The following is a 144,179-nucleotide window of genomic DNA, read 5'->3' on the forward strand; positions in this document are numbered from 1 at the left end:
CAGAGCATAGGAACTTTACCAGCCTAGAAATGGAGCCTGTGAGAGCCCTTTCTGCGGGGTGGTGCACTGAGTTGCTCCCAGAACCACAGGCAAAGCCTGGCCCCACCTGCATGCTACTCCTGTAGATATGAGAGATTCATTTAATCTCTACAGGGTTCTTAGCGGGTAGTTTATGGCACAGATTAGTGAAGTGCAAGAAAACTGGATTCTAAGATGTAACCTATAAGGAACTAATTCCAATGTTTGTATTTTTGGAAGAGAGGGTTAAACTCATCTGCCAAGTAAATAAGGTGCTGCCACCTTTGAAAAGCCTCATTATCCAGTCTAGAGCTGTCTGCCATTAGTGTGACATGTGTTTGTAAAATGATAAAACTGTGGCAATTAGCTATAATTTTAGTCCATGCACATTATATCTGCTTCCAACTAGAGTTGGTTTAAAGTACATGTCATGTTTGAGACCAGTCTGGCAAAAACAGCAGAAGCTTAATAACACAGAGGTTCACTTGCTTATTTATTAATTTATTTATTTGCTTGCTACTGTGTCTGCATCACATTTGTAAAAAGGCCTGCACAGCATCCTCCTTTACTGGAAATGTATTAAGGCTAAATTACGCACTTCATCTTTACCAGTAGAGATAGAATATCATAGGAATCAGAGAAACTGTCAGCTGTACCACCTAGTCAGTTTAAATACAGAGAACCCTTTAAACAAAGTATTTAAGCAACAAAATATCTTGCTTATTATTAATGATACCCTGAACATGAGGAAGCTTATCACCCCAGTTCTGTGCAGCCTTGGTTATGCTGCATAATTGTATAATAATCAGCCACATAGTCAATGCCTGTCCAATAAACATTTTAATTTTATTCTATCATAGAAGAATACACAGCTGCTAAACTGATTAATTAAAAACAAATATGATGACTCAATACCATCTTTAATCATGAGACTCTACAACAAAAAAAAAGGGGTTTTTTTTGGAAATAAGAAATGTGTGCTTACCAGCATTTGAGATTTTAAATTTATATTTTCCAGAAACACCATGGGGTAAATACTTAAAATACCTTAGTTACCTCAAAATCATGACTCATCTGAAATCAATGGAATGACATGAGTAACCATGTAAAGGCAGCATACTCTCAAGCGCCGAGTTAGGATATCAAATTTCCCAGTCCATCAATTAAAGCCACTTACACACTAGAATCACTATATCTGGAATATCAAGTACATTCTGCACTGAAGAAAGAAGTTTGGCCAGACTCAAACCTTCACCTCTGATCCTGTCTTCCTCTGATGTTTAGCTCCCTTCAATCACTGACCACAACTGTCAGCAATCCAGTTTCCCATTTTTGGTTTCAGATTCCTTCAGTGTCATGTATGATGCACAGAGACTTAAGAGGAGGCCGACTTTATCTTGAAATGGTTGGCAGCATTACAAAAGATCACCCTGTTCTGAAATCAGGGAAAAACCAGACATCACTAAACTCCCATATCTACTTTAAATAAACATGATTCTGTCTTCTAGGCCTAAAATAAGACTGCATACTATGAAGTATTTGAAAGACTAATTAATCCTAAATGTGCTGAAATATTGATATTAAAGATATTACATAAAGCCATCTGACTGTTCATTTTTGCAAATGTAAAAAAAACACATTTCACAGGACAACAAAACAGTAAGAAAAGCCCAAGATAGCACAAGATAAATCCAGGAATTTCAAAACACTCATTCACCCAAACCCACCAAATCAAACAAAAATTCCAACATGTTTTGGGAAAGCTAGAAGTGTAAAAGTTTTATTTTGATCCAAAGAGACCTACACTTTTGAAACCAACAACTCTCTTTTTGCTGTTGCAAAGAAACTGGAGTTGTCAAATTTAGTTATCAGGTTCATCCTTATTTTCAGAAAACCAGGAAGGAAATGAAATGCCAAGTAATTAAAAGAGTATGAGTACTGAACTATAACCATTTTGCACAACAAAGATTACAGCTGGACATACAATTAAAATGGTAAAAAAGCACATGTTTTAGCAATTAGTTATCAAACTACTGCTTTTCAAATCCCAAATCAAATCAAATTGTTCTTGGCAAGGTGAAACAAGGACTAAATAGGAGATAGTCTGCTCTTCTCCCAGGTCATTCCTCTACCAATAAATGTCTTTTTTAATGCTTCAAAAAAAGTCTCTTTTTAAGTCCTCAGTAATGAATACCCTTGAGGGAAGCATCCAAGTCTCCTGTTGTGAAAAAATGTTCTGTCATATTTGTGCAGTTTTTCCAGTTATTCGGAGGTGCTACACAGACCAGACTTGAGTGCACTAACATTGGATCAAGAGACAGCAGTAGGAAATACCTGCTGCATGAATCCAAAAACTGGATCTTCTTTACTACTGCAGATGTCCCTTGTCTTTTATGCCAATAGAGCCATTATGGTGATTTTTCCCCTCTCCTTCACCACAGTGACAAATGCCAGCACAAAGAACATTTGGAAATTTTTCATGTGAAAAACACAAACAGAAGAGTGCTAACCTAACCAGCTGTGCTATGCTGTGAGGAAAAAAACAGCCAGGCAGACCAACCTGCTTATGAAAGAATGATACCACGTGCATCATGGTAACATGACAAATATCTGTAATGAATTTCATACTATGTAAGAAAAAAAACAGGGATTTCCATACTGAATATGCTGTACCATGCTGCAGGTCTTCGCTCTCTGCATTTCAGAATGACACCATTGGTTTGTCCTTTACTGTGAGTTTAATTACAGTGTCACTTTAATGCTGCCAGTAATAAGGAACTATTAGTACTGCTCTTAAAGAGGGAAAAAAACCTTATTGCAAAGAGTTAGGAATGCTCTTAAAATAATAAAGGGCAGTCAAGCAACAACATTTGCTCTGCCAAGAGCTTTTAAGATGTAACCCAGAGGATTGAAGTTTCATTACCAAAACATTTTTCCCGTTGCCACTTGAAAAAATTTTACCGAATTTAATGACTAAAATGTAGGTAATAAAACTGCAACGATAATTGCATGCTTAAGCATGAAGAAACAAAGTAGTTCTACTTTCACTGAAGAGGTGACTTTTAGGACTGGCACTATTTTGGATCCTAAAAGTACAAGGATCAATGTCAGTGAAGACAGAGATTTTTATGACCCCAAGACTGTGGATACAAGGGTTCATCTGAGAATTCAAATTTCAAAGAGCAACACACCAATATCAGGATATGTGTTTCTGTATAGAACATATTAGTGTTTAAAGAAACAACATTCCACAAGATAGGCTCTGAAGATTCCTTAATGAAAAGTGCCCAATTTCTCTGTCTTTTCTATCCATTACTAGTGCCTAAAGCAGCTGGAAATGCTGCTGTGCTTCTAAACCATGCAGACAGAAAGTGGTAGTCAACATGGGATCTGTGGCAAGCCAGCTTTTAAAAAAAATTATATTTAGACAATACTTCAGGTTACATCAGTCTGCCTTCTTCTTCTTGAATTGAGAGGTCAAAAATGCTAGAGGCTTGTTTGTTTTCCATGGCTGCACAGTACAAGGATCTACACAGTGTATAAAACATTAAATATTCTCCAAGTTTTCCAACACCTTCAGAATCACTGATATGAAGCAGAATGGAAAGGGTCAGAGGTCACCAGTACAAAGATGGCAACTAGAAGAGCAATTCCATTAGGCAGAGGAACACTTACACTAAGGCAGCCAAGAAGACATTCCAGTCTGGGTCTGGCATTGCAATAAGACACAAATACTTTCATTTTCAATTTAGAAACTTTCAGTCAAAATAAATTTTTTAAAAAGTGACTGGAAGTTCTTGGCATTAACATTAAATCAGTACTTTAGCTGTGGAAGCTGGTTCACTCCTACTGTCTTTTTAATTGATCGTGTTTGAGGATTAACCATCTTCGGGTTTCCTAGAACACTGTGTCTTCCTCTGAAATAAAATGGGTGAAGTTAGTCAGCAAATGTCACATTGCCTGTATGTTTTAACAGCTAAAAATGTGCATGCTTTCTATATTTGCATATATGATTACTACTGTGAATTAATAAACCTGAGAAAGGAAAAAACAAGTATATTTCTAGGCTCGCAGGTTAGCAGAGAATCTAATTATTCTGCAAACGCAATCTTCATCTCATGATTCCCGTTACCTAAGTAATGTCATTTGGAGAACATGAGCAGAATACTAAATATTGGCACTAGGAGAGTGATGACTGGCTACAGAGACATTTTCATCAGTTAAAGAATTCCCACCAGAAAAGGGGAAAACACTTCTTGTAGATGTAGTTACAGCTCTCTGCAGGTATTCCACTCTGGAAAGTCAGGCTCTTGAACCCATGATCACCAGAAATGCCTGCAGGAGATGCTGCCAGCAGACTTTTGAAGTGGTACTCCTCGTGGATACATACACCATCTACATGAAACCAGCTAGAGCTTCATCTTGATCATCTAAGAAATCTGTGGGAATGTAAAGAAATCTCTAAAGAAAGAATGGTGCTTTCTCAAGCTGGAATGGTCATTCTCCTGAATAAGAAGCCTGCCTTTCTGCTCCTATGCAATGTCCCTTTGCTTCTCTTCCTGTTCATTACTGCAGAGGAAAGAGCACTAACAATATACAGAGCTTCAGTGTCTTTCTCAAGCAAAGGCATTTTGAAGGAAAACACATCATAACATCACACTGTCATAGTACCCAGGTATGCGATAGAAGCTACTATGATGGTGTCTGTGCAAGTTTCAAATTTGTGGGGAAAGAGACAACAAAGTCAAACCTAGGGCTCACTAGTCTTCTTGGGATTGACACATCCTTTGTTCCAGCTCTTACAAGCCGTCTTGGTCTTGGAGTGAGAACTGGGCCCATACAGATATGGAGGTACTGCTACTGAGAGTTGGAAGATCACAATCTAAGGCCCCGTTGTGCTTGATAATCAATTATTCAAATTCAAATCAGTTGATTATTTAAAATCAATTGATTAAACTGCAGACCACTGTACAGCTGAACAAAGCAGAAAATGCCTGTGTGGATTTCTGCAGGCAGCAAAACCTCTTCCACTCAAAACCAGCTAGACTTACAGACTTAGAAGCCAGGTAATTGTAGCAGAGCAGTGTTGAAATTCAGCTAATAAGCCCTAACATAAATCTCAGTGTAACAGCAGGGGTCAGAATGACAATAAATTGGCTGCTCAAATTGTATCAGAGATATGAGCCATCAAGACATCCATGTTCTTCTCAGCTGTCAGCTAGCCTATCTTCTTGTCCTGTAATAACCACAAAAAGGACCTCTGCTGAACTTGCTTCTGTTTTGGATGGCCAGGAAACTGAATGCATCAACAATTAGTCGCTGGAACTCTGGTTCCTGAGAATTTTAGACTTTCTATGCTGACAGGCACTGATCTCTATACCATCTCACACATTAAATCCCAACCTTAGCAAAAAAAAAGAAAAGAATCCCCATTAGTGTTCACAACTACTACAGAAAAATGTTTTCAGTACTCGTTTAATACACAGGTTGGGCTTTCTGTACCTGTTTGTATAGCTAAAACAAGCATTAAGCAGTTTCTTAGTATGGTTTGAATTCCAAGGCAGGTATTTTGTAAAAGGGCAACAATGGTGAGATAAGAACTCTAGAAAGAAAATGTTCACATTACTCTCAAGAACATGCACATCTTCTCTTATTTTAATGAAATTATTTCTCATTAACATCAACTTGAACAAACAACCCCCAGGCAATAAATCAAAACATAGCTAAAAAGAAATAATATAACAATGGGTGTAGTTAGCTTGTGATGTTCATGAGGTGCATAATTATATTCTAGTATTTTCTTAAAACACAAACTATGCCAAATCCCCACTCTTACATCCATGTTGTCAGCAAACACTGAAGTTTGTCCTGAAAGTTCTAAGTCACTGGCTATAACAGTCAATCATCTGAAAACTAAGTTGTTATATACTAAGGGCAATTTAAAGGATGAAAAATTATCTTCATGTGTTTAAAGAACATTGAAAAGTAAAAAAAAGTCCTCTTAGGGAAAATGGATTCAAACAGGATATTTTGTTATACCACACATCTTCTGAGACCAGCAGTTACAGGACACTTTATTTTCTTTTACACTTTATTTTCTTTCGTTTGATATAAACAGAAACCCACTGTCATATAATGGCAGGGTAATTAATGGTCTATTAAAACAGATTGTAAAAAACCCCACCATAATCACAGATCAGTGCTAACCCTCAGCAAACCTCCATATCTGGCTGATGATATTTAATTTCACTGCAGAGGCAGTGAATCCTCCTGGTTCTAGCTTTCTGACCTTCTCCATTGGAACCATGTTAAATATCACTGGGGTCAAAAGTGGCATATGGGGCACTTCAAACCCACACAGTGCTTTTTATGTATTGAGAAACTTCAGTTATAGAACCGAATTCATATTGTACTGTATTAATTCATATTCTACTAATATACTCTCCTGGAACATGAAGATTCACTATTCCAATTTATGAAATCCTGTGATTCCGTGCTTACACAGAATGAAAGGAGAAGGTAAGCAAATAGGTCTACAACAATATCATGTTTATAATTTGCTCATTACATTTTTAAATTATTCCACTTTATATTGTGTATGCTCATTTTAATGATATAGGTAAGTGGGTTTGTGGAAGAGTTTTCACTGTGAGACACTAAATACATAGAAACCATACTATCTTAGGAACCATACTTTCCAAATATAAATTATTTGAGATAGTTTCAAAATTAAGTATTATATCTGCTTGCTTCCACACTTTTTAAACATCTGTTTATGGCCACTGGAGGCAGGTGATTGAGTCCAACAAATTTTTAATATATGCTCCCTATATTCTTCACACTTTATATTCTTAACGTATTCAATTCAGTTAAAAAATAAATCTCCTCAAATTTCAAGCTTGTCCACAAGTATTGCAATCAGAAATTAATTTTATTTCTATGTATCTCAGAGCAGGTGGACTTTTTTCAAATTTATATTTCTAAACCATATAACTAAACAGAAGTCTGTTTAACAATGATTTAAACATATCTATTTTCAACATTTGCAATAAATAAAATTGATGAAAAGCAATATAAAAAATTATCTTGAGTAATACTTTGTCAGTGGGCTTATGCTGTGATATTTATAATGAACAGAAAGTTGCATTGTTCAAAACAGTACTTAGCAAAAAACAATCAACCAGTAAATAGGAATATAAAGGAAATTTACCTCAGTATCTGTTTTTCTCCCTTGCCAGTCAGAGCAACTGGTTTTTTCCTTTCAAAAATTTTAGGTTTTGCTGAGGTCTGCAATAGCCAAATTTTTTACAAAACAAGTTAAATCCTTACCCAAATAACAGTTACAGACATAAATGGTATTTGAACGGATTTACTTTATTGAAGGCAAGAAAATTTTGTAATTGAGAAACTCCAGTATTAAAGATGATGGCTAGTATAATTTATCATATTATCATATCTGAGCAGATGTGATTATGTGACACATGAGGCAAGAGCAAGGCCAAGGCTGCCTTCACTGTTTTTGTAATTTATATGAATACAGAGTGCCAGTATATATGATTATTATCCAAAACACTATTTTTGCTGGTACAGTTTACTCCAGGCCTATCCCAACTAAAATTAGCCAATGTTGTACAAGCAGCTTTCCAGCTGTAGCAATCTATAATCTTGGGCCTTTTCTGCAAAGAAATCCCAGTCACAAGACAGATGCCACTCTGCTAGCAACAGGTTGTGGCAAAAATCTGGCCTGAAAGAATGGCCTTTTAAAAGAACCACTATAGCTCTTCTTTGCTTGGCTCTCAAACTGATTTCTGAACACCACCAGAGAGTGCCTTTAAGATCTATGGACTCCAAATCCTAAACCAGTGCTTTGCCAGACTGAAAACAAAACAAAAAAAGCAAACAAGAATACGGCAGAAAATACACCAGAAACCATTGCCTCTAGCATGAGCTCTCAAGATTGTGAAATTTTTAATTTATTTTAAAACTATCATTTAAAACTGACTGCATCCTTATGGGCCAGATAAGACAAACATCAAAAGCACTCCAAAGATAAATATATTCTGTCAATAAGTTAAAAAAAATCAGAAAAGCACTCAGTAATAAAAAGATAGATAAAAGAAATGGCTTCTCAGAAACATCTTTGTCTTCTGCTTCTGCCTCAGGCTTCAGGAGGGATCCAAAACAAAGCAGGAAAAACGTGCTGGTTTTTCACCACCTGGAATTTTTAATACCTACCAGTAAAAAACTTCTATTCTATGATTTTTTTTTCTTACTGTCAGCTATAAAAAAATTACAAACATAATGAGATAAAACAAAGGCTTAAAAGAACTCTGAATCTATTCTCTGCAAATAAGAGAGTATCACTAGGATACACTGTTGTCACAGGACAGCAATACCTTGTGGTATATTTACTGTGCAAAGTAAGGATATTGTTAGCCTATGGGTAAATCTTTCTACCTCAACAGCAGCCAATATTACTGCGCAATATTACTCTAGAACATTGATATTTTAGTACAGTTGAAAGAGTCTGTACTGAATTTACCTCTACTTCTGCCTCTATTGTTAAAGTGAAGGCAGATTTTAACACATACAAATTTTAAAATAATATAAAATTCAAATTAAAGTCATGGTAGAAAAAGTCCTGAAGGGAACAGATAAACCACTGATCCATTTGAAATCAACAGTAAACCACAGAATCATGGAATATCTCAAGTTTGGAAGGGACTCATAAAGATTGTAAATTCCAACTTTCTGCTCCTTGCAGGACTACCTAAAATTAAACAATGTCATCCAGTTGCTCCTTGAAGTCTTAGTGCTATAACGAATTCCCTGGGGACCATGATCCAGTGATTGACCACCCTTTCAATGAAGACCCTTTTCCTAACATTCAATCTGCTCTTCCCCTGATGCAGCTTCATTTCCTTTCCTCTTGTGCTATCACTGATCACCACGGAGAGGAGATCAGCACCTTTCCCTCCTCTGATCCCCTGGAGGAAGGTGTAGCGTGGGATGAGGTCACTGCTCAGCAATATGGTCACCCCTCAGCCTTCTCTCATCACAGCTGAAACAATCCAGTGACCTCAGCTGCTTCTCATAAATCTTGCCCTTGAGGCCAGACCACACTGCTCACCCTCCCTGGGACACACTCACATAGTTCTTAGACGGAGGTGCTCAAAACTGCACACAGCAGCTGGGATGTGGGTGTGACTGCCCTGCTCAGATCAGCAAGGCACAAGGTAGATGTTTAATCTAAACTACTCACTTACATTCTGCTTAGAGCTCAGGAGGAGGGACAGAAAAGTCCCCAGGGAAATTAATTTCATCTTGACCTAAAACAGATGTGATACTTTGTGCATGATTCTTTCTTCATGGATTACAGAGGATTCCTCTACAACTATTTTTGAATGGCTATTTGATGTTTAGAGAACTAAAGATATGAATGTTAATCGGAGGATGACTATTTTGCTCTCATATGATACTGAAATCATGAGAGCAAATAATTAACTGCTGTAAATATAATGTACTAACTACCTTGAGTGTTGATGGCAAAATCCTAGATCCCAATGCCTCACTAAGCAACGTGCCAGTGCATATACCTCACTTCAAATGGTGTCTTACACATATTTAAGTGTTTTTATAGGGAGCTGAATATAGGCACTCCTCTTGCTAGCATGTTCAGTAATAAAATCTGCTTTTATTTCCTTTTTTCCTCCAGAAGTTCTCAGTTTCACTGCTAATGTAAAAATATTAACAGTTATCATGAGCATTTCCCAGGCTTTTTCTTGGTTTCATGCTGGAAAGTTCATTTAAGCAATTATTTTAGATTTCCCAAAGTAGCAATGAACCATGTAAGGGAATCAGTTGCCCACTGTGCAAACACATGCTAATTACAGGCTTTTACCCCAGTTAGCTATGAAAGGGACTCAGTGGCAGCAGTTCTTGAATATCACACTAAGCTATTACTTTTACATTATTTAGGAATTTAGAGCTTTTCTAGAATAATAAGTACTATCAATCTTTACAGATTTCTTTACAGGTTTCTCCAGTTTGTAGTATAAAATTTCATGTATTACATAATTTGCATCAATAAAATTTAACCTGTGATTTCACCAAAGCAAGGTTTTTTATCCCTGCTTTATAAAGTCAATGGAAATATATGTTGTATTTAATTCTGAACTGGTTGGATAGTTTATCTTTAAAAGAAAAAAGGAGACATATGAAAAGGAGGAATTACTACTTAAAGTGGCTGTCACTACTGCTGACAATTCACTTCTCTTCTGTTCAACTGCATAGCAGTCTTGTGACTAATGGATGGCCAAGCATCAGAAAATTGCTTCAGTTTCCTCAGTTATGGGCACTTTACTATGCTGGGGAACACTGAAACTCCAATCGATACAAAAGCAAAAAAAAGTATTTAAAATAAATAAACTGCATGAGCTTTCAATTTATGGCTCTTAAAATTTTTCAAAATCAGCTTTTGTAAGATATTTGGTATACAAATGAAGTAATAAAATAACCTGATCTAATGGCATTGCAGATACTGTTGTGATATTAAGAAAGCATTAAAGTTACTGAGTCACACGTTTCTTACCTGTAAGATCTCTGAGAGGTACAAGTGCCGCTCATCATTAACTTTGTGGTAAGCCTACAGTTAAAATGAGATATAGGCTATCATTAAGCACAAATTTTAAAATCTGAATCATACAGAAGATTCAGATATACAGCAGAGCCTTTTTTCAGTGGCACATTTTTTTGGAACTATTCTATAGTGTGTTCCACAGACAATCTGTTGGCCACACGACAACAGCTTTTACAGTCTAGAGGGATAGAGTGATTACAAACCTTTGCTTCTCGTTCCAGTCTAAGGTCATAGTCCTTTAGCTGGTTCTGGAGACTTCTCTTCTTCTAGCTGTTTAAGAACCTCCTTTAAGGAATCCTGTGGTTGTGGCAAATAAAACAGTGTTTTACATCTATTTCCATTCTCTATAAAGATGTCATCACCATAGTCCTTATTCTTCAAGCATTATGATATCTGTCATTCTCTTTGGTTCCTGTGCATTTTTTTGTTTTCATGGTTCTAGCCGGCACACTGCAGAGGCAAAAGCAATTAACCACATGCTACAATTGCTAGTTATGCATTACACATTTCCACTGCGTTAAAATGATGCAGGTACATATTCCACACTGCTGCTCCTTGGCATCTGACTGGTCACCACAAGCAAATTCACCTTGTGGTGACCAGTCAGAATTGCTCCTTTGCTCTAAGTAAAATTCCCTTGATGGTTCTTTTTTTGTAGGAAGAAGATTCCATACCTTAACAGCACATTCATTTTTATGCTACTTTCTGAGAGAGCTGCTGGGCTGGTTGAAGAACCACATGGGACAGCAAAGGTAACTCATACCAATTTGGCTAGAAAGCAATACTTTGTGGGGAGATTGTCTTAGGCATGCAGCCATCTACGTTGTCTGCAATAGGAATGAGCAACATCAGTAGAGTTCATTTTTAACCAAAAACTGGCACTGGCCAAATCTTTGCTCGTTTTGTAATGGAATTAAAACACACGCCCTCACTTGGGAGGACCCAAGCAGGTCCTCTTCTACTACTAACACAAGGAATTGCTTTTCATAATCCCATTCATAATTTGATCAATTCCATCCAGTAGAGACATAATTGTATGAGTTTCGTCCTCCAAATTCAGGAACACTGTATTACAATAAAGAAGAATTTGGGCAAACATGCCAGGAGGCCTGTGTGGATGAATAAGTAGCTCCTGAACAAATTCCATCACACAGAGGAAGCCTAGAGAAAGCCTAGAGAGCCTAGAGGAAGCCTAGAAATGTAGACTGGTAGCCTGGGAGGAATACAGGGATTGTTTGAACAGTCAGGGATCAGTTTAGGAAAGCTACAGCCCTGACAGAATTAAACACAGCCAGAGGTGTCAAGGGCAACAAGTAAAGTTTCTATAGGTATGTTAGTGATAATAGAAAGTCTAGGGTGAACGTGCATCCTTTCTTGAGAATGGATTGAGAGCGGTCTTTAGAAGGAGGACTTGGGATGTTGGTAGATGAAAATCTTGGCATGATCTGGCAATGTGGTTTGCAGTCCAGAAAGGCAGCAGTTTCCTGGGCTCATTAAAATTGTGGCAAATAGGCCGAGGGAAGTGATTTCCCTCCTCTGCTCTGCTCTCTTGAGACCCCACCTGGAGTACTCCATCTAACTCTGCGGTCCCCAAGATAAGGATCTGGACTTGTTGCAGCAGAGAAGGACCAAAGAAGGACCACAAAAATCACAGGCCTGGAGCACCTCTCCTCTGAAGACAGGCTGAGATACTTGGGGTTGTTCAGCCTGGACAAGAGAAGGGTCTGGGGAGACCTTACAGCACCTTCCAGTACCTGAAGAGGGCCTATAAGAGAGCCAGAGAGGAACTTTTTATGAAGGTATGTAGAGACAGGACAAGGGTTAATGGCTTTAAACTGCAAGAGAACAGGTTTAGATTAGCTATTAGGATGACATTTTTTACTGCAAGGGTGGTGAGGCACAGGTACAGGTTGCCCAGAGAAGTGTATGCCCCATCCCTGGAGGTCTTCAGGGTTGGATGGGACTCTGAGCAAGACAATCTAGTGTAAGGTGTCCCTGTCCATGGCATGGGGATTGGAACTAATAGGTCTTTAATGTCCCTTCCAACTGAAATCATTCCCTTAGTCTATTATTATTCAAGGTTGGTTTACACCTGTTTGTTCTTGCACTTAAATGTGTTTTAAATAACTGTTCTTCTTCCTCCCTTCTGTTTCTCCCCAGCATGTACAGATTGAAGACATGAGCATCTTTTTTCCACATTCATTTTACTAGGATGATTGAGCCGAACTTGCAGAAATTATTCTTCACACACTAGGCTGTCCTTTCATCCTAGTAATCCCCTTGTACACCAGGCTGGAGCTCAGCCTTCTTATGGCTAGAGAACAGAACTGGCCTACATTTTACAGTACTCCAAAAGCCATCTCACTGCCTTGAACAATCAGTGATACTTCTTTACCTATATAAATTTTAGGATTGCATTTTCCTTTTGCACAGCTGCACAATATTGGCTCACAGTCTACAAGGCATCAGCTAGAATACCCAGATGCTCCTCTGCAGTTCTATCAGTTCTAAATTCATAACATAATTTCTTTTCTCTTTACTAAATCCTTTGGTCTACACTATTAAATTTTACTCACATTTTTAATAATCTAGTCTTCACTGTCTTTCTTTTTCTAAACCACATCCAGATCCCAATTATATTATATAATTGGTTTCAGGAGAGAGATATCACTATCTAATTCTACTGTATGTATCAAGGTCATGCATTAAATATTAAGGTTCATCTTAAACCTGGTCCTGGAAGACCTCTGCTTGTACTCTCCCAGCAGACTCCTTCACTAATCACTGCTATCATGTTCCATTTGCCAGCTCTTTACTCCTCTAACAAATCTATTCATTTTCATTTTCTCCAAATTAATCAGTCACTTCCCATGCGACATGATATCTTTATCAGAGGTCACAGTGAACAAGATTACTATATTTATTGTGACAACAAATATATTGCTTTATCACAGAATGTCAACAGGTTTTCCCAACATGAGCCCCTTTTAATAAATCCATACTTCAATTTCATTTTACAACAACTATTCCTCTCTTAACCTGAAAAAAAGTACTTTTCTCCAGTGCACACAATGTGCACATTTATTAGAACCACTTGCTATCATATCAGTGATGTGACAAGCCAGTTCTTTCAGAATCCTGAGATATGGATTGCCCATTTCCCTCATTTTAAGCATATCCAGCTCTTTGAGTTTTTCTTAGGATTTAGTTATTGTCATTTCTTCTTCCAAGCACTTGCTGACATTACCTATTTTTTCCTTTCCTGCATTTTATTGTTTCTGCCTTTACTTAAAATTTAAGCAATATGTACATGTTTAGTTTAAAGTGAATGAATTCATGATCACTTGATCTGACAGGTTTTTTTGACTGGCTTTTCTGCAATGTTCTGGTAGATCTTAAAAATCTAAAATAGCATTGTGTCCCTTTTATCTATTATTTTCTGATAAAAGGTGCTAATTATCCATTGAGTTTTGTGCCTCATCATTATTAGTTTTTGGTCTTTATTTACAATAAAGTTGGTTTTTGGTTTTTGGTCTTTTTTTACAATACATACAATAACATACAATACAATTTCTATCAGTAGTCTAATAATATTATAACCATATTCATCCATCCAAATAATATATTTATATGTATACTTGACTGGATGGATTCAGTCTGAGGTGAGGTATCTACATTTGAGTGTGCAAATGTGAACTGAACTCCCACTAAGAGTCAGAGTGAAGACCATCAATGATGTGCAGTGATTCATTCAGCTCAGTTCTATCTGAATTGTTCCGTCTGAATAGAGTCCAAGACATTCATGTGTTGCAGATATGACACATGGGTTACACAAGACATATCCTCCTGGAGCAGTAACGGGCTACTGTGCACTGAAACATCTTCAAGACTCTTTGCTCACACAATTATTCTACTGAAGATGCCAACCAAATAAATCTAGATGCAAATCTCTTTTCTTAGCTGACTGTATTAATAAGACCTGTAACTGCAAATAGTAGGAATTAAAAGATCTAGCAAAGAGGTAGGCAGCTACATATAGAAAAGCAAAGTATTTTTTTAATTACCATAAAAGTATTTGTCTCCTAATATTTAAGAGAGTCATATTGTTCAATGCTCATTCCAGTATTACTTCCCAGTACTGTTGTGACTAAACTTTGTTTTGCAATCCGTCCTCAAGATTAATTCATCCAAACAGCTGATGAAGAAAGAATCAACAACATTATTGTCAAAGTCACTCACATCTGTTACATACCACATCTATCTCTGTTTTGTTCTTTCCTGGCAAGTGTATACCTTTAATACTTGTTATCCCTTCATGCTTTTGCTATCAATGCTATTACATTCCTAGTCAGTCGGGTTCTTCCATTTGTTTGCTCAGATCCCCTGTGTAAAATAAGTATCTGGTTTCGAAATTTTTTTAAATTTTTTTTTTATTTCTAACACAAGCACCTCCTTAGTCAAAATAGATGAATCCTTTCCTTTCTATACTGATTACTTGACCATTCCCTTAATAATAATTTATTTCCTCCCATGATCTTAACACTTTGCTAGACCTTTGTGTACCAGATTTTTCTGGTAAACACTGAAACAAGATAACAATTCTCAAAATATTTTCCCTTCTTTTTCCATAAATTTTTCCCTTTTTATGATGCTAGTCTCAGATCCAGAAGGCCAGTATCCATAAATGGTTTATTTCTCAGAGAGTTTATGAATGTTTGCTGCTGGTAAAAAAATTACATCTGCCTGTTTTAAGTCTCCAGTCTTTTCTAGCATCCGCAGATTATTGCAAGTTTTATTCTTTTGCATAATTTTCTGCATAACATGTTACTTTTTGGCTCCGAATTTTATTTTTCATTTAAAAAATTCTGGGTTCCCTGAAGATTTCCCTAGGGATAATTTCTATTAAAATCAAGATTTTGCAGGAGCATGGTGAAAGGCACAGTACTTTTAAAACACGTTTCAAGAGAGAATAACCCCTCCCATTGTTCAAAAGAAAAAAAAGAGATACAGAAGAGTTGTATCTTTGAGGAGTATTTTGCCCCTGATTCAACCATTATTAACTTTAATCTGCTACAACAGGCATACTGGAGACATGAAAAGAATTGAGGAGTAGTTGCAGGTTTTTTTCCTAATTAAAGCAGAAGTGCCTTGGATGCAGATAAAATCTTTGTCCAAATACAGAAGGCTCCTACAGTCAATTCAGGCAATGTTGGCCAATTCAAGGAGAAAAAGTAAGCTGCAGATTAAAGAGAAGATTTGGCTTAATTCCACTAGGGTCATGTGCTATTTCATTTCAAACATCAGTGTATCTACAGAATTAAACAAGACAGAGTAGATCTCAGCACTGCTGAACTAGGAAACTAATTTTTTTTGCCTTCTTGACCTTAGTGCACATTAAAGATTATAACCATGTGACAGAATAATTTGTACAAAATCTTTTGTACCCCCCTACTACATATTTTGTATCACCACAGTAAGCTCAAATACAGTAAATACAAAAGTTCATGCTTCTCTCCAGATTTGTTCTATGTAAATCCACAACACACTATTTATTTCTTTACTAGATTGTCCATCATTGTTATATAAGACAGCAAGACTTGGTGTTGCAGCTGTTACTTACAACAGAGCAATTTGGTATCTCCTCAGTGATGGCACTCATCTAATTTCTTTGAGTTCTTTCACTTACAAAGTAAACTACTTTTAGATCTTTTTTCATTAGTCCTTTCAGAAGCACTGTCTATTTTTTGCTGCCAATGCAGCTGGTCCACTGCAGATGCCTGGGCATTCATTCAGCTCTGGAGCAAGGATGTTATCCAAATGCAAGCAAACAAACTGTGCACTACACTGCTTTTGATGAGCAAGCAGACGGAAATAGGTTGATAATGTGACTAAGAGTACACAGTTACCTCATAAATTGTAATAAAACCACCTCATAAATTGTAATAAATCCACGATTACAAATCCCTTGTGAAATAAGCAAGCCATAAATTATTCAAAATTTACAGATTGCAAAGTGAAGCCCAAAATCAAAGCAGGACTGGAGCTGCAATTGCACTTCAGGCAGAATTTAACATCTTAGTGCTAAAAAAGCAGTCTATGTAATGTCTTACATTCTTCACATCTGCTTTTGTCAAATAACAGGGAAGCATCTGAGCTGTTGCTGTTGTGACTGCCCATATGACCAAGCTGAATCGAGCTGCCTGGTTTGCTGCTGAAAGCCTTCATGAAGTATCAATAAAAGGCTTTCCAGTGGTCATCCCTCTAACAGGGTACAACCTGGCAAGGATGTTCAACACATATTACCTGGGGAAGAAAGCCTCTTCTATCTAACAGCCTAAAATTTAACCCAGAAATAAAGTAGTTGAGTTACATTTTATTCCTCTGATTCCCCAAGAGCTTGAATTCTCATACCTCATAGCCTGAGAATGCCCTTGCCACCATCATACTTTACTAGTGCTGATGCAATTTTTGAAGTCAGGCTGTCAATGAGTCAGAAATACAAATATTTGCATGAAAGCAGATGGAAAAAGTGAAAAAGGCTGAAAGGTCATGTCTATTTCTGAAGTGAAGGCAGGATTTTATGCACACTTCTTGGATTTTTCTTCTATTTCTTCTATTTCTTCTTTTTAACAACTTCCTATTGGTTTTCCATCTCTGATATGTAATCTGTTTGGATCCCAATCTAGCTGCCTTTCTCACAGCTAATACCTATTAAATTTACTCAGCTAACCCAGCCTGAGAACTTCTATTCCTGCATCCAAGAACCTAATTGATGACACAGAGCTCAGTATGGCATACTGAAGTTCTTGTGGAAATCTTGTGACACAGATGTTCCTACTCAACTAAAAGATGTCTCCAAGTCCCCAAAATGCAATTTCAAATCCAGACACGAAGAAACTTTAAAGGATAAAACTTCATAGAGGTTCTAGAGGTCTACTTTAGCCAGGACAGATTGTAAGTTATCTCCCAATCCTACTTTCAAGGCAGTTATTGGGGAACTAGCAGAGTCCTTGTTTATTTGAAGGTTTTAGCTGCTGTACATCAATACAGATCAAGAAGTGAGAAACAACAGCATATCAATGCAGCCAAATCATTAAGAGCTGGATTTGCCTTTCCTGAATTCTGTGGGAAGCCTGCAGAAAGAAACCTCACCAAAACAGATTCAATTCTCTGCTGATCATGGTTGTATAATCAGCTTAGTACTTCATACAGTAAAACAACACTAAAGTTCACAGAAAACAGAACTTAAGGCATACAGTAATAGCGACTTGTAGCAGAGTTCTTACATCGTGAAAAAGTCTGAAAACAAAGAAAGGACCAGTGAGAGCTCAAGAGAACCAGAAGCAGCTTCCAAACTATTCAGATTTCCTCCAGAATGAAAAATTGTCTGCAAAACTCCAGGATGAACCAGTATGATAAGTTCTGGAAAAGCTTTTTAGAAGTAGTTTAATTGAATCCTGATCTTTTTTTTTTAAGATAGATTCATTACAGATTCTTCTAGTAAGTTATGAATAGTGGGACATTGTATGCCTGAAAAGAAGACATAAGCTGACTAAGGCACTTAACCCAAATTTAAGATCCTTAGTTTTCAATACATCATCCATGTCAAACCACTCTGAGCAAGCTAGTAAAAAGCTAAAAGACACACTGAGATTTTAAATGAATACTTCCTTTATATAACAGAATTTTGTGGTGTTTAGCATGATTCACTCTCAGAGCACAGACACATTAATCTTCTGTCTAGCAATGACCAAGTCCAGAGTTTTACAAAGGAAACACCATTCTCCAGTTTCTTTTTTCCCACTGTTTTCCTTTCACTTGCCTGAAGATACACATTTGTCTTTAAATTGCAAGAAAATGAAATTATATGGAAGGATACTGCAAGTGAATTTTAAGGCCACCCACACAAGTTGCTCTCATTCTGGATTCTTCCTTGCCCTGATCTCAGTGGCAACAGAGGTGACAATTTCTAACAATCATTTCACAACAGACAAGGTGAAAAATCCATGGCATCATCAAGCAGCTAAAACTTGTTTTCATCAGAGCTGTGCTCATGCAGACTAATGATCCTTATGGCAATGTGCTTTCTCTTTAATTTTTCTCCATGATTTAGAACAAAAGCAATCTGTCAGTTTTGCTTTAAAAAAAGCAACACAAGCAGCCTTTACATATCATTTCAAACTCATTAGGAGCAAAACCAAATAATACATCTTTAGTTTTACTGAAATGGAAATTGATTTTAGATTGGTATCAATAAGTTCACGAGTCATACATCCGGAAAAAAAACCAAAAACTTATACCTCAAAATTATTTAGCCTAGCATATTTCTCCATGCAACGTGCACTTGGATTCTGTAAAAGCATCAGCACAGGCGGGGAAAGGCTCCTTGCACTTGCCTAAATGCCAAGTGCCCCCTTGTGGTCAGCATCATCCTTAGATTCCAAACCAGACCCAGTGCTCGCAGGGATTATGCGCTGACTTGGGCAGGGGAAGTTAAAACGGAGACCTCCAGCGCTGTGGTTCAGATTGATAGAAAAAGGAACTGAGGAATTCTTGAGAACAGACAAACAGGAATGTCACTTGACTCCAAGATTTTTCTCTGATTGCTTTCTTTGAAACACAAAGTGTATTCTGCCTCTGGGCACACCACAAAGTGATTTGACTAAAACAATCTCCTGGTTGGAGCAAGGCCACCAGGAGGAACAACTAATGACAACTTGACAAGGAAAAGAAAAAAGGTCTCTTGGAGGTATTTGAAATATATATTTGAAGGTCAAATGAAAGGAGTAAGAAGGGGAAGTCTGTGAGGAGGCAGGATAACAGCTTAGGGCGGTCAGACCAGAGACAGACCTTTCTCCAAAATACTTCCAAGTTTCATGAAAAGCTAGGATACCAGATTTCTTCTTTCCATAGAGCTACTCATGGCTTAACCCAGGAAGAGCAACGAGGTTCATTTAAGAGTCACTTGCTAGAAGAATTTGTCAACATTTCCTATGACATTATAAGTGCTGATGTTCCCTACAGGCAGTTATCAACGCCTACTGAAATACAAAGTCTTCACTGCATGTTTTCACAAACCCAAGATTCCCTTCCTGTCATATTGCAATCATGTATGTCTCCAGAGTGACACTGCCACATATTCTGCTTATAGTTTAAAACTGACAGCAAAAACTCCGAGGTGGTTGTGTGAGTCTATCAGCTCTGTGGTCACTGTCCTTATAAAAAGGAAGCTTTGCATAGCAAGTATCTGGCCCTTAATGTCAGAATTTTCTCCTCTGTGGTGCTGGACATTATGAAAAAATGGTGATTTATCCCAGAAGCCCTGGTTCCTGGGCTAATCTTAACTAGAGCGTTGCTAAGGCAATGCTATCAGGAGTGTGCTCTTCTGAACTGATTTCGCAGTGTGCTTTTCAGTATTTGCATACTAAATCTGCTATCTAGGGATTCGTACCTGCAGAAATGGTGAGAGAGAAAGGGATAGTTTTCTTTCTGTTTATATGGGAAATTATGCTTAGCAGAGAACATGTATTTTACCAAAACTCATTTTATGAAAAAATGCAAACAAATGAAAGCAGCATATTTAAAATTCAAGTAAAATTCACATCTTGTTATACTTAAGAGAGAATGCATTCCTTTTGTAATTATTTCTGAAGTACTATATGACATTTGTATTTTTAATTGGGACATAAAGGAAATTACTGATTAAACACTTTTCACTGTTGGAACTCCCTTGTGCTTGTCACTTTTATTTTTAACCTGCCCTCAGTACACAAAAAATATTTTCTAGACTCTGGCAGTAAGAATTTCTGTGTTCAAGGTATTGATTCAGCATTTATTGCTACATGACATCTACATAATTTTTCTGAATCAAAAAAAGAAAAGGATTACCTCATATCAGTATAAGGACTTCAGAATAATAACTGTATATATAAATGGTGTAGGGGTGTTTTTAATAGAAAGAAATTATCCTTCAGTACAATTCTAATTCTAAAGCAAAAATAGTGCAAGCCATCTGCAACAATTACTGCAATTTTTCAACACAGAAAATCCTCTGTGCTTCCTTGTTCATCACTCCAGAATTTGCATTTGTATTCTTCTCTTTCATTCAGGTTTTTATAGCTTGCTGACTGCCAGGTCCCTGATGACTAATATCTTTTTTTTTTTATTTTGCCTGTAGTGCTTTATATTAAGAAAATATTTTACACTACCTATATCTAAAGAGGTTGAATTAGTCTATAAACATGTTTTACTCCCTCTATTCACTATAATAGGACCTTAAATAACTAGCTTGAGTGAGCTAAATCTCTTTAGCATCTTTGAGATAACTCCTCTGTTAAATACAGCTGAAACTGTTTAATAAATTAAGAATTGTTAGAGGTCCTTCTAATATCCCTAACTATAATTCTAAGTTTCTTGGGAAGACAGGTTATAAATACTTGAAAATAATATTCAATTTTCTAAATACACTGTTCAAAACAAAATCTACTGAAAATCTACTGTCTACTGTTGCCACATTGCAGGAATTGTATCACCTTGCTGAATGTACCACTTTTCAGTCTTTCCACAGGGCTTCACACAATCACAAAATCAACTTTTTTGGGATCCTCAAGTCCAACCATGAACCCAGCAGTGCCAAGTCTACCACTAATCCATGTTGCCAAGCACCACAATACTTGTCTCTTAAATATCTGCAGGGATGGTGACTCAACCACTTTCCTGGGCAACCTGTTCCAGTGCTTGACAAGCCTTTCAGTGAAGAAATCTTTCCTATGCAATACACTTAGGAAGTATATTTTCATATAGGAATATATTTCCAATTCATATGCAACTGCTATGTTGAAAGCTGAATATCACAGTGTACTTTTGATTTTACACACACACACACCATGCTTTATATATCCACTCTCAGCATTTCTTCTTTGAACAAATGTATATTGATGACTGGCTGAAAACTCTTGGTTTTTCTACCACTCACATCTGCTCTTTATTCTCATCTGTGAAGAAGCTAAATATTCTCCCTTAATCCACTGAGCAACCCTCAAAAACCCCAAAAGAACTTTAAGAAGCCTAAATGCTCAAACACCACAAAAAATTATCTGTGTATTCTAAACAATGTTTTATCTTCTAAAATTTTATATATAAAGCAGAGCAGCTCTTCATTCTCCAAGAGTATCTGTAAATAAACACTTACTTTTCTAATGGCTTCAGTTTTAAAAAAAAACTAAAACCAAATCAAAAAACAGCAAAGCCTACATAATACCTTAATATTTTTCTGCTCTTTCCATCTCCCAAAATCAAAACAAGAAAAGAAATGAAACATTTCATTGAATCCTTAAAGCACTTCCCTTTCTGATTAGCAAACAGGAGGATTTATTAACTAAGGTGGAAGAATTAAGTAAGGACTTGAAACTGCATGGCCTAGCACATGCGCTCCAGACTTTCCCAGGCTTCACTAAGTGAGCCTAGGACTCCTCAAGCTCTCTTCTAGACTCCTTCTGGCAGGATGAACCTTTCAGTTGGGCTGCCATGCTTCCCTTTATGGGAACAGTAATCAAACCTCTAAGAACCACAGCTCATTGGGGAGCAGGCAATGCAGTGCATAGCAGGGATTAGAAATGTACTGGGTTGGTGGGAAAGGAGATTATCCCTCTGGTAATGCCTCCTGGAGTGCCTGGCAAAGTGTAATTGGATTGGTTAAGAGAGTACTGGCAATTGGACAGAAATAAGTACTTGTGATACTGTAACTATGCATGCCAGTCTGTGCTTTACAGGCTGACAGGAATAATATCATCCAAAGCAGATTCTGCTGTAAATTTTATAGATCAGTGTTCTGTCTTCGAGACTTTTCTTTGAACATAATCCCAGCTGTATTATCAGATGAGCTCAGTGAACCAGGAAAGTGGGATGGGGAAGATTCTGTTCTCTTTTTAATTGGCTGATAAAGAAAAAAATCTTGCCTACCTACAAAGCACCATGGTCTCTAGGACAACACTAAAACTGGCAAAAATGTTGACTGCTTGAAAGCCATGAATCAGATCAGAAAAAGCAGTTTATTATTCACACCCTGTTTACAATAGATGATTATCCTTCCCACTAACAGAGCATGCAGCCTCCTCTAGGGTCACTAAACTCCCAACAATCTTCAGATTCTGAAGTACCAAAAAAGTCAGATGGTAACACTTCTGTAAGTATAAGTAACAAGAATAAAATCACAACAGCCCTGCTTCATAATGTTCATTATCACAATGTGTTCCAAGGCATTATCACATCTTTATCTACCTTCCCTATTTCTAAAAGTGGGTAAGAAACAGAAATGTTATCAAATATTTCAGCAGATAACAGACTATGGGAAAAGCAGGTCTGAATCTACAATGATTAGTTTACTTCATTTACTACCTTAGAAGACAAAATAGCCATAATATTTGCTGGGTTTTTTTCCTTGGCATTTTCTCCTCAAGATTGCAGAAAAAATATTTTATGCTGTGTTGAAATAAAAGATATGAAGTATAAGTGCATTACAGAATAAAATTTAAAAAATGAAAACAGATACTTCCTTCAGTGATGCAAAAACTTAATGCAAAATGAGGACTTTTCCTGTAACTATATTATGCAAAATGTTACTCCAACTATTCACCTAGGTTATCACAGTTAATACAAAACAGGGATTATTGACTGATACAACAGAGGATTGTGTTGCCATGCAGAGGAGCTTCAAGAAGCTGCAGAAACTGGCAGAGAGGAATCATGTGGAGTGTAAATGCAGTCCTGCCCCTGGGGAAGAAATAATCCTAGACACCAGTATATGCTGGAGCTGACTGGCTGGGAAGCAGCCTGGGAGACGATGTCTTTGGGGTCCTGGTGAGCAAGGCCACCCCAAGAAATCAGTGCACTCCTGCTGCAAGGGTGGCCTGTGGCTGCCAGGGCTGCATTAAGAAGATGTCACCAGCAAGTAAAGGAGGAAATCTGACCCTTATCCTTAGCACTCGTGAGATGTAGTGGCAGTGCTGGGTCCAGTTCTTGACTCTTCAGTACAAGAATGATATGGACTTCTTGGAGCAAGTCCAACACAGGGCTATGAAGATGATAAAGAGACCAGAGCACCTGACAGATGAGGAAAGGCTGAGAGATCTGCAACTGTTCAGCCTGGGGATGAGAAGGCCCAGGAGTTCTTATCAATGTGTATAAATTTGTGATGGGAAGGAATGAAGAAGCAGCAGCCAGGCTCTTCTCAACAGTGCCCAGTGATAGGACAAGACTGAAACAGCTGGAACTCCATTTGGTCACAACTGAACACATCTTTTACTTTGAGAGTGGTCAAAGATTAAATGATTCCATGAGGTTTTATGTTTTCCCATTTATTCATAGATCTAGCCCAGCTACTCCATCTTGCAAGCCTTACTGCAGATTCAATTATAAAACCTTCCCTTTTTATAAAGTTTTATAAAACCTTATAAAAATTTCCCTACATAACTCTTCCCAATATTCAGGTTTTATGTATTTCCTACATAAGGATTTTACTCAATATTTTATAAGCAATTGCATATATGAAACAATAAAAACGTAAGCAGAACTGATTGTTTTTTCTTCTAGACCAGACTGCTGCTATTTTTTATCATGAAAAAAAATTACTATATGAGTTTTCCAACTAGACTGTGATTTGTTGTTAAGCCAACTAAATGTCACAGTACTTACCGCAGGCATTTTATCAAAGGTGCAAACAAGGGACAGTTTATCTACAAATAAGCAGAAAATTGTGAGCTGTTGATATAATTTCAACATCTCTAATCATCACTAATTCTATTGAAAAAGTTACAAATACCCATTTCTACCTGCTGGTTTTCCACACAAAAGCTCCACCTTATTTCGAAGAATATTAATTTGCCTTTCCAGCTGTTTGTTCAATTCTACGTGTCTCTCATATCTGGTTTTCCATTCATTATCTTAAAGAACAAATACAGAATTGTTATATTTCCCAGATTAGTTCATGTCATTTTAAGCAAAAGCATTTTTAAATCTGTTCCTTTTAACTAACTGGAGACTGTTAAAGTCTTCACTTAGTAATCCTCATAATAAGCATCTTTGCATATAAAAGAGCTTGAAAATATAAATCAAGGGAAATTTTCACTAGGCTTACTGTGGTCAGAATATTAACCAACTCTGTGAATTTATATTATTCATAGTTTCATTAATAATTAAACAAAAAAAGCTAGTGTGGCCACAAGTACTATTTCTTAATTTCACATCTGAATCACCACAGTTATAATAGTCATGTTTGAAAAACAAAAATTTAAATTTCTAAATAAAAATTTGAGTCCCTGTAGGTCCTTCCTATAATAATTATTTATCTGTGTTTCCCAATCAATTAGAAAGATTGTTGTAATTCACTTACCTTCATTTTCAATACTGTTAAGGCCTTTTTCCAGTTCTGTTACAGTGTTTCTCAGTTCAAATATTGAGCTTTCAAGCATCTGCCTGAGGTATTAAAAGAAGTCAATAAATTGCTACACGAGTCAATAATTGGCTCTTGCACTAGTCCTATTATTGAAATCAGATCAAATATATATTCAGAAAATTGATTCAGAAGATTCAGATCTATTGATCATTTCTATGTAGTTAGACTGTCCATTCTTAAATGTATTGAAAAATGGTTACTACAGTGCTTTTAAAACAATGATGCATTTCTACTTTGCGAATAAAACTACTTCCACAAAAACCCAAGATAGACATTTCCTAAAATATAATAATTTTCTAGCCATCTATCAGAATTTAAAAAATGTAGAGGGGACAGTGACCCTAGATTTTCATCTAAAAGAAGATGCTCAACAAGTATGTTTTTTAAAACAAGAATACACCTGAGAGATGTGCGTTTTGAAATTCTGAATTAGTTCTTCATTTTGACTTACTGCTCAATGATTAATAGTCATTTCCTAAATTGAATCCATATTAAATCCAATCAAAACAAAACGATGTTTTACAACTGTCAGAAAAGAAAGTGAGTAATTAAAGTAAGATGAGTGTTAAAAAAAAATACAGGACCTCAACCCACCATTTTTTTTTGGAAAATATATTTTTGCCCATCCTGTATACTGGTCAACCAGAAAGCTGACAGGTATGATGAAAACCAGGCTCTTTCTGCCTTGGAAGGTATGATCAGAAGCAGAAGGTAGCAGGGGACTTTGACAAGAGTACAACACACCTGGCATGCTTCAGACAAGGTGCTGGGTGACTCTCATCCTTCAAAGTGGCCACATTGTAGTTTAGTGTCTTACAATGTACTCTATGATCTTGATCAAATCAAGAGGACATTACTGATAATTTATTGACCATAATCATGCTAACAGCCTGGTTCTCTGAGGAGGTGTCTATGGAGAAATGCTCCTGCCTGTGAGGTCTCAGGAAATCAGACCACACCAGGATAGGTGCAAGCAAAAAACAAAATGCACAGAAGTGCAGAGGCAATTTGTGGTTTTGTTCTTTAAAGCTAAGTTTGGAAAGCCAACATTTCAAAAAAACAGCCAATGGTTCTTGGGTACCTCAATTTTTCAGTGCCCAAATTAAGATATTCCAAAAGAACCGAGTACACAAACTCTACAAAGAAGGCCCTTTGGGAAATGCTTTAAAATGCCAATATGATGACTGGTGTCTTTGAAACCTTAGCCTAGTTCCTTAAAACATGCAAGAGAGAAAATTATTAGGCTTCTAATATTTGGGGGGGAGGGAGTGTTTAAAGGAGAGCTGCCATTGTCAACACAGATGTTCATTTTCTGAATATGTTCACAAGAAATGGTCTTTAAGAAATAATTATCTAACCTCTGAAAAATCAAATCTCTTGATTACTAAGAAATTGCATCACCTCTTGCACTCTTTGGGCCTACATTCAGTTGGTGACACTTCTTTTTCATAGCTTGAAACAACAGTTTTCAACTGCAAGCTGCAGAAGCAAACCAACTGCTCATAGGGAATTGAATAGGTAAGCTTGGAATAAGGAGGGCTGAAGACCTGAAATTGCAAAGAAATATAAAGAAGAGTAATTTAAGGTAAGCCAAGTTTGTTTTCAGTGAAAGAGACAAACTGGAGAACAGCAGGACAGACATCTTGAATGGCAGGGGAGAGGTGGGGCTTCCAAGCCCTCCTTGCTCATTGCTCTTTTTGTCTTTTCCAACAATTAATTAAGACAGGGGGCACATTGGCAAAAAAATAATTACAGTACTGATAACTTGCTAGACACAAAAAGGATTAGGTGAAACTCAGCCAAAGATAGCCTTGAATCATGACTCAAAAAGCTTTAGATGTAGGAAAACCAAAGGAAATCTGATTGCTGCTGCCTGTTTTCTCCCACTCCAAATAAAAGAGGCAGATGGTTAGGAAGAAGAAAGACAAAATCTTACTGCATTGCTGCTATCATTTTAACACAAATAGATAAGGTTTCTGCAAAGCAGATTTCTATCAACTTCTCAGAGTTTGGAAAAGAGGAAATTATGATGACAGTGAGTGCTAAAATGGGAGTTTTTTAAAGGAAATAACACTGAAAATTAGAAACAGTCAAAGCTGTAACCAGAGCTGAGCTGTATCAAAATGAAATTGTTTTCATTTTCAAAGAAATCTTAACTAAGTGCTCAGATGCAGAGGGAAAACACAGGAAGAATAAGCTCTTTAAATCCAGTGTTTCCAGTTTTCAATTTCTGTTACCGTTCCAAGACTAGATACAAAATTTCTTTCATTAGATTTTATTATTCTTTCTGCACCACTAACAAAACTAGAAGCCAAATTCCAATTACATTTTGTTCTGATATGTACGAAAATGGTAAATTGTCAGGTATCACACTGTAATTGCTACACTGACAGAAAATCTTTATTCCATGTGGCAACAGAAACCAGTTTTTTAAAAAATATAATTGTTATTATTCATTTAATGCATCCAGGGTGAAACCACTCTATTTTAGGCAGTGTATATTCAGTAAAATGCAATCCCTGCCCAGACAGAGAAGGGATGTAGAAATAAATCACTTTGAGCAGCTTGGTAAGTATTGCTGGGGTTTAATGTTAATTTAGCATTTCTGGAGTTATTTCTAACTGTGATAGGAAGTGAAGGTCATGCCATGTATGTGTTTGTGTGAATTTAATGCAGCTGTGTATAGCTGGCTACCTGCCCTAAGACTTGGTCTTTGTTTAGAGGGACTGCATTGCACTTTTTACCTGCAACCCCACATAGACATAAATAGTCTATCCAAGGCCTATAAATCTTCTCCATTTCAATGGACAATTTACAGTCATCACAGAAGAAAGCCTGTAAATCCTGAAACCTCACATTTAAGTTATCATGAGAACCTAACCACATCCTTGCATACTAAGCATAACAAAAAAGCTCTTGTGAAGAAAATGAGAAAAAAATATGCAGTTCAGATAAGAAGACTCTGATTGAAATAACAAAAGAGAAAAAAATGCTACATTTCTTTTTAAGGCTGTCTACAGGTGTTATTTTACTTGACAATGGCAGCCACTTAGGACGAAAACCATTCTCCTGCACGTTTTGCTACCCAGGTCTGGATATCTGGAACATATATCAGGCAAGAGGCTGCCTAAAGTGATTTTCTATAGTGAAGAGGAAAACTCAGGAGAAAAGTCAGGAGAAGCTCAGGGCAAGTCATCAGCTCTAGGGCATCAGCTCTATAACATGGCAGATGTTTACCGAGTCCTGTAGAAGATAAAATGCAGAGATGCCTTCAGAATCTATGAACAGAGCAGAAACAATATTGCACAGTGCAGGGGCACCACATGGAAGAGCACACACAGTATTGAAAGCTCCTGACTCCGGACTCCTGACACTTGCAGGAGTCAGCAGTGTGCTGGGAAAATGCTGCAGCTTTCCTGGCAAGGAAAGCCACAGGAAATGAAATTTCACAAGCCGAAGTAACATACAATTCCATCAACATTACTAAGTAGCTGACATGCATAAATATATGTCTTTAAGACCTCTTTGTCTAATAAGAAGTGCACTGCAGTATTATATGCCTTATCTCTCTCTCTCTCCCAGAAACATTTGCCATGACATTTCCCGATCAAAACGTGCACTGAATCTTGATCACAACAATACAGCGCCAGATGTGAGCTGACTTTCACTACAGTCAGAAAAAAATTCGAAAGATTTCACAGTACTACATCCACAATCTTGGAGAATCAGTAGGTACATTAGGAACAGACCCCTTATGGACATGGATGATTCAATTTACTCTGTGAAGTAGAAATCTCTTCTTCAGGACTGATAAATGAGACTTGTAGGTGGACTGTTAGCAAACTGCCTAATTGGCAAAACAACCAGATATGCCAGTAAAAAGACAAGGGTGAGATGGCAGTGAAAGAATACAGACATCTATCTGCAAGCCACTCATCCTCAGCTTGCTTTCTACCCAAGGGAGAGAAACTGGCACCTCCTAGGGTGTGAGTCATCTCATGCTGGAACAGCCAGGCAAAGTAGGTCAGATGAATCACACCTTCAAAAAGCTTTTCTGTATTCATTGACTACACATGCCACTGGTTTAGATGGAGATGTCTAACAAGCCTGGTCATTGGCAATTAAGCTGAATAAATAGTTCCTGGGGAACAGACAATAATAATATTGTCAATTTGCACACAAAGAAAATAGCTGTAGAACCCACTTGGAGCTGAAAGTCTTTTACTGGCATGCCAGCACCATAAAGGTTTTTATTAAATATGTATTTTGCTTTTATCCATAAGTAAGTCACCACAACTCAACTTTTTACCTGATCATCATTAATATCATGTGTCAGGTAAAAGAACTGGTGCATGCAGAGGATAACTGATTTTTTTACCCTGAGACACTACTAAGTCAGGAGATTTATAAATGGTCATTTGCTTACACATTGGTGCAAATATATCCAAGCTACTTTTTTTGCCATTTTGAATACATAAGGTGACATTTTGACTCTGTTAGTACTGGGTTTTCTTTTTCCATTTATGAATGAACATTTTATAAAGTCCACAACTGCAGGACTAGTTTGAAGAGGTCTGCAGCTCAGACACTGAAAGAAACATTGTTCAAGCGAAAAATCAGTATGAACAGAATGCTTGAAAACAGTATGTAAATGTAAATATCAAGGGTCTGAATTAAGGCAGCACAGGAGCTTCTGACATTTCCTGTTTCCATTTATTAACACTCAAAAGGCAATCATGTTGTTCAACACAGGGAAAAACGTGTTGCTTCCTAAACAAACTGGGGAAAAAATCAATCCCACCAGGCATGAGCATCAACGATTATCACAGCACTGAAACAAGGGGAAACACTGAAACACTGGAACTGCTGCTTTAGGGAGGGGACTGACTGCTAAAAGGAACAGATCCTCATCTCTGCAAACTGCATGCAGAGACACCATACCTCACTTAGAGGTCTCAGAGATATTTACTGATCCTAGAGACATGTGAAATCCAGTTTTCCACATCAACTCAACACTGTAGAAAGAAGTGTGCATAAAAAACATCTCATTCTCCATTTTATTTGTCTTCCCCCAGCCAGGCATGCACTCATGTAAAAGTCTTCTCTGTCTTTCCCCCAAAGTGGCTTCCCAGCCCAGTGCTTGCCTTGGACACATATAATTCACTCCATAGTAGGTGGTATGGGACTATGTTTCAGATTTGTGATGAAAACTGTTGACAGCACAGTGATGTTTTGGTTACCATCGAGTATTGTTTACACTGGGTCAAAGCCTTTTCTGCCCTCCCTTCTGCCCATGACTGAGAGGGCTGGAGGCGCTCAAGGAGTTAGTTGGGACGGGACATGGCCGGGACAGCTGATCCCACTGACCAAAATGATACCCCATACTAAATCATGTCACATTCAGAAATAAAAACTAAGGTGTTGGGACTTGCTGGGACTGCTTTGCCTCGGGAAAGGCATTGTCCCACTGGTGGTGAACACCTGGAGGTTTTGCAGCAATTGCTTTTCTTGGGTTTGTTTCCCTTTTGTTGTTGTTGTTACTTTTTAGTTATTAAAGTGTCTTTGTCTCAACCCGCGATTTTTCTCTCTTTCACCGTTCCTTCCTTCTCTCCCTATCCCACCCTCTGGGTGGAGAGGGAGCGAGCGGCTGCGTGGCGCTAAGCTGCCTACTGCGGTTAACCACGGCAGCCGGCCCTATCTTCCCTTTCGGCTGACATGATTTATCCCGCTTCTTCGTGCTCCCCGTGCCACTCGCATCCCTCGGGCCAGCCCTTCCTGGCGCCCAGCAGAGCGAGCGGCGCTCCCCGCACGGCCGGGCCGCGCTGAGGGGCTCCGGGCACACCGCGGGCCCAGCCCGCTCCCGTACCCGCGGGGGCAGCCGCCATTTTGCCGCAGGGCGGCGGCGGGAGCGCCCCACGGGCGGTGTTGCGGAGCCGCTCCCGGAGCCGCCGCCGTGCCAGGCCTCGCCGCGTCCCCCGCCGGACTCACTGCTTCTGCCTCTCCCGCCCCAGCTCCAGCGCCAAGCGCTCCGGCTCTGCCGCCCGCCGCCTTCCCCCATTGCCGCCGGCGCTCGTCCCGCTCGCATCCCCCGCGTCGCCGGCGTTGCGCGGGGTGACGGCTGCGAGCCCGAGGGAGGGGCGCGCTGAGGCCACCCCAGCCCCGGATCGGGCACCTCCAGTCCCCGCGGCTCTCCCGCTGCCCAGAAAGAGCAGAGAGGGGAGACGGGCTCGGGCGCTACCGCCAGCACCTGCCCCGGCCTCGACGCGCGCCGCCCCATCCCGTCCGCCCGCGTTCGCAGCAGCGCTCGCCCGCCGCTGCTGTGACGGCCCGCGTTTGACGGGCTGTTCTGTCCTCTGTCCCGCGAAATGCCCAGCATGTGGCTCGGCAGCACCAGAAACGGATGGGGGAAATAGGATACAGCTTTGGTCCAGTTAAGAGTTTCGACTGTGTAGGCTGAACTGTGTGCTGAGCTTTTCATGACCTAGGGAAACACAAATGTGTGCAGATTTTTAAAAATGTTTCTTCTGGAGGGGAAATAGCGTGATTTTAAGTAGATGCTGTGACCCACATGTGAAGGCAGGCACAGTGCGGTGGAACCTGGCCTACAGCGTGACCAGCCCATCTTTTAGCACTCTCGGTAATTGTGATCTGTGCTATTTACAAATCAGTGTGTAAGACCCTAACTTGAGACAGGAGAGTCCAGAATAATCTGCTTTAATCATCATCACTGATCAAGTCAATGGTGTTAGTCAGTATATATTGGGAAATACTTTAATTGTCTTACATGGTCTCAATTGAGACCATGTAAGACAATTAAAAATGTTTGATGTTGCATTTTTCAAACAAGGAGTTTCACATCAGTTCATGGGTTTCTCAAGGTAAATCTTTATGGCGTGAGTTAATCAGATTATTGCTGTACAAGTGGTATAACCTCTGTCAGGTTCTTCCTGTCACCTTCTCTGGCTGCTTCAGTGCCAGCTTTTGACATTTGTGCAACTCTACAGTGAGCCAGTACAGCTCCTGAAACATTGAAGACTTACATAAGGGAAAATGTTTAATGTTTACAGTTTCTGCTGGTTGGTGATCCGAAGTGCCTTACCAGCTGCACAGGAAAGCACCAGATTTGATGCAAGGGACAGGGTGAAACTGGGAGCAATTAGTGCACCCGTAGATCAACTCACCATTTCACAAGACTTAATGCTTACTAAAGGAACTATCTGTTCACTTTCCCAGGAAGGGGGTGAACTTCAATTTTCCTTTACTGATATATTATTAGAAAGGGTGTGTTTTTCTCAGTTCAAGTAATTCTGTTGCATGAGTGGCAAGCCAAATGCCATAGCCCTACCACTTGCTGGGTAACAGAGGCACTAATTTAGAAGTTTAAAATATGGGTTACATATTATCATTACTTTGACATAGCATAAACCAGTATTGCCATCCACAAAACAGTCCTGAAATGTTGTGAATCGTAATCCTAAAGTGGGAGTGTGTCACATTGGAATTGCCCAATCTAATGCCTTACCGATACTGCAACAGCAGGGCACTAATCCAGCAGGACCTAATGAATGGGAGTACAACGGTAGGATGGAGAGGGAAGATTGATTCAAAGAGGAAAAAGTAATTTTAATTTCACTTGTCTGATATACAAGACTTCTCCTCTTGAGCAGGAGATGATTTTTGAGTCTCAAGTTATAAATTATGCTGTCGGCTAATCAGTGAATTACCATTTTTGGTGTGGGTTGAATTCAGAATTTTCTGATATAATTTAATCAAGAAACAAATTTAGAAGAGTGCTGCACTGTAACTGCATTTAAATTTAGCTGCTCATTTTGCTTTCATGTATTACTGAATGCTACCTTTTTAAGATTCATATTGAAAACACATTTCATAACAAACCAGTGATTTAAGTAATGACTTGGACCTAGGTTAGCATTCATAACTCACTGACTGTACTGAATATTAACAGCAAAGGTTTTAATCAGTAACCATTTTTCTTGTTACAAGTTTTTGTGAATAACTGCTTCAAGAGTAATGTAACCAGCCTGATGAATTGTTCTCAATGGGTGGGCACATTCAGAAAGCTCAGGAAGAGACCAGGAATCAGAAGTCTAAGAACAGAAGGCGCAGGGGAACTGAGGGCTGTATCCCTGCCCACAGCATACTCTTTCTGACCCAGGAGACTTTAATTTGACCTCCTCTCCAGGATACTTTCAGGTCCCACCCTCACCCAGGGATTACTAGGTGTCTCAACCGTGTAAGCTCTCAGGAACCAGGTCACTGTGCACATAAGGATGAGCACAGACCACACTGGCTGGGTTGGTACAGCACAGCAGGTCTAACTGGGTGCTTCGCCTGATCGTTTGGGAACTGGGGTGAGAGAAAAGGAAAAGTGTCTTGTGGACTGAGGTCTTGTGTGAGTGTCTGTTCTGGGGTGACTTTATAATGCTGAATTGTATCCCCATTCATCTGTTCAACCCAGACATAAGTTTTGCACCTTTAAGACTGGTTCCGAGAGTGAAGCGTGGGAGAGAAGAATGGAACTTGTTATCAGGGACAGCCTTTGCTCCCCCGCATCCTGCTCCTGGACTGTGTTGTCTGCAGCACAGACAGATGGCAGGAGAGAGCTTTCCTGTGGTTTTTAGTTTTTAGCTAGTTGAGGCAGAGGAGTTCCCTGGACTGTGTTTTTTCTTTTTGAAGTTTGAACCTGCTCTGGACTGAAGAGCACTGGGAACTTGCACCTGTGGCCCACCAGGCTGTGCCTGGACCGCAGCATTTCCAGTGCTAGAGACTGATAATAAACTGAGCGAGCCCAGCTACAGCCCACGAAGGGGACTTTCTTCGTTTGTCATCTCTTTGGAGCAGCGAGAGGTTTTATTGTTTAGTATTGTTCATTTTTTGTGCTGGTGAATGCTTTGCCTGTTAAATAAACAGGTTTTTTTCCACTTTTCTCCAAGGAAACCTTCTCCCGAACCAGCTGGGGGAGGAGCCCCAGCTCCTCCAGAATCTGCTTTCTAAAGGAACCCTTTTGGAGGTTTTCTCCCAAATTTGCCCTAAACCAGGACAATGTGTAAAACTTCGAACCTTCAGTATTTTTAACAATCAGAGCAGTAACATAATAACACTTGCAACACTAAAGAATTTTCCTACATTTCTTTATTCCAAATAAATTGGTTAAAATTAGATATATGGATACTGCTAAAGGCATTGTCATTAAGGCTTTTAATGGGTTGAGTTCAAAAATTTTAGTAAGAACAGTTAGAAAACTTGGTCACAACACAATGTGTTCTGAAAACAGAATTTTATACTTAAATATGTATTTATGATATGTAAAGGCATTAAACACCTTAAAAGCAAGGTAGACCAGTTGCTGAAGGCATAAATTAATTTTTACAAAGAAGTTATTTCTGCAGCACCAGTAACTAAGGTATGATGAATGGCTGTGTGGGCAAGGGGAAACTTGTGGATGTAATATATTTTGACTTTACCAAAGACTTTCATGTAGTCTCCCATCGTACTTTTACACCTGAACTGGTGAGTTCTGGATTGGATAACTGGTTCATAAGGCTCCTGGAAAACTGTCTGGGCCATCAGGCTTGAAGTGTGGAGATCAGCAGTATGACTGCTTGACTCTGGGATCAATACCTGAGATTCCTGACTGACAACCTGGAAGACTGAGCACCAACTTAGCAAATTTGATGACAGTGATGAGCTGGGAGGAGCAGTTGGTATGCAGGAGGAAAAGGGCGACCATTCATGGGTAGGTGTACAGCCTGGAGAAACCCAATGAAATTCAACAAAAATCAAGTGCAAAGCCCAGTATCTGGCTTGGATAAAGCCCATGGATCAATAAGGCTGGAGTAGTGTCTAGAATGCAGTGTTGTAGAAGACATAGCCTTCCCGGTAAAGAAGCTGCCATGAGCCAACAGCAGCTTACAGCAAACAAGGCTGAAGGGCTCCTGGGCTGCCGTAGCAAGGGCATGGCCAGGAGCCTGAGGGAGACAGTTCTTCCACTCTGTTCAACACATGCTGAAGTGCTTAGCTTTTGACTCCCAAACAAGTGCCAAGGGCTGCATTAGGTCAGGAACTTGCCTTTGTTCAGGCTGGAGAAGAGATGGCATAAGGAGAGCTTAGTGCTGTAATTAGCTATGTAACAGAAAAGTCTAAATAAGATGGAGAAGCCAAAGTTTCCTCCAGTGTGCATGATGGAAGGATATGCAATAGAATGCACCTGCATTTAAAAATGTTTGGCTCCGTTTAAGGGGAAATATTGAGCAGAGTCAAGTTGGGTAAAAGTTGCCCAGAAGGGCTGTGAAGTCTCCATCCTTGAAGATAATCACAACATGAGCAGAATTGGGGCAGATACTGTGCTCTAGGCTGGACCTGTTTTGAGCAGGAGGAGGATTACAGACCAGGGGCTCCCTTCCAGCCCTCATCATTCTGTCATAAGCTGGTCAGCATGTTTTTTGTAGTTGAAGGTAGGTTTACCAATTCTTTTTAAGGGTTTAGGGATTTATTCAGGGAACATTAAAAATAGCCTATTCCAAGTTGGTTTTAAACCAGCATTAAACAAACCAATCAAACAACCCTTGGAATCTAGAAGTATCCATTCAAATAGAGGGGTTTACATTTGAGATAAGAACCATAGTTTATATCTACACAATGATGAAAATTCCAGAGATGGCCATTGCTTAGAATGACTTAAGGATCATTGAAAGTAATCCTCTCAAGACAAGATTTGAGACCAATATTGTAGCAAAAAAGTCTTTGAATAAATTTGGAAGTAAGAATGCCTTAGGAAATCACATAGCAGCTAATACACTACACGGCTTAGTAAAATTTCTAGGACTTCCATGTATCGAAACATGCTCAAAGAAACAAAACCAAGCTATGAATAGAAAGCCAACCTAAGACAGGAGGTTTTGGGAGCTTAATATATAAAAGGGAGAGCTGAGATAAGGCAGAAAATGTGAGAAGGCTGTCATATATGGTGGAAGAACTGAGGAGAAGCCTATGGAGTTGCTACCCTGGGCCTAAGAAGCGGCAGGTGAAGCGAGGTAAGTTCAAGCATCATACTATCAACTGGGAAAATTAACTAAACTTTGGAACAATGTAAAAGGGAAGATCATGGATATATCACATTACAAACTGTAAAATGGGGTAGGCATCATTCAAAAAATAGTTTTAATCCATTTTGAAAGACATACACATGAAGAGAACAACAGCAGGTTAAGCCGGACACCACTACCTGATACTGATGGCATTTAAATGTTTTTCCTCATTGTACTCCAATGTGGTCTCTTGAAGACTGTAACACCTTGATCTTAACAGTTGTTTTAATGGAACTTTTTGCTTTGATGGTTTATAGATGAAACTGAACAGTATGAGCTATATGCAAAACCTTGAAATGGGAGGGAGAAAGAAGATAAAAATATCTATATCCCTATTGTAAATACAGCTCATAGCAACAAAAAATGCTTTTGCTAGTGTTAAGTCTTCAGCAGACTTTAACTGGTTACACAAGCTGGCAAGTGGCAGACTATAGTAACAAAAATTGTTGCAGTGTACTTTGGATGGAACTTATTAGTTTGAAATATTCAAGCTCTAGTTGATGAGCTTGTTTATACTGTATATATATCCCAATACTGCTATTTTATTACTTCTGAACAAGCCCTAGTTCTTCCACTTATGGATCCATATAGTAGCTTCATATCATAAAAAGGTCAAGCACAGATTTTATCTTTATTTGCATAAATCAAAGTTACACTTCAAGTGGTTAGATCCTTTCACATTTTTCACCTTAAGCACACACCTACAGTAGCTACCACAAAATATGCACCTATTACCATTCTAACAGACTGTAGTTGTTACTGTATTTTTTCAATCTTCTAAAAATATCACTTGCCAACAACAATTTATTTTCTCCACCTACCTGGAGAAAGTTGTTTCTCACCTAAATGGAGATAAGTTGTTAAGTTGTTGGAATTCTGTCTGTTGCAGGTCCAGCCAATATTAGAATGTGCAGTAGCTTTAAAACTCAATAGTAAAGTGTTAAATAAGTAGCAGTGTCAAAGCATCTCAAGGATTTAACATCTTGAGTTATTTTATACTGTGGAACAAATGGGATGACAAATCTACACAGAAGTGTCTATTCTACACAACTCTTCATTAAAAGGGTTTGTGTTCATTGTCTTTTTCAACACTTCACACCCTTGTGCAACTATCAATTTAATGAAATAAAGATGATGACCATTAAAACTATTTGTTCAAACATTAGGAGTCTTCCATTATGAAGTCATGATATATAATCTGAATCTTTCTGGATCAGCTGAAAAGTACAGAATGCATAGAATTTCCCAGTGCCCTCTAATATTTTCACAGAAAAAAACTTTAATTTATGCAAAACCATACTTTTATCCTCTCTACACAAAAAACCTGAATTTCAAAGAATCTTTGTATATTCCTCATGAAGTCAACTGGAAAATGCATTTTTCTAGACCTGAAAATACCCTCTTTTAGAAAAAATACTTGGTATCTTTGGTTTACTTATATGCTGGATGACCAAAAAAAAAAGTTTGAAACAAAATGACTACCTAATTACCTGAGGTTCATCTTTCATTTCTCCTAGCATGAACTTTGTGTAAGATCAGCTTTTTTGTAGGTGAAAAGACAAATTCTCTATGAAACAATGAAACACAATGCTTATATTAGTAGTGCATATTAAATAAGACAAGGCTTGATTAGTAAAACTAATTCTTAAGGATAGTTTTAAAGCCAAAACTGGAAATTTTACTTATTCCAGAATTAGCAATCCTACTCTTTCTGTATCACCACCTTCTTTATAAATATAAAGTGTTACAAAAATATTCACAATAGTATTTCTATAGTAATCTATTACTCCATATATTATTTTGAAAAAGTGCTTAAAGATGCAAGTATATGAACTGCAAACTCATATCCTTCCAGTTGCCTAAAGCCCTGATCCAGTTGTTTAAACCCCTTGTTCTGTACTGAACAAGGAGGTGACAACTTTCATTTTTCCTCTTACAAATGCTCTTCCTACTTTTCATTTGCCTGTCAAATTAAGTAACAGTTGCTTGAAAAGTACAGTGTGACTTATGTTCAATGTCAGATGAGCAGTGTAGTTACTTCTAAATAGGAAGTTTAATCTCTAATGTAAGGCTCTGAGAAGTATTTAATTGCTTTCATTTTTTACCCTTCTTTTCATTATCCAATACTTTATATTCATCTAGCACAGCATGGCCAGTTTCCTTTGCAGTTCTCTTTACAACAGATTTGATACCAATATTTTCAATGTTAAATGCTGTAACACCAACATTGATTGCAGAATTCATAGCGTTGTCTGTAGCATCACCAGCATCTTCTCCATACCTAAGGAAAGACAGCACTTTTGTAGATTTGTATACTTAATATTTTAATCTTCACAGGAATTCTTTTGAGAGGTAAAATTCAGGCATTACCAAGAAAAAATATTAAGCACAGTGCCCAAATATCTAAAGAATAAAATTAAAATTTATGAAGCCATTTGAATAAAGGCTGCTCCTCTATCAGATCAACTGCTCTTTGAAAATACCAATATGCTTCTACTCTTTTTCTTCAAGAATGCTTCCAGTCTTTCTCCCTTTTTTCCCTCTAATTTTGAGAGTAAAAAACCTATTTATAGAACGAAAAGAAGGGAAGGGAGAGCAGTTTTGTGCAATCACTAAAGGTTCTTTTTCACCTTAGTTCTTAGGTTAAATTCCTACACTCTCTATATAGAAAGCCAACTATATCCTGGGCTGCATCCAAAGCAGCATGGCCAGCTGGCGATTCTGCCCCTCTCCTCTTCTCTTCTGAGACCCCCACCTGGAGTGCTGCATCACACAGAACTCCAAAAGGGTCAACAAAACTATCTTGAGGACACAATGAAAATTATGAAGTGATAAAACCCTTTTGTCTCTCCCGTGGGTTTTGAGTCCAGCTTCTTTGTGCTTTAGTGGGCAAGTTGGCAGTCTCGGACTAAGGACTCAATATGCACAGAGAGCACAATGAAGGGAGGACAAGAGTACAGTGAGAGCAGTAACTCCAGCTGTTCTGGGTAGCCAGACATTTCTCCAGAGAGCACTGCAGTCAGACAAACCAGGGCAAAGGGAAGTATTCCTGGCAGCATCAGAATCCCAGCAGTCAGCAGTTACCTTTTCCCTTTGCTTGTTATGACAAGAGGTTCTTTGAGGACCTCAAGATAGAAAGAAGCAAAGAATATCAAAGAATCCAAAAATCTATAACATATCAGTACAGCAGTCAGAGCACGTGGCTGGAACTAACAATGAGACCGAATAAAAAGAATTTGTGGTTTTTGTGTTTAGCATTTAATTCTCTGATAGAGCAACAGCCTTGAATCATCAACATTGGATTTGCAGGTCAGAGAATTAATCTCACAGCAGAAGTACGTGTCAGTTTGATTAGTTTGTCAATTTGATTATTTTCCCATCAGGAACATCATAAGCCAGTATAGCATCAGTAAAATAAGTAACCTCATTTAAAGCAGGATTGTAGCTTGTCCAGTACAGTAAAAGAAACAACTTCCTAATGTCTGATCACTAATTTTTTTAGTTTGCCTGCCTGAAGTACATAACATTTAACTCTTTTTTAAAAAATTGTGCAGATATATACACTGCATTTATTCAAATAGTTTTAAAAAAAGATAGTAGCATGGGACTTTGCAGACACATTCTGAAGCTACTTTTTCCCACCCATTCTAATCAACATGCATATGATAAGCATCTCTAAAATTCCATCCACAAGGATACTGCAGCTAAATTTTAGCCAATTTTTTTTATTTAGAGACACTGATGGTGCTCCTTTAGCTTTGTTTCCATTAAGTGGAATTTAGCGCATTCACTGGTATTTTGAGTGACAGATATCCTTGTCACTGAAATAAAAAAACAGCTTACAGAAGGGAGATTATGTAAAATTTTAATCTAATTATAAGGATAGATTTTAAAGATTCCGTATCAAATATTTTCAATCATATTGCAGTTAGCTGTAACTGGTAGTTACTTATTGTTTTTCACTCTTAGTGTCTGTTGTCTGCTGATCTCCATATTTCCTATATTTGTATCTAAAACAAAAACAGTAATGTGAATTTATGTGAAATGAGTACCAGTACAATTTCTCCTGACATTCCTACTGCAAACAAACATTAGCAATAAACCACAACTGACTAGAACTTTGCTATTTAGTCTCCTATTTGAAATGCGTCACAACACAACCCTGAATGCCAATCTGCTTAATACTGTATGCTGATGTTTATCTTGTTACCATTGGCATGTAGCCTGTATGCACTTTCAGCAATCCTTTTATATATCTCTTTTGCTACACTTATCACCAATTCCATTTAAACTGCTTGCTTCTGCTTACTCTTCACTTTCTGTTAAATCTATTGCCCTTTTTGTGAGGGATGCATTTCATGTTTCACAGTTATTTCAATATATTCCATTATTCTCCACAGCATATTCCAGTGCATGCATACAGCTTTCATCCTTCCATCAATTTAGTATCATCATCTTAATCCCAAATGTTATTGTCCTCTTCCCCCATTAACTTCTTCTAAGAACCTCTTTATTTTGCAAGTGAGGCTGTTCCATTATTACTATATATGCCTTAGATTTCCTTACAAAATTTTATTTTTTTGTACTGCCTTGCTTTAGCCAAACCTGCTGATAGAAAAGGTTCTTTTATTTTTCATACATTTAGCTAAGTTTGCATAAATTCAGGATTAGAGCTTAGAGGTTTAAACCAGTAATTTTTTTTCATAATGGTATTACACAACAGAGCAAAGATATAAATTTGAACATTGTTTGTAAGAGAGCCTGAAGCTGTAATACTTCTAAAAAGAACTAAAAAAATACTTCCTACAATCATTTACTCATTTCAGATTTTTGCATACAAGAGGTGCTCATTACTGTACACCATCTTATCACATGCTACATAAGTACAGCAAAGGAGGCATTTTAGTTAAACTTCCCTGTGCTTTCATAAGCTTTTTTTGCGAGTATTCAGAGGCAATAACAGTGTGCTGTAGATGAAAACAATAAAAACATAACTTACTTGTATTTGACCGTTTTTACAGTCTCCGTTGAAACACTTTTAGCAATGCACTTCGCTGCACTTTCTAAACCTTGCCACACTGTTGAAAACCCTGTAGAAACAATCAGCTTATTTGAGTTCATTCCATTAAAAATATGTCATTAAAAAAAGTGTAAGGAATTTTTATTACCTTGAACTCCACTTGCTGCTACAACCAGAGCACCATCAAAAGTAGATTTGCCATCTTTATCTTTCTTTAGCGATTCTGGAACTAACTTGCTGCCATGCTTCTTCACGTGTGGAGCCAGCTCCTTTCCAACACAGCTCGCTATAGAACACACCCCTTCAACTACCATAAAACAATAGTATGCAGGTTATTTAGTGAGAACATAGAACATCATTCTTTAAAAATCTTTAATCATAATTAACAGGAAGTTTCAGTGAAGTCTTAAGTGATGTTTCTATTTAAATATGCTTATATGAAAGACAGACTTTAATCCACATCTAAGTGCCCAACTGATACAAAACAACTTTATTTTTCAGGTTCTACATAGCTGCAAATCCTAAGAAACATGTAATGTTGGCCTTGTGAATAAACAGTCATATATACACATCTCACACTCAAATTTCAAGAAACTGTTTTCACTGCTTTGTTAGCACTAATTTGTAGACGGAGAACAAGCTGCTGCTTTCCTGACTTGTCTTCTGTAGAAGTCTTTCTTACAAGCATTCCAACCCTTCAAAGTAGTTTTATAAGATCAGCACAATTTACTTTTAAACTTGGATGGGTCATTAGACAGTAAATATAAACATTATACACAAATAAATAACAAAATTAAATTACTGTGAGTTGTTAGGGTTTCCAGGCACCTCTGGCCATTTCTGACCATCCAGGCCATTTCTATTTTGATATTTATACATAGTCAGATAGACTTGTTTCAGCTGTGTGTTAACAATATGCATACACGCATTCTCTTGTTACTGTATGTTAGTAACCAGTGAGAGTAGAGGTTTAAAAAATATGGTTATCAACTTAAAAAAAAAAGAGACAACATTTTGAATTAACTGTCTAAAACTTTCAAAAGCATGTCAAACTTTAAACTATACAGACTATTCTTTTAGGAAAGAAAAGGATGTCTCAAGGCCAAATAATATGTACTAGTCTTAAAGCACATCTCTTGCAGGAGATAATGAGGCACAAACTACTATCTCCAAATTTTATCAAGTCAGTAACTCCTCTAGTTTAGTGGCTAGAGAAACCAGTTTGCATTTTATGAAGACTTTATTATTTAAGGCAAAATATTACATTCTATGAGATGGAAATTTTTACCTAAGAACTGACTGACTTTCACAGCTCCTCCAGTAGCCTGTTTTGCTACGTGAAGTCCCTTTGCTACAGTTGGGTTGACTTCCACAGGCTTTTCTTCTGGTTGAATGTGCTCTCGCAGTTTAGAAGCTCCTTTGTGAATAGCTTTACCCGTGTATTCTGCTCCTTTCATTAGGCCCCAGCTTACCCAAGATGCACCTTCAAGGCAAAAATTGTTTTTCTTAGTATGTACAATTTTATGGATTGTGATTCCTTCAGCTATCCCCCCTCTGCCTCTGCAAAACAGGAATGTTTAGAAACATTCCTGACTGGAGTCTGCAATGATATTCTGCCCTGAATGGGACAGCACGGAAGTCCTGCAGTAATTTCTGCACCTATACCACCACTTTTTACATTCATTTTATTTAAGTTTAATACAGCCAGCCCACATCCAAATGTCATCCCAATACAGATATTCAGTTTTTCCATGAATATGCAAGCACCAGCTGAGTTAGAATTGATAGAACTGCACATCTCAATGCTATTAGCACTCAGGAAAACATACAAACCCAACCCTCTTGCTCTCCTAGCAGATTCATATATAATCAGCTGTTGGTCATCAGTATATTCCAAAGGTTCTCAGAGGAAAAAACCCACATATTTATCTGCAGAAATCACAACAGATGCCTACTGTAATATGTATTCATACAGGGGTAAACTGTTCTGTCACAGTGGTTTGAGTCCCAGCAGGTGATATTCTAATAAAGTCAAAAAAGAAGCCAAACTCATTTGCAATGAACAAACTGTTGGCAATGGATTTATATTCTGCCTGCTTTTTATAAAGCTCATCAAAGCATCCTTTAGAGAATCAACACTGGAACTAGTGAACAACTACTTCTGATCACTCCGCTTCTATCAGCACCCATGCATTTAGGTGGAAATACTGTTTAAATGTCACTAACATTTGTTTCAACACAAGTCCCCTTATTACAGCTGTACCTGACAAGATTCCATGGGCAACTTTCTCACTCCATTCTGGTAACTCTTTCTGATCTTCTGCTTCTTCAGGTTGTGGCTGGATATGTACAGTCTGAGGCAAGTGAATTGCATCACTAGAGGCTTCAGAAGGCTGACAAGTGAAAGCAAACATCTGAGCACCTACTTTGCAACATATCGTCAGTATTTCTGATTTACACATCCACTGTCAAATAGTACTAAAGTTGTGCATGCCTTGGGTAAGTGTACAGAAACTCAGGCTAAATTTAACACTCAATTACTTTTTCCACAAAAATTCTAGACATCCAAAAGCTTATCAGGCAGGTCAACTTTTTGTACACTTTTTTCATCCAGCTACAATGAAAAGGTTTGCTTGCCAATGCAACCATATGGCCAAATAACTAAGCTGGGAAAATTTACACTAGTAGTTCACCAGCAAAACAGATAAGAGACTGTCCATCTCTCATTTTTATCTTCTCAGACAGAAGTCAATTCTGTTGTTATTCAGCATGGGAACTGCAGTCTCTGGTTAGAGAATGCAGCTACACTAAAGGAATGCAGCTGTTGAGATTGTTTTGTTCCTCATTCTTTCCTCCCAAATTCAAAAATAAAGGAGATTATTCATGCTGTTTGCTGTCGCTGCTTTTTCAGACTGGCACAGCCAAGGAAAACATCAAATTGTGTACAAATACTGACCCCTATTTAAGGCTGGGTGGACAGGTCCTTTGTTACTTCATGTCAAACTCTACTGTTTCTGGAGTAGATATTAATCATTTAAACACAGCAACCACTACCACAGGCTGCTTAGCACTTCTAAAATGTGTAACATCACTTTACACAGTTTACAGACAATGTATAATTAAACTTTAATTAAAGAAACCTAAAAAAATTGTAAGAGGTTTAAGTTTTTGTTAAATGAACTTTTTCAATGTAAGAGTAAATAAGCCCCTCAAGCATTTCAAAGATTGAAAGCACTGCTAGTGCAGAAAGAAAAAACATTTTTGTTTAGTCTAGAAGAGTCTAAATGAGAGCATTTATAGATTAAACCCACAGGCAGATGAGAATACACAATACAGAACAGTATTTGCTATTACAAGGAATTCTTAAATTCCCCTGAAATATTTACTGGAAATAAAAGCAGGGTATTGCACATGTTGAATGTTGTAGTACCAACATTAACAGGAAAGAGTAGATGAAACCTTAGGAGGTTGCTACCCAGAAGGTTAACAATGTATCAGCGACATGTACTACATCATCATTTACTGCTTCACAGCAATGTGAAATCTTGGTGCTCAAGAAATGTCTTCAGCACATGACCATAACACTCTGAGGGCTGAGCAGGAGAAATTACCTCAATGAACAGCTACAGGTAAAAACCAAAAAAAACTATTAAAAAACCCAAACTATGTTTCAGATGTAATTTAGTTACACCACAGGCTGGGGCGTAACTAAAGTCAACAAGACTTCTAAGATCTACCCTAAGGAGCAAAAATGGATTCTCTAATAAGACAGGGGGACTCAGTATTGTAATTATATTAAATATAGTTGTCAATTAAATCCTCATGATTACTATGTAAAACAGACATTAAATGACCATCAGAGTAGGCTTTGGAATACTTGTGCTATATCACAGTTTTTAAGATTTCAGAAATATGCTGATTTGAAATGTGGCAAGCTGCAGTAACAGAATTGGTGTTTGACAAGAAACCAAACAACAGCACAAAAAAGCCATCCAACAAAAAAATAACCACAGGACACAGCACACACAGCTGCTGTCAATCAAATCAGCAATTCTAACATGCATTTCTGTGACTTTTTTTTTTTTTTTTTTTTTTTACTATAGGATTTTGGAATGTCCTGGGATTTACCTGGACTTTGTGGCCAGACCTCTGTTTAAATTTATCTTCAAAATGTGCTCTCATAGTTGCTGGGAGCTCTGAAGGTAACCCTACTCTCTCATGGGATCCTGGCACCTGTGACAGCGCATCAGGGAACATTAACAAAAACACACAGTTTTAGGAAAATATGGAACTAATAAGATATCCACTTTGTACTACTTCTACGCAGGAAAAATGACAGGATTTTATCCAGTGAGCAAATATCACATAATTCTGTAGTACTTTCCTCTTTTAAGTAAAAGCTAATGGCCTCCTGTGCTAGTGAAATTCCCTGCTGAACTCACCAGATTTACACCATAACCGAACTCTCCCCTCATGGGATGCCCCAAACGGGTCCTTCATCATCAATGAATTCAGCTTTCGGTGATTCAACAAATTCTTGCATGAAAAGATTTAATCATGCTATAATCTTTTAAGTAGTTATTGATCACCACTCTTCCTGAAATCATGCTCCAGGGCTCTTCCAGTAATATTTTCCACTTTATTACAAATCACTGAATTTTATTGCACATTTTTTAGATTATGGGGGGGGGGGGTTTTGTTTGTTTTCTCTACCTGTCAATATCTTACTGCAATAAGGCACCAGATTTATCTACTTTGAGATCCCACTGGAAGGCAGATTTCTGAGGTACATACTATTTTCACAGATGTTCTCTGAAGTGGCTTAACATTTTTGAACTGTAAAGATGTTTGGGCACAATATTCCAATAATGCCATCATCAAAACTATGCAGAGAGTTATATGCATGTACACATAAGGAAAAGCATGCTTTCTCCTGAACAGATAATTTCATTTTGGGTCCTGTGTTCTCTTTCAGAAAAATAGAGAAAGTATAAAAAATTGTCTTGAACTCTGCTCTGTGCTTACAATTTAGTATTTTAAAATTTCTTACAGATGAGCTTACCACTAAGACAAAAATCTGTCACTTTACACAACTAAATGTAAATGTGAGAATATATTGATGATTTATACCTTTCCTTATTGGCTTATAACAGACTGCCCAGAAATTTACCTGGATTCGTAGGTCAGACATCTGTTTTAACAGATCCTCAAACAGCTCTCTGTCAGCTGCTGGAAGTTCTGAAGATAGCACTACTCCCACGTAGGATCCTGGTATCTGGGACATTGTGTCGGGGAACATGTAGACCCCAGTATTGCAGCACAGAACAGGAGACTGGGTACACATCAGAGGATACAACCAGTCACAAACCTAGGAAAAACAAGTACAAAGAATCAAAGGAGGCTTTTAAAAAGAAATATAGGCAGAACATACTGAAGCACACCATAAACTTGATTTTCCATAAAGTTTCTAGTGGAACCTTCTAGTGAAAGGTTCCCTGCTGATGACAGCGGGGATGGAATTAAATTATCTTTATGGTCCTTTCCAACTCTAACTGTTTTATGATTCTATGATGAAAAATAAAAAGCCTTATAACATCTTGAAAAAAAGAAAAAAGAAAAACAATCCCCATGTGATTCTGGAACTATCATTCTTGATTAGTTCTGACAGTCCAATATAGAGAAAATATTAATTTTCACAGGACTAGAATTCAGGCTGGTACTCTCTTAAATGAGGTCTCATCTTGAGGCCCAAATGAAAAGACATGCCAAATAAGTCAGGATTCACAGTGCCTGGACCACTCTGCAGATCTCAGGACAGGTTTATATGACAGGACAAATAAAAATGCATGGCTGTCACTGGCCTACTATTGAAGACACCTAACATGAGTGGAGCTGATCCAGCAGACCCCAAACCAGCCAATCTTAGCTGTAACAAGAAGATCCAAAGTCAGAATCCAGACCAGAAATATTATGTTCATTACAGAACATGCCCACATGAAGAAAGTAAGGACTGAAAAAGTACAAATAATGCATCTTTTTTTATCTGTAGTTCTGAGTCTGGATTAACATGGACCCTCAAATTTCAAATTATCAGCTGTAACTGCAATACTTTATCACTAATTGAAAATGAAGTGGGTGGCACCTAACCCCATTCTATCCTGATTTGTTACAACAGGTGAACCAAAATGTCTTCTCTATGTGACAAAATAAGTCAATTTTATGAAATGAAAAGACATGTTAAGTCAAGTCCTTTACATACTAGAATTCACCAGAACAGTGAGCACTTGAAAACCTTGGGAAGACACAGAGGTGCTTTTCACAGAAAGAACTGTAGAAGTGTGTACCTGCAGAAAACCATTTCTGCAACACCTGTAACATCCTTTGTTTTATCACAGGGATATTTAGGCTCACAAGGGCAAGAACCTAAGATTTCCTGTTAGACCTTTATGACAGTTCTCAAAATTTTAATTAAAAGAAAAAATTATTTTCCTGTTACCTGAAGAAACGCTGGTGGACGATTCCGAGCAGCTTCACTATCTGTATCCAAGAACTTGACAATGCGCAGATATCCAGGATATGAAGGAGCACTAACCTGCCCATCAGGAGTCACAAAAAATATCTGTACTCCTTGGGGAATCAAGATCAGCTCATCTGCATCCACTCCCAGGTTTTCCAGGGGAGGTGGCTGAGTACATTTGTTGCTGTAGTAGTCCTCACTGACAGAAGAAAACTCCCCAGAGTCTGTGCCGTAGGACACAGTAAAGTGACCATTGGTAGCTTGAGGAGTATAGGCAGGAGGTGCTTCATTTGGCAAACAAAGAGGTTTTGCAGATGGACTCATAGCTGGAATTTGCCCCTGACTCACAGCTGCAACACTTCCATCTGCTGCAGGCAACTGACTTGGAACAAACAGAGAATTAGGGGGAGGGGGTCTTTCTGGCTTTTCTTTGGAAGGAATGGAGGGGTATAACTTGGGCACCCCAGGAGGGGCATCCATCATAGCAGGAGATGCTTGTACTGGTGGGGTGTTTTGCTCTAGACTGCCGAGTCGAGCACGAACATTTTTCAGGGTCTCTCTCATCTTCTGTTGCATTTGCCTGGCAGACTCCCACTGGGACCCTGCACATGCAGGACCCTCTGATGGAATGCTAACTCCTCGGAGCAAGTGGTTAAGCCCTTGCTCATAGTAACTTCTTGCCTCTTCCTTCTGACCCAGTTCATCTGTATTCAGTCCTTTATTGATAAAAATAAATGCTTTCCTGTACTCTTCATGAATGGCTTTAATATTTGCATCTTCTTGCATAACCGGATCCCGCAGTTGTTCCATTACTGCAAACTGGAATAAAAATCAATAAGAATATACAGACAGAAAGCCAAACAATGTTTACCTTAGAATAAAATGTCTGCTTAATGATGACTCTACTGCCTGTATTAGCAGAAATCTATCTAGTTGCTTGGAACAGTGTCTGATATGTTATGGTTATCTCCTAATAAAATTCAGATTCAGCTGACATGATTCCAAGACAGCAAGGAATCTATAACCATCAAATCTAGTTACATCACAGATATTTATTTCTTAAAAATCAAACATCAGAAGAACATGGACATGCCTGATACTACATTTTTCATCTTCAAGATCAGTATCAAACAAGAGGAATAAACAAATAACTTTAAAAGAATCTAACTTTCCCAAAAACATCTCTAAGGTTTTAAAAAATTCAGTTACCATTTTGTCTATTTAAATAAAAGCTGAACTTACAAACAGTACATTTCCATTTGAATAATTTAAGAGAAAGCACTCAACAGATTTTTAGATCTCGATCAACTAACATCAACAAACAAAACAGTGAAATACTTTGACCAGCTAAAGCTGTGCTTTACAAAATAAAAGCATGGAATTACTTATTGCCCTTACAGTGCTTATAGAGTGAGAAAAGGCAATTGGTTTTTACAATCCTTCCACCCCTGGCGACAAAATTTGGAAGTACCAACATGTACAAAAGTTTGCAGGTTCTAGGTCTGTTTCGGAATGTATTCCTCAAACTGCCTGATGTATTTCAACTGAAGAGCAGAAAAGAATCCAGTAGGCTTGTTTGAATTCTAAAATGTGTTAACTCATTGTTTTAACTGTACACAGATTGTTGGTCTTGGCCAAACACAGGAAATACAAATAATTAATTCCAATGAATTTGGGTTTAGTTTGTGGTTTTTTGCTGGTAGCCTTGAGAGGCATTGTCAATTCAGGAAATTCAGGCAATTATACTAGAAGACAATAATGACTGTGGACAACAAAAATGGGATACCATATTAAATTAAAGAGCAGATATTTTCAAGCAAAACCATGATTCTCTGCTGTAAAGGAGATGAATGAAATGAGACATCTGTAAATCACAATGATATTAAGCCACAGAAAACATGGGGTTAAGTAAAATACAAAGTGCAAAACTGAAAATACTTCCATTACATGGGCAGAAGCATTAATACCACCATACAGAGCATTGGTGAGAATTCACACACTGAGCCACATCCAAGAAGATGCCAGAAGAGGAGGAGGTGGGCAGGTTTTTTCCCTGATGAATCAACCACTCTTCCATAGAAAGGTGTAGGTTTGGCTTACCAAGGCAATACAACAAGGCTAAAAGATTGGATTAGTCTCTACAAATATATTGGGTGAAAAGAAGAAAGTAAATCAATAATAGTAAATAATTACTTGGAAAGAAAAAAGAATTAAACCCAAACTTGTAATAAAATCCTGAAATAGTACCTACATTTAAGTTTACTTAATGTCTCTTGTTTTAGATGATCAACAAACTAAAAAAAAAATAAACTGGAAAATATCCTTCCCCTACTCCAACACAAACAGAGAAACTTACAAAGCGCAGGTCATGAAAAGATTTTAAAGAGGCAAAGAATACTTTGTTCTACCCCCACATTCTATAATGAAAATGCAGACAGCATTTAGGTAACTGATGCCTCTGCAGTCACACAACAGAAGTGCCATGTAATCTGGGAGGCATCTGTTTTTATGATGCTACAAAATCCAATTTCATATAAAGTCAAGATGTGTGGTTTCAGCACAATAACAGATACATAGCTCAGAATATAGCAGAGGTGCTTGAGAAGGCAGCCCAGTGGAGTGGGTCAGCAGCAGCTTAAGCCACCAGGTTCACTGCCCATCATGTAGCAAATTTTGGGCTGGAGAGGAGAGTTTGCTGATTGACTGTTCCTAAGAGGATCAGCATCTTTAAGCTAATGAACAACATTGTCTTAAGTGTGTATTTACTAACCACCAAGGACATCACCTTTAGAAGTTAAAAGTATGCTCCTGACAAGCACAAGAGTAAACAGTTAGAGTAAAAGCAATTGTAAAGAACTCCTTACAAAGTTGTGAAAATAGCTGGATCCTTACAGCAAAAAAACATGGTGACCACATCACTGTGTATCAATAGTTGTACTTACTATTGAAAAATCCACTTTTAATTAGGCTATGAATATGAAAACCAATTTAACAGTAAAGATTCTGATTTGCGAATTTTAGGACTCTGTTTTGAGAATTAAAACACAGAAAATGTTTAGAAGATTAAGAAGGACAGACAAGTATCATCACCATTTACTTTTCTATTGAGCAAAATGTACTGGTTTAAGATTTTTAGTGCCAGTATCCCCAAGCCTGTATAAAGTCCTTTCTCAAGGTTTGAAGTAAATGATTCATTGGTTTGAACACAACTGCAGTACAAGTCCCCTTTGACCTTTGCTTATTGATTTGTTTTTTTTCCTGGGTGAGGTTAATGCAAAGATACTTTACAGGTTTCAAATAATACTTTTGCTAGCAATTGTTAGCATATAACAAGAAGTGACATCAAGTAAAATCCTAACTACATTTCAACTTAATATTTAATTCATTTACTCTTCACTGTATAGTTCTCTAAAGCTAAAGCTCATTCTTTAATGACACTATAAAAGGTCTGTAAGGAAACGGAGATGTCAGCACCATCAATGTCCACAGAGCACTGGTGCACGGCAGAGCTACAAAAGCTGGCTCAGGAACTCTGATTGTCTGAAACATCCCAAGTTTGCAGTATATGTGCAGCATAGTCACCTCCAAATAATGCATTTGGTTGGCAGAGCACTTGGAGGAAGGACATCACAGTAGATTTCATGCTAAACATGTGAGAACTAAAAGTCAGCCCAAAGAACTGAATTTCATTCATTGTTAGTAATTGATAAAAACTAATACAAAAGAATAAATAAGCTTATCTAATTGCTCCCTCACAACACAAGAATAAATATTCTCTGAAAGAGAACATTTAAATAGCAATCTGATCATATCCAAGGAATATCCTCATTCACTCTTATTTTCATGGTATGATCTTAATATAGCCTTTAAGTGTCCTGCATGTTTTAATACTAATCTGTAATCCACTCCTGTACAATGCTGAATCTCATTTCCTCTGTTTTAAAGCTGTAATGAATGGGGAAATGTGTATTACAATACTGAGAGCACTGCCAGCTAATCTTTGATCCTATGGCCTGTTCAGATCAGCCCAAGATCTGTACCATTTAGCGTTAATTAAGATTCAGAGGAACTCTGTCTCAGAGAAAGCCAGTCCAAAACTGAGGCAAGAACTAAAGGGCACTGTAGATAATCACAGATCAGTCGAGCACTTGAGCCCTTTTTTTTCTACCAGTACAGGCATACTCTGTGGTTTAAGTGACTTGACCAAAGGAGGCTACAGTGCAACAATGAAACTTGAGTTCAATTTCATATAGTAAGCTACCATCTCACCCATCCTTCCTCTGAAGAAGGAAAGTCCACTCCATTAAAAAGTAATGTATATTAACAAAAATACAGGTCAATGGTAGATCTCACTGCTAGACTGTAAACATGAAGTCTAAGGCTTATTAAGAGGATTAAACTGCCTGACTGACAGAGGCAGGATACACTTGCCAACTCACTATTTTTGAAGGAGAGCAGGGGAGGAAAATGCAAATCAAATTTTAAAAAACCCCAAACTAAAACACCTGTAACCCCAGAGTCCTTCTTATTTGTCAAACTGTTTTTCTCTCAGCCACCAACTAAGAAGTACCATGCAAACACAATTGTTTAAGCCTTATTTCTCTATGAAAAGAGCAAGTAGGAAATTATTAGTAACTTTTAAGAATTTAAAGAATTAAACGGTATCTAGAATATAAACTAATACAAGCCAGGTACTAGCCAAGAAATTTACCTTTCTGTGCTTTTAGCTTATTTAAATTGCTTAAAGAAGCCTTTAAATTTTTCATTAAGTGGTGGCCTACTCCTAGTTTTTAAGCAAAGAAAGAAAATTTGTCATGCTAGATAATATCACAGACTAGACAACAGAAAGAATTAGTGCTATTAAAGTAATTCTTCCTCTGAAAACTACCAAATACTTCAGTAAACTGCCATCCTCTGACATTTCAGCCTACATCTTATTTTCAGGCTGGTGGCATCCTAGCACCTACATTCACTCAGCCAGCATGTCTAATTTTCCTCATCTACTGCTGCTTTAAGATTATTTCTGTCCAAATAAAAGAACTTCCTTCTGGACTCCTTGATTTGCAGCTCCATCACATGCTGTCACCACAAAGCTTTCAGGCCCCGGGTGCCTACTTGTCACTTCTCTAAAAGAGAAAGCAGAAAACCAGGAGGGCAGATAATGCCCTTCATCTCGCAACTGCGCTGCCCAGCACTGACGTTTTTCGCAGCACCGAAGTACAAAGACATCGTACTACCATTCCAAAACACTGCAAGATCGTAATGGAAAATTCAGTGTTATGTAAGACTGCTATTTAATACTATTTCATTAGCTATGTGCGCCTGCCAGTTTCTGATGTCTAACAACGTTTTACCAGATTCAAGAAACTCAAAACGGCCTGACACGAATCCTTTAAAAACAAAACAAACAAGACAAAATAAAAGGAGCAGCTTTCCGAAGTACTATGACAAATAACCCCTCAAGACATTCAATACATTATTTACCACCAGGGTCGCCTCAACCTGCCCAGATCCCGGCCCTCCCCGCCTCTCCTTCCCACCACCTGCTCCCGGCCCTCCGGCGGCCGCTGCCCGCTCCGGTGCCTCCCCCTGCTCGCCTCGCTACAACCAGCGCCCCTCGGCTCCGCAGGGACCCCCGACAGCCCGGCACGGCCTGACCCCACGCCCGCCTCACCGAGCCGGGAGCCTCCACCGCGCCGAGCCGAGCCCCGCCACGCCTCGCCTGGCCTGGCCTGGCCTGGCCCAGCCCCGCCCAGCCCGGCCCGGCCCGGCCCGGCCCCGCCCGCGCCACCGCCCCCCCGGGTCAGGCGGCAGCGGGCGGGGCCGAAGGGTCGCGGCTGTGGCGTCACCCGGCGCGGGCCGGCCTGAGCTCGGGGCGGAGCTTTATCAATTAATAAATGACGCTGAAGTGTCCAATTTGTCCTTGTTTTGATGGTGTTTTTTTTTTTTGTTTCTCTGTTTGTTTGTCTGTTTGTATTTTTGAGGGTTGTTTGTTTTTGTGAGTTGGGTTTTTGGGGGGGGGGCTTTGGAAGGCTACACAGAAGCTTAAAAATGCAAAATTGGAACTGCGGAGTTAGAAAGCAGCGCGTCTCGTACCGTATCCCTACTTAAACTTTTTTTTTTTTTCTTTTTTTTTTTTTTAATGCAGATGTTTGGGAGGAACAGAGGTCTGCATGTTGATTTCACTTCATTATAAAGTAATTTCACTGGAACTTGGAAGATCGCTTTTCTCTTGACTTCTGGTTTCTGTGGCTCTCACCACCATCCACAGTCATGTCAAACTGAAAAATAACATATACTCCCAGTGATACCATGGAGGTTTTTTTCCTATTGTTTTTCAGTAGCTGAGTGGCTTTGCCATTTGTAAGGAATTGAATTAGTAATTTAAATCCATATATCTCTTCGTCTTTTAATTAAAATCTGTAATCCTCATTAGGCGTATGTGTGTGTACAAAAGCACGTATACCCAAATTCTAGTTATGGAGTCGGTATGAATATCCAAAATATGGAAAAATAAGGCCCAAAAGCTATCATTCTGAAGTGTCCCCTTTCATGCAATGTTTTCACATTTCATTTTGACTTACTCTAATTTTGTCAAAGTGGCAGGCTGCCCTGAGCAAGGTTGTGCTTCCGAAGGTGGCTGTCTCCAAGCAAGACTTATTTACCAGCCTGGACAAGCTGGAGCTGGTTGCTGCCCTAAGTGCTGGGCTGTGGGAAGGGGTAGCTGCATTTGTGCACTGGTGCTGTGAAAAAACAAAAGGAAAAAATATCTCAGTAAACATCCAGCACTTGACCTTAGAGCATGAACAGTCATGTTTTCAGTCAAACTTCCAACTGTTCATTGAAACAGCTGCTCAAATTACTGGGTATAATCTGGCAGTATATTACTGATTTGCAGCTTTAATAATCAGTGCTAAAATTCTTCTGCAGCTTGACTTCCAAGTGGAAAATTTCTAGCCTGGTTAAACCTAGCAAAAGTGCATTCCATGCCGCATGACTTTATCTGTGCTAGCTCTTCTCAAGAACTTGCTCCTCCTGAGAACTAGCTCTTCCTTCCAGAACTTGCTGGGTTCCAGCCCTGTTAAGGCTCACTAACTTGCTTTCTCAGGTACTGTGTGTGTATATGACTGTGTTCATTGTTTAACACACTCAGGACCACAGACCATAAGAAATTCATAGTAAATACTGACTTTACATAGTGGCAGCCCTGTCCAGCCCTTTGGCAGATGGGTTTACCTCTAAGTTTCATTTAGCTCCAAAGTATCTCTGGAAATTTGTCACACATTGTGGTTTCTAGCATAACATTTTTCTAGGAATTCTGTGTTCCAAACTTTTCATGTGCCCACTCTTCAGTCCTTTTCCTGCTGACAAGAAACAGAGAGCACCCTGAAAGAGAAAAAGTTGTCCACACATCAGGGAGAGTACCTTTTTCTGAACAGCAGTGATGATGAGAGACAAGCTGTCCACAAATCAGGGAGGGTTCCTCTTTCCAAACTGCAGTGAGGATAATATTTACATATGAAGCAGTGTGTGGACAGATAAGGGTTTGGACTGGTGGAGAAGGCCCTCAACATTTGTTTAAGCAGATGACAGGTTGCGCTCAGGTAATCAGATGTTACTGGATTCTGTTATGTCTATATACACAAAGCTTACAAGGAAATAAAAGATGTTTTTTTAGCAAAAAGTGACACTCTCTTTTGAACTAGGGCCACAAGACAATAGAACAACTTTTAAAGGTTTTTAACCATGCAGGGGGTACCTTTGCCAACATTGTTTTGTGGGAGCAGATCTTGCAGAAGTTGATGAGGGGCACAGCAGTGTCAGAAGCAAGGGAGGGATGAGTTGGACAGGTGAATACCAAGGCTGTGCCCTGAGCTGTTATAGGAACACATGGGCTCGTGTCCCCTGACAGCCTTTCCTTCCACCAGACACTGCTCTGCTATATCACCCCTCACCTCATAGAGCAGCTTGTATCTCTTGTGAATTTATAAAAGCCCCAGTACTTTTGCTTTGAGTCAGAATTAGACTGAGGGTTGAATTGCTACCATGACATGTCCCCTCCTACAGCTATAGAAATAAACTGCTTTTGCCTCACCTGAATCTGTAAATTTTAAACTGTGTGTTTTTTCTGCGAGTCTTCAACCTCATTTGTAAATGCTAATTCTGCTTATGGTAAGGTATATCTTAAGTGATTTCAATCTTAACATCCACCGTGGGCTTGCTTAATTTTTGTCTGCACTTTCATAAAAATAATTTCCCCAAAATATCTTCTTTTTATATTTTAATAACATAAAGTTCTATTCAAGCTAGGCAATATCTGTGAATATATCTGTATTAAGATATATAGGCATGTATATATCTTTCTAAGCTACTTAAGCATCACAATCAGTAAAATCATTGAGGGATCTCAAACGGGTCTGTAAATGCTAACAAACCTGGGGGAGTGAGGCTGTGAGTAAAAATGATGTGAGAATTCTCCCAAACCACTTAGTTGTATGAAAATAAATTTCATTGACTCACACCAAATGCCAGTACAACTGGAACCTGGTTACACATCCGATGGGAATCAGGATGCATAGACAGTGCTTTAAGTCAGCAGCCCCCAAATCACTGATGGAAACATGATAAATCACTGTTGTGTGGGTACAACTGAATAAGTAGTTATTCCACAGCTCCTTACAATAGTAAAAACTTCTGTGGTAGATGAATAGATGATCTCACTGTGATTATTACCTTTTCTCTGACTTCAAACTCCATAATCATTTGCAGAAAAATTATCCTGAGGCCAAGCAAGGAAATGGCAATAACAGCTGTCTGACGAAGGTAATATTGCACCTTTTTGAAATTGTGACAGCCACTGACCTCAGACTGAACTGGCACTTTGTTAAGGTGCAAGAACACATCTTCAGCATCTCTGTACAGTGTTGACAGCCTTGAGCTACAAGCAGGGATAATACACTTAGGGCAGACAAGTATGAAACATCTGGAAATGCACCTACTTCCTGAAACTATCCCATCTGGGATGGCCAGTCCCAAAGGGTGGTGGAATAACCTGGCTGTTACCAGTACAGCCCTGGAAAGAAGGAGGGTCTAGTTCAAATAAACAGATCCAGGTCCAGGCAGCATCTATGCACTGCATTTGGCCATATGCCAGGCTGCTGCCATGTTTTTCCCTGCCTTTTTCTGGAAGCAATTATTTGCATGTGTGTAATCACTAAATGCTGTCTCCCTAGTCTGCTGTATTCTTGTGTTACACCTACAGAGCAAGCACAGAAAACCGAGAACATTTTATGGGACCCCAGATTTAACATTTCTGACTGTCAGAGATACTACAAATGGTCCTCAAGTGCAACCAAAGGAAAATGTTTCTGGAAAGGGATCAGCGTGATCTTGGAGGGTCTGCTAATGGGGACAGCAACAGGAGAATGACAGAGACAGATGATGGACCAGCTTAAGTTGACTGGGAGTTCAGTTTGTTTATTCAGCAATACATAAAATGAATTGACAAAAAATGATCAGAAGAGGAAATACCAGGGAAATATCTGGCTCTGTAAAGACTAGTGGTAACAAAGCTCTTCTCTTGGATGGTTTATAGGTTCTGTTGCAGACCACAGCAAAGCTGGGCACCACAAAACTCAAGTTATTCAGACACGTTGATACAATATTGAGATGCTGGTTGTTCAGTTCAGAGAAAGAATAAATTCATATGCTAATGCAGTGACTATTCCATCATGCCCCCTTTGTGGCACTTGGAATAGTGGACGCTTTATTAGATAGCAGCTATATGTTTTCCAAAATGATGTGACATACTGTCAGACTGCAGAAAGTAGCAGAGATGTTGAAATATATTTCTTTCAGCACCAAAGTTGGAAAAGTATGCTGCTGTCAAAAAAGAGAGACTATTAAGAGGCACTTTGCTCTTCATAAGTGCAGGAGTGAAACTGTATGCAGCTAATAAATAATACTGAATTATTACATTTATCCTGGGTTTCTTAGTTGTTGTTTTACAGGTTTTTTGAAGGGGGTTGATGGTTACACAGAAGATAAAAATGCAAGATTGAAAGTGCAGAGTTAGGAAGCAGTGCATCTCATACTTAATCCATAATTAAATATATTTTTAATACTCTTGATGTTTAGGAGAGACAGAAGTCTGCATATTGATAGCACTTCACCATAAATTATTTTCTCTGGGAACATGGAAGGTAACTTCTGTCTTCTGGTTTCTGTCGCTCACACCACCATCAAGCACTAATATGTCAAACTGAAAACTAATGTAATAGCATCAGTAAAATCAAGTGTTGTTTTTTCCTTGTTATTCAATGTCCAAAAGGCTTTGCCTTTATAATAAATTCAGGTAGTAATTTGATTGCATGTAGTCTCTTTGTTTTTTAATTAGAAGCTGTAATTCTAATTAGTTCTCTGTGTGTGTGTGTGTGTTTGTGTACAAAAGCACATAAACCCAAACTTTAAAAAATTATATTGGCAGAATTAGGGCCTTGTGATATACTGTATTTAAGAATAAATTTCATCAAGATTTTGCTACAGATGATGTGGGGGAACATCTGTTCTCCTAATGATTTAGATGAAGCAATCTGTGACCCTGTCCGTGGAAGTTCTGGGTCATCTTCTTCTAGTCTTGGCTCTTCACAATTTGAAATTCAGACCTATTTCCTGTTACTTAAATTAGAATGGGCCTGAGGGCTGTTATTTTGTAAATGACAGCATGTTTTCTTGCATCTTCCTTTGATGAACCTGGTATTGGCCAGTTTTTAGACTAGAGAATTTTATGATCTGATCCCATGCAAGGATATTTGTCATATTTTATGTCCTATTTGGCATGGTTTTATGAAATACTAGATTAAAAATATCTGCTTATATAGATTTCCTCTCCTCTTATATTTAAGGTATGTCTGTCCTTGGATAAATTTCACAATCTGTTAAGAATCTCAGTATGTGTGTGCTAGATGAAGCAGATTTTTTTTTTTCCCAGGTGGGAAGTGGATAGCTTTCCCAACAGCTTTGTACTTAGACTGTGTGTTTAACAAGGTGGCATATCTGTCCTGTACTTGTATCTGTTTTCCCCACCTAGGAAAAAAATTGAAGGAGTCACTCTGTTTTGAAATACAAGCTCCTGAAATTGATGGGCAGGAGTCCAACCAGAGTGATTGTAGTTATCCACTGAGTAAACTCAAACAGCAGTCTGGCTCTGCCCAGCTCTGTACATAATACTCTGGATGAAATGTGAAAATTCTTGTAGTTCCCAAGTCTAGGTGCTGAGACCACCCATGGCCTTCTCAGTATCAGGACGAGTCCTGTGCACGTGTCTGCTGTCTCTTGGTCCTTTGGTTACTGTTGGGGAAGATGAAACAGGAAAGCCTGACAAATATGATTGCCTGGCAAAAGATTTTGAGAATATAGAAACTATAAGCGGAGACTGAAATGAAAGCAAGCTTTGAGATCCCTTAGTTACTGAACAACGGGAAAACAATGGTGTGGCCGGCTGAAGGTAATCCCCTTTTGATGAAACAATACCCTCTGCAAGCAGGCAGATCCAAGGGTCAGAGCAGACCCTGCCAGCTTGGCAGAAGGGATCTGAAGAGTAGTTTTTAGGGTTTAAAATGTAGCACAGTATGGTAATGTAGCGATTCTTATAGGATGTATGTAAATGTTATAGGATTTGTATGTTGTACTAGAATGGCTAGTGAGAATCAGAATATTCAACACAGAAGATGATTTATTGTATTGTAACAGGAACTTCGCACTCTTGCTTATTTTTCTATGCTCTTAGCTCTTGTCTCTTGTCTCTTAGCTCTTGCCTTTTATGTTCTTACCCTCTCATCCTCTCTACCTCTCTCTTCTCTCGAGCCTGCTCCGAGCTGCAGCTGGCAGCTCCCAGCAGAGCCCTTTACCCACGCCCTTTGCAATAAACCGCAAGTTCCACGACCTGGCTTCAGCGATCTCTCGTCTCCGTCCGTCCCGACCGTGATACCCCCTGTCTCGCCTACAGGTTACCCAAAGAGGTGTTCATCCCAAGAGGGATGCTTGGTGGATCAACATCTTGAGTGTACAATGATATTCATCCCAGAGTGCCTCCATGTGGCCATGGCAGAACTCAAACAGTACTGTGGGAATACGGAAGGTTCAGCTGACACTACATAAACACTTCCAAACAGTTTATGGATCAAACATAACAAAATGGATATTTCCTAAACAAAGTGCTTTGTAGAAATGCTGATCTTTGGTAAATAAATCTTAAACTGGGAAATGGATCTGGACTTTAGTTTACATATGTGTGTTTTTAACTTTATTATTAAGTCCATTTTTCTGAAGGCATGTATAAACCTTTATAAGCCTCTTATCCTTTCAGTTTGCTGTCAAATTAGTATTTTATAATACTATAATTTCTTTTTTATAATGAATGCTGCAGTCAACTTTTTTAATTGACAGAAGTGCAATTGGAATTTTTGTATCTCTATTCTCCTCTATTCCAAACTGAAACTGAAATGGTTTGTGTCTAGCAGAACTGGACTAGAGATATGCTGATATTGTATAGCTAGATGGCAGCATTCACTTGCTTTGAGAAAAACTGTAGTTATTTGTATGATTTGTCTGCTCTGTTACAGCTAAATGGCATGGCCCGGTTCTGAACTGTGCTGCCGGAGAATGGCTGAAGATTTGGAAATCTGACCATTTCATTTAGATGTCTAAACTGGAGGTTTATACTTTGGCCCTACAGATAATGAGTATGAAATATAGTACTTACCCATTTATCTAAAAGGTTAAAAATTTGATTATGTGTATACATCTTTTAAAACAGGCTAATGTTTAGCCTGAAATCAGGCTTTGATGTATCTTATACAAGATTCCATTTATGTGAGACTTTTGTATCATTAAACAACTTACAAGCTTGTTAGGATGATACACAAAATAACTTCCCTTCTGTTACAGAACAAAATACTTATTCAACAAAGTCTAAATGAATGTCCAACTAGCTCCTCATATCATCTATCCAAAGCCTTACCAATCTCCTCAAGTATAACCCCACCACCTCTTTCCTTGCCCTGTAAAGGGACAAGGTCACTTTTCAGAACATCAGGCATTTTTTCTCCCTACTTGTTGAAGATGTTTATTTGTCTAGTCTAGGCTATTACATGCACAAGCATCCTGTCCCTAACATGTCAGCCCATATGAAGGTGAGCCTTGGAAGACCCAGGATAGGGAGCTCGGGCCCCTCTGGTTCACACAATCTGAGACATACACAGAACACTCTAGTGTAAGCAAAGTTTTGGCTGTCTCCACCTTGTCCTTTCAGCTTTCTGCAGGATGACCTGAGCCCTCAGGCTCATTTGCTAAAAGCCTGCTTTGCAATTTTTTGCAGCTTTGGATGCCCAGTGCTCTATAAGAAATGGATTTTGATTGCACTCAGCTGAAGACAAGAATGAGTTGCAAAGGTCTGACTGGACAGAAACACAGAGTGAGAGCAGGGAGATGGGTGTTATGGGTGGTAAGGAGGAGACAAATAGGCATGGGCAATGGTTCTGTGCAGCACAGACAGTACTTTGTAAATCAAAGTAAAGGCTTTGACACCATTGCCCACAGCATTCTCCTGGAGAAACTGGCTGCTCATGGTTTGGACACTGAGTAAAAAACTGGCCAGCTGCTTGGGCCCAGAAAGTGGTGGTGAGTGGAGCTACATCCAGCTGGCATCCAGTCATTAATGGTGTTCCCCAGGGCTCAGTACTTTATCAATGGTCTGGACGAGGGGATCCAGTGCCCCCTCAGTCAGTTTGCAGATGACACCAAATCAGGCAGCGCTGTGGGCCTGCTGGAGGGCAGGAAGGCTCTGCAGGGGGATCTGGACAGGCTGGATCCAAAGGGCTGAGGTCAATTGTGTGAGGTTCAACAAGGCAAAGTGCTGGGTGCTCTACTTGGGTCACAACAATCCCACGTTGTAAGAAGGAACCTTTAGGATTGTGCTGACCTGATCTGGAGGCACAATGAGATCCTGACATTGTCTTTTCTGGTAAGCTGCTGCTGTGGCCTCAGCAGTCAAAACAGGATTGAGTTTATCTCTGCTACCACAGTTCAATTATTTATATATTTCAGCTAACTGTCCTTGGAAAAGCTGTTGAAAGATTGGAAGAACCTTTTCTGCTGCTCTCTGTACATTTTTATCTCTTGTTTGTAGACTAAACTGCAGAAAAGAAAGCAGGATAGTTATGTCATGTACAGAAGTGCGAGCCTGAAATGAAGTAATACTGAAGTGAGAAATAAGGCTTTGTTCAGTATCTCTGCTGCGAACTATAGGATAGCAGAGAGATACTTACACCTGTTTTCAATATTTCTGCATGACACTGAAGGTTGTACTGTGGCTATTGGAGTCATAATGTAAAATGTAAGCATGATTTTATTTGCTGAAATGCCCCATTAGCTTTCAATTCAGGATTTCTGGATTTACAGCCTTGTTTTACTCCATTACTTGCTTACCCATAGACTAAAAACTTCCTGATTTTTCTTGATTTCTGTAAATCCAATGCCTATATTTATATTTACTAGTTTGATAGACAAAAACTGCCATCAGAAACTGACATAAAGCTCCACAGTTTCTAAAGATGGGTAATATCAAGTAAAGGTCAGTAAATCTCTTAATAAAAAGCTGCATAATATGGAACAATTGTCAATAGTTCATTCGGTCTAATCATCAGAAGCTGTAAAAGTTCAAGGAAAAAGCCACCTGAAAGTTCACAGCTCTATTATTAATACATAGAGAGGAAACTCAGTGAGGAGCCTTAACCTTGAATATACAGGTAAACATGCTAGGTAATACATTAGTTTGCAGTATGATTGAATTTATTTTTAAATTTGCTGAAACATAGAGAAAAATGAGACAACAATGACACAGACACCTAAGTACTTCTAAAGTGTGGTGGACTGACCTGGCTGTAAATGGACCTATATCTGTAGGATTTTATCCAAGTGTCTAGAGAATTTGTGACCTGTTAACCTCTCTGTTTATGCTAACTCCTCTTTTTTAGGTTAGGAGGCTGCATCCTTTACCCAGACACGTCTCATGGTTATTCCGGCTTGGATATTACAATATAAAAGTTCAACTTTAAACAAAAGCTTAGTATTGTCTTTATGTACTTCCTTAGGTAAACTGCCTAGTACAAGTGTTGGCAATTTGTTCCACTGTATAAATAAGCTACAGTAAAATTACTGTTTTCTTCATTCAATCTTCTTGAACGAAGGGAAATATGTATTACATTTAGTGGACATGAAACTTTCCTGAAATGAAATTGGTATTTTTAAACTTTCTTAAATTTCTATTAAACTTCAGAATTGTTGTAATTGAAATATTTAATATCTGCTTTTTTTATAAAGGGAATACAAGGAAAACCCTTCTGGGACTAATTTAAAACAAACAAATTCCAATAACTATCACTGAGAAATCTTTAACCTACAAGATAAAGTATGTGCATGATATTGAAATGCAAGTAACAAGGTAATATTTCAATGATTACATTTTAATGAGTTTCATACTCTATTCCCTCAGTGCCTGAGACATTATTATATTCCAGAATTACTATTTTATTACCTCAAATATTATTTATTTAATAAAATATTTAAGAAAACATAATATGCAGCTTAATTAAAGCTAGGGGGTTTTTTATGTGCATCATCTCAATGAATGTTATTAAGGAATTAACCTGGCTTGAAGTCTGTATACCTGGTCTGTAGGACCAAAACATCCTTTCACTTTTCCTCTTGCAGACCAAATGAACTAAAAGTCCCTTCACCCTTTGAGTGCTCAGGAATTCATGCTGTTAGCATACTAGTGAAATGCAGAAAGGCCAAGGGCATAATGACTTTAACAGTCAAATCATCCTTGTTCAAAAACCAACCAAACAAAAACCACACATGAAGAACTGTTTATTTTTCTTTGATTTGACAGTTGTTTTCATGCCTTTTATGCCATCTGCAGACCTGATGGAAGGATGAACTGCAGCGCAGAGCTGAGAAACTTTTTGAAATAGCCCTGCTGCCAGAGAAAATGCAGCATCACCAGCACCCTAAGGATCTAAAATATACCCTCTGGGCTGTTTCTATGGTGTGCAGTAGTTAGTTAATTGCTTTTGTTTGCATAAGCTAACAAGAAGCAATGTGACATGGATCTCTCTGCAGAACTAAGGGGCTGTGAGAAAGGCACACCTCTGTGCACAGGGAGGCACCTGCATTTGGCCATGGTGGCTTGCATCATCTGGGAAAAGAACACTTCTGCACAGTACCTGTACAGCACCTCACAATGAAAGGTAAATTAGCTTTCCTCACAATATGCCATGTTCCTCTTGGACTGTTCAAATGCTTACTTTGTTCTAAGTGAAAGAAAATGTGGTTTTGAAGATACTCATTCTCTATGACTTGTTTTTACTTGTAAAGTGCTTTAAATTCGATACGTATTTACTCAAGTGGAACTTGTTCCACTGTTCTTGTCAACTGCATGTATTTTGTAAGTATTTTCAAGAGCTGCCTGAGTAAAAAAAATAGATATTCAAGAGCAGAACATTGTTCTCCTGACTTAAGGATGGGTAGCTAAGTTGTTTATACCGTTTCCTTGGCTTTTTGAAGCCTTTATAAAAAAAAAAAAAAAAACAACAAAAAACCTTCCTGTATACTTTTTTTGTCTGGTTGGCATGAAAACGTCAGTACATTAAAAATACTTTTGGAATTAAATTAAGGGGCCAGTTGCAACCTAAATCTGAGTTCATCCTTATTGAACTGAATTGTCAGGACTACACGCATTAGAGGTGAGACAACTTCTAGTTCTTTGTCTAGTTTGAAATACTTAAAGAGGACTTCTAACCCCTCTGAAACATAGCACTCTCATTTTCTTGTATTAGATCTTTCTGTCTCAGCTTTTGCACTTACAGTAAAAGCAGCATTTTCTAGAAATCAACCATTGCCCTGCAGTTAATTTTCCCTTCTGGAAAAGATTATAGACAAACGATCTCAGAGATTAAACACGAGTATATAACAAAAAGAAACCTCATGTAAAACAACAAGTATGGCAGATACCGCATGTCCCTAATCACCTGCATGGACTGCTCCCTCCTAAAAAACATACTTGACTTTTGTAACCTTACTGAAAATAATTCTAGTCACTTGTTAGCCAGACTGACTACACTACCCTGTTTAGCAGCACCTGATGTTAAGATCAGGGCATGATCCCAGCTGTTAGTCTACGTTAAATGCACTCAAATAGAGATATAGCAAGACTCTGACACTACCATAAAGTCTTGGACCAAATTTTTAAAGAGACTGATGAACCAGGAGAAGTCAATGTGAACCTGCTAGCAGGCTGATACCATATGCAAGAAAGAAACAAAAGACAGTGTATGACTGAAGTAATACCATATAGGAATGGAAAGCTGAAGTTTTGCTAACAGTTCAGTGATAATCAGGACTTTGAATTACCTGTGCTAATGTAAGGGCTCTGGAGGGGAGAAGAGCCCACTCCAGCCTAAGGCTTACATACTCTTTCTGACCGTAAAGCAGAAAAACTTGATGAGGTAATGGGAAGGTTTATATAATTGAGAGCAATAGACCAACAAATGTTCATTGTCAACCTGGATCAATCTAAAGCACCTCAGGCAGCCACGTGGTATAGTTAAATCAAACTTGGCAATTGTGCTGAAAATACATCAAAATAAAGTTGATGCAGAAGTTCCTTGAACAAATTCTGTCATTAACTGCAGAAAAACCTAGCTAATCATCTTACAATAATACACTGTTTAAGCCTGAACCCATAATTGATCAATTTACTTTGTGGACACATTCTTGAAACAAACATTCTACTTTGAAAATATGGAGTACATGACATAAAATTTTATGAATAAAATATTTGTTTGTTAAATAACTGAATACAGTCCTCAGAATCAGCAGCTAATCCCACCACTTTTCCACTCTTACAGGCACTTCCTGCTGTGAAGGCTGTTGCCATGCGTGTTCTTGGAGTACAAAGCACAGCGCAGGGCTTATTGCTGGCAGTGCTAGCCAGTGCAAATTATCCAATTATCCACTTTGTGCAGTAGCCCCCTTCTGAGGAGCAGCAGTGGTGGCTCCAGTTGATGAGGGCTGGGAGCTCTGAAGCTGGAAGCAGAAAAGGACATAAGTGCAAGGCCTTGTTCATAGCTTGTAATTCACTTTCTCCAGAGCCCAGGAAATGCCTCCCTGTCAGACAGGTACTATACACAGGTTTGCTGTGGAGCACTTGAAAACTGAAGTGTTTTCAGTCTCCAGACAGAAAGAAGAAGGTATGCAGGGCCACCAAGCTGTGTTGTCACACTGGCTCCTGAGAAAGTCCAGGAATGGTAGAGAGGTTCGGGCAGGCACTCCAGCACTGATCTCTGTCAAAGCAGCTACATTTCTTGCACAAGTGACAGTCAGGATCAATAATTTGGAAAACCGCAGGAAGGTGTGTCTGCTGTAACAGCTGCAAATCTGCAAGAATTTAGGGGCCCAGGTGAGGTGGGGTGCCAGCTGTGCTGGGAGTAGCTGGGGTGTCAGGCAGTGGTGGCAGCTGTGAGAGTGCTGGGTGGCATGGAGGGGTAATGGGGGAGCAAGACACCAGACAGGCACCAAGGACAGGAGAGGGACAGGTACAGGGACAGGTAGGGTCCAGTCCAGCTCACCTTGGGGTGTAAGGGCATAGGAGGCTATGTGTGAGATCTGTGGCAGGCATGTGCTATGGGAGCTCCTGCAACAGCAGTTGCTTGAAAACTGATGAAGTGCAGCTTGCTTCACCCCTGCCAAGACCTAAAGAGCTAAAAATTTCTTGTATTTCTCAGCCTCTCCCCATGATACATCCCACTGGCCTGGGGGGGGAGCTGCCTACACTGACCCTGCACCTTTGAAGCAAGCAGCTAGTCCTCTGTATCAGCTGGAGAAACTGATTTTCACAGCTCATCCTTTATCTGTAGAATCGCTTGAGCTCTTCCTCAGAAATGGCTGAGTTTCTGTGATTCCTTTGTCTGGTATATGCAGTTAATTAAAATCTCTGGGTGCAAAACTTTTTTGAATGAAGCGTCCTAAGTATGTTGTTATCATTGCCAAAATGATTTTGAAACCCTGCTTATCTCCATTTTTTTTCCTAGCTTGGTTCCTTTGGAAAAAGGCATAAAAATAATGAATAATGTGGTGATACCATCTTTTCTATTGCTTTAGTTTTCTAGATGTGTCAGTATTATCTGTTTCAGCAGTCATCATTGCACAGAGTAGACATAAACTCTCATTAGGAGACTGCATTACAGCTTAAATTACACTTAGCCATCACCTTGAATTTGTTTGTATGTCCTTCAAGCAAATTCTAAGCAAAAAAATCACTAATAATACCTTAGTACTCCTGGTGTACACCACCTTTACAAACAACTCAAGTGTTAATAATTTAAATTTATACTAAGAAATAGTGTCCCGTGTTCTTATAAATGATGAAACAAATCCTATCACTTCACTGTTTTCTGCTAAAGCTGGAAAAATGCTTGGTTTATGACTTGGAGGCAGCAAGTAAAGAAGCAATATGCATCACTCACTGACTCTTTCCTTCTGAGACTAGTATCAGCTGGAAGCTGCATATAAATATTCTATGTTGATCAATACACAAATGTCAATAAGCTCATGGAGAAGGAGGCTTTTAAAGAGCCATTTATGGAAGACTTCTTAGAGAAGCTGCTGCCAGTGGAAGAGAGAGGCCTCCTGTGTATTTGGTTTTGGTATGAGTGTCTACAAGTCATGGACTAGTTGATGTGTACACTAGTCCTAATTAGCAGGATTGCACATCAGCTGGAAGCAATCTCAGCAGCTAACATCAGCAGTGCTGCACCTTGCTGTGGAACTGAAGAAATGTGTGGCTGTCACTGCTGTACTCTGGTCTTGGATTACAAAGGTGTTGCAGTCTATTATTAAAACACACTGCAGGTTAGAAGAGCAGGTATTTTGATTCATACAGCAGTAAGGATTAAATCTACACAGAGCTTCAGGTGCATTAACAATTTCTTTGAAATAGACTGAGCAAATCTAATATTTTTTAGCAATAACAAAAAAGCTATAGATATTTTTTAAAAAATCTAGTTACAGATTTTAGTAGCGGAGAAGGTGCCTGGTAAATGCTAAAAGAAAGAACAAAGAGCACTGGAGACAAACATCCTTATCATCTTTTTGCTACTTTCTTCTCACATTAGCTTCATCCATTAGGCCCAGAGGGGGTGCTGTGCATGGGGCACCCCATCAGCTTTCCCCTCCTGCAGTGTCTTGCAGCAGCCAGCTCTTTGTTTTTCTTTTTAGTAACATTTCTCAGCTTTTCTTTGAGTTTCTGAATCCTGTGGTTTATCTTTTTTTAGCTCACCAGAGGGAGATAGCAAGAATAAACCTCTTTGTTCCAATAGTGATAAAAGCACAAGAGGGAAGATCTTCATCTTCCTTCAAATCAGCAAAGATGATCTGAGAGAATGCCATGTGTGTGAGGCTGTGGATTAAGGAGATGTATTGAGCCAACATGAGGCCAGGGTGGTTTGCTTCATCCTCCTGGCAATCCAGCAGTGAAAGATTTGCAGGAGAAAAATAGTCTGCAACAGTTCCTGTACATGTCTATCCAAAACATCTATCTCCTAGGGGGAAAAAAGCAGTAACAAATTCTTCAAGAACATGGGTAGCCAAAAGATCCTGACCCTGCAAGCTGCATATCAGAATCTCCTGTAAGCTCTGGGACCAATTTGTAGGCAACAGCTTTCCCAGCATTCTAGCACTTCATTTTGCAGGGTAAGATTACACTGGGCAAGTTAGTGATGGCAGTCTTAGCAGGACATGGTGGTTTGCTTTTCCCACCATGGAGAATTCAATTAATCTCAGTAGCACTCTCAGCCCCATGGGAGCCTCAGGACTGTTCTAGGCCATTGAGACAGTGCAGATCAAGAATTAAAGGGTGATCATTTATGGTCTAGACTGCACTCTGAGCATAAAAATCTCAACTTTTGCTAAATATAGCTTTTTCAGAAAGAGATGTTTAACATACAGAAATCAAAATGAGCATAGAGCCCCTGGTGGCCCAGGTCATATAACTGAAGTTCCTTCTCCTGCTTATTACTTCAGCATTGTCACCAGCAGCACTAACAATTTTATGAACCTAAGCTGTTTTTCCCCCCACTTTTGGATGGTCTAAAGTCCTCAGAAAAAAAAAAAAAATCCTTTGTTACAGAATAAAAGAAATGCAACCCCCTGGAAATACTTGTTTTATATTAGTATCCCTTCTTGGCTTTTTCGTGGACTTTTTTGGTTAAGCCAGAAATGAAGAAAGCATAACTCTATAATCTTTATCTAAACTGCCAGGCAGCAGATTCAAACCTTGGGTGTCTATCAGTGTGAGAGTGGAGGAATTAACCTCACTGGTAGCCCTGCTCCAGATAGCAGGGCTGGGATGCTTTGGCAATGCATTCGTGGAATACCAGGCATTATCAGTTAATAAGGATCTTACTACAAAGCCTGATTTCTGTATGCTGAAAAAGTCATGCATGTTGCTTACTAAGAAGCTATGCACACTTTTTTCAAAACCACTGTAAAAAGCATAAGAAACAAAATTATTTTTTCTTAAATGTAGCATATCTTATTTTTCTTACATTCTTACTTCTTGTGGGTTTGTACAGATAATGCTGTACATGGCACAGTATATGTTGGCAGTGTTCTTGAAAAGCCAAGCACAAGGGGAGAAAAAATATGAAGTTTATTTCATTATCTTTAGGATGAAATTGCAAATGGGTGTGTTTTCATAAAGCTTCCCAGATCTCACCATCTAGTTCTAATTAAAGTTTTGTGTAAATTCATACATCTTGTCATAAGCACAGAAAAAGTATGGGGAAATTAAAAATTCAAGATATTCATCCATTCTTTTAATTTTGCATATTTTACTATCTTTGCTTTAAACTTTTGCAGAGGAAGCTGATGCTGTCCCGTCAAGAGAGCTCTTTTATATGTGTATGTTTTAGCCATAGCAGCAGTACCTGTGCTTGGAACACAAAATTCACATGTGAAGCTGAGCTAATACACACAGAGACATCCACCCTCTTCCCAAGACCCTTGCAATGCAATTTAAAATGAGTTGCAAGCAAAAGGAATAATGATAGGGAAGAATGTGGGGAGAGGACAGGATATCTCAGATAGCACCAAGACACAGAAGCCATTATAGATTTAGCTGTCGTCCTTTTCATTTCCTGTGTATGTAGTGAGCATTTGGCTGGGTGGGTATTTCTGGCTGCCTCTAAAATAGAGAAAAGCCTGCTTTGCTGGGAAATGAATAGACAGACTTGTTCAGTGTGACATTTCTTCCCTCTCAAGGCCACATCATATTTCCAGAGTGCCTCCATAAAAGCTTGTCTTCCTGAGAGCCAGGTTGCCTTTCCAACTCAGGGCAGTGCCAGGGTGTCATTGTTGCCTCATCATTTGAGGTCTCTGGCTCCTGTTGATGAGGGTTGCCCCCGAATCAGGGAGCTGATGCGCTTTGCTTTCACAGCAAAACCTTGTGAGAGGCAAGGTGATACTCTCATTAAAGAACATGGTGATGTTCTCATATCTGTGAATCCCTCAGGAACATCCTGACCTTCAAGAAACTCTGTTGTTTGAGCTGTTTTCTTCAGAGAGGCCACTGGAGAACGTGGAGGAAAGGTCTGACGTACAGGGCACACACTGACATGTCAAGCAGAATCACAGGAATATGTCACTGATGAATCATTCTGTATTAACTCACCTACAGCTCTACAGACAATACAACTTGCAAAAAAATCGTAAAATGCTACCTCAGGTACTGCATAGCAAATCAATTAATAATTAGTAATCCACTAATAACAACCAATTTCTAAAGTTTAATAGAGTCTTGTGATATGAAGTTGTTTCAGATGGTTGCAGGGACTACATATTTTAGGGACTACAGGTTTTATATCCATATGTATATGTTTGATTTCTTACTACCTTGGATTTTGTATAATTATATGCATATGGAAAAAATGCTGCAAAGCTCCATCAAGTCTGACAGATAGCAACATAGTTTGGACATTTGCAGCTGGCCAAATGGGTGGAGAATCACATCTTCTATGAAGCCAGGGGAGAAAGACCAGCCTCCAATGTCTAACTTGAACAGTGAAAGAAGAGAATGTTTTTAGCAATTAATTAAGTAAAAGTGCATTTATCCTACATAGTACTTGTTGTAGTGGCTTCTGAGTATGTTGTTTTAGCAGCCTCATAAGCAAGTCTCAACAGCTCATGCAAAAAAACTGAATTGTGTCTTGGCAGTCACAACATTAGTCTGCTACACATTTAAACAGACTGTGGAAAGAGAATTTTTTAACAGCTGAAGTCCAGGCACCTGGCAAACAGAATGTTTTGCAAGGAGATTAGTTTATTTCACTTGACAGTTTTATTAAACTTTAATCACCTTTTCAATGAGTACGTTGTTTAGTACCCGCTGTTCCTATGGCCTGAATCAGGGACTTTTAAAAAGATGAATACTTATTTTTTTGATTCTCAAGCACAGTGCAGTTTTGCTGTCTTTCATATTAACTGTAAACCAGAGATAGAAATTGTGTAGATAAAAGAAGGCAATAAAACAAAATTAAAGCGCTGTCAACATTAGATTTGTCAGAAATTTAATGAGCTTTGCCATAATGGGTGTTGATTATAGGTACTATTTCACAGTGTCATTCATCACTCAACAAAATAATATACTTTCAGGAGACAGCTGTAACTGTGTTCTGCAATGATGGAAGTACTTATAGATGAGATTGATGTGTGCTGTGAGCAGGTGCCATTGCTACCATGCTTCAATTAAAAGCTGTGTGGATTATATGATGTTGAAGTTGTCTCTTACCCAGTATTTGCTTCACAGAAAGCCTAAATAAGAGTAACTGAACACCCAGCTCAGCTGGAACTATCTGCTGCTAGCCATTTCTATGGTTTTATGCTGATCTGATGTTTGCCCCATTTCCCTCTGATCTCTACATCTTCTCCATGCTGCAGCAATGCCTGTGGCATGTGGAGGTGAAGCTTCCTGTGAGTCAGGAGCCAAAGGTGTATGATAAGGCGACTGCCCTGCCTGGAGACTGTGGATTCCCCCAGCCCTATGAACAACCGCCCATTAGCAGCTGGGCCTCATGGGGACAGCCTTTATGGTTGTTAAAAATTCTGGCATTTTAATTGCTCTATCATTGTCCCTGATACCTTGCTTCTAGTTATTTTCTAGGTAAAAAAAAAAAAAAAACCAAAGAGTTTACTGATGGATTTACAGGCAGATTTTCCAGCTTTCATTTGCCTTCAATGCTTTTTTTTTCATAACTATAAACCTAATTGTTTCCACTGATTACTTTCCACTTGTGTGGATGAGAAAGTTAGGTCAGTCACATCTGCTGTGTGTCATCCTCTACTCATTTGCATTGGTGTAACCAGGTAGTTGCTACACTGTAAAAAAAAAGAGAGGGACAAGTAGCTCTCAGCACAATGACTCACACCTGGTGGGTGTGCGCACTAATCTCAGAAGTGTCTTTCATGGTGGGGAATCTGCTTGGAAACTGATCTTTTGTGTTCACAAAGAGACTTCAGCATGGACACAGCTACTCAGACAACCAAAAGCAGGAAACAATTTCAATTCCAGATTCACCTTTGTGTTACTTGTTACTTCAGCTGCTATCACAAAAAAAGTATTGGCTGGATTTCTTGGTAGCAGAGTTTGAGAAGATTACATCAAAGCTAATCAAAAAGGCAGTTTTAGAGGAATGATGATATGTTACTCCAAGTCCATAAATCCTTGTTGATCCTGGTAATCTTACTCACACAACCACCTCACTACTAGAGCCCTCTTTATCTGAAGGAGTGCCAAAGAATCCAAAATCTGGTTACATATTACCTGAAGCTGGCTCTAAGGTTCAACACAATAATATTTCTGAAGCTAAGAAAGAAATTGTTCATAAGCACTAAGATTATAACTGGTACCCCAACAGTATTCCATATTCTTCAAATATGTAGCCACTGCTTTATTTTAACTACCTTTTGTCACTGATCCATCTGATATCAAGACATCAAGAATGTAAGAATGAGCCTATGAGCCTATATGAGGCTATGGCAGATGTTCTGGATAATCTAATATGGATGGGGAAGAAAAAAGCAAAGCCATATTTAGCTGACCATTATTAATGTCTCTCACCGTACAAGTGCACATAGGACTGGACTCAACATTGACATTGAGTTACTCAACACTGAGTGGCCCAGGGTAAGCCAGGCAAGCTCTAAATCTGGAACATTTTCTGGTATCCTCCTAAATATCAGACAAGGCATAGACAATAAAATTTTGCCTTTTTGAGGCATGCCCAATCACTTTTGGATTGAGATTTCTGAAAGTGATTTTCTTTCTTTTCTTGGACACTGAAAGATGCTGACAAGGTTGTGAAAAAGGTCCACTAGCTCTTTAATGGAGTCCTGACTTGATAAATAACTCAATAAATCAATAATAAATAAATACATAAATAAAATAAACAGCTGGGAAACCTCATTTTTTTCTCCAGGTATGGTTAGATGAAGACCCAAATCTCCTGAGAATCATTACAAAATCCAAAATGGTGCAGACCAGTTCAACACCTGCTAGCCTGAAAGTTGACTCAAATCAATACCTGAGGAGTTTTTAGACCATCATTCCCCTTTGGATATTCATAGTGTTTAGACATGTTCAGTTTGGTGTTTCTCTTATTTCACAGGGATGAGATCCAAGCTCAGTGCCCAACACTGCCCATGCAGTACAGCACACCCTCCTTCCAGTACCTGCTGTAGTACCTGAGCTCCTCAGGACTGAGGGAGAACCATGTTCCTTGGTAACTCTCTGTTCTCAGACCACAGTTGTTCAGGGCATCATGGCATTTGTTTCAGCCTGGTTTTATTCACTGGGTAAACAACTCCCTTGTTTACAGCAGTTGCAGTTTTCCCTGGGGTTACATTTGGCAACAACCTGCTCAACCTTCTTTAACTGCACTGTTAATTAGGAGGCCTGTGTTTCCCTTCTTGTCAAAAGCAACTAAGGTCCTTGCCACTGGAATTCTTTTTTACTCCCTTCTCCTAGGGTGAGAGAACAGTGATTGTTTGTTTGGTTATGCTCCAAGTCTTTTGTATGCTTTTAATAAAATCTGTAATTAATACTTTGAAAGGGTGTTTTGTCCCTTCTGTCTGAGCACATCTTGAGCACAACTTTTCAATGGAAATAAATGAAAATAAAGAATAATTAATTGCACTCCCAGCATGATTCTGACATTACTTGGAGTTCTGCAATAGGCTTGGATGGCTACATGTGAATGTCTAAAAGAAGTCAGTGGGATATTTGTAACAAGCAATATGACTCCATTAACATGTTAGAGGGAGAAGTTTGGCCAAATACTGTCAAATCTTTCACAGTGTAAAAATCCAGAGACACTGGACTTTCTGGGTACACAGGGCAAGCTATTAGTGCCTTTTTCCTATTTTGCAAGAAAGCAGGAATCATCTTTGACCTGTTACAAAGTATAAAGAGCACAAAAAGCTTGCATGGACTCCAGCTGAAGTCAAAGACAAAACTAGACGTGTCAATATAAGTAGAAATAGCATTCCCACATGGGAAAATAATAACAGTATCATTTCTAAATACTGAATACATATTACTTATTACCATCAGATATCACAGTCTGAGAGTTTAGTTTTAGACTTTGAAAAATTTAGACATTCATATGCTTCCAGATGGAAATAATCACAAGAGATTGTATTCATCTTACATAACCTGTTGAGAGACTCTGTCTATAGCCAAAGGAGGGAGAAAAGCACCTCCTGAGGGTGACGCAGGTTTTCAGTCTTTAGGCTCCAACTTTAAAATTAGATGTTCCCTTTACTTGTAAGAACATAAATTTCTCTTGTCATTAAGAGATGATAGTTTTTCAAGTAAAACATACTATGCTTTCACACTTTCCACGGGCTACAAGAACTTTTTCTCTGATTTATATGCCACTGATCACTATCATGACTAGAAATCTGAAATATAATGAGGATGCAGCAATTTCTGTAGCCACACAATGAGCACTTGAAAGAAACTTCATATTTTTCTGAAGTGTTGGTCCTTGCCTGAGGTGTGCTGTTCAACTAGATGAACCCCTGATCTGCTAGGAAGACTGTCATGTACTTACTAATATCTTCTTATTCTTCCCTATTTTCATATTCTCATAAGAGCTTTATATTACATTTTAAAACCTTGACCTGACTGTCTGAAGAAAAATTGCATTTATGCAGACACTGAATGAAAAATACATTTATTGGCTCTCGAGAATTGTACTATTCTTTACTATGAAGTACCCTGCTCAATGCTTCCAAACCCTTTAGCACTTTGCACTGTAATGTTTATATATAGTTTGAATTGAAGGCATCCAGCTTGTTCTAAGAATCACTTTATTACCCAAAAAACTAAATAGATAAGTTCATTACAATGCCTTAGGACAGCAATCACAGGTGTATTTAAAAGCATGAGCCTGGGAGAGGGTTGTTCTCATGTGCCATATCCATGCAGCCTTCAGGATTGATTGTGGAGATATAAGAAATGGCAGCTCTATCAAAGTGTGTATTAGATAAAGTGACAAGGAGGTGGATTGAAAACTGGCTGAAATGGCAGGCTGAAAGGACTGTAGCCACTGTCACAAAGTCCAGATGGAGGCAAATCACTACCAGAGGTCAGTACTGAGGCCAACCCTGTTTTAAAATCCTCATTAATAACCTGGATGATGGGAAGAGCACCCTTAGTGAGTTTGCAAAATACAAAATAGGGAGGAGTGACTGATACAGAGAATTGGTGTGCTGCCCTTCAGAAGGATCTCAGCAGGATGAAGAAATGGGCTGACAAAAGCCTCATAAAGTTCAGTACAGGGAAATGCCAAATCCTGCGTGTGGAGGGGAACGAGCATATGCTGGGATCTGACTAACTGGGGAGCAGCTTGACAGGGAACAATCTTGGGATCCTGATAGACAGAAAGGTTACCCCAAAGCAGCCATGTGCTCTTGCTGCCAGGGTGGCCAGTGGCTGCCTGGGCTGCATTAGATAGAACTTTGCCAACAGGTTGAGGAAGGTGATATGTCCTCTTCACTCAGCATTGGTGATGCCACACTTGGACTAGTTCTGGGATTCTCAGTACAAGGTGCAGGTTTCTGGAGTGAGGCCAACACAGGGCTACAAAGATGATTAAGGGACTGGAACATCTGACAGATGAGGAAAGGCTGAGAGAGCTGTTACTGTTCAGCCTTGAGAAGAGAAACCTTGTGGGAATCTCACCTATGAGTATAAAAATGTGATGGGAGAGAACAAAGAAGAGGGAGCCAGGCTCTTCTTCAATACCAGGACAAGAGGCAGCAGGCATAAACTGAAACACAGGAAATTCCACCTGATCACAAGAAAGCTGGAAAGGTGGGGTTTTTTGTTTGGTTTTTTTTTTTTTTTTTTTAACTATGAAAATGGTCAAACACTGCAACACATTGGTAAGAGAATCTGTGGAGTCTCCATCTGCAGAGATAATGCAAAACCAGCTGAGCAGAAGGCAGGCAACCTACTGTAGCTGACCATGCTTGAGCAAGGGGGATGAACTAGACAAGCTCAAGATCTCCCTCCCAACCTAAGTGGTTTTGTGATGTTGTGATTCGTGACCCTTGAAAATCCTGGCACTGCTAATAGCTTATTGTAACCACAGTTCCCTGCAAATGCAAATTGAATGGCTGCTTGCTCTGTCTTTATATTATATAAAGTTTCCAGAAGCTCAGTAGAAACTAGCCCAAACACATTTGTTGGGTCCTTTTTCCCTCACAAAATCATATTATTTCAATGAAAATTCATATACACAGTTCTCCACGTATTTAATTTTGGAATATTTTCATTTCAAAAAACTTTGAAACTCCTTCTTATTTCACTTTATGCATTTTTTATTTATTATTTTAAGTGTTTCATAACAGATAGCAGTAGTAATGTTGCAAGATAGATTGAACACCTAATTTTTAGAATCAGTAAAGGAGTTAATACATTTTACTGATTGAAATAGCTTATTAAATATTTTATCTCAGGTTGAATAAGTGCAGTGCACAGAGAATCTAGAAAAGGTGTTCTGTACAACCACAAAGTAGTAACTCATCTTCATGATTCTAGAGTAAAAATGACATCCAGGACCATGTCCGGATGGTCTCTGGTGAAGAACATATGCAGGGACTGCCAAATAGCCATACTGGCACTGTGTGCTGGGGAGGAACCCTGAAGGGGAACATCCACATGGTGCTCGAGCATGACCCCTGTGCAGAGAAACTGTCCCTGCCTGCTGGGGCTGACCTGCCATGACAGACACTGGGCCACTCACAATTCCCATGCTCTGAAAGGAATACTGACATTAAATGAACAAGAAGGAGACCCTACTTACAGAAGAAGAGGAAAACAGTGATATTTATATCTTGTGTTGAGGTATCTACCTCCTAAGGCTTCCTTATTCACCCTAAAACAGTGCAATTTCATGTCTCCTTCACCTGGTGCTGAGATCATTGCAAGAATCAGGTATAAAGCTCTCTGCAGCACACTCTGAAAAGCTGGTAAAAAAAATAAAAGCTCTTCACTCTCTTGGCACTAAGCACGTATAAAAAATATTAAAAAGCAATCTGAATACTAGACACTAAAAGAAAACCTAAATTCAGGAAATGAAAGAGAGCTCTGTAAGTACTGTCTCTGATAGTATATTCTTTTTCAAGAAAGGCATTTATTTCTCACTATCTTATCAGTACCCCAGTGGTAGTCTGTGAGCTAGAGATAAAATGATTTTTTTTTTCTCTTTTTTCTGGCTAACAAATGAATTCTTACAGGATTCTAAAATGGCTACAGTTTGCTCTACCTCTCAGATGTCTATCTCTTTTCAGGAGGGTATCAGAGGTAAAGTTTTCCCAAGCTTTAGAGAGAACCAATAGATGCCTATTAACTGCCTGAGAACAGGACATAGGTCGACTTCTAGGGTGGAAAGTAGGGAAGGATGAAAACACGGAGAAGGCAGCAACTGGAGGACAGAACAGACACCAATCTCTTGACTATCCAGAGTAAGAAGGGAGGAAAGAGTTTGTTACTATGTTTTCTGAGGAAAGAGCTGCTTCTAGCATAAGGAATTAGGTAAAAAAAAAAACCATGCGGGTGAAAACTTATGGGGCCATTCAGTCAGTGATGCTACAGCCCAAACACAGCTCTGCAGGAGCTAACTTTCAGAGAAGACTTGTGCTCATCTTAAAGGCCAAAGGTCTGTTAGATCATCTCACTGATCTTCCTATTAGCATACCAAAATCTTTTTTTCCCCAATTACTCCAGAATACAGTCTGGTAGCAGGAATGTTTTTGGATAATGTACATCTTAACTAAAGGCATACTGAAAACCTTGAAAGACATCCCACCTTCCCCTGGGGGCTTGCTGTAATGGGTCATGTTACAAACGTTTGCTCTATGTCTAATTGAAATCTGACTGTTTTCAGGTACCTGTCACTGAATCTTATTATCTCAGTGTCTGCTAGAATAAATGGGCTTTGCAGGCTTGGTATCTTCTTCCCAGGGGAATCCTAATGCAATCCTGTCATCTTTCTGTCTTCTGCTTAGTAAGATGTTAAGATATTTAAATCTCTTCCTCTAAGGCCCTTTTAAATTTTTTATACAAAAACCTCCACATTTTTTTGCTAGCATTTATCCTGTTTGGCATCCCTTGCTACATTTTTAACCCTTTTTTAATATGCAGGTACTGTATATTATATTTTCCCTATTAAAATCCTTGTGATTTCTACATTATGGAGTTATTCTCCACTGGATTGAATTTGGAAATTCAAGCTCGGTGATCCCAGAGCTTCTCAGTTTTCCAAGATGTAGCCAAGATTAATGTTATCAAGCCAAAGAGCAAAGACTACCTGAATAGGATTTTTAAATTTTAAACAATGTAAAATAGATGTGCTGAATTTTCCAGTCCTCTCTTTTCCCCTACTAATTACCCATCTCCACTGTTTATAAAGAGATTTGCTCTATCTTTAGTAATTGGATTATCCTGTTGTTTGGATTTCTTTATTCACACTAGACTTTTAATATCTCTCCCTCCTACAAGGTCATTTTTTGCAGCTCTGGATTGCATTTTTGTAAGAGATATACACTTGCAATTACAGGAGTTCTATAAATCATCACTTTGAATCACAGACATAAATAAACAAGGCTGATGAAAGACCTCTTACTGCTATCAGCTATAACATGAAACAGGTTACACAGATAGGCTGTGACCTGTGAGATCAGATTGGTATCTAGAGTTTTAATCTCTGTTCTTGCTGTGGTAGAGAAAAATGGCTATCATTTATCACTAGCAAAGCACGCGGCAAGCAATAAGAACCTGGGAGCTCAGCTACTTTAAATAGTAGCTGCTGCCTAAGTGCATAAGCAGTGCTGGGCCATACATCTACTACAAACAATACACTGCAATTATGAACACAGACACAGAATAGGTGACTTGGAACAGCAGAGTTCAGATAATTGCAATGGCAAAGTGTAATTTCAGTGAGCAAGAATCATTAACTAATCTACTTAGATAATCAAGAGCCAACTAAAATTTCTCCACTACACTGTGAAGAAACCATAAGGTATTCCAATTAAACCAAAGAAAAAAGGCAGGGGAACTTGTCAAGTAAAGAAATAGTTTGGCTACTTCTGTTTCCTCTTTCAACACTACTATACAGGGCTAATAATCCTGGTATATAGTTTGTGACAAAGTGCACTGTTCTTTTTCTTTAGTTTGAAAATAGCAAGTCTGCAGTGCTCCAGGTACGATCAGTACAGTACAGGCTGTTTGCTTCACAGGTTATGGAATCCACATGGATGCTCTGATGTCTCATCTTGGAGCTCATCCAACAGTTTTAAGGAGTCTAATCACTGACTTCTAGGGAAAGCATGGGAAAGAGTGCCAGGGACATGAATCCACTGGCAATGGCTCTGTTAAGCCATCCTCTGTTTAATCTATCCTTTTGCCCATGCATGGGGGCATGTAGTCATGCACTTAATATGTAAGGCATAGAGATCAGAGGACAACCACTCTTCCAGTTTAATTAAAACACTGCCAGATTCCAGCAATGCAAAATCTTGCATGCAAAGCAACAGTTACTAGTCATGATTCCTTCTGATAAATAGTTGTAAGTTTGATCATTTCCTCCAAAACCAAAACATGTATTGTTTTTGTTCTGAGATTTTGTTGTGCTGAGCTGAAGCCTTTATGAATAGCCTTCGCCTTCACAACACTATAGATGTTGATCATTGCACCTATTTTTTCAAACAACAAATATAAAAACTATTTTCCAAGATTACTGTTGCTATTACTATAAATTTTGTTTTCTTACTAAAAATTTTTGTTACAGATAGTTGAACTTCAACTAGTCATGCACAACTCATATGCTTTATATAGACACACTACTATGTTTGAATTACTAACACAAACAAATAGAACTGATAGCAACAAATTAATTGTTCTTGTAATCTTAGAGTGGTTCGTATTGGGAGGGGATCTTGAAGATCATCTAGTTCCAATCCCTCTGCCATGAGAAGGGACACCTTCCACCAGACCAGGCTGCCCAATCCAACTTGGCCTTGAACATCTCCAGGGATGGAACATTCACTACTTCTTTGGGAAAGTTGTGCCCATGTTGCACCACCCTCATAGTGCCGAATTTTTTTGTAATATCTAATCTAAACCTACTCTCTTTCAGTTTGAACCCATTCCCCTTTCTCCTGTCACTACATGCTCTCGTAAATAATATCTCCCCATCCTTCCTGTAAGTTCCCTTCCCAATTAGATCACGCCTTCTCTTTTCCAGGCTGAACAATTCCAATTCTCTCAGCCTTTCTTCATAGGAGAGGTGTTTCATCCCTCTGATCAACTCAGTGGCCTCTTCTGACTTGCTCCAACAGATCCATGTCCTTCCTGTGCTGGAGACCCCAGAGCTGGATGCAGCACTGCAGGTGGGGTCTCAGCAGAGCAGAGAAGAGGAGCAGAGTTCCTCCCTCACCCTAGTGGCCACCCTGATTTGGATGCAGCCCAGGATACAGTTGGCACTCTGTCCAGATGCTGCACTCTGAGAACTTGTTTGTGCTTTGTAACCCGAGAAACAGTCCCTAAGAGTCAGCTTCCACAGGATCACCAAGTCAGAACACGAGGTTCTTTTGAAACTTTTCAACTGTCAGCTTCTAAGTAGAAATAAGCAGTACCTGTCAATACCAGCTGAGTAACAGATGGCATTAGTATAGGGAACATAAATTAGGGGCTGACTGAGAAAAGACCTATTATACAGCAATGGCATTTCAGCATTCACTTCAGCAATACCTGGCAGAAGAGCCTGGCAGTGGAGCTAGATGGGTATTAAAGAGAATGATTTGAAGAATTCAGAATTAGCTGTTTCTGAATTATACAGTACCGTTTCAAGGTTCTGTCAAAGTTATGGGTGTTTTCCTGTGTAGCTCTGAAATGAAAACCAGAGTTGAGATATTAATGTTCTCTGCAGGACATTAATTTAAAACATGCACAGTGCTAAAGCTTGCTATCAGCTGCTTTACAATACAGAGAAGCTTGTAAGGGAATAAAATATGGTTAGCAGAAATGTTTAGCAGAAATATGTCAGCAGAAGCTTGTAAGGGAATAAAATATGTTTAGCAGAAATTTTAAGTTTGATGTTTTCTCTTCACATGGAACACAAAAGGGTATAGTTTATGTTCTATTATTGCTTTGATACTGAAAAAGCTCATTTTCTTGTACTTCTGGGTGAAATGGGAGTAACTGCAGTGGTGCTGGGCATCCTACATGATCACAAAGCTAGTGGGACCAGACTGCTGTGGAGAAGCAACCCCAAAGCAGTAACTCTTTGGAGCTTTATTTGTCACCTTTTACACCACTTGGTACAAAAACATCTTTGGGGTCAACTTCAGGGTATTCTGCTGCTAACCGGTAGTACAAAGCACCAAGGCTACCTCAGTGTACCTTATGATCCAGTAAGAAAGGCACTCAGACTTCATAAGCTATTGCTAAAAACACCATTTTCTACAGCTAACACAAGAAACAGAAAGAATATGTGTCTTTTTACTTCCCTTCAGATGGTGGGAGCCCTGAGCCATGCAGCATCTCACAGACCTCTACTCAGGGCATATGGTACAGATCCATCCTATAGAAAGTTTCCCTAACATTTTGGTTTTGAGACCTCTTACAGAATTTTCTTAGACAAAAAATAATGTATTCATCATATCTGTTGTCAAACAACAGTATGTTCACATGAGAACTTGCTGCTCTTCTTTAAGATAATGCCAAGGCCACACAGGTGGTGTAATTGGAAACACATAGTGGGAGCTGCCTGTGGGCCCCTCTGATTCCATCACCCTGCTGAGTTTATCCTGAAGGACAAACTGTACGTGCAGCGCAGGACAGCACAGCCGGCTCGGGTTGACATTCCTCATGGATCGCTAACTCTGTGATGCACAATAGTCCTCTGGTTCGGACTGCTACAACCCCAAAGGGGAAAATCTTGCTGCTGTTCAAGGCTTTAGGCTTTGCTTCCTTAGTGTGGGTATCAGCTGGTGCTGTGTGTCACACTGGTAGGTGCCACTGCTCCCTGACGTGAGCTCTGCCTATTATCACACATGAGACAGAGTGGCCAAGGATTGTTTCTGGAGGCTCCCTGTATTATCTAGCGTGAGGGCAATGGGATTTGCAGGCAGTCTGTGCTCCAAGCTTAGGCAAGCTACTGGGATAATAAAGATGCAGTGTTCATCAGGCTTCTCACAGCATCAACCACACCACGTACAACACAGCTGCAAGCAAAAAAGACAGAAGCAAGAGTCCAGCTGTAGAGGGAACAAGATGCTTATGGCTCTGTCTGGGACATAGTTCAAATGTCCAGCACAGACAGTGCAAAGTGATCTATCATCCTGTGTGTGGAGAGTTGGTGGCTCAAGACTATGTCTTGGTCTTGTCTGTATGCCTTGGCCAACAACTCCTGAGCCCTGCACCTATGTCTCACTTCTTGAATATTTTTATGATTTTGGTGGTTCAGAAAAACACCAAAACTCAAGGTACAGTCTATGTATTCTTAAGCAATGTGAAATTAATTTACTGGTAGGACAATTAGAACACACTGTAGCCAGGGGACTATTCACAATCTATGGAATCATAGCCACGTGAAAGAAGTCAGGTTCTTTACTTCTTTGGTACTTTAAGACCATTCAACAAAGTCCTGATAGGACCTTGCAGGTCATTGCTCTTAATGTCAAGGAGACTTCATAATTCTTTTTAGAAACTTTCTGACTCTAAGATTGCTCCCACAGCACATTTTCCAGGGTGTTATGCAGCTGTGCATCAAATTTGCTGTTCAGGGGGATTTCCATTGTTGCTCTGCCATAAAGCTGAGCTCAGAAGAGTCTAGGCCACACATGGACCTGCTGTGTGGTTGCTCAATGCATTGGTCTGGAAAGACTTGTCAAATATTAAATGTGACCTGGCCAAAGTCGTCGTAACTCTGTCTAACCTGCCTGAATGGGTTTTCCTATATGAGTGCCATGCTGTAATTCAATGTGAGGAGCAAGGCTGGGAAGTTGCAACAGTCTTCCATGAACTGCCTCTCATCTTATACTTGCACTTAATTGTAAGACGATGACTGTTTTATTGTCACTGAAGATGCTACTCCCAGGCTGCAGGCCAGTAACTATTTAGGCCAAGCTGAAAGCCCAGGGATTAAAGCATGCTAGGAACCCAAAAATACTTCAAAGGGAAGGGGACAGCTGACAGTGGTTTAATTTGTGGGCAGAAGGATCCATGCCCCAGATTGTGAACTGAAGCCTGTGCAGAGCTTGCTATGTAAAAACTGGGAATTGACAGTGATTTTCAGAGAAAAAGCAGGAACCAGTGCCTGTTCCCACAGCATGGAATAAGACCCTTTAGCTGAAAAAAACACCAAAGCTGGACAACATTTGAAGCAAAGACAGCAAAAAGAAGAAAGATCTAAAGAACCAGGAAAGACAGACAAGACAAGAGACAAAGTGCTTTAACACTGTCTTTTCCAGAGGTACAGAGGAAGGAAGCATCCCCGCCAAGTCAGGAATTGCTTTGACTTCTCTGTCTTCCTAGAAATCATCAGTAAGACAGTGATTACTGCAAGAAGCCCTAGGAGTCCACTCAGGAAGGCTTCAGCTTCCTCTCAAACACAAAGGGAAGCCGAGAAGCAAATGACTAATGGCCCAGAGCTTTATTTGATTTGCTGCTACAATTAAGTAGTGGCTGGCAAAGCTCACTGGCCTCCCTCAGGTACTTATCCATACTGGGCTGTTTCAAAGAGTTCCTGAGAAACTGGAGCTTAGATAACCTCATTAAAAGCATTTGAAAGGCGTTTCAGCAACATTAATGCACGATATGACTAGTGAGAATAGCCATATGCTGCTCATATATAAAAATACGACTAAGTCATCTGTTGGCTAGCTGAGGTTCCTAAATTATGTCTAAATGGAATAAAGATATGATGGGTACCTGGATATAAAGAATGCTTACAAACTGAAGATGAATTTGGTAATCCCATCAAAACAAAAGGGTAAGGAGTATTTAAAGTTCAATTTAGGCTAATATTTGATTTCAAAGGCTGGCAACTACACTAATTTCTTTTCAGAAATTAAAACTTGGCATGAAAATGTTTAAATAACTGCCCCCAAGTGAAGTGCTCCTTGTGCAAACCTGGGAGTTAGAAATTAAAGACAGAGAAGAACATGGATATACAACATAATCTTCTGTTCCCCTGACTTGCCTTTGCCCACACCTGTAGCTGTGACAGATCCACTACAGTAACTACCTGCTTACAACCCTGATGCTGCAAGGACATGGAGCCCCTCCCATCCAAAAGGAAAAATAGTGTGTCATGAACAATGGATCAGGTTACATTTTTCACCTTCAGATATACCACTTGCTTCTTATGATAAAATCTTTTTTGGGGGTTCAGAGTGAGTTGGTTGAAAAAAAAATGTAAGAAGACTGTGAAGAAAAAATACAGCCCTTTAATGCAGATTGGATCACAAGAACTGCAAAAACCAATTCTGGCATAAGACCCTGCTTGATAAATCTGAATTTTGGATCATAGCTTCTACATTTCAATCCCTGGAGAGCATCTCAAGAAGTCTCATCAACGTACAGACAGTTTTGACAAAATTCTCTTTAATTTGGTCTTACAAATCTGCAACAAGGGAAATTCTGAAATTTCCCATGCTGTCTCTTCTGGAGCATCGCAATTCTGGCATCTAACCTCAATCTCATGCTGAGGTTTCAGCTGCTGTAGTTCTTATTCCTTGGTCTTCACTGCAGACTTTCAGAGGGCTCATGTGCCACACAGGCTACACTCCAGTTTGTTCCTGCTCGGACAGCTATGATTGATCCTGGTGAATCATGCTCAGGCTGAGGTTCACTGTAACCTCCTGATTCTTCTTCACGGAGCCGCTCCCTACCTGGCTGTTCCCCTTCCTGCATTTCTGCATTCACTGGCTCTGACCTTGCACTTGTGATTCAGGAGCATCCTGATTTTGCCAAACATTTCTCCAGTTTACCATGACCGTTTCAGAAATCTAATCCTGTTCCCCAGAATGTCCACAGCCTTCCCACAAATTGAGCACACGTGCTCAATTTGCACGTATCATTATGCGCATCACTGGTGACAAACTTTGCTGGTTTGACTGAATGAACCGCTGTGTTTCCCGTGTTGGCAGCTGAGCGCTGCTTAGCCGTGCAACAGCACAGCCAGGTCGTCACCTAGCTGTCCCTCGGCTTGGACTTATCACGGGAGTCAAACCCACCCTTACACGAACTAAAAGCTCTTTTTTCTCGCGCGCCCTTTACAAAGAGAGACCAGACTTAATCAAAGTCCGGGCCCAGCTGTTCGCACAGAGCCGCTGCTGTGGCTCGCACACCCCATCCTTGCGCTCCGCGCGTTCGGAGCGCAGCCGGTGCGCGGCCGCGGCTGCTCCGGGCCCGGGCGCTGCGCGGGGCGGGCCGTGCCCGCGCGGGGCCGGGCGGCGCGGCCGGGCCCTGCCGGGGTCACCATGGCGACCCGCGGCCGGCGGGGCTGGCGGGGCGGCGCGCCGGGGGTTGAGCCGCCGGGCTCCCAACCGGCCGCGGCCAACAGCCGCCGCCTCCAGCGGCCGCGCCTACGCAGGGCCGGCGGGCGGCCTGGGCGGCGCAAGGCGGCCGAACCCTTCCGTGGGCTGGTGGCGAGCGGAGCCGGGCAGCGCGGTGGGCCACCCGTCATCCTGCGGGGCGGGCGGGAGGAAGGGGTTGCCAGGGGCGCATTTGTGGTCGTTCGGGGGATTTTTTATTAATCTTTCCCCCCCGCGATTTCGTTTTATTTCTGTGGGTTTCTTGGCTCCTCCGAAAGGTACCGACGTCGGGGCGATGCATCGCACCGGAGAGAAGAGCCGTGCGGGGCGGCGGGAGTCCTGCTCCGCCGCCCTCCGCAGCAGCGGCGGCCGGGCCGTGCTGGGGGTGCTGACGGAGAACGGGCAGCAGCAGCAGCGGCCCGGCGGCCAGGTGAGCCCCGCTGCCCGCAGCACTGCCGCCCCCCTGCCCGCAGAGCCCGGCTGAGCTCCGCGGCCCTGGGCTGGCAGCCGCCGGCATGAGCGGTGCACGCACCTGCCTCGAGGCTGCCGGCAAAGACCTGGCGTGGCGGGGTGAGAAGGTGACTCGGGCTCCAGTTCTTCAGCGTGAGTTTCCCGAGAAACCCTGCTAGTAACCGCACAGTCCTAACCTACGGGTGTTTCCCCGTGGAAGTAGTCTGCGTAGATAATTCATCCTGGAAGGAAGGGATACTATTCGGCCGCTTACCCTCCACACTGTGAGTGGTTTGAGGAAGGGCTGTCCACTGAAGCCAAGTTCTCATTGGTGTGTGACTAGCCGTGCTCACTCCAGGGTGCCAGAGCCTTCAAGAAGTTCAGGTTAATTACATGTCGTTTTTCTGCCTTTCTGTCCCTTGAGCCCTCCTGGAGTCTGCTGGTCGGGCAGGGATAATGTTATTGTCCGGACCTAAAACAGCGCTGGTGTGTGTACACAAACTCGTATTGGTTTTGGCTGTGTAAAGCCCCTAACTCAGCTCGTGCCTTACTGGCAGTAGATGGTGTGAAGGATTGTAGCCTGGTCACACATAGTCCTAGGGGTTGCAATGCTTAAGCTCAAAAATTCCAACTTAAGTTTGTAAGTGCTTGAAGTGCCTTCTTGCCAGTGCAGTCCTTCCTAAGTCTGTGGCAGTGCTTGGGTACTTTTGTTAACTTGCTGCACTTGCAACTGCTCCTTGCCAGAACTGAATGTGTAGCAGACTGCACTTCCCAGTCCCACTGGAAATGAGCAGCACTCACATTCTCCTTGGTGGGAGGCACTGAATATGATGCTGCTCCCCTGGTTTCCTGATTTTTACTACTCTTAATTCTTTCTGTGAGGAGTCTGTCACAGCAAAACAGCAACAAGTGGCATCAACTTCAGAGGCATCAAATGTAGTTAGTTGGTGGCTTTTCATATGAACTTCTGTTATTGGTGTCTGTTACACAAGGAAAGTGATTTTCTTTTTGAAAACAAGTGACACGCTCTGTTTTCCTCCTGAGCTGCCCTCCCACAGCGTTACTGTGTGCTCTGCTTCAGGGTGCTGCTGTTATCAAGCGCTTCTCTGGCTTTGAAAACACCATCACTTCATCTAGAAAAGATGAAGTGCCCAACTGCATCATCAGTGCTGCATCAAAGCAAGGTTTTGCTATCTACATAGATGACTCAGAAGATAAAGAAAACTACAGCTGCAAAATGTCTGAAGAGCTGGAATTAAGCCACTGTGAACTGGATACCAGTGCAATGACATCCAGTATTCACCGGCTGCTGGATCTGAGTTCAGGTAACTCCTGTTACTACTCGGATGGTGTCCATAGCACAACCACATGTAGGGTGGTTATGAGTTGTGAATTGTAAGCTAGTGAGTGGCATATGTGACAATAACACTGCAAGCGTACTTGGATTGTGTCTACACGAGAGGCAATACTTCTGAGCTAAAATTAGCAAGAGAAAGTCAAGAGATTAATTGTACAAATGTCTTGCTGCTTCCTATTACCTGTTAGGCTCTCCTATGATAGTGGACACATCCTTCCAATCCCAGCCAGAGGATCACATGGAAGATGTTGTAACTCTGGCTGTGGGAGAGTATGCAGAAGACATTCATCAGTACCTCCGAGAGGCAGAAGTAAGTTGCTGTAAGAAGCTTATAGGTATCTGTGGTAGGCTGCAATATTGCAGAGATCTGGGGCTGCCACTGAACAACAAAGAAGATAAAGTAAATAGTAAAAGTAATTTCAAAAGGCAGCATATAGTCAGTGATAAGTTCTTTCAGGATTAATGCATCCCTGTTAATTCCTATGATGGGAGCATCTCTTGACTTGTTTGGCATGAAGAATTCTTGCAAATGGGAGTAGAATGCTGAAAAAATGCTAAAGCAGTTTGATGTGATCTCACTGATAGCTCTCTGGCTATAGCAGTAGGTTTTCCTACCTTCTTGTGTCAGAGCAGTGAAGTGCAGTCTCCTGATGGGAAGAAGGCAGAAATTCTGATTGGTTCATTTTCAGGTCCTTCTGAATGGCTCAACTGATGGCAAAGGCTGTCCATTGTCCAGGAAGTGTTTTGCTATTCTCCTGCTACCACCAAAGCTTCAATCTGTCTCTTCAGTGTAGAAATACTATTTTCTAGAGATGCCACTAGCTGGGAATAATTACCACTAGCACAATAATTGTAGTTAGTACTTACAGTTATTAAGAGTGGGACACCACCTGCTCTTTTTAGTGTAAGTATAAAGAATATTCATCAGCTCAGCCATCCATGGTTCTCTTCAGAGTGATCACCCTGATTCTTCAACTCTTTCCAAACAGCTAAGATTTAGGCCCAAGCCCTACTACATGAAGAAGCAGCCAGATATCACAACAGGAATGCGTGCTATCCTGGTAGACTGGCTGGTGGAAGTAGGGGAAGAGTATAAACTTCGGACAGAGACTTTGTACTTGGCAGTGAACTTCCTGGACAGGTTTCTTTCCTGCATGTCTGTTCTCAGAGGGAAGTTACAGCTTGTAGGAACAGCATCAATTCTTCTGGCTGCGTAAGTATTTCATCTTCTGAAATCCTGGTGATCCGAAGTCTATTTTTGGGCTTAGTCTTGTAATGTAATTTGAAGGAAGGAAGGTTGCATTAGTAGGTAGCTTTTCATGATGTCTCAAGATTAGCAAGTGGGCTCCTTTGGTGCTATTAAAATGAAACATTTAATGTTGAATGGGAAGAACTGTAGTGGGGAAAGCTTGTAACCATGAACACAGTAGCAGAAACAGTAGTACAGCGTTAAACTGCTAGCCTGTAAGGCTGTAATGGACTCAGTTGCAATCTACAGTTGGCCTTTAGCTGCTCTAACTAGACAGAGTAAGCAACATAGCTTAGGGGTGCATGGGTGTTTGTCTGGAGTGTGCTGTGTTACTGAGAGTTGCCCACTGAAAGCTTGCTGTTAAGAGCTAACAATGTGAGTATATGTCTGTCTAGACTGATGACTCGAGTTCTCTTAAGTATATTTGTCCAAGTTTGAAACTAAATTGTTAGCTAGCCTGGAGGAACAAGTAAAATTAAAGCTTTCCACAAGTTTTATTAATGTCATGTTTTCATCCTGACATGGGTACAGCACAAAGATTTCTTTTATTATAACTTCAAAGCTGACAAATGTGGCTTCTATATTCCTTTTTCAGGAAGTATGAAGAGATCTACCCACCAGATGTGGATGAATTTGTCTATATAACAGATGATACCTACACAAAGAAGCAGCTGCTAAGAATGGAACACTTGCTTCTCAAAGTGCTGGGTTTTGACCTAACAGCCCCAACCATCAACCAGTTCCTTCTTCAGTATATTCAGAGGCGTGGAATCTGTATGAGGACAGAGAACTTTGCAAGGGTATAGACTATCTGCCTTCTTGGACTGAGGGGGAAGAAGTGATCCTTAAAGGAGAACTACTTGCCTTTCATGAAGCTGTCTCTGCAACAGGCCTAGAACTGCATGTTTCATAGCAGTGGCTTTTGTGCTGAGACTTTTGGATAAATGCCTTATGGAAGTCCTAGGTTTGGTTTGTCTTGTCCGGTCAGGGATAATTCACTGACCAGGCAATTAGGTGGTAAAAATCTGGTGGTTTTTTCAACAGTGCCTGTGTAGCAAGCCTGTCCTGGATTTGGTGCTACTGTGTATTGCTCCACAATGACACAGAATATACCTGCATAGCTGCATAGGAGTTGTCTGGAGAAGGCAACCATGCTTAGAAACAACAAAATTGCAGTAAAACATCTGACCAGCTGCTTCTCTGCAAAGAGTATAGGATTGTACAATGACTCTACTCCAACAGAACCCATATTGTGCCTCTTAGAGCTGTCCATTTATCCCTGATGTCCAGGTGTTTATCTATATAAACAAGAGCCTTAGCAGATAGGAAGAGAGTGTGTTTTATAAAACTTGACTTTTCTGAGTCTCTCTAAAATCAAGTCAGATCTGATGATAGAACCAGAACTTCAGATTAGATTAGAGTAGATGGGTTAGGCTTTGGCAAAATGTGGTCTTTCTGCCCCCCCCAAAACCAGATAAAGGATCTTCTTTAAGATCAACAGGACTGCAATGCTAATTCTTCTCACTAAATACATAGTTTATGCTTTTGTGCATCATACTGAGACCATTGACTAACTTTAAAACTTGCAGTATTGGACTGATTGAACCAACTAGGTTGATTCTTTTTGAAAAACTTGAGTTTTCTTGTTCAGTATCTTGCAGAGCTGAGTCTTCTTCAAGTTGATCCTCTTCTGAAGTACCTTCCTTCACAAATTGCTGCAGCTGCCTACTGTTTAGCAAACTATACAGTGAACAGATCTTTCTGGGTAAGAACAACAACAGTGCATTAATAAATAGCTCAAGCATTTTGTTATTGTTAGAACTGAGCTGAGAAGGAGGAGGAGTAGCTCCAAAGTATATTGTTCTGCAGGCTGAAATCCTAGGATGAGTAGCTGTCCTTGAGTTAATGAGACTACCTGATAAATGACTGTTAAGTAAACCTGAAATACCATGCCTCTTCTCTGAAACAGAAGGGATTTTACTGTCTTGCTCACTTACATCAAGGCTGTACCAAAGGCCTCATAAATGTCCAAAACTACACCCCCAGATACAATTCATTCAGGGTCTTTCTGGGAGAAAGGGGAGAACTGATTCTGTCTACTTGAGTGATTATACTGCTGTGTAATTGTGGCTGCTTTACCACAAGCCCTGGTAGACCTTCCAACTGTATGTTGGAGAAATAGCTTTAGTGCAGAGTAAAATCCAGAAGAGATGTAATGGATGCACATGCTTAGAGCAGAAGGAGCTTGTCAGACTTCATGGCACCAAGGAAGACCTAGAGTGAAACTGATGGCACAATAAAATTTAATCTTTTTCATGCTTAAAGAGTCTAGAGTGAGCTCTGATGCAGTGAAAAGAGTTTCTGCTTCCGTGGGAAACACATCTTCTAGATGGCTGCTGGCTACAATAGAGTAACACTGTCTTTTCTCATCTGACCAGCCAGAAGCACTTGCTGCATTTACTGGATATTCCTTAAGTGAGATAGCACCTTGCCTGACTGACCTGCATAAAGCATGCCTTGATGCATCCCATTGCCAGCTGCAAGCTATTAAGCAGAAGTATAAGCACCCAAAGTAAGTAACCAGTATGCCAGTGTCTTGGATAGCTGTAAGCATAGGATGACTCTTTTTCCAGCTTGGGCTGTGGCTGTTGTAGCTCTCTCAAAGTTGTCAGCTTCTAGTTCTGAAACAGAAGCCTCCATCAGCCCCTTGAGGAGAAAACTCTTCTGACCACAAAAGTCATTAATCCATAAGTATGCAGATGCATTGGATAACAACTTTTTCTGCAATGTTGCAGGATTCTGCTTCTCTTCTCCAATGCATTGCACAATCAGGTGATAGTCCAGTTGACAAATCTGAAGCCAATATCTGTAGTCGCTTCATTTCTATTCCAGGTTCCTGCAGGTGTCTCTTCTGGAGCTCCCAGCAGTTCTTCCTCTACGCTAGACACTGTGGATCCTGGACTTGAAGATTACTGTGTCCCAATCAACAAAGCTGGTCTGACATTTCATAGAGCACTGCGGGTCATGTGTCTGTAACCACAGTGATCAGAATGGTTTTTAAGCTAATATTTTTTAATGAGATGCCTTTTTAAAAATAGGTATTAGACTATAGCTCTTAACATAACTGAAAGCACTTTTAATAAATGTCTTATTACACTCTACTTCTGTCAATCTTTTTACTTCAGTTAATACCTGCAGTAACAGTGAGTGGAATGAATTTTTGAATGTTTTTGTTTTGTTTTGTTGTTTTGGTTTGGTTTTTTTTGGGGGGGAGTGGGGTGGGATTTGTTTTTTACTAAATAGCTGTAAGCACTTATAAGCTGGCTGGAGTGGATAAAGCAGAGCTTGAACCACCACACCCTGACATCCCTGTTGGCACAGGTGATTTGCTGTAGTCCTGTTTGTTCTTTCAATGATATAAGATCCTGTGGGCATGAACACAAGCTATTTTCTGCTACTTGTTTACCGTATCAGACCAAGAACATCCACATGCAATTGGTCTTTGAACTCTGAACATGTTTAGAAGATCATCAGTGTTGAGGTAAAAGTCAGACTTCCCTTTATGGAAACAAAATAGGGGATGGCCCTGCAGGGAGTTGGGAGATTGTGGCTGGCAGAGCATTAGGAGCTTTTCATACACTGGTGAACAGACTGTATTAGAGAGCAATGCTAAAAGCTATGAGGTACTGGAACAGCAGAGTTGATCTGGATGGCTCCTGAGTGTGGAGTGTTGTTATAACAAACCTGTCTGAGATGACCTCTCATGTCACTAGAGCACTGACGATCATGTGTGAAGGGAGGGCAATGGGACAGAGCTATTAGCTGTCTTAGCCTGAGCTGCTGCATGGTCTTGTGTCCCACTGTCAGTTATTTGTTAGGTAGCGCTTAAAAAAAAAACCCCAAACATCCAAACAGGACACCACCTTGTACTCTCAAACACAAACCCTGTCCAAAGTAGTTTAAAAATCAGTTGGTCATATTGGTCAACATGTAGAGAACTATAATCCACTTATATAAATGGTAATTCTGAGGTGTGCTTGTACTGCAAGAGTTTAAAACTTCAAGGGCTTACTGCTCCCTAAGAGAGTGATCTGTACAGTGAGTGCATTATGAGTTTCCAAGCAAGAACAGGTTTAACACTTGACACCAGGATGCAATTCAGCAGACATATTAAGTAGCAGCTAACAAGCCTCTTATTTTAATTTTAAAACGTGATTATGCCAATATGTGTGTAATGAGGCTCTTAGCTTTGGCATTCCCTCAAAGTATGTAAGACTTCTTTTCCCTTAATTCCTCCCTGTGCAGCCTGATGGATCTCTCTAGTCATGCAAATTCTTGTGTTTCTCTGAAGTGGAGGTAGTGGTTGTGAGTGTTTCACGTGTCTCAAAGTAAACATCCTTTAAGGGAGGAGAGTATTCCATTTCAGTCTAGCACAGTCTTGTGCTGTAAATTCAGCCTAGTTCTTGGTCTCTTGCTTCAAACACTTTCTAATCAGTAGAGTGAATTTGTCTTGATATGTGTATACAGTGAAGTGACCAGATATCCCATGCTCATGTCTATGGCATTTATTTTGTGGTGGGGGCCTCAATCCGTAGATTTTGTTCATGCACTGAATTTCATGGCTTGTGGACATATGTCCTAAAGGTGGGCTATGAACTTAACTCCTGCCTGCAGTCAGCTTCTTTAAAGAGATTGCCTCAGTGCAAAGCTGTGCCAGTGGCACCTACCTACAACAGGCAACTCTTGGTTGCTTGTTTCACAGGGAAGTGGTGAGTGCCCTGAGCAAGTGTTGCTAAGTCTGCCCAGCTTATGAGTACCAGCTTGTTTGGTGTTTCAGGCTGAACATAAGAGATTCTGAAACCCCATGTTAATAAGATTCCACCTGTAAGTAATTGTGCTCACTGAACTGCAGCTAACTGTAGTGTTGGGTATTTTCAAAGCAGAAATGAATGTCTCAAGTGCAGGAATGTTTTCCTTGTGATACAGGAGACTAAAGATTTGTGTGGTCATGCTGCAGCAGTAATTGGGAAGAGATGAGTTTTTGTTCTTATAGACAGTCTATAAGCACAGTCATGCCTCATGTTCCTGGGCCAGTAGATTTGGTGCATCTAACAAAGTAGGAGTCTGAATTTACTAAGTGTTTTAACATCTGGAGTCTTTCTAGAAGCCACACTTTTGTTCTGTTTTACCTTCTTAAATTTAACTTATAACTGTGAGGCTATTGCAGCAGTTTCACTTCACATTCTCAGAGCTTAAATTCTTTGGTATACAAATATACTGGAGCTTTTTGGCTTTTTTTTTTAGCTATAATATGTGAAGACTGTACTTCATCTGCTTTCTTGTTTTGTAATTATTTTTCAACTCAGCTTTTCACTTAAATATTGTTTCAGTCCAAGGCTAAAAAGGGTAAAAAAAAAGTAGTTAAGATGCAGAATCACATAATGCTGCAGTCTGAATGCTAATAATGAGTTTGGGCAAGATGGATTAAATTTTAATTTGTGAGATACAAGAAACTCATCTTGAAGTGGTCTCATCTGAGATCTGTAATAATGTCATTTTGAAAGTTCCTACTCTAATCTCACTTCCTTTTGTTGAATTTGTCTTACTCAGAGCAAGGAAAAAAAACTTACTGCTGTTATAGGAGTGAGCCTTGACTCTTCCAAGGTGAAAACTGAGCGCTATCTCCCCTTTCCTTCAATGTGAATCATCACACTTAACTCTGGCCTACCCCTTGTGGGCTGTTCTCTGCAGATGACACCTGAGATCAAGTGACAAAAGATGCCACAGTTGGGCATAAAGTGGTAATGAAGGTGAAATAATGCTGTTTTAATGGATTAAGTACTTGAATACAGATGCAAAAACACGTAGAAGTACTAAAGGTTGTACTGAAAATCAGGTATATGGGAAGATAGATTTATAAGGAGGGAGATGAAAGCAACCCAAAAGGAAGCTTTAAGTTTTCAATGATGTAGTGCCTGTGCTGTGTGGAAAACTAAGAGGTATAAAGCTCACAACTTTGTGTGATCCTTGAAACAGAACCAGGCCTTTTGAAGACAGTCATATCATGGAAAAGAAATAAAAGGTAATGGGCATTAAAGCTTAAACTGAGACAGTCTCAATTTTTGACCATCATCCTTAGTGGCTTGTAGACCATGGTCACAAATAAAACTTTTTTGTTGTTGTTGTTGGTTGGTTGTTTTTTTGTTTTTGTTTTAGATTTTTTTTGGTTTTTGGGTGGGGTTTTTTTTGTTGTTGTTGTTGGTTGGTTGGTTGGTTGGTTGGTTGGTTGGTTGGTTGGTGGGTGGTTTTTTTTGGTTTTTTGAGGTTTTTTTTGTTTGGGGTTATTTTTGTTCAGGAAATACTTCGACTGTGGCAGTTTTGGAAACGCCAAGGATGATCATGTTCAGTTATCTCTGCTGTGAAGGTCAGTCTGTTGAATGTCAGCATGTGTATTTCAAAGGCTGAATATTGACTTCTATGCAGGTCACAGTATCTTCCCCCAGCTAAAATTTACTGGGACAAAACCTACTGGTGAAACAGCAGGCTGAGCACATCCAAGCAGCTTTGAGGGATCACTCAATACTCCTAGTGGAGTAGGTTGGAACTGAGAGGTGTTGAGGATTTTATCTTTGGCCCACGATGTTCAGTTCAAAAGGTCTTTAACACTGGTATTAGAACAAACATGAACATCTTATTCTAGCAATTTCCATATTATCTTGCTAATCTTATTCTAGCAATTTCCATATTATCATGCTGCAACTTTCAAGAGACTTGGCTGTATGATAGTGGTTTTCTGTGTTGTTGTTAACATTTTTAACCAATGATTTCTAACAATATTTTAGCCATCTCTGGTGTCTTGAGAAAGCTGTCCTTATAACTAGAGATGTATTGTGGATCCACCATTCCCCTAAGATTAACAGGGATAAGTGCAACTTGATACTTTATGGGAAGATACTGGCTTAAAAGCTACGGTCTGCCTTTGTTTTCCTTTTCTCTGGGGTGAGTTAAGGATGTCTGAAAGGTAATTAGGTATTTAAAGAGAATGCTTTGATTGTGTTCAGAACAGTTAAGCTGCAGAAGGTTGTCTGCCTTGCTGGGAAATCTGGCTGTGTGATTAGTCTGTGTGCATACCTGCTTGTCCTCAGTTCTACAAGTGACTCAAATTGGCTCTGATCACTGAGGTGGGTACTTATTTTAGCCACTGGCCTTGAAGCAGCTTGTGGGGCTGCTCTTAAGCATGAGAAACAAGCCAGCAACATCAGTGATTGCTTCCTGGATTTAAGCTTTTTATCTTGCAATTTTCCTCAGCACCTGCATCCCCAGAGCAAGATCATCTTCCTATACTGAAGAGCTGTACAAACTGTGCTAAGCAGATGTGACCTGGAGGCAGTACAGACCCATCCCCTACTATTCAGATGTTCTAGAGCTGTTAAGCTAACTCTTCTGAAGTTTCTTGGGTCCTTTAGTGTTTATAGTGGATGTATGTATTTTCCCATTGCATAAGACAAGAAATGCACTGAATACTTATTTTTAGCTGTTATTTGTTTCGTAATACTTTTGTATGGCAAGTTCTGACTTTCTCTTGGATGCTTGTTTATATTGCATCTACTTAAAATGCAAAAAGACAAAGCTTTGCATGATGAAATGTCCATAATGAACATCCCTGACAAAAGTTTATGGAGAATGTGCACTGCAGAGATGTAGAGAAATAGTGGATTAGGCAGAAACCTGTGTCATAAGTAATATAGCCAGTCACAGCTCTTCTTCCTTGTGGTTTATCACTGTAGATGGCAGCCCTGCAAACATTGAAGAAAAACTTCAGACAAACTTACAGGACAGCGTACAGACAGATACTGACCACATGATAGAGTTAATCCTAAAGTACATGCCTACCTGCATCAAATTAACTTGTGTCTGGGCCAAAAAAGACCAGGCAGTCCTAGCCCTAACCCCTCTGAAGATGTTAAAATTATGGCTCTGTCTTGGAGTTTTGTACAGTGCTTGCCTGTAGAGGGATAGAATATAAGAAAATAAAGATAGTGTAGAAAGTAATCTTACCCTAAGGAGTTGCAGCTAGACCAATTATCAAAGCTTAGGAACAAGCCTGACTTTAACGGGCCACAGCTGTAACCAATCAGAAGAAGAGTGCTATGAAAGAGTGGGTGGCTGGGTGAGAAGGGAACTGGAGTCAGTTGGCTACTTTGGGAAGAAGAAACAGTCGGTGCTCTGAGGAGCTGTGTGCAAGAAACACCAAGAAGGTATGAAACTTTTGCGATAAGAAAACAACAGTATGGAACCCCTGCAATAGGATGTCAACACTTGCCTAGTTAGGCTGTGCTGTTATTGAAAAATAATTGTGGACTGAGCAAGGACTGGTTCCTGGCCGAATGTCTGTCTCCATTTGGCTTTGTTTCCATGATTCTTAGGGCTGGCTAGCTTTTTAAGTAGATTTGTCTTGGAGAGTGCTTTTGGAGCAAGACAAAATACTCAGTGTGAGCTAAAAGGCTGTGCGGGTGTCTGTGCTCAGAGCTTGTGCTTGCAGTCTTTTGTCTTAGTAGTGTGTCTAGAATGACCAAGTGTCCCTGCCTTTGATACCGGTAAATACCTAGTTAAACCATAAAGGAGTCCTCGGTCCTTGTTTTTTGATCTTCTTTATTGGAACACAGAAGAGCCTTACTGGAGCCGAGTGCTGAAAAAACAGGCTCCTGATGAAGCATTAAGTTCTGGCAAGAAACAGTCTCCTCCTCCACCATCTGCAGCCAAGCTGCCTTTTCTGCTTGTTTACTGTTGTTTGTGTTTTGATGTGTAAATTACTTGGAAAAGTAAGAGAGGGCGCTAGACCCCACAGCATTCAACAGACGACGTGAGCTCCTTACAGCGGAGTAATGTAAACTCGTCCCTGTGTAGGCAGACACTGTAGCGACACGTATCTCAAAAGAGAATAATTCATTTGCGGGTTTTTTTCCCCTCATAAAGAGGATAGAAATTTCTAAGCACTAACGGAATGGATAGGAAAACAGAGTGCAGATGAGCAGCAGGGCTGTTCCTGCATGTGACAGTGGAGTGAGGCATTGAGGTGGCAGAAGCAGGTTCACTCTGGAGCACATCTGCATAGCACACGCTTTCCGACAGCACACCTGTCCCAATGCGTGGTGTACTGTCACCTCTGATTACTGAAGAGGCACAGTTAGCTTCAGCCACGCAGGAAAAACCTTGAGCCTTTTGCTTTGTTGAACCGGAAAGACGCTGATGGTTTCCGAAGGACAGGCCCAGAAGAGGGCACTAGCATCCCTCGTCTGGGGCTTGAAGGGAAAGCCAACCTCAGCGGTCCCCAAAAGGGTCGCAGCCCAACAAAGTATTTGCTCTTTGGTTCATTTTTACATGGTTTGCATGTAGACCAGCAACATGCAGGATCACTGCATCAAAGCAGTTTTGTTCAATTAATTTTTCATGAAATGTAACCAGGATTTAGCAAAGTTGCAATGTAAGGTTGTCAGCTGTGCTGCCTAGCTCTCACATCTGATGATCCAAGGATGCTTAGACAAAATAAATTATCTTTTCAGAACATCTCTAGTCTTGTATGTGAAGCTTTGCACTAGTTTATCAAAATTTTTCTCAAAGATTTTTTTTTTTTTCTCCCTGGCTATAAAAGTCAGGATAACTGATGTTTACTTAAAGCTTGATTCAGAGAGGATAAAAAGATGATAGAAAGTGCTCTGCTAATATTCGTTACATAAGTCTTCTGTGGAAGCAAGTCTGATGTAGGAGTGGCTCCTTATATTGCAGGTTGGGAAGATGAAGTGCTTTTAATATTGCAGATCTTGTATGGTTTGTGCAGGAAAGAGGGGGGAATTACTTATAATTTTAAAGTTTGAATGTGTTTCTTTTGCTCATTGAAAATTTGAATGCTGGTTTGTTTTGTTTTGGGTTTTTTTCAGTATAATCTAGCTATATGAAGAGTGTTTATGTATGACAATTGTTGCCCAATTCAGGTATTTAAGGGTAATTTTTTCATCTTGGTCATTTTGTCTTTGTCCTGTCCCAACTTAAACTGAGTTTTACTTTCACAACCTGCTTGCCCATTCAAATTTATATTTGTCTTTTTCTACAGCTATTTCTAAAATGTATTTGCTCTCATTTTTAACCTGTTAAATAGGAGGCAGAGGCTGCACTGTCAGAGTCAGTGGAAAACTTCTATCCAGGGCAGTCCTCTCAGTGCTGCAGCGGTGTCTAACAGTTCAATAAAAAACTTCTCAGTGAAGCTTTTTAAGTCAAAGGGAAATGTTTTCTCCTTGGACAGTTATGTTGCTGAGCTATGACTGAGCCTGTGTTCCTTACTCTCTTTGAGCTTTTGCAGGTGTTTGTACAGATTTGTTTTAGGGCAGTTGCTGAACTACATGTCATGTGCACAGAGGTGTGGGCTGCCTGAGACACTCCACGGAGGTTGGCTAGAGGAAAAAAAATGTTTTGTTCTGGCTAACAGTAGCAGCTTTCAGGAGGTGGTGTTGTCTCTGAATGAAAGAGGTACTTGGGGGAGCAGAGTGTGTTCATATCACACAGGCATGTCTTCAGTAGGCACTTGAGCACTCGTGAACAAATGCAATTTTCCCCACATGCCTGTGCACTGCTAGCTGGATATTGTACTCCTTCCTCTCTCTCTTTTCTTGTCATTTGGTGACTGCTCACAACTTTCAAATGAAGTGGAAGGATGATGTGGCCCTGCAGAGGCTCCTTTGGCAGCAGGATAACACTGTGCAGGTTCTTGGCCCAGAGCCAGCAAGTAATAACTATGCCATGGGGTAGGACTGGCACACCAGTGTTGAGCAGGGCACACCCAGTTTTAAAAGTATCTCCCTGCATTCAGTCTTAAACATGAAGTTGGCTCTTAATCTTCCATTTGGCTACTTGTCCTGTATCACTTGGTGCAAAGACAAGCCCAACAGGGAGTAAACAGCCTGTGACTGCCCTGTTTTTTCTGCAAGTAATCCGTGCAGAAAGCTCTGCTGCAGTTTGCCAGATTTTACTTCACAAAACTTTCTGTAAATGGCTTCTTGGTTTAGTGCATGGACTTCAGGCTATCATGACACTCATAGTATAACCACTGCTCATGTTCCCTCTGAGCTGGGCAGTAAGTGAGTGATGTATGGGTGGGTTCTGCTGTTGAATATCATTATCTCTTTACTATATGGGAACTGCTGATCTCTGTAAGTCCCATTTGTGCTAAAGCAAATGCTGACTGCACTTAACTGTGGAAAAATCCTTTATTGTGTTTTCAGATGAAACCTCCAGAACCTTTCAAAGCTGAGTTGTAAAGAGAGAAGCAATTTTTTTTGAAGCTGTAGAAAACACAACACAGACCAAACTTAAATCAATTAATCAAAGTATCATAACGACTCTGCTGTCAATATTGTATCAATACTGAACTGAATTGTCTCTAGCACAACACAGCATTAATCAAAATTCCTCCATCTGGAGAAACTTGTGGATGCTTTGGGATGGGAAAAGCCTCCACAATTTTAGTTGGCGTCTGAAAAATAACAGAACATTTGCCGGTTTTCCTGGTATGGTGAGACAGGAGTGATCATTCCTGTAAGGATGCTTGAGGAGATTGTGGGAATTTCTTTGTGGTAACTCATCTTAAAGGTACTAAAAAACTCAAGAGTGACATTGAATGTAATGGTATAAAATTCAATGTAACATTAAAGCTAAAGAAGAAAGCTCGTTACAGTATTGAGTGTAATGAATCCACCTGCCCTTGATCTATAAATGGATAGAGATTAAAGGCTTTCACTATATTTTTGTTTTCTAACCTTATCGACTGCCCCATCTTCAACTAGTGAAATCTTCATGGAATCTCACACAGCCATCAAATGGGGCCTGCATTTCATGATCAGAGTTTAGGATTGGAACATATTTTACAAATATTTTTGCCATACTCTGCATCCAGGAATGATGATAATTTCTGCCTAGAACCCTCCATTTTTTGATCAAGAGCTTGGCTCCTAATTTTTCCTAAGGAAAGATCTCTTGGCACTTAGGAAGCCAAGGAAACACATGCAGCTTCCACTGCTCATCAGTAAATGCTTGGACTGAAATGAGTGGCTAGTCTTATTCTGCTGGTCCCATTGTGCAGGGGCTGAACAGGATCGTGGCTTCTTTTTCAGAGAACATGATTACTCTTTTGCTTAATTCATTGTCTCACTTGTATTTGTTCTGTCTTTGATAAATGCTTTGTAGGGTCCTGCTGAGCAGGCTGCTTTTAATTTGTTTCACCATGAACCTTTTAAGTTAGTTGGTATGAACAGTCTCAAATTGTACTTCAGCTGTAGAAGAAACCTTTGTGTATAATTTAAAATAAGTGTGTGTTAGGATGGTTAATTAGAAGGCTTGTTGCAGCTCAGGCTTTGGCAACAAAAAGGGATGGGGTTTTTTGCTCGATATTGAGTCAAAGTGTACAGAGGCCTTAGCTGATGTTGTCTGTATAGATGCATTGATTTTTAAGGTAAAAAGCAATTATCAGACTTTCTAATGCCTTTAACCATGTTTGGGTGCTGCTAAAACCCTGTTGATACTAGAACCATTCTATTTCGCACTTCTGTATATCTGACTCTAATTTCAAGTCCTTTAATTTTCCTTTCTGCAGCTAGGCTAAAGAGCCCTTCACTAACTGCATTTTCTTCTCATGTCAAAATTTGACCACAGCAATTAAGTTACCCTATGGTTTTTCCTCTTGTAAACAAAATGGACTGAGTTTTCTATGCTTGGGTTTGTTTGGGGTTCTTTTAATGGTAATAAATTATTTCTAGCTCTTGAGTGTTTGCAGCAGTCCTCCCCAGTTACTGAACACCCTCTAAAAACATGGCCATGGGGGGTAGGATGCAGCTCTCATCATGGTCTCATAAAGGCAGTAAGTGTAAGCTGCAGGTCTGCAAGGTCCACAGTCCCAGGGAAAATAATTTCCTAATGAGTACTGAGAGTAACTGCTGGCAGCTTCACACAGCTGAAGATATGGCTCTAGATGAAGCCTGCTTTTAATGAAAGCTGATTCACCAATTTTTTTCCCAGTGCATACAAATCAGAGGCAATCTCTCTGCCTCCTGGCAAGCTATCCGAGCCATCAGTTAGGCAGGATTTGGCCAGATGTCTTCCATGCTGAGAAGCACTGCTAATGTATACTAACTGTAATTATTATCCTAGTATTAAGTATCACCTTCTGGTTTTTATATTAAATCAATGTCACTAAATGACTTCACGCTCTTCCAGTATTTATTTAAATTTCAGAGGTAATAGTATGGATTTTGATCTCTATTTTGTTTTTAGTAAACAAAATTATCCCTTTTTGATCCCTTTCTTGTTTTTATTTTTGTTGTTGCTTGGATGGTTGGGTGTGGCTTGGACTTCTTAACTCTCCTTTTCTCAAAGTGTACCAGAAGCAGATAAATAAGGTAAAGGAGGATAAACAATTTATCAAGTTAAAACTCTGTAAGGAGCAGGCAACTTAGCAGTCATGGACACAACAAAGCCTGAGGCATGCAATGGCGTCTTCCCCCTAATCTTTCCTGGCAGCGTCATGCTGATGCCTTCCATCTGCAGTGGAAGAGGATTGAGTCAGGGAGCATCTAATTACATGGCTCTGCTGAGTGTCTGTGGTGAGGTGCTGGCAGTGGGGGGCTGCCTTGTGCAGGACACAGATGGTTCCAGTTGCCTCCGACCCACGCGCCGCAGGGCACAGCCGAACCCTGCAGCCAACATATTGCTCCTTAGGGAAAGTGTCTGTGAGAAAGGAGGAAAATACCTGAGGGAAGACCGAGGCTGGAGACAAAGGACTCCTCCTCTGCAGCATTGGGAAAGGGTCCCACACGGAGCAGAGGGAAGCGAGGGGGAGGTAGAGTGTCACAGGCAAGCCATTACAGACTGACTGCATCCCTGTGCATTGCAGTCTGGAGGGAGACCAGGCCTTGGGAACAAGGAAAGGAAAGCTGTTCCAGAGTTTGCGTCTTTCTTTCCCACTAATCAAATCAGTAGTTAAATATTTATTTAATTGGCAATAAATTAAGTTCATTTTCCCCAACTCGACTCATTTGCCCACGACTGAGGAAGCAGGGCTTGTTTAACCTGGGAAAGGATAGCTAAGAAAAATTGCTTTCAACTAGTTAAAAGAAGGTTATTAGAAAGCAAGCATGGGATTTCTCTGAGCACATAGCTGAGGCTGGGATGCAGCAGCTGCAATAGCAGCAAAGAAAACTCTCTACGCTTGAGGAAAAATACTTCATTATGAGACTGGTCTTAAGCAGAAATAGGGTGGAATTGGACAACTCCCTTGGAGGTGTCTAGAAGTCACTGGAACAAGCCTGGAACACCTGTTTGGCTATGAATTTAGCTCTGTGCTGGGCTGGGGGCTTCCAGAGGAAAAGTGTAACCTGGATTTTCCTGTCATCCCACAGGATGCACAGATGGAATGGGCAAACTTAAGTGTAGAGGGGCTGTTTTTTCCCTGTGTTCAACAGCTGTGCTGAACAGCTAAATGTTAATTAAAATGACAGTGAAGGATGACAAATAACATTCTGTAAAAAGCATGGGGTCCTGAGGTACTGCGCGAGAGAGTGTCTGCCTTTTAGTATGTTCTGTGTGAGTTTGGATTTTTTTATGTATCTCTGTACATACATAAATATATATGTACACATTGAGGAAAAATGGTGAGGAGTTGTGCTTGACTGGAACACATTATCTCAAAGGCTGAAAAAATGCTGACAGTTTTGGTCACCTCTTTCTGACACCCAGACAAAATTAGGAGCTGTCATCACTGAGAAGCAGTCCAGGGGCAAGTTAATCCCCAGCAGTAAGCAATCTGCACAGTGTTGAACCTTGGGAGGCATAACGCAGCTTGGGAGATACTCTTCAGAGCCCAGGCTGATACAGCAGTTGTGCTGCTGTAGCTTGGAACCACTGGTGTGATGCTTTGCTGCCTTACCTGCATGCCAGAAGTATATAGTTCTCATAACTGTGAATCCTATCTGCCAGTATTATTCTGGTTTCATCCATGCTTATCAAAGTCAGGAGAATTAAAAAAAAAAAAAAAAAAAAAAAGTATAAGCAGACTCTTCCAAAAGCAGAAGGCAATATCAACTTCAATCAATTTTATTTGACATACAGTCTGGTGCCTTCTCCAATTTGGTGGCTTGATCCTCAGAAATTCAAAGTAAGAGGTAAGAAATGTAATGGTAAAATTCTCTACCATGTGTGTAGATGTGGTGTATAGAGGGGGTTTTCTACTTTTTTCTACAAAGCGTGTACATACATACATGCTTTGTATGTACCTGTGTACACAGCCTCTGACAGGTTTGAACTTGTTCTTGGTCACCTGTGTGCCAACACATTAATTTTGAGATGCTGCACAGAGCTCCACTGTTTGATCTGTCACCTGTGGCCTCCATTCTGTTACAGCCATCTCTGTCATAACTGATGACAGAAATGTCACCACAGCAGTTCTCAAAAACATTTTCCTGCTAGTTTGATCCTTTGTGCCATCTGCTACCATGATGAACAGTAGAGTTGTTTGGTAGCTTTGATCTTTGTAACCTGGAAGAATAAATGATACCAACCCAATCCATGGCATCCTGTAATTTTATTAGAAACAATCATAGGTTTTAGCTGAACTTGATGTTGGCTGTGGCAGGTTTCAGCTGACTGACCTAGGACCTGAGAAAGTTATTCAGGCACTCCTGAAAACTAAGAAGTTTAGGAGCTCTGCAGTTTTAGAGACTTACACTCCTGAGTTATTTAGGCACTTAAAAATTGTCAGAATCAGTGGTAGTACTTGTCCAAGTTTCACTGAGCAGCTTGTTCTCATTTTGAAGTGCAGTAAGAAGATGATTAATCAAGTCACTCATCTCTGATTTATTTTATCTGATTGCACTGCTAATATAGCAATGGGTTGTTGTAAACCATAGTAATGTTTCTTTGACATTATTTAGGGAAAGCTTATCAGTATTGCAGGAATTGAAGTGTTACAAGGGACCAAGAGCAGAGATGTGGCTGTCTGGAACCTCAAGAAGGTTTTGGATTTTCAAAGTAGTGCCATACTGCACCTCTAACATATAAGGGGGACATATACTGCAATCTGACACTTTGCTGAACATTGTATCTTGGTTATGGCAGTAATTTAAAATGGTTTTTGCATTTGAAATTACAATGTAAACACATTTACTCAAACTTCCATAGGAACCAATGCTGTGAAAATGTCTCAGTAGTAATCCAATGAGAATCATGTATTCTGTTCACTCCAGGGCTGGCAGTTCTGCATATTTACATATTGTCTCTGCAATAATAATTCTAGGCATAATTGATTTCCATTTCTGGAAAAGACTACATATTGCATTAGATGTGTTGAGCAGATCAGCAGCTGCAGCTTTATGCTTTTTTGCCCTTTCATGTATTTTATGGGTAATGGCTTAAAGTCCACATTGGTATTACCTAAGTGCAGTAGCTTTCTGCATTTTTGTATTTCTTTTTTTTTTTTTTTTTATCTTTCCAGAGATTTTGCAAAGTTGTTTTGCAAAATGCTGTGTTTATAACTTCCTAGAAACAGATGTAGTATTTACTGACTAAAAGGAACCTGGGAGTTAGGTTTTGAGTTGCTTTGAGGCAGAAATGTAGGATAGGGTTTTCAAAGGCACTCAGTGTTGAGCTAATCTATATTCCCATTGAAGTAGGTGGGAATGTCAGAACTTCTAGGCCTGCTTGAAGGAATGATGTGAAGCATCATTTCCTTAGTTTCTCTGCCTGCAAAAATGAAGGTAATAATAATCCCTCACAGCCATGTCAGTTGATGTTTAGTAAGAGGAACAAAAAAGCGTGTTAAAGTGTCTTATAGCAAGAAGGCTTGTGTGTTTGTGACTCAGAGTTTTCTGGTTTGGTGTTTGAATGGCCTAATTTTGCCTCTCTTCTGCAAAAAACAGAAACAGGGAGCAGAGTAACTAAGCAGGCATCTGGGACTGGTGACATCTGTTCAGAGAAGGGATCTGGTCAAGAGCAAAGACAGCTAGTACATGCAATAGATGTGGTGCAGGGATAGGTGGTTTTTTGGAGCTTGCCAAGAATGAAGGATTATGAAGCTAGAAGGAGGGAACATGGGGAGGATGAGTCTGACTCTCGTTAAATAATCTGTGTAATCTTCCCTTCTCCAGAAGCCTTTACTCATGTGAGTTAGAGCATTCAAAACTGCTTACACAACCAGGAGAAGAATAAAGCAGTGAGGGAGGGGGAGGGAAAAAAAGAAGGAAAAAAGCAAAACAAAAACCAAACCAAATTCAGAAACAAAGTAAAACCTTATAATCTTTTAGGCTTGATGCCACCCCTACCAGGAGTAGGGCTCCTCCAGAGGAAAAGAGGAGATTTAAAGGCTTTGTTTCTAGCCTATCATACAGCAGTATTTTGCCCTGGGGCATCTCTGAATAAAAGCTGTGGGTCAGAGATGTCTGCTGTTGATGGTTTACATGCTCAGGAGCTCCTGGATTCAGTTGTGTTCCTACTAGGGCAGGTTAAGCCTCCTCAGTTTTTCATGGTAATTGTGACAAATGGGAATCCAAGGGCTCAGCTCTTTTCATCTGAAAATTAAGCTTTCTGTGTGGGTGGTTGATAAATAGAAGTCCTGAAGCTGAGAATGTTGCCTTCTGCTCTTCTGTGATTTTTTTTTTTTTTTTTTTTTAACCTGTAAAGGTAAACCTGTTTCAACACAGCTTTCTGAAGATATTCTGAGCCTTTTCCCTGAACAATTAGCAGGTGTAAAAATGTATACGATACAAGAAAACAATATGTTAGTTGTAAGACTATGAACATGAAAATATTTCTATGCATGCCCAAAAGAAAGAAAAAACAATTTAGCCACCACTGGGGCTGGGAAAACAGAAGTGTTAAATGTCTTTTCTGCTTTAACCTTCACCCTTTTGTGGTTTTAGGTAAATATTGTTAGTGACAACATGATGAGAAGTGATGAGAGCTGTGATAGATGTAACATTGAAAGTGTGAGTCATTAGCAATCCTCTGCCAGGACTGGAGGGGAAGTATGTTTAAGAAAACTGTAAAAAGAAAACTTAGGTTTGTGCAGGTGTTTTGTTTTAATATGTCATTTTGATACTTTATTTTTAAAAAAATTTTTAAGTAAGGCTTTTGTCTATGATGACACCTGAGGGAAATATGGGTGTCTGTTGAGCAATACAGGTAACGATTCTCCTACCTCAGAAATGGGAAGGGCAGATAAGTGCATGAGAAGATGCAACAGTATGATGAATTTTATGAAACACTGTAGAACTGGTAGGGCAGAACTCGTATGACATTTTTTTTTACGCATTTTCCCAGGATATGAGTAAAAATATGGCTCTTTCCCAGCCACTTCTGCCTAATCAGGATATAGCTGGAGGGCTTGCTGACTATCCAATCGATTGTTTTTGCTCATGCTGGCACTCATTAAAACATGGTTTGGAAATGCTGCTGATGCAAGGGAAGAGAATAAAAACCAGCTCATGCTCTCATGGCTCTGTGGACTCAGCACTGTTCTGTGTATTCATACTGTCTTTGATGCAGCTGCAGATAGCCCTCAGCAACATAATAGCTAAAATGAATATTAGCCATAGGGACTTGTCCCAGTTGTGCTCGTACATCAAATGCTCCATATTAAAATTATATTAATAATGAAATTGTGGTGGGTAAACACGGGCATCTGACAAAGGTTATGCCTTAATGCTTATGGGTATCAATATCAAGTGGAAATTGAAGTGCTGATATGAAATCACTGTTTAAAAGGGCAGGTGGTTTGTCTTTGTACTTTTTCGGGCAAGAATGTGATCTGTCCTTCAATAAACCTAACTGTGTACCACCTGGTGCCTTGTTTTTCTGTGCTGGCAGCAGTGATAATGTATCTCCCTGGCTTTTAACACATGAAAGGTCCAAAAACATCTAAGATGTGCTTTCTTGGCAGCATCAATAGGGTGAAATATTTAGAAATACGCATCCCCCTCACTTTATTTTTTTTTTTAAGAGGAAGTGGCGGAAAAGGAGAATGTAACTCTAGGACTTTTGACTTTTAGGATTGCTCAGCTGAAGCCTTTCCCATGTGGAAAAAGAATGCAGAAAAATTATTCTGAATTTCCATAGTAGAATAGAGATGACAGATTTCTCTGCTAGAATAACTCACAAGGTGTCGAAGGTGTCAAACTGTAGCATGCAGTGGTCAGCCATGAGGGCCCAGCTGTCTGCTCAGAACTTTATTCCACCTATTCTTGAAAACCATTAAGGGCAGAAATGGCACAATCTCTCTGGGCAACCTCTTCCACTGTTCGCTATCCTCACAGTGCAAAAGTTTATATAGCCAGCTTGAGTATCCTTTTTTCAACTGATGATTGTATCTTACCCTCCCAAAATGCAGCATTGTGAAGGGCCCAGCTCTGTTCTCTTTGTTAAGCTCCTCATAAATGTTGCACGGCCCTTTTTCTCCCTCACTTTCCTTAATATTGTTTTTCAGTTTTATCTCATATGTTTGTCCTTGAGTGTCAGGAAATTATTAAGAAATCTGTTTTCACAGGTAGACAACAAATCCTAGCCAAGTAAACTTGTTAGCTTATTTATATATCCAGTTGATCTGACAATAAGGTCTAACTCATCTCCAGATTTAAACCCATAAGTTTAGGTTTCCACATTGTGCATGCTTTCACGGGAAGAGTGAAAGATCCCATTACAGTCAGTGGAGCTGAAGTCAAAGCTGCCACCAGAGTGAAGAGGTTGTTTGTGTCACATCTTGGTCTGCTTAGCTGTCTTGTTCTTGGGATTCTACTGGCTATAGTGGCCCTGGCTCCCACACAGCTTCTTGTACTGCAGAGACCTGAATTCCACAAGAAGAAAATGGCTAAAAGTGATACGGGAAGTCAGCAGCAGAGCATCATTTGAACATCTCAAGTGTATGCTGCACGTCCTACACACTGGAAGAGATGTGCTGTTTGGAGGAGCTGTGTAACTTTGTTATGTGAATATCAGAGAGGCACAGTTTGTTGGGAGAACGGTGAGCACGTTTCTTTGTGTACAGAGCTTTGTTTGACAGCTCTGCAACACATTCTCTGCAGTTTCCATTTCAGTGGCTTTGGGACTAAACACTGAGATTTATTATCTCCAGTAGTTGAGATAACTTTGAATAAGTCTTAATAACTTTGACAGCCTCCTTTTGGACTGAGATGTGGAAATGACAGTGAATTCAATATTGAGTAAAATTAATGCCTGTTACAGTGGTGAGTTCAATGCACATGAAAGTAGAATGACAGTTGAAATAATTTGACACTTCTAAGGAAAGAGTAGTTGCTCTGATCATGAAAAGCCTTAGAAGTTCTAATACATTTTGTGGTTACTGCAACGACAGTGCACTATTAAATACATGAAATGAAAAAATACTGACAGAGGTGCAAAATATCCTTGCTGTTCAGAGAATTCTGCTTTGTGGCATTTATCTGTACACTGGTGTCTCCCTGTTCTCTAGCTCCTCAGGCTCTATCAGATTAGATTCCCCAGGACCTGTCTGATGTTTTGGGTAGTATTCCCAAGGAGCCTCTGTCTTTCAGGATAAGGATTTTTGTTTAACCAGGCCAGGAAAATGACAAATAATCAACTGGAAATGAACACAGGATGACGCTGGGCTTTGCTAGTGGTCAGTGAACTGATTGCTGTTTGGAAAACCTCTGGTTTTGGAGTTTAGATGGTTCTAAATTACTTTTAAAAGAAAGCTATACGAAGTCAGTGAGTCTTCTATAAGAGAGAAGACAAAATTTTGTTTTACATATTTATTGTTCTGGGAAGATAAGGATAGTAGAATTATGAAAAATTGAGAATACTTAAAACTGTAAAATTTTAATAATCAAACCTAGTAATTCTATAATTTCTTCATTATTTCCTAAAAGACCCATGCTTCCCATTTTGTTTCTATTTCCACTTCTTGTCCTAAATGACAAATATTCTGAAATGGAAAAGCCAAAAAATATTGCAATCTTAATATGCATAAGGTTAGATATCTGCAATGTGTTTTGTGCAGCAGTGATTTCATTTATGTACAGTTGTGGTTGTTCACATTCAACAATCTACTAGATTAAAATCCCGGGAGCAAGAAAGGGTTAGTAGGATGGCCAGTCCTTTCTGATGAATCTGTATTCCAAAAGGAAAGCAAACCCAACTTTTCTAGTTTATCCCAGACTGGTGTTCTACTCTACAGATACAATATTTGTTCTTGTATGATTATTAGGAGGGAAATATGCTTCTCTAAGAAGATGAAATTTAGTAAGTTTGTACTGGTTCTAGTCATTGTGGACATGAAATTCTGACTATGTGTTCCAGCAGGAAAAAACCTACCTTTATGGGGTGTACTTGTAAGTCCTTTAACCTGTCCAACAACAGGAAGAGTGTATTAGGTGGAGGTCTTGTATTTTATTCTGTTTCAGAAAATTGTATCTCTCTTTTACCCTTTTTTACTCTGGAGGGCAATGATTTTCCTATCCTTACATGTAAGCTCTTCTAACTTATAGCAAGCCCCTGGATTTCTCTGTGGCTCAGGCAAAGACAGAGCTGGAGGGTTAGTGGCCAGCTCATGGATAGTAGATGAGAATTGATGGACAAGGAACTATGGGAAAGCATCTTGAAACCTTGAATTTTCTCTTTTCCCCCTCTTCATTAGTGCTAGGCACAGCCCTTGTCAATGAATCACGCTCATGGACCTGTGTGGAAGCCCAGAGGCACTCTGCTCAGAGAGAAGGAAATCCTTGCAGGGTTTCCCAGTAACATCAATAGGAGAGTAATTATAAGGCCTTCCACAGGGAAAGGGCTCCATTAACCCCTGCATTTGGGAAGGGCATAAACTCACACTTAATTTAGTGTCTGCCAAAGAGGTAAAACAACAGTGTAGCCTGAGTTTGGAATTTTTCTCAGAGCTTCTGGCTCTGAAACATAAACCAGTCAATTTCTGACGTTCTTCCATTGTTCCACTGCTACCTTTCAGGATCAATTGTTACCATGGGCGTGTGCAGCTGAGGAAGATGTGCTATTGAATTTTATTTTTGAGCAGCTTATATGGCACTAAGATTTATATAAGGTTGTGACATTTAAAGCTCTCTTTTTCAAAGGCTGAAGCTTGTTCTAGAATATTTTCCAAGTTTTTCTTCCTTTTTAAACTATATTAACCCAGAATTCTCTATTTATTAATTTCATCAAGCTCAGTTTTTGACTGAGAAAGACAGAAATAAAAGCAACTATCTTCTGCCCTCTTTGCTTTAAACAAACGAATAGGGTATTTAGTTTAACTCTCCCAGGCATCAGGTGCCTGAAACAGAATGTTTTTAGTGATGTCAGGTAAAGTCAGAAAATAAGTTTATTAATAAAAGTATGAGTAATGAATTATTCTGCTCAAAATGTGTATTGCTTTATATAGGTTGCACAGGGAGAGTGGCCATCTCAAGGGTACCTCGTTTGAGATTGAAATCATGGTTGGATTGTCTGATATTCTGGAAGGGGAGCGTGCATCTCTTGTGATTTGTGTTTAATACAGATCTAGAAATAGATTTGGTTTGTTTTAACTGTAAGATTTTAATGCTTTCTTTATATCTACTCCTGATTTCTCATGTATGTGTTTGAAATCTAAAGGTTTACAGTCCTTCTAAAGTCATTTATTCTTCCCTTCTCCTCAATCCTATTTTACATGAGGAAATTTTCCTTATTAAATGATACAGATTATTCTATCTAGGTGAAAATTGCTGCAGTCGATAAATGTATTTTAAATTCATATGTTTGTGTCTGAAATTCTGTTTTCACTTATTTTGAAGTTGTAAGGATTTTAAGATGGTTAGAGGGGAAGTATTGTGTTTTCAAGCAAAAATAAAACAAAACTGACGTCTACCCTTTGTATGCTAAAACTCTTCCATCAGTCAGGATACTCAGTATACATTTATATGACAAGATCCTTCAGAATTATTTTGCATTTACAGCAGAATTTATTCACAGATAAAAGTGCACCAATATGCTTTCTTTTTTAATAATCAAAAATTCTGACAACTTTGTAATTTTTCACTTGTCTTTGGCATTTTTTTTCTGTTTGTCCAAGTAATTCACCTTATATACACAGGCCAATGATTAATTTATTGACTTGGGGATTTTGTAGGAAAGATCTTCTTGGATTTTAATCCTACTTGACCAGACAAGAAATATATACTTATCTGTACTCCCAGGTGGAGTGCAGTAGATAAGTCCCCTCCCTTAAGCTCACTACTCCTGCTTTATTGTTTTATCAGATAACTTGGAGGTTCTATTAAAAAAAAAAAAAAGTGTTTATTATCTGCTAATATGAAAAGCACACTGTTATCAACTTGTCTTATATTTCTTAGGCCAGTAATGCTATAATTTTTGTCAAGAGGGGTGAGCAGTCCTTATGAGAACCAAATCTCAGAGTCCAGAGGCTTATTTGCAGTGTGTGGTAGCCACACAAGCATGCAGGCTCAGTCCTACTCTCACGGTAAGCGGCAGTGAATTTTGGTCTTGGGAAATTCACTGGAGAAGCAGATCCTCTATGGCAATCCAGGTCTTTCTGAGAGGAAATGAATACAAGCAGCATTGTATGATGAGCCAAACCATGCCTCTGCAATAACATCCCACACATCACTGACCCCTTCAGCAAGGTCTTGATAAGCCAGTTTCCCAAGGGTAACTGGTAAATGTTTTTCTCAACCATGTTCAGTGACCTTTCTTCCTGGACCCTGCGTATTTTTTCCCCACCGAGTGTGTCAGCAGGACTTTGTCCCTGCTGAGATTTTTATGTGGACCAAAGATCCTCCAAAATCTAAACTTCTGGGTTTTTTCCTAACCTCTAATGCATAATAAATCTATATAGAGGCACGGTATACAGAGCTTTTGTCATTACATTTTTTTCATTAGCTAGTAAAGCTTTTGCAGTATTAAGGGAGAATTAATTAATTGCATCTATAACTCAAATGTCTTGTCAAAACCAGCTGCCTGAGCTTGGACTCAATACAGTTCATGGGGGGAGAAAGGTACCTTCAAAAGGTGTTATCCCCGTGCTCTACACACCCATCTTAAGAGGAGATAAATGACTCTTCCAAGGCACCAATTTCTTTCTCTTGATGCTACAAGAACCTTAACTTCCACATCTAACCTTAAACATCCGCAGTGATCCCAGAAACATTTTCTTTCACTTTCATTAGCATCATAGGTGGTATTGGTGATGTAATTGCTGCAGAAAAAATATGCAGAATAGGAAAATGATAAAAGGGCACGGGGGGATGGGGGGAAACAACATGACAAATTTTCTGCAAACAATAAGCAAAATGTGAAGTGAAAGAGAGGATACAAATATCAGTGGTCCTAAAAGGCATTAATTTTTTTTTTGCTGAATGAGGTGGCAAGGCACAGGATAAATAGTAATACTTAATCATTATTTTAGGGTACTTTCTGTCCTTCAGCTCTTCTCGTTTCTTCCATTGATATCCTTAGGACACATTGTGGTTTGCTCTCAAGACTGAAGAGCTCCACATTCTTAAGAATCTTTCCTCTTTGGTAACTTGGATGGCTCTTTTCTATCTTCCCTAGAATTGTCTTTTATCTCCTTCCTGTCATCTCCAAAGACTGCATGTGATTCCCCAGTTTCTGTCTATGATCTTATTTTTGTAACTGTGCTTACTGAAAGTATTAAAAGCCACCTGCCACTGATTAAAGTAACCCTATTTCTCTTTACTCTCATAGTCCATCCTTGCTAATAGTTTTTGAGAAAATAAATTTAATTATTCTGCTAGAAAGCAAGCCTCTGGAGTGCACTAAGAGCTCTGTAAGGCATCAGGGTACCTCAGCTTCATACAGCCATTTCAATTGATCATCCGGTGCCATGCACTCAGGAAACTGACATAGACTGACTCAAAATAGGCCTTCACAGAGCCAGGCTACTCTGTTCATGGTCACAGAGGGGAGAGCATGTGCTTTACTGACTGTGTATCTCTGATGGAGGAGAGAGAAAGTGAAAAGAATATTTCTCCCCTTAATTACTCAGTGTATTTCTAACCCCCAGCACAGCTGAGGGGAACTTGGCATTTTTGATACTAGCGTCTCATTAGTTTGGAAAATTATACTGGAACTGAAAAATTACACTTGAGCATGTTGTCCTGAGTCAGTGATGTTCTAAGGAGGAAAAAGCTTTTGTTCACAGGCTGTGTCAGTACTTCAGCCATCTCCTGTGGTGCATGGCAGAACTGTCCCACACCTCCCACCACACTCATCAGCGCTGCTGCCTGCCTTGGTGCAAGCAGTGTTCTTCCTCCCACCTGCCTGAGACACTGATTTTTGCAGCTCTTCACACTTCAAAAAAAACCACTCTGCTAGCTCAAGGAAAGGTTTAATTACAGGTTTGGGCTGTTTCCCTTTTTTTTTAATCTTTATATTTTTAGGATCATTAATACACTTTAGTACCTGAAGTCTTTGTTCTTTAGAACTGCTGGGCAGGCAGTGCAAGACTGCAGAAACGGTTTCTCTGCCTTCCTCATTTATGTGAAAAGAAAGAAATGCTCCTTTCCAGTGTGCCTGAGTGGGTTCCAGTAGAATATCCCAAACGTCTCCTCACCTGGCTTTGCAAGCTGCCTTTCTGGGCCTGCTCAGTCTCATGAGATATTATTCATAGATCCTGAATTGGTGAATATTATATTGGTGAATATTATAATATTGGTGATAAGAGTTGCTCTTCCCTCTGACTCTCTGAATCCAAGAGGGTTCATGGAAACCACAATTCAGATCTAGAATGTGAGAAAAATATGTCATTTATTGATACAAGAGAAGCAATTTAAAGATGTTAAGTTTATTATATAGCATTTTATGCCACTTCTGACACTGAGAGTCCCAAAGTGATGGCGTTTTATAGAAGGTATTTCCTCCCATAAGCATCTCTATGTTTGGATTTTTCTTCTGCAGTGCAACTTTTTGAATATTAGTCTCAATTCAGAAACTTAGAACAACCACAACTAATAATCTAAAGGTACACCATTTTTTCATTTTTACATTAGTTCTGGCTCTAGATAATTTTGGCAAGTATGTGAGGGAGACAGAACAAAACTCAGGCTCGCTGGCATTTTAATACTGTGACCATCCTGAGGGGACATCTTCTTACAGTCTACAGCTTCCTCATGAGGTGAAGAGGAGGGGCAGGCACTGATCTCTACTCTGTGATGACCACTGACAGGACCCGAGGGAATGGCCTGGAAGCTGTGTCAGAAAGTTTAGGTTGCATATAAGGAAAAGGTTCTTCACCCAGAGGGTGGTTGGGCACTGGAAGAGGCTCCCCAGGCAGAACTGATCAAAGCACCAGCCTGACAGAGTTCAAAAAGTGTTTGGACAATGCCTTTGGGCGCATGGTGTGACTCTTGGGGTTGTCCTGTGCAGGAACAGGAGTTGAATTTACTGGTCATTGAGTTTGCCTTCCAACTCAGGATATTCTATGGTTCTATGACCTTGGAATTGCCTTGGCTGTGTTTTTGTATTTTGTAATATGTAAGGCTTTAAAATTTAAACCTTAATGCTTAAGAAAATGATGAAATGTCTTGCCACATCAGCTCTGCACTGGGATTTACTTTGTCTGAGATTTCGTGCTTATAGTCATAAAACCTCCAACAACCACACCATTGTTTTTGTCCATAGCTGGTGGTATTGACAGGTAAATGCTGTTTGCCCTTGTCTATATCTGCAGAACCATAATGGCCTGTCCCTTAGCTGTCCTTGTCAGAACCCTGCAGGCTTGTCAGTGTCACTCCTGGTGTGCCAGAGCAATGAGGCTTTGTACAGTTTATGTGTGGAGGGGCAGCCTGTGCCTTTGGTCGAGCCTGACCCACATGGTTGAAGGCAGCTCTCTCACTACAGTACCCTCTAACAAGTCTTGCTAAAATCCTTGGCTGGGTAGAGGAGAGAAAGTGTACGTGCCCTGACTGTGAGAAAGACTGCCATCAGCCCTCTGGTGAAATTCCTTCAGTGATGGGCCAGAGACACTGTTTGATACATCTGTGCCTATTACACAAATCACACTCTGAGCTTGTTAAGACATAGGAATTTTTTCTGGTATTTTATGAATCATGCTACTTAAATGTATTTAATGCTATCAAACACTTTCCACAATCAAAGAAGCACAGCAGTATCTTTTGATCTTCAGAAATAACAGATCCAAGGATAAGTAAAAGAGATGTATTTTTCCTAATTGCCGAGACAATTGAAGCACCCTTTAAAGGCTTTAGAGCTGCATGTAGTAGTTGTACAAAGTAGAAACATTTTTGTTCTGTCATCTTGCAGTGTGGGTATATCGCATCAACTCAGATGAGGTCAGTGAAGGTGAGATGCAGTTAATGAATATGAGACAGATATGAGAGAATCACTTACACTGGAAAAAATCCTTAATACCATCAGTGTCATGCTGCAGGTTCTCCAGTCCTCAGAGTTACATTTGATGCCTTTGCCTCAAATGAGGCAAAGTCAAAGTTTGAAAAATAAAGTTAGCTGAAGTATAAAAGTGGTTTTTAACCTGTGCCCTTTCTGCTATGCAACTGAAATGAGGTGGCATTCATGTAATTTTAAAATCATTGCATTTTGGTGGATGGGTGAAATGAGCTGAAACGTGCAAGTACATTTTCTTCTGTAACATTCTGGAAAATAAGCTATTGCAGTCAGTTATCTTCTGGAGGATAAAAGAAATCTTATTATGTTGAGCTACTGACTTGAGGCTGAATTAGTCTGCTTGGCAGAATTAATCAAACACTGATTCTTGGACTAACTTTCACTTTACCTTGTGAATATGTGGTAGCAGAGAGAATAGTCTGTGCTGATGCAGTATGCACACTGGCTTCCTGTCTCTGTCTTTGCCTTTGCAAACCTTGGAAAAGCTTTGAACTGAAGCTACAAGGGAGCTAGAAGGAATTAAGAGGCAAGTCCCATGATCAGAGGCAGCAGATAAAAGTCATGTGCAGTCCAGACATTTGTTGTGTAAGTATTAAGACTGGGAAAAAGTCCTGTGGCTTATGTTCTTTTGTGATGTGGAAGCCCTTTCTGGAGCTCTGCTTGCTTATCAGCCACAACTTTTCCTCTTTTCAAGAGGGAGGATAATTCTTCCTAAGAAACACAAATTCTTGAGATGGGATTGTTGCAGTGGCACTCTGGAGTTTGGACACTGCTCTTGGACTAAAACTGCGTTTCTCTCCTTCCTTGGTATATTCTGGAATTGGAAGATGTTGAAACATAGCAGGGTTCTGTTATGTGGCTTCTAAGAGTAGGTTGAAAGAGACAAACTCACAATTGCTTTAGTAAGATGTAAGACTTGCTGAAATGTTCCCAAGTGTTGTATGGCTCCTGAAAGAGTTTGTTTTAGAAGAAATACTTTCCTCCTTCAGTGAAGACAATATTTTCAGAACTCTTAAAAAATTAACTAATAATTGGGCAATCTCCAAGGAGAGGTGAATTGCAAAAATTAATGTTTAGACAAAAAGCAATGATTAAATTTCTTCTCATTAAAAAAAGAAGTTGTCAGTTGTAAGATTAAAAAGATGTCTCTTCACCTGCAAAAGCAGATTGTCTTTTTAGATACAAAGACTGAAATCAAGGCCATGTTCCTTCATTGTGAGAAAGATATGAATAAAGTGCCTAGTACTCTCTTTCAGTGCCTGTGTTTCTGTAATGCTAATAATGGTAGGAATGTTCTTCCATTAGGGCATGAGGGATTTAAATCCATAAATAACTTGAGTGAATAGAATTTACTTCTTATACCTCAAATGACCAAATTGATTTTTTTTTTACAATGTATAAAGAGAAGGTGTCATTAATATTGAAGGGCAATATGTCTGAATGGTTCTCCTGTGATTTTCTTCAAGAAAAGGGAGCTTTTCTCTGAAGCTAGTGAATGTCTGCTGAACACTTGAAACCCTTTACAGCCTTTATGTAGTAAGGGCAAAAGCAACAGTCAGTACACTTGGTAGGTTATATAAAATGCCTTTTTTTTAGTAAGAAAGTCAGAGCCTCACACTGCCCACATTTTAATGAAATATCACAGTTGTTTTAACAAAAGAACCCCAGTGATCTGTTCTGTAATATGAACTAGAAACTAATGAAATGAAGAATGAGGTGGAATGCCTTCAGCAAAAAAGTGTTTTCATAAGTTTAAATGTAAAACAGTGTGGTTTATTCATCAGTTTCTCTGCCTGTATGTCATGGTTTGAGCCTGGCGCAATGCCGGTGCCCCCATGAAAATGCTTCCTCGCTGGTGTCTGCTGTGAGATGTGATCAGAAATAGAGCAAAGCAGGCTCCAGCTTAGGAATAAAGGGGAAAAAAAACTTTATTAGCCTACAACTATTAAAGAAAAACACACAGAATTCTGGATGAAAACCTTCCCAAAACATTCCTCCTCCCCCCACCAAATTTTTCAATGCATTCACCCCTCAGATCACCCATTCTCAGTCCAGCACCACCCTTCAGATTATCAATTCTCAGTTCATCAAGAAGAGAGGAGTCCCTCTTGCACCATAGGCTTCCCCAGGATACACAGTTGAAACCTCCTGTGTTTCCATATCACACGTGTCACCATCCGGAGAACATTTGCCATCGTAACATCTTCCTTCCATGCCCAGTGCTCTCACCATGTGCATGGACCGGACCTGCTTCTAGGGTTTTCCTTTTTAAAGGGTGCTTTGCCCAGTTCCAAAGAGAGCACAGTCTTTCACTTTAAGGACACCTGTCCCCACCCCAGATTTCACCCCCTGGGGCTGAGGGGAGAACTGCTGTGGAGGCAGCCATGTTGTGGCAGTTTTGCATTCACCTTGGGATGCCTTTCACTGCTGAGGGGTGCCTGGAGCTCTGGGGTCTGTGGTTTTTAAGACACTAACCCTAGGAGTAAGCCTAACCCTGACCCCAGGCAGAAAAAACTGCCTTGTCCTCAGGCTGGTCCCATGAAAAAAAGCAAGAGATGCTGCCATTTTGTGGCAGTTTTGCATTCCACTTTGGATGGCTTTCACAACTGTGGTGTGCCTGGAGCTCTGGGCTCTGTGATTTTTGAGACCCTAACCCTAGGCGTAACCCTAACCCTTACTCTAAGAAGAAAAAACTGCCTTGTCCACAGCCTGGTCCCATTGAAAATGTCGGAGAGGTAGCCATTTTGTGGCAGTTTTGCATTCCCCTTGAGGTGCCTTTTGTGGCTGCAGGGTGCCGGGAGCTCCGGGCTCTGTTGTAATTTGAGACACTAACCCTAGGCGTAACCCTAACCCTTATCCTATGCAGTTAAAGCAGCCATGGCCCTAGGCTGGTCACCAGGAAAAATTCTTGGAGGCAGCCATTTTGTGGCAGTTTAGCATTCTACTTAGGATGGCTTTTGCAGCCGTGGTGTGCCTGGAGCTCTGGGCTCTGTGGTTTTTGAGACGCTAACCCTAGGCATTAAAAGCAGCCTTGGCCTCAGGTTGGTCCCAAGGAGAAAGCCGTGGAGAGAGCCATATTCTGGCAGTTTTGCGTTCCCCTTGTATGCCTTTCGCAGCTGCGGGATGCATAGAGCTCTAGGCTCTGTGGTTGTTGAGATATGAAAGGAGATATGATCAAAAGAAATGCAATTGAAAAAAAACACAAAGAGAAAGTCAGGTGATTTTGTGACTACAAGAAAGTGGTCTGGTCTGAAATGTGTTGCAGTGCAAAAGAACAAAAGAGGCCAAAACTAACTGGAAAGGTGTTGCAAAAGTAGGAGAAAAATCAAGGAGGCAGACAAAACTCAGACTAGAAGATATGAAGGACATGGTATTAAAAAAAAAAAAAAAAAAGAGAAAAAAATATCTGCCAAAGTCAAAGCCATCAGAAAGCCTGGCATGTCATCACCTGCAGGGACACGCACCACATACACCATGCTTGCCAAAACAGACCCTGTTGAAGACCAAAACAAAAAAGAAAGACTTACAAACACTCTGGAATGGAGATATGATCAACAGAAATAAAATTAAAAAAAAAAAAAGAAAAATGAGAAGTTTAGTAAGATCAGAAAAGTGGACTGGGCAGAAACGAGGGGCGCAAGAAAAGGACAAAAAGAGGCCAAAACTAACCTGAGAGCTGTTGCAAAAGCAGGGGAAAAATCAAGGAGGCAGACACAACATGGAGGGGAAGATATGAGGGACATGCCGTGGATGCTTGAAAAAAAAAAAAACAATCTGGCCAAAGTAAAAACCATAAGAAAGCATAGGCATACCATCAAGGGCAGGGACTTGCACCACATATCCCTAGGCTGGCAAAAATTGATCACCGCTAAAGGCCAAAACAAATAGAAAGAACTAAGGAGCACTCTGAAATGGAGATACCATGAAAGGAAATGAAATTGAAGGAAAAAAAAAAAAATTGGGAAATTTAGTGACCAGGAGAAAGTGGTCTGGGCAGAAATGATGTGCAGTGCAAAGGACCAGAAGAGGCCAGAACTAAGCGGACAGCTGTTGCAAAAGCAGGGGAAAAATCAAGGAGGCAGAGAAAACTTGGAGGGGAAGATATGAGGGACATGGCATGGAAACATCAGAAAATTAAAAAAAAAAAAGAAAATCTCGGCCAAAGTCAAAGCCATCAAAAGGCATGGCATGCCATTCATTGCAGGGAGATGCATGACATACCCCTAGGTTTGCAAAAATAGATCCACGTGGTAGGTCAAAAGAAATAAGGAGGACTGAGGACCACTCTGAAATGGAGATACCATCAAAGGAAATGAAATTGAAGGGGAAAAAAAAAATTTTGCAAATTTAGTGACTACGAGAAAGTAGTCTGGGTGGAAATGATGTGCAGTGCAAAGGACCAAATGATGCCAGAACTAAGCTGACAGCTGTTGCAAAAGCAGGGGAAAAATCAAAGAGGCAGACGCAAGTTGGAGGGGAAGATATGAGGGATGTGGCATGGTAACTTAAAAAAATGAAAAAAAAAGAAAATCTCGGCCAAAGTCAAAGCCATCAAAAAGCATGATATACCATCTATTGCAGGGACATGCACAACATACTCGTAGGCTTGTAAAAATAGATCCACGCGGTAGGTCAAAACAAATAAGAAGGACTGAGGAGCACTCTGAAATGGAGATACCATCAAAGGAACTGAAATTGAAGGGAAAAAAAAAAAATTTTGGGAAATTTAGTGACTACGAGAAAGTGGTCTGGGCGGAAATGATGTGCAGTGCAAAGGACCAAAAGATGCCAGAACTAAGCTGACAGCTGTTGCAAAAGCAGGGGAAAAATCAAGGAGGCAGAGACAACTTGGAGGGGAAGATATGAGGGACGTTGCAGGGATACTTAAAAAATGAAAAAAAAAAGAAAATCTCGGCCAAAGTCAAAGCCATCAAAAAGCATGATATACCATCTATTGCAGGGACATGCACAACATACTCGTAGGCTTGTAAAAATAGATCCACGCGGTAGGTCAAAACAAATAAGAAGGACTGAGGAGCACTCTGAAATGGAGATGCCATCAAAGGAACTGAAATTGAAGGGAAAAAAAAAAAATTTTGGGAAATTTAGTGACTACGAGAAAGTGGTCTGGGCGGAAATGATGTGCAGTGCAAAGGACCAAAAGATGCCAGAACTAAGCTGACAGCTGTTGCAAAAGCAGGGGAAAAATCAAGGAGGCAGAGACAACTTGGAGGGGAAGATATGAGGGACGTTGCAGGGATACTTAAAAAAATGAAAAAAAAAAGAAAATCTCGGCCAAAGTCAAAGCCATCAAAAGGCATGGCATGCCATTCATTGCAGGGACATGCACGACATACCCCTAGGTTTGCAAAAATAGATCCACGCGGTAGGTCAAAACAAATAAGGACTGAGGAGCACTCTGAAATGGAGATACCATCAAAGGAACTGAAATTGAAGGGGAAAAAAAAAAATTTGGGAAATTTAGTGACTACGAGAAAGTGGTCTGGGCGGAAATGATGTGCAGTGGAAAGGACCAAATGATGCCAGAACTAAGCTGACAGCTGTTGCAAAAGCAGGGGAAAAATCAAGGAGGCAGAGACAACTTGGAGGGGAAGATATGAGGGACGAGGCATGGTTACTTAAAAAATGAAAAAAAAAAGAAAATCTCGGCCAAAGTCAAAGCCATCAAAAGGCATGGCATGCCATTCATTGCAGGGACATGCACGACATATCCCTAGGTTTGCAAAAATAGATCCACGCGGTAGGTCAAAACAAATAAGAAGGACTGAGGAGCACTCTGAAATGGAGATACCATCAAAGGAACTGAAATTGAAGGGAAAAAAAAAAAAAATTTGGGAAATTTAGTGACTACGAGAAAGTGGTCTGGGCGGAAATGATGTGCAGTGGAAAGGACCAAAAGATGCCAGAACTAAGCTGACAGCTGTTGCAAAAGCAGGGGAAAAATCAAGGAGGCAGAGACAACTTGGAGGGGAAGATATGAGGGCCGTGGAATGGATACTTTAAAAAATGAAAAAAAACCCAAAAATCTCGGCCGAAGTCAAAGCCATCAAAAGGCATGGCATGCCATCCATTGCAGGGACATGCACGACATGCCCCTAGGGGTGAAAAAATAGATCCTCGCAGTTGGTAAAAACGAATAAGAAGGACTAAGGAGCACTCTGAAATGGAGATAACATCAAAAGAAATGAAATTGAAGGGGGAAAAGAAAAAATTTAGAAAATTTAGTGACTACGAGAAAGTGGTCTGGGCGGAAATGAGGTGCAGTGCAAAGGACCAAAAGAGGCCAGAACTAAGCTGACAGCTGTTGCAAAAGCAGGGGAAAAATCAAGGAGGCAGACGCAAGTTGGAGGGGAAGATATGAGGGATGTGGCATGGTAACTTAAAAAAATGAAAAAAAAAGAAAATCTCGGCCAAAATCAAAGCCATCAAAAAGCATGATATACCATCTATTGCAGGGACAGGCAAAACATACTTGTAGGCTTGTAAAAATAGATCCACGCGGTAAGTCAAAACAAATAAGAAGGACTGAGGAGCACTCTGAAATGGAGATACCATCAAAGGAACTGAAATTGAAGGGAAAAAAAAAAAAAATTTGGGAAATTTAGTGACTACGAGAAAGTGGTCTGGGCGGAAATGAGGTGCAGTGCAAAAAACCAAAAGATGCCAGAACTAAGCTGACAGCTGTTGCAAAAGCAGGGGAAAAATCAAGGAGGCAGAGACAACTTGGAGGGGAAGATATGAGGGACGTGGCATGGATACTTTAAAAAATGAAAAAAAACCCAAAAATCTCATCCAAAATCAAAGCCATCAAAAGGCATGGCATGCCATCCATTGCAGGGACATGCACGACATGCCCCTAGGGGTGAAAAAATTGATCCTCGCAGTTGGTAAAAACAAATAAGAAGGACTAAGGAGCACTCTGAAATGGAGATAACATCAAAAGAAATGAAATTGAAGGGGGAAAAGAAAAAATTTAGAAAATTTAGTGACTACGAGAAAGTGGTCAGGGCGGATATGATGTGCAGTGCAAAGGACCAAAAGATGCCAGAACTAAGCTGACAGCTGTTGCAAAAGCAGGGGAAAAATCAAGGAGGCAGAGACAACTTGGAGGGGAAGATATGCGGGATGTGGCATGGTAACTTAAAAAAATGAAAAAAAAAGGAAATCTCGGCCAAAATCAAAGCCATCAAAAAGCATGATATACCATCTATTGCAGGGACAGGCAAAACATACTTGTAGGCTTGTAAAAATAGATCCACGCGGTAAGTCAAAACAAATAAGAAGGACTGAGGAGCACTCTGAAATGGAGATACCATCAAAGGAACTGAAATTGAAGGGAAAAAAAAAAATTTTTGGAAATTTAGTGACTACGAGAAAGTGGTCTGGGCGGAAATGATGTGCAGTGGAAAGGACCAAATGATGCCAGAACTAAGCTGACAGCTGTTGCAAAAGCAGGGGAAAAATCAAGGAGGCAGAGACAACTTGGAGGGGAAGATATGAGGGACGTGTCATGGTTACTTAAAAAAATGAAAAAAAAAAAGAAAATCTCGGCCAAAGTCAAAGCCATCAAAAGGCATGATATGCCATCCAGTGCAGGGACTTGCACCAAAGCTTGCCCTCTTAGTTCCCATTGAAATCGCAAGATTTCGTTTCCCGTCCCGAAAGGAAATTTCATTTCCTTTCGGGACGGGAAACGAAATCTTGCCACCCTGCAAAGAAAGGCTCACAAACACTCTGGGAGGAAGATATGATCAAACCAGATGCAATTGAAAAAAAACCCCAAAACCCCAGAAAATGGGGAGATGAAATGACTACGAGAAAGTGGTCTGGGCGGAAATGAGGTGCAGTGCAAAGGACCAAAAGAGGCCAGAACTAAGCTGACAGCTGTTGCAAAAGCAGGGGAAAAATCAAGGAGGCAGAGACAACTTGGAGGGGAAGATATGAGCGACGTGTCATGGTTACTTAAAAAACGAAAAAAAAAGAAAATCTCGGCCAAAGTCAAAGCCATCAAAAGGCATGGCATGCCATTCATTGCAGGGACATGCACGATATACCCCTAGGTTTGCAAAAATAGATTCACGCGGTAGGTCAAAACAAATAAGAAGGACTGAGGAGCACTCTGAAATGGAGATACCATCAAAGGAACTGAAATTGAAGGGGAAAAAAAAAAAAATTTGGGAAATTTAGTGACTACGAGAAAGTGGTCTGGGCGGAAATGAGGTGCAGTGCAAAGGACCAAATGATGCCAGAACTAAGCTGACAGCTGTTGCAAAAGCAGGGGAAAAATCAAGGAGGCAGAGACAACTTGGAGGGGAAGATATGAGGGACGTGGCATGGTTACTTAAAAAAATGAAAAAAAAAAAGAAAATCTCGGCCAAAGTCAAAGCCATCAAAAGGCATGGCATGCCATTCATTGCAGGGACATGCACAAAATATCCCTAGGTTTGCAGAAATTGATCCACGCGGTAGGTCAAAACAAATAAGAATGACTGAGGAGCACTCTGAAATGGAGATACCATCAAAGGAACTGAAATTGAAGGGAAAAAAAAAAAAAATTTGGGAAATTTAGTGACTATGAGAAAGTGGTCTGGGCGGAAATGATGTGCAGTGCAAAGGACCAAATGATGCCAGAACTAAGCTGACAGCTGTTGCAAAAGCAGGGGAAAAATCAAGGAGGCAGAGACAACTTGGAGGGGAAGGTATGAGGGCCGTAGTATGAATACTTAAAAAAATGAAAAAAAAAAGAAAATCTCGGCCAAAGTCAAAGCCATCAAAAGGCATGGCATGCCATTCATTGCAGGGACATGCACAACATACCCCTGGGTTTGGAAAAATAGATCCACGCGGTAGGTCAAAACAAATAAGAAGGACTGAGGAGCCCTCTGAAATGGAGATACCATCAAAGGAACTGAAATTGAAGGGAAAAAAAAAAAATTTGGGAAATTTAGTGACTACGAGAAAGTGGTCTGGGCGGAAATGATGTGCAGTGCAAAGGACCAAAAGATGCCAGAACTAAGGTGACAGCTGTTGCAAAAGCAGGGGAAAAATCAAGGAGGCAAAGACAACTTGGAGGGGAAGATATGAGGGCCGTAGCATGAATACTTAAAAAAATGAAAAAAAAAAGAAAATCTCGGCCAAAGTCAAAGCCATCAAAAGGCATGGCATGCCATTCATTGCAGGGACATGCACAAAATATCCCTAGGTTTGCAAAAATAGATCCACGCGGTAGGTCAAAACAAATAAGAAGGACTGAGGAGCACTCTGAAATGGAGATACAATCAAAGGAACTGAAATTGAAGGGAAAAAAAAAAAAATTTGGGAAATTTAGTGACTACGAGGAAGTGGTCTGGGTGGAAATGATGTGCAGTGCAAAGGACCAAATGATGCCAGAACTAAGCTGACAGCTGTTGCAAAAGCAGGGGAAAAATCAAGGAGGCCGAGACAACTTGGAGGGGAAGATATGAGGGACGTGGAATGGATACTTTAAAAAATGAAAAAAAACCCAAAAATCTCATCCAAAATCAAAGCCATCAAAAGGCATGGCATGCCATCCATTGCAGGGACATGCACGACATGCCCCTAGGGGTGAAAAAATTGATCCTCGCAGTTGGTAAAAACAAATAAGAAGGACTAAGGAGAACTCTGAAATGGAGATTACATCAAAAGAAATGAAATTGAAGGGAGAAAAGAAAAAATTTAGAAAATTTAGTGACTACGAGAAAGTGGTCTGGGCGGAAATGATGTGCAGTGCAAAGGACCAAAAGATGCCAGAACTAAGCTGACAGCTGTTGCAAAAGCAGGGGAAAAATCAAGGAGGCAGACGCAAGTTGGAGGGGAAGATATGCGGGATGTGGCATGGTAACTTAAAAAAATGAAAAAAAAAGAAAATCTCGGCCAAAATCAAAGCCATCAAAAAGAAGGATATACCATCTATTGCAGGGACAGGCAAAACATACTTGTAGGCTTGTAAAAATAGATCCACGCGGTAAGTCAAAACAAATAAGAAGGACTGAGGAGCACTCTGAAATGGAGATACCATCAAAGGAACTGAAATTGAAGGGAAAAAAAAAAAAAAATTTGGGAAATTTAGTGACTACGAGAAAGTGGTCTGGGCGGAAATGATGTGCAGTGCAAAGGACCAAAAGATGCCAGAACTAAGCTGACAGCTGTTGCAAAAGCAGGGGAAAAATCAAGGAGGCAGAGACAACTTGGAGGGGAAGATATGAGGGCCGTAGCATGAATACTTAAAAAATGAAAAAAAAAAGAAAATCTCGGCCAAATTCAAAGCCATCAAAAGGCATGGCATGCCATTCATTGCAGGGACATGCACAACATACCCCTAGGTTTGAAAAGAATAATTCCACGCGGTAGGTCAAAACAAATAAGAAGGACTGAGGAGCACTCTGAAATGGAGATACCATCCAAGGAACTGAAATTGAAGGGAAAAAAAAAAAAATATTGGAAATTTAGTGACTACGAGAAAGTGGTCTGGGCGGAAATGATGTGCAGTGCAAAGGACCAAAAGATGCCAGAACTAAGCTGACAGCTGTTGCAAAAGCAGGGGAAAAATCAAGGAGGCAGAGACAACTTGGAGGGGAAGATATGAGGGCCGTAGCATGAATACTTAAAAAATGAAAAAAAAAAGAAAATCTCGGCCAAATTCAAAGCCATCAAAAGGCATGGCATGCCATTCATTGCAGGGACATGCACAACATACCCCTAGGTTTGAAAAGAATAATTCCACGCGGTAGGTCAAAACAAATAAGAAGGACTGAGGAGCACTCTGAAATGGAGATACCATCCAAGGAACTGAAATTGAAGGGAAAAAAAAAAAAATATTGGAAATTTAGTGACTACGAGAAAGTGGTCTGGGCGGAAATGATGTGCAGTGCAAAGGACCAAAAGATGCCAGAACTAAGCTGACAGCTGTTGCAAAAGCAGGGGAAAAATCAAGGAGGCAGACACAACTTGGATGGGAAGATATGAGGGCCGTAGCATGGATACTTAAAAAAATGAAAAAAAAAAGAAAATCTCGGCCAAAGTCAAAGCCATCAAAAGGCATGGCATGCCATTCATTGCAGGGACATGCACGACATACCCCTAGGTTTGCAAAAATAGATCCACGCGGTAGGTCAAAACAAATAAGAAGGACTGAGGAGCACTCTGAAATGGAGATACCATCAAAGGAAATGAATTTGAAGGGAAAAAAAAAAAATTTGGGAAATTTAGTGACTACGAGAAAGTGGTCTGGGCGGAAATGATGTGCAGTGCAAAGGACCAAATGATGCCAGAACTAAGCTGACAGCTGTTGCAAAAGCAGGGGAAAAATCAAGGAGGCAGACACAACTTGGAGGGGAAGATATGAGGGACGTGGCAAGGAAACATCAGAAAATTTAAAAAAAAAAAAGAAAATCTCGGCCAAAGTCAAAGCCATCAAAAGGCATGATATGCCATCCAGTGCAGGGACTTGCACCAAAGCTTGCCCTCTTAGTTCCCATTGAAATCGCAAGATTTCGTTTCCCGTCCCGAAAGGAAATTTCATTTCCTTTCGGGACGGGAAACGAAATCTTGCGACCCTGCAAAGAAAGGCTCACAAACACTCTGGGAGGAAGATATGATCAAACCAGATGCAATTGAAAAAAAACCCCAAAACCCCAGAAAATGGGGAGATGAAATGACTACGAGGAAGTGGTCTGGGCGGAAATGAGGTGCAGTGCAAAGGACCAAAAGAGGCCAGAACTAAGCTGACAGCTGTTGCAAAAGCAGGGGAAAAATCAAGGAGGCAAAGACAACTTGGAGGGGAAGATATGAGGGACGTGGCATGGATACTTAAAAAATGAAAAAAAAAAGAAAATCTCGGCCAAAGTCAAAGCCATCAAAAGGCATGGCATGCCATTCATTGCAGGGACAGGCAAAACATACTTGTAGGCTTGTATAAATAGATCCACGCGGTAAGTCAAAACAAATAAGAAGGACTGAGGAGCACTCTGAAATGGAGATACCATCAAAGGAACTGAAATTGAAGGAAAAAAAAAAATATTGGAAATTTAGTGACTACGAGAAAGTGGTCTAGGCGGAAATGAGGTGCAGTGCAAAGGACCAAATGATGCCAGAACTAAGCTGACAGCTGTTGCAAAAGCAGGGGAAAAATCAAGGAGGCAGAGACAACTTGGAGGGGAAGATATGAGGGACGTGGCATGGTTACTTAAAAAAATGAAAAAAAAAAAGAAAATCTCGGCCAAAGTCAAAGCCATCAAAAGGCATGGCATGCCATTCATTGCAGGGACATGCACAAAATATCACTAGGTTTGCAGAAATTGATCCACGCGGTAGGTCAAAACAAATAAGAATGACTGAGGAGCACTCTGAAATGGAGATACCATCAAAGGAACTGAAATTGAAGGGAAAAAAAAAAAAAATTTGGGAAATTTAGTGACTACGAGAAAGTGGTCTGGGCGGAAATGATGTGCAGTGCAAAGGACCAAATGATGCCAGAACTAAGCTGACAGCTGTTGCAAAAGCAGGGGAAAAATAAAGGAGGCAGAGACAACTTGGAGGGGAAGGTATGAGGGCCGTAGTATGAATACTTAAAAAAATGAAAAAAAAAAGAAAATCTCGGCCAAAGTCAAAGCCATCAAAAGGCATGGCATGCCATTCATTGCAGGGACATGCACAACATACCCCTGGGTTTGCAAAAATAGATCCACGCGGTAGGTCAAAACAAATAAGAAGGACTGAGGAGCCCTCTGAAATGGAGATACCATCAAAGGAACTGAAATTGAAGGGAAAAAAAAAAAATTTGGGAAATTTAGTGACTACGAGAAAGTGGTCTGGGCGGAAATGATGTGCAGTGCAAAGGACCGAAAGATGCCAGAACTAAGCTGACAGCTGTTGCAAAAGCAGGGGAAAAATCAAGGAGGCAGAGACAACTTGGAGGGGAAGATATGAGGGCCGTAGCATGAATACTTAAAAAAATGAAAAAAAAAAGAAAATCTCGGCCAAAGTCAAAGCCATCAAAAGGCATGGCATGCCATTCATTGCAGGGACATGCACAAAATATCCCTAGGTTTGCAAAAATAGATCCACGCGGTAGGTCAAAACAAATAAGAAGGACTGAGGAGCACTCTGAAATGGAGATACAATCAAAGGAACTGAAATTGAAGGGAAAAAAAAAAAAATTTGGGAAATTTAGTGACTACGAGAAAGTGGTCTGGGTGAAAATGATGTGCAGTGCAAAGGACCAAATGATGCCAGAACTAAGCTGACAGCTGTTGCAAAAGCAGGGGAAAAATCAAGCAGGCCGAGACAACTTGGAGGGGAAGATATGAGGGACGTGGAATGGATACTTTAAAAAATGAAAAAAAACCCAAAAATCTCATCCAAAATCAAAGCCATCAAAAGGCATGGCATGCCATCCATTGCAGGGACATGCACGACATGCCCCTAGGGATGAAAAAATTGATCCTCGCAGTTGGTAAAAACAAATAAGAAGGACTAAGGAGCACTCTGAAATGGAGATTACATCAAAAGAAATGAAATTGAAGGGAGAAAAGAAAAAATTTAGAAAATTTAGTGACTACGAGAAAGTGGTCTGGGCGGAAATGATGTGCAGTGCAAAGGACCAAAAGATGCCAGAACTAAGCTGACAGCTGTTGCAAAAGCAGGGGAAAAATCAAGGAGGCAGACGCAAGTTGGAGGGGAAGATATGCGGGATGTGGCATGGTAACTTAAAAAAATGAAAAAAAAAGAAAATCTCGGCCAAAATCAAAGCCATCAAAAAGAAGGATATACCATCTATTGCAGGGACAGGCAAAACATACTTGTAGGCTTGTAAAAATAGATCCACGCGGTAAGTCAAAACAAATAAGAAGGACTGAGGAGCACTCTGAAATGGAGATACCATCAAAGGAACTGAAATTGAAGGGAAAAAAAAAAAAAATTTGGGAAATTTAGTGACTACGAGAAAGTGGTCTGGGCGGAAATGATGTGCAGTGGAAAGGACCAAATGATGCCAGAACTAAGCTGACACCTGTTGCAAAAGCAGGGGAAAAATCAAGGAGGCAGAGACAACTTGGAGGGGAAGATATGAGGGCCGTAGCATGAATACTTAAAAAATGAAAAAAAAAAGAAAATCTCGGCCAAAGTCAAAGCCATCAAAAGGCATGGCATGCCATTCATTGCAGGGACATGCACAACATACCCCTAGGTTTGAAAAAAAAAATTCCACGCGGTAGGTCAAAACAAATAAGAAGGACTGAGGAGCACTCTGAAATGGAGATACCATCCAAGGAACTGAAATTGAAGGGAAAAAAAAAAAAATATTGGAAATTTAGTGACTACGAGAAAGTGGTCTGGGCGGAAATGATGTGCAGTGCAAAGGACCAAAAGATGCCAGAACTAAGCTGACAGCTGTTGCAAAAGCAGGGGAAACATCAAGGAGGCAGACACAACTTGGATGGGAAGATATGAGGGCCGTAGCATGGATACTTAAAAAAATGAAAAAAAAAGAAAATCTCGGCCAAAGTCAAAGCCATCAAAAGGCATGGCATGCCATTCATTGCAGGGACATGCACGACATACCCCTAGGTTTGCAAAAATAGATCCACGCGGTAGGTCAAAACAAATAAGAAGGACTGAGGAGCACTCTGAAATGGAGATACCATCAAAGGAAATGAATTTGAAGGGAAAAAAAAAAAATTTGGGAAATTTAGTGACTACGAGAAAGTGGTCTGGGCGGAAATGATGTGCAGTGCAAAGGACCAAATGATGCCAGAACTAAGCTGACAGCTGTTGCAAAAGCAGGGGAAAAATCAAGGAGGCAGACACAACTTGGAGGGGAAGATATGAGGGACGTGGCAAGGAAATATCAGAAAATTTAAAAAAAAAAAAGAAAATCTCGGCCAAAGTCAAAGCCATCAAAAGGCATGATATGCCATCCAGTGCAGGGACTTGCACCAAAGCTTGCCCTCTTAGTTCCCATTGAAATCACAAGATTTCGTTTCCCGTCCCGAAAAGAAAATTTCATTTCCTTTCGGGACGGGAAACGAAATCTTGCGACCCTGCAAAGAAAGGCTCACAAACACTCTGGGAGGAAGATATGACCAAACAAGATGCAATTGAAAAAAAACCCCAAAACCCCAGAAAATGGGGAGATGAAATGACTACGAGAAAGTGGTCTAGGCGGAAATGAGGTGCAGTGCAAAGGACCAAAAGAGGCCAGAACTAAGCTGACAGCTGTTGCAAAAGCAGGGGAAAAATCGAGGCAGACACAACTTGGAGGGGAAGATATGAGGGCCGTAGCATGAATACTTAAAAAATGAAAAAAAAAAGAAAATCTCGGCCAAAGTCAAAGCCATCAAAAGGCATGGCATGCCATTCATTGCAGGGACATGCACGACATACCCCTAGGTTTGCAAAAATAGATCCACGCGGTAGGTCAAAACAAATAAGAAGGACTGAGGAGCACTCTGAAATGGAGATACCATCAAAGGAACTGAAATTGAAGGGAAAAAAAAATAATATTGGAAATTTAGTGACTACGAGAAAGTGGTCTAGGCGGAAATGAGGTGCAGTGCAAAGGACCAAATGATGCCAGAACTAAGCTGACAGCTGTTGCAAAAGCAGGGGAAAAATCAAGGAGGCAGAGACAACTTGGAGGGGAAGATATGAGGGACGTGGCATGGTTACTTAAAAAAATGAAAAAAAAAAAGAAAATCTCGGCCAAAGTCAAAGCCATCAAAAGGCATGGCATGCCATTCATTGCAGGGACATGCACAAAATATCCCTAGGTTTGCAGAAATTGATCCACGCGGTAGGTCAAAACAAATAAGAATGACTGAGGAGCACTCTGAAATGGAGATACCATCAAAGGAACTGAAATTGAAGGGGAAAAAAAAAAAAATTTTGGAAATTTAGTGACTACGAGAAAGTGGTCTGGGCGGAAATGATGTGCAGTGGAAAGGACCAAAAGATGCCAGAACTAAGCTGACAGCTGTTGCAAAAGCAGGGGAAAAATCAAGGAGGCAGACGCAAGTTGGAGGGGAAGATATGCGGGATGTGGCATGGTAACTTAAAAAAATGAAAAAAAAAGAAAATCTCGGCCAAAATCAAAGCCATCAAAAAGAAGGATATACCATCTATTGCAGGGACAGGCAAAACATACTTGTAGGCTTGTAAAAATAGATCCACGCGGTAAGTCAAAACAAATAAGAAGGACTGAGGAGCACTCTGAAATGGAGATACCATCAAAGGAACTGAAATTGAAGGGAAAAAAAAAAAAAATTTGGGAAATTTAGTGACTACGAGAAAGTGGTCTGGGCGGAAATGATGTGCAGTGCAAAGGACCAAAAGATGCCAGAACTAAGCTGACAGCTGTTGCAAAAGCAGGGGAAAAATCAAGGAGGCAGAGACAACTTGGAGGGGAAGATATGAGGGCCGTAGCATGAATACTTAAAAAATGAAAAAAAAAAGAAAATCTCGGCCAAAGTCAAAGCCATCAAAAGGCATGGCATGCCATTCATTGCAGGGACATGCACAACATACCCCTAGGTTTGAAAAAAATAATTCCACGCGGTAGGTCAAAACAAATAAGAAGGACTGAGGAGCACTCTGAAATGGAGATACCATCCAAGGAACTGAAATTGAAGGGAAAAAAAAAAAAATATTGGAAATTTAGTGACTACGAGAAAGTGGTCTGGGCGGAAATGATGTGCAGTGCAAAGGACCAAAAGATGCCAGAACTAAGCTGACAGCTGTTGCAAAAGCAGGGGAAACATCAAGGAGGCAGACACAACTTGGATGGGAAGATATGAGGGCCGTAGCATGGATACTTAAAAAAATGAAAAAAAAAGAAAATCTCGGCCAAAGTCAAAGCCATCAAAAGGCATGGCATGCCATTCATTGCAGGGACATGCACGACATACCCCTAGGTTTGCAAAAATAGATCCACGCGGTAGGTCAAAACAAATAAGAAGGACTGAGGAGCACTCTGAAATGGAGATACCATCAAAGGAAATGAATTTGAAGGGAAAAAAAAAAAATTTTGGAAATTTAGTGACTACGAGAAAGTGGTCTGGGCGGAAATGATGTGCAGTGCAAAGGACCAAATGATGCCAGAACTAAGCTGACAGCTGTTGCAAAAGCAGGGGAAAAATCAAGGAGGCAGACACAACTTGGAGGGGAAGATATGAGGGACGTGGCAAGGAAATATCAGAAAATTTAAAAAAAAAAAAGAAAATCTCGGCCAAAGTCAAAGCCATCAAAAGGCATGATATGCCATCCAGTGCAGGGACTTGCACCAAAGCTTGCCCTCTTAGTTCCCATTGAAATCACAAGATTTCGTTTCCCGTCCCGAAAAGAAAATTTCATTTCCTTTCGGGACGGGAAACGAAATCTTGCGACCCTGAAAAGAAAGGCTCACAAACACTCTGGGAGGAAGATATGACCAAACAAGATGCAATTGAAAAAAAACCCCAAAACCCCAGAAAATGGGGAGATGAAATGACTACGAGAAAGTGGTCTAGGCGGAAATGAGGTGCAGTGCAAAGGACCAAAAGAGGCCAGAACTAAGCTGACAGCTGTTGCAAAAGCAGGGGAAAAATCGAGGCAGACACAACTTGGAGGGGAAGATATGAGGGCCGTAGCATGAATACTTAAAAAAATGAAAAAAAAAAGAAAATCTCGGCCAAAGTCAAAGCCATCAAAAGGCATGGCATGCCATTCATTGCAGGGACATGCACGACATACCCCTAGGTTTGCAAAAATAGATCCACGCGGTAGGTCAAAACAAATAAGAAGGACTGAGGAGCACTCTGAAATGGAGATACCATCAAAGGAACTGAAATTGAAGGGAAAAAAAAATAATATTGGAAATTTAGTGACTACGAGAAAGTGGTCTAGGCGGAAATGAGGTGCAGTGCAAAGGACCAAATGATGCCAGAACTAAGCTGACAGCTGTTGCAAAAGCAGGGGAAAAATCAAGGAGGCAGAGACAACTTGGAGGGGAAGATATGAGGGACGTGGCATGGTTACTTAAAAAAATGAAAAAAAAAAAGAAAATCTCGGCCAAAATCAAAGCCATCAAAAGGCATGGCATGCCATTCATTGCAGGGACATGCACAAAATATCCCTAGGTTTGCAGAAATTGATCCACGCGGTAGGTCAAAACAAATAAGAATGACTGAGGAGCACTCTGAAATGGAGATACCATCAAAGGAACTGAAATTGAAGGGGAAAAAAAAAAAAATTTGGGAAATTTAGTGACTACGAGAAAGTGGTCTGGGCGGAAATGATGTGCAGTGCAAAGGACCAAATGATGCCAGAACTAAGCTGACAGCTGTTGCAAAAGCAGGGGAAAAATCAAGGAGGCAGAGACAACTTGGAGGGGAAGGTATGAGGGCCGTAGTATGAATACTTAAAAAAATGAAAAAAAAAAGAAAATCTCGGCCAAAGTCAAAGCCATCAAAAGCCATGGCATGCCATTCATTGCAGGGACATGCACAACATACCCCTGGGTTTGCAAAAATAGATCCACGCGGTAGGTCAAAACAAATAAGAAGGACTAAGGAGCCCTCTGAAATGGAGATACCATCAAAGGAACTGAAATTGAAGGGAAAAAAAAAAAATTTGGGAAATTTAGTGACTACGAGAAAGTGGTCTGGGCGGAAATGATGTGCAGTGCAAAGGACCAAAAGATGCCAGAACTAAGCTGACAGCTGTTGCAAAAGCAGGGGAAAAATCAAGGAGGCAGAGACAACTTGGAGGGGAAGATATGAGGGCCGTAGCATGAATACTTAAAAAAATGAAAAAAAAAAGAAAATCTCGGCCAAAGTCAAAGCCATCAAAAGGCATGGCATGCCATTCATTGCAGGGACATGCACAAAATATCCCTAGGTTTGCAAAAATAGATCCACGCGGTAGGTCAAAACAAATAAGAAGGACTGAGGAGCACTCTGAAATGGAGATACAATCAAAGGAACTGAAATTGAAGGGAAAAAAAAAAAAATTTGGGAAATTTAGTGACTACGAGAAAGTGGTCTGGGTGGAAATGATGTGCAGTGCAAAGGACCAAATGATGCCAGAACTAAGCTGACAGCTGTTGCAAAAGCAGGGGAAAAATCAAGGAGGCCGAGACAACTTGGAGGGGAAGATATGAGGGACGTGGAATGGATACTTTAAAAAATGAAAAAAAACCCAAAAATCTCATCCAAAATCAAAGCCATCAAAAGGCATGGCATGCCATCCATTGCAGGGACATGCACGACATGCCCCTAGGGATGAAAAAATTGATCCTCGCAGTTGGTAAAAACAAATAAGAAGGACTAAGGAGAACTCTGAAATGGAGATTACATCAAAAGAAATGAAATTGATGGGAGAAAAGAAAAAATTTAGAAAATTTAGTGACTACGAGAAAGTGGTCTGGGCGGAAATGATGTGCAGTGCAAAGGACCAAAAGATGCCAGAACTAAGCTGACAGCTGTTGCAAAAGCAGGGGAAAAATCAAGGAGGCAGACGCAAGTTGGAGGGGAAGATATGCGGGATGTGGCATGGTAACTTAAAAAAATGAAAAAAAAAGAAAATCTCGGCCAAAATCAAAGCCATCAAAAAGAAGGATATACCATCTATTGCAGGGACAGGCAAAACATACTTGTAGGCTTGTAAAAATAGATCCACGCGGTAAGTCAAAACAAATAAGAAGGACTGAGGAGCACTCTGAAATGGAGATACCATCAAAGGAACTGAAATTGAAGGGAAAAAAAAAAAAAATATTGGAAATTTAGTGACTACGAGAAAGTGGTCTAGGCGGAAATGAGGTGCAGTGCAAAGGACCAAAAGAGGCCAGAACTAAGCTGACAGCTGTTGCAAAAGCAGGGGAAAAATCGAGGCAGAGACAACTTGGAGGGGAAGATATGAGGGCCGTAGCATGAATACTTAAAAAAATGAAAAAAAAAAGAAAATCTCGGCCAAAGTCAAAGCCATCAAAAGGCATGGCATGCCATTCATTGCAGGGACATGCACGACAAACCCCTAGGTTTGCAAAAATAGATCCACGCGGTAGGTCAAAACAAATAAGAAGGACTGAGGAGCACTCTGAAATGGAGATACCATCAAAGGAACTGAAATTGAAGGGAAAAAAAAATAATATTGGCAATTTAGTGACTACGAGAAAGTGGTCTGGGCGGAAATGATGTGCAGTGCAAAGGACCAAATGATGCCAGAACTAAGCTGACAGCTGTTGCAAAAGCAGGGGAAAAATCAAGGAGGCAGACACAACTTGGAGGGGAAGATATGAGGGACGTGGCATGGTTACTGAAAAAAATAAAAAAAAAAAAGAAAATCTCGGCCAAAGTCAAAGCCATCAAAAGGCATGGCATGCCATTCATTGCAGGGACATGCACAAAATATCCCTAGGTTTGCAGAAATTGATCCACGCGGTAGGTCAAAACAAATAAGAAGGACTGAGGAGCACTCTGAAATGGAGATACCATCAAAGGAAATGAATTTGAAGGGAAAAAAAAATAATATTGGAAATTTAGTGACTACGAGAAAGTGGTCTGGGCGGAAATGATGTGCAGTGCAAAGGACCAAATGATGCCAGAACTAAGCTGACAGCTGTTGCAAAAGCAGGGGAAAAATCAAGGAGGCAGAGACAACTTGGAGGGGAAGATATGAGGGACGTGGCAAAGAAACATCAGAAAATTTAAAAAAAAAAAAGAAAATCTCGGCCAAAGTCAAAGCCATCAAAAGGCATGGCATGCCATTCATTGCAGGGACATGCACGATATACCTCTAGGTTTGCAAAAATAGATCCACGCGGTAGGTCAAAACAAATAAGAAGGACTGAGGAGCACTCTGAAATGGAGATACCATCAAAGGAACTGAAATTGAAGGGAAAAAAAAAAAAATTTGGGAAATTTAGTGACTACGAGAAAGTGGTCTGGGCGGAAATGATGTGCAGTGCAAAGGACCAAATGATGCCAGAACTAAGCTGACACCTGTTGCAAAAGCAGGGGAAAAATCAAGGAGGCAGAGACAACTTGGTGGGGAAGATATGAGGGCCGTAGCATGAATACTTAAAAAAATGAAAAAAAAAAGAAAATCTCGGCCAAAGTCAAAGCCATCAAAAGGCATGGCATGCCATTCATTGCAGGGACATGCACAACATACCCCTAGGTTTGCAAAAATAGATTCACGCGGTAGGTCAAAACAAATAAGAAGGACTGAGGAGCACTCTGAAATGGAGATACCATCAAAGGAACTGAAATTGAAGGGAAAAAAAAATAATATTGGAAATTTAGTGACTACGAGAAAGTGGTCTGGGCGGAAATGATGTGCAGTGCAAAGGACCAAAAGATGCCAGAACTAAGCTGACAGCTGTTGCAAAAGCAGGGGAAAAATCAAGGAGGCAGAGACAACTTGGAGGGGAAGATATGAGGGCCGTAGCATGAATACTTAAAAAAATGAAAAAAAAAAGAAAATCTCGGCCAAAGTCAAAGCCATCAAAAGGCATGGCATGCCATTCATTGCAGGGACATGCACAACATACCCCTAGGTTTGCAAAAATAGATCCACGCGGTAGGTCAAAACAAATAAGAAGGATTGAGGAGCACTCTGAAATGGAGATACCATCAAAGGAACTGAAATTGAAGGGGAAAAAAAAAAAAATTTGGGAAATTTAGTGACTACGAGAAAGTGGTCTGGGCGGAAATGATGTGCAGTGCAAAGGACCAAATGATGCCAGAACTAAGCTGACAGCTGTTGCAAAAGCAGGGGAAAAATCAAGGAGGCAGAGACAACTTGGAGGGGAAGATATGAGGGACGTGGCAAGGAAACATCAGAAAATTTAAAAAAAGAAAGAAAATCTCGGCCAAAGTCAAAGCCATCAAAAGGCATGATATGCCATCCCGTGCAGGGACTTGCACCAAAGCTTGCCCTCTTAGTTCCCATTGAAATCGCAAGATTTCGTTTCCCGTGGCGAAAGGAAATTTCATTTCCTTTCGGGACGGGAAACGAAATCTTGCGACCCAGAAAAGAAAGGCTCACAAACACTCTGGGAGGAAGATATGATCAAACAAGATGCAATTGAAAAAAAACCCCAAAACCCCAGAAAATGGGGAGATGAAATGACTACGAGAAAGTGGTCTGGGCGGAAATGAGGTGCAGTGCAAAGGACCAAAAGAGGCCAGAACTAAGCTGAGAGCTGTTGCAAAAGCAGGGGAAAAATCAAGGAGGCAAAGACAACTTGGAGGGGAAGATATGAGGGACGTGGCATGGATACTTAAAAAATGAAAAAAAAAAGAAAATCTCGGCCAAAGTCAAAGCCATCAAAAGGCATGGCATGCCATTCATTGCAGGGACATGCACAACATACCCCTGGGTTTGCAGAAATAGATCCACGCGGTAAGTCAAAACAAATAAGAAGGACTGAGGAGCACTCTGAAATGGAGATACCATCAAAGGAACTGAAATTGAAGGGGAAAAAAAAAAAAATTGGGAAATTTAGTGACTACGAGAAAGTGGTCTGGGCGGAAATGATGTGCAGTGCAAAGGACCAAATGATGCCAGAACTAAGCTGACAGCTGTTGCAAAAGCAGGGGAAAAATCAAGGAGGCAGAGACAACTTGGTGGGGAAGATATGAGGGACGTGTCATGGTTACTTAAAAAAATGAAAAAAAAAAAGAAAATCTCGGCCAAAGTCAAAGCCATCAAAAGGCATGGCATGCCATTCATTGCAGGGACATACACGACATGCCCCTAGGGGTGAAAAAATTGATCCTCGCAGTTGGTAAAAACAAATAAGAAGGACTAAGGAGCACTCTGAAATGGAGATAACATCAAAAGAAATGAAATTGAAGGGGGAAAAGAAAAAATTTAGAAAATTTAGTGACTACGAGAAAGTGGTCTGGGCGGAAATGATGTGCAGTGCAAAGGACCAAAAGATGCCAGAACTAAGCTGACAGCTGTTGCAAAAGCAGGGGAAAAATCAAGGAGGCAGACGCAAGTTGGAGGGGAAGATATGCGGGATGTGGCATGGTAACTTAAAAAAATGAAAAAAAAAGGAAATCTCGGCCAAAATCAAAGCCATTAAAAAGCATGATATACCATCTATAGCAGGGACAGGCAAAACATACTTGTAGGCTTGTAAAAATAGATCCACGCGGTAAGTCAAAACAAATAAGAAGGACTGAGGAGCACTCTGAAATGGAGATACCATCAAAGGAAATGAATTTGAAGGGAAAAAAAAAATTTTTTTGGGAAATTTAGTGACTACGAGAAAGTGGTCTGGGCGGAAATGATGTGCAGTGCAAAGGACCAAATGATGCCAGAACTAAGCTGACAGCTGTTGCAAAAGCAGGGGAAAAATCAAGGAGGCAGAGACAACTTGGAGGGGAAGATATGAGGGACGTGGCAAGGAAACATCAGAAAATTTAAAAAAAAAAAAGAAAATCTCGGCCAAAGTCAAAGCCATCAAAAGGCATGATATGCCATCCAGTGCAGGGACTTGCACCAAAGCTTGCCCTCTTAGTTCCCATTGAAATCGCAAGATTTCGTTTCCCGTCCCGAAAGGAAATTTCATTTCCTTTCGGGACGGGAAACGAAATCTTGCGACCCTGAAAAGAAAGGCTCACAAACACTCTGGGAGGAAGATATGATCAAACCAGATGCAATTGAAAAAAAACCCCAAAACCCCAGAAAATGGGGAGATGAAATGACTACGAGAAAGTGGTCTGGGCGGAAATGAGGTGCAGTGCAAAGGACCAAAAGAGGCCAGAACTAAGCTGACAGCTGTTGCAAAAGCAGGGGAAAAATCAAGGAGGCAAAGACAACTTGGAGGGGAAGATATGAGGGCCGTGGCATGGATACTTAAAAAATGAAAAAAAAAAGAAAATCTCGGCCAAAGTCAAAGCCATCAAAAGGCATGGCATGCCATTCATTGCAGGGACATGCACGATATACCCCTAGGTTTGCAAAAATAGATTCACGCGGTAGGTCAAAACAAATAAGAAGGACTGAGGAGCACTCTGAAATGGAGATACCATCAAAGGAACTGAAATTGAAGGGGAAAAAAAAAAAAATTTGGGAAATTTAGTGACTACGAGAAAGTGGTCTGGGCGGAAATGATGTGCAGTGCAAAGGACCAAATGATGCCAGAACTAAGCTGACAGCTGTTGCAAAAGCAGGGGAAAAATCAAGGAGGCAGAGACAACTTGGAGGGGAAGATATGAGGGCCGTAGCATGAATACTTAAAAAAATGAAAAAAAAAAGAAAATCTCGGCCAAAGTCAAAGCCATCAAAAGGCATGGTATGCCATTCATTGCAGGGACATGCACAACATACCCCTGTGTTTGCAAAAATAGATCCACGCGGTAGGTCAAAACAAATAAGAAGGACTGAAGAGCACTCTGAAATGGAGATACCATCAAAGGAACTGAAATTGAAGGGAAAAAAAAAAAATTTGGGAAATTTAGTGACTACGAGAAAGTGGTCTGGGCGGAAATGAGGTGCAGTGCAAAGGACCAAAAGATGCCAGAACTAAGCTGACAGCTGTTGCAAAAGCAGGGGAAAAATCAAGGAGGCAGAGACAACTTGGAGGGGAAGATATGAGGGCCGTAGCATGAATACTTAAAAAAATGAAAAAAAAAAGAAAATCTCGGCCAAGGTCAAAGCCATCAAAAAGCATGGCATGCCATTCATTGCAGGGACATGCACAAAATATCCCTAGGTTTGCAAAAATAGATCCACGCGGTAGATCAAAACAAATAAGAAGGACTGAGGAGCACTCTGAAATGGAGATACAATCAAAGGAACTGAAATTGAAGGGAAAAAAAAAAAAAATTTTGGGAAATTTAGTGACTACGAGAAAGTGGTCTGGGCGGAAATGATGTGCAGTGCAAAGGACCAAATGATGCCAGAACTAAGCTGACAGCTGTTGCAAAAGCAGGGGAAAAATCAAGGAGGCCGAGACAACTTGGAGGGGAAGATATGAGGGACGTGGAATGGATACTTTAAAAAATGAAAAAAAACCCAAAAATCTCATCCAAAATCAAAGCCATCAAAAGGCATGGCATGCCATCCATTGCAGGGACATGCACGACATGCCCCTAGGGGTGAAAAAACTGATCCTCGCAGTTGGTAAAAACAAATAAGAAGGACTAAGGAGCACTCTGAAATGGAGATAACATCAAAAGAAATGAAATTGAAGGGGGAAAAGAAAAAATTTAGAAAATTTAGTGACTACGAGAAAGTGGTCTGGGCGGAAGTGATGTGCAGTGCAAAGGACCAAAAGATGCCAGAACTAAGCTGACAGCTGTTGCAAAAGCAGGGGAAAAATCAAGGAGGCAGACGCAAGTTGGAGGGGAAGATATGCGGGATGTGGCATGGTAACTTAAAAAAATGAAAAAAAAAGGAAATCTCGGCCAAAATCAAAGCCATCAAAAAGCATGATATACCATCTATTGCAGGGACAGGCAAAACATACTTGTAGGCTTGTAAAAATAGATCCACGCGGTAAGTCAAAACAAATAAGAAGGGCTGAGGAGCACTCTGAAATGGAGATACCATCAAAGGAACTGAAATTGAAGGGAAAAAAAAAAAAAATATTGGAAATTTAGTGACTACGAGAAAGTGGTCTGGGCGGAAATGATGTGCAGTGCAAAAGACCAAATGATGCCAGAACTAAGCTGACAGCTGTTGCAAAAGCAGGGGAAAAATCAAGGATGCAGAGACAACTTGGAGGGGAAGATATGAGGGACGTGCCGGGGAAACATCAGAAAATTTAAAAAAAAAAAGAAAATCTCGGCCAAAGTCAAAGCCATCAAAAGGCATGGCATGCCATTCATTGCAGGGACATGCAAAAAATATCCCTAGGCTTGTAGAAATTGATCCACGCGGTAGGTCAAAACAAATAAGAAGGAGGAAGGAGCACTCTGAAATGGAGATACCATCAAAGGAAATGAATTTGAAGAGAAAAAAAAAAAAAATTTTGGGAAATTTAGTGACTACGAGAAAGTGGTCTGGGCGGAAATGATGTGCAGTGCAAAGGACCAAATGATGCCAGAACTAAGCTGACAGCTGTTGCAAAAGCAGGGGAAAAATCAAGGAGGCAGAGACAACTTGGAGGGGAAGATATGAGGGACGTGGCAAGGAAACATCAGAAAATTAAAAAAAAAAAAGAAAATCTCGGCCAAAGTCAAAGCCATCAAAAGGCATGAAAGGCATGATATGCCATCCAGTGCAGGGACTTGCACCAAAGCTTGCCCTCTTAGTTCCCATTGAAATCGCAAGATTTCGTTTCCCGTCCCGAAAGGAAATTTCATTTCCTTTCGGGACGGGAAACGAAATCTTGCGACCCTGAAAAGAAAGGCTCACAAACACTCTGGGAGGAAGATATGATCAAACAAGATGCAATTGAAAAAAAACCCCAAAACCCCAGAAAATGGGGAGATGAAATGACTACGAGAAAGTGGTCTAGGCGGAAATGAGGTGCAGTGCAAAGGACCAAAAGAGGCCAGAACTAAGCTGACAGCTGTTGCAAAAGCAGGGGAAAAATCAAGGAGGCAAAGACAACTTGGAGGGGAAGATATGAGGGACGTGGCAAGGATACTTAAAAAATGAAAAAAAAAAGAAAATCTCGGCCAAAGTCAAAGCCATCAAAAGGCATGGCATGCCATTCATTGCAGGGATATGCACGACATACCCCTAGGTTTGCAAAAATAGATCCACGCGGTAGGTCAAAACAAAAAAGAAGGAGGAAGGAGCACTCTGAAATGGAGATACCATCAAAGGAAATGAATTTGAATTGAAAAAAAAAAAATTTTTGGGAAATTTAGTGACTACGAGAAAGTGGTCTGGGCGGAAATGATGTGCAGTGCAAAGGACCAAAAGAGGCCAGAACTAAGCTGACAGCTGTTGCAAAAGCAGGGGAAAAATCAAGGAGGCAGAGACAACTTGGAGGGGAAGATATGAGTGACGTGGCATGGATACTTAAAAAATGAAAAAAAAAAGAAAATCTCGGCCAAAGTCAAAGCCATCAAAAGGCATGGCATGCCATTCATTGCAGGGACATGCACGACATACCCCTAGGTTTGCAAAAATAGATTCACGTGGTAGGTCAAAACAAATAAGAAGGACTGAGGAGCACTCTGAAATGGAGATACCATCAAAGGAACTGAAATTGAAGGGAAAAAAAAAAAAAATTTGGGAAATTTAGTGACTACGAGAAAGTGGTCTGGGCGGAAATGATGTGCAGTGCAAAGGACCAAATGATGCCAGAACTAAGCTCACAGCTGTTGCAAAAGCAGGGGAAAAATCAAGGAGGCCGAGACAACTTGGAGGGGAAGATATGAGGGACGTGGCAAGGAAACATCAGAAAATTAAAAAAAAAAAAAGAAAATCTCGGCCAAAGTCAAAGCCATCAAAAGGCATGATATGCCATCCAGTGCAGGGACTTGCACCAAAGCTTGCCCTCTTAGTTCCCATTGAAATCGCAAGATTTCGTTTCCCGTCCCGAAAGGAAATTTCATTTCCTTTCGGGACGGGAAACGAAATCTTGCGACCCTGAAAAGAAAGGCTCACAAACAATCTGGGAGGAAGATATGATCAAACAAGATGCAATTGAAAAAAAACCCCAAAACCCCAGAAAATGGGGAGATGAAATGACTACGAGAA

The 144,179-nt window shown here is 40.1% G+C and overlaps 3 protein-coding genes across 7 annotated transcripts; 1 reads left to right on the forward strand and 2 right to left on the reverse strand.

Annotated features, from left to right (window-relative positions):
* Positions 1 to 956: 956 nt before the first annotated feature.
* CCDC169 (coiled-coil domain containing 169) lies at positions 957 to 37,725 on the reverse strand. The gene is given in 10 exon segments (XM_059840300.1): positions 957 to 3,935; positions 7,229 to 7,305; positions 10,610 to 10,663; positions 10,861 to 10,912; positions 10,914 to 10,954; positions 24,350 to 24,390; positions 24,487 to 24,597; positions 25,047 to 25,129; positions 31,098 to 31,489; positions 37,708 to 37,725. Coding segments are annotated over 10 exon segments (972 nt in total). The 3' UTR covers positions 957 to 3,832.
* Positions 36,273 to 86,415, reverse strand: SPART (spartin). Of its 5 annotated transcripts, XM_059838871.1 has the most exons (10): positions 86,412 to 86,415; positions 53,429 to 53,451; positions 47,734 to 48,573; positions 46,408 to 46,605; positions 45,366 to 45,470; positions 43,501 to 43,630; positions 42,526 to 42,720; positions 41,386 to 41,544; positions 41,217 to 41,307; positions 36,273 to 38,498 (listed from the first exon to the last, which is right to left on the reverse strand). In XM_059838871.1, exons 3-10 carry the CDS (start codon positions 48,562 to 48,564, stop codon positions 38,312 to 38,314), a joined length of 1,896 nt encoding a protein of 631 aa, XP_059694854.1. In that variant the 5' UTR covers positions 48,565 to 48,573; positions 53,429 to 53,451; positions 86,412 to 86,415; the 3' UTR covers positions 36,273 to 38,311. The 5 variants fall into 5 exon arrangements, with proteins under 5 accessions (XP_059694854.1, XP_059694853.1, XP_059694855.1 ...); XM_059838870.1 differs by lacking the exon at positions 86,412 to 86,415 and having other exon boundaries at positions 53,429 to 53,502; XM_059838872.1 differs by lacking the exon at positions 86,412 to 86,415 and having other exon boundaries at positions 53,298 to 53,431.
* On the forward strand, positions 86,194 to 92,155 carry CCNA1 (cyclin A1). The gene is made up of 8 exons (XM_059838875.1): positions 86,194 to 86,410; positions 87,512 to 87,755; positions 87,976 to 88,097; positions 88,777 to 89,000; positions 89,632 to 89,836; positions 90,688 to 90,801; positions 91,475 to 91,608; positions 91,929 to 92,155. Exons 1-8 carry the CDS (start codon positions 86,276 to 86,278, stop codon positions 91,978 to 91,980), a joined length of 1,230 nt encoding a protein of 409 aa, XP_059694858.1. The 5' UTR covers positions 86,194 to 86,275; the 3' UTR covers positions 91,981 to 92,155.
* Positions 92,156 to 144,179: the final 52,024 nt, after the last annotated feature.

Source organism: Haemorhous mexicanus, chromosome 2 (assembly GCF_027477595.1).
Source record: "Haemorhous mexicanus isolate bHaeMex1 chromosome 2, bHaeMex1.pri, whole genome shotgun sequence".
NCBI lineage: Eukaryota > Metazoa > Chordata > Aves > Passeriformes > Fringillidae > Haemorhous > Haemorhous mexicanus.

Bases quoted from the DNA above. Each gene is read 5' to 3' on its own strand.
- SPART (XM_059838871.1), bottom strand. From the start codon at position 48,564: ATGGAACAACTGCGGGATCCGGTTATGCAAGAAGATGCAAATATTAAA. The intron at 41,545-42,525 runs GTAAAAATTTCC...GTTTTATGGTAG, and splicing joins GAAAGTCAGTCAGTTCTTAG to TTGAAGGGGTGTGTTCTATA. The intron at 41,308-41,385 runs GTAATAAAAATT...TTGTTTCTACAG, and splicing joins AGCAGCAAGTGGAGTTCAAG to GGTTTTCAACAGTGTGGCAA.
- CCNA1 (XM_059838875.1), top strand. From the start codon at position 86,276: ATGCATCGCACCGGAGAGAAGAGCCGTGCGGGGCGGCGGGAGTCCTGC. The intron at 86,411-87,511 runs GTGAGCCCCGCT...GCTCTGCTTCAG, and splicing joins AGCAGCGGCCCGGCGGCCAG to GGTGCTGCTGTTATCAAGCG. The intron at 89,001-89,631 runs GTAAGTATTTCA...TTCCTTTTTCAG, and splicing joins GCATCAATTCTTCTGGCTGC to GAAGTATGAAGAGATCTACC.